This window comes from Gymnogyps californianus, chromosome 12 (assembly GCF_018139145.2).
Source record: "Gymnogyps californianus isolate 813 chromosome 12, ASM1813914v2, whole genome shotgun sequence".
Classification (NCBI taxonomy): domain Eukaryota; kingdom Metazoa; phylum Chordata; class Aves; order Accipitriformes; family Cathartidae; genus Gymnogyps; species Gymnogyps californianus.
Genome location: NC_059482.1, coordinates 19892205 through 20016001, shown reverse-complemented (window position 1 = coordinate 20016001; position 123797 = coordinate 19892205). Strand labels below are relative to the sequence as shown.

General features: G+C 39.0%; 4 protein-coding genes across 8 annotated transcripts; 2 read left to right on the top strand and 2 right to left on the bottom strand.

Annotated features, from left to right (window-relative positions):
- Window positions 1-30369: 30369 nt before the first annotated feature.
- DUS2 (dihydrouridine synthase 2) lies at window positions 30370-58272 on the bottom strand. The gene is made up of 16 exons (XM_050903844.1): window positions 58229-58272; window positions 57598-57737; window positions 54556-54601; window positions 52922-53013; window positions 51923-51966; window positions 51056-51116; window positions 47995-48042; window positions 44649-44714; window positions 41149-41219; window positions 40580-40666; window positions 38045-38213; window positions 36963-37084; window positions 34086-34229; window positions 32784-32871; window positions 32085-32158; window positions 30370-30861 (listed from the first exon to the last, which is right to left on the bottom strand). The coding sequence occupies exons 2-16, from the start codon at window positions 57718-57720 to the stop codon at window positions 30624-30626; spliced, it is 1473 nt and encodes a 490-aa protein (XP_050759801.1). The 5' UTR covers window positions 57721-57737; window positions 58229-58272; the 3' UTR covers window positions 30370-30623.
- Window positions 58273-58332: 60 nt separating this feature from the next.
- On the top strand, window positions 58333-61453 carry DDX28 (DEAD-box helicase 28). Its single transcript, XM_050903842.1, has one exon. It carries the CDS (start codon window positions 58333-58335, stop codon window positions 59962-59964), a length of 1632 nt encoding a protein of 543 aa, XP_050759799.1. The 3' UTR covers window positions 59965-61453.
- Window positions 61454-63527: 2074 nt separating this feature from the next.
- Window positions 63528-81720, bottom strand: LOC127020967 (galanin receptor type 1-like). The gene is given in 3 exon segments (XM_050903850.1): window positions 63528-63878; window positions 79325-79390; window positions 81013-81720. Coding segments are annotated over 3 exon segments (1092 nt in total). The 3' UTR covers window positions 63528-63560.
- Window positions 65472-115475, top strand: LOC127020966 (dipeptidase 2-like). Of its 5 annotated transcripts, none has more exons than XM_050903847.1 (13): window positions 65472-65522; window positions 66747-66852; window positions 98532-98629; window positions 104324-104468; window positions 105215-105341; window positions 105828-105957; window positions 106291-106432; window positions 107323-107392; window positions 107898-108074; window positions 108608-108695; window positions 109346-109421; window positions 111698-111833; window positions 113047-115475. In XM_050903847.1, the coding sequence occupies exons 4-13, from the start codon at window positions 104335-104337 to the stop codon at window positions 113230-113232; spliced, it is 1266 nt and encodes a 421-aa protein (XP_050759804.1). In that variant the 5' UTR covers window positions 65472-65522; window positions 66747-66852; window positions 98532-98629; window positions 104324-104334; the 3' UTR covers window positions 113233-115475. The 5 variants fall into 5 exon arrangements, with proteins under 5 accessions (XP_050759804.1, XP_050759805.1, XP_050759803.1 ...); XM_050903846.1 differs by lacking the exons at window positions 65472-65522; window positions 66747-66852 and adding exons at window positions 93919-93962; window positions 96387-96558; XM_050903845.1 differs by lacking the exons at window positions 65472-65522; window positions 66747-66852 and adding exons at window positions 94693-94757; window positions 96387-96558.
- Window positions 115476-123797: the final 8322 nt, after the last annotated feature.

The following is a 123797-nucleotide window of genomic DNA, read 5'->3' as shown; positions in this document are numbered from 1 at the left end:
CCCGCCCCCGTGCTGCACCGCCCCGGCCCCGCGCGCCCGCCGGCCCCGCCCCCGTGCCGTGCCCCCGGGCAGCACCCACCCCCCCCGCCCCGCCGGGCTGCCCCGCCCCTCGCCGGCGTTTCCCACAGTTGGTCTCTCTCACGCGGTGACGTCGGCGACACCGACGGCGCCTCGTGACCCGGACCGGAGGGACGCCTCGCGGCAGGTCACGTGGCGCGGAGAGCCTGCCTCGCACCGCCCCCACCCCCGCGCCGCGAGGGCTGCCGGGGGTTGTAGTTGGTTGGTCGGCCTGGAGCGGGCGCCCAATCCGATGGAGCCAGCTGAGCACAAAGGGGCGGGGCAGCCGCGCGGGGTGCGGGTGCCACGTGTCGCCCCGCCGCCGCCGCCGCGTGGGGGCCTGCCGTTCTCCGGGCCCCGTTCTCGGCGAGGGGGCTGCCGTAGGCCCCCGCCACAGCCGGGACGCGACTGCTTCGGGAGTCCGTGTGTGAACCCTCCTGCAAGGCGCAAACGGCCGCATGTGAGAGCAAAGGCGCAGCATCCTTTGGGGGATGCGGATTTCAAGTTAGAGTCTTCTGAAAAACCGCACGTAAATAGGTGGTGTTCTTGGCACCAGTTAACGACTCGGGTAATTAGGTAGGTTGGCGTAAGCTGAGGAATGTAGCTTGGATAACAAATGCTGGCTGAAGGACTCTAAGCTCTTAGCCACTTACCTTCCAGGCTCCTTGGAAACAGTGGCGATGAAGCAACTGTAAGGAGACTAATTAAAATACTTTTTAGCAGTGTATGCCATCAATAAAGGGAGCCAGGCAGTCATTAGGAAGAGCACAGAAGTTTCAGAATACTCTGCCTGCACAAAAACATACCATCACCTATTGTTTTGCCTTGCATTAAGGTTGAAAGGCAAATAAAAGGGCAAAAGAAAACATAGAATTTAAGTTGTCCGTATAGCAGGAGCATCTGTTCCCAGCAGCGGATGGCAGTGCAGAAACCATAATTGGCCTGATGTGTCTGGAATTCGCAGTCTAAAAAATCCTAGAGCAACTTAATGAAACCGTCACTGGGTGCTGTGGAATTATCAATATATGTGATCTAGGAAGATTTTAGCTTTGTGCTGAAACGTGGGCATTGATGGGAATTAAACTACTACTCACAGCCAGTCACATTTGCTTATAGATAGTTATGTGATATTTACAGTTTTATTTATGTTATGGACTGTGAAACTCATATTAACCAGAAATATCATTGCTCTATCTTTTAAACATTAAAGGACCAGGTTTCATTACTTAGTTGAAAAATTAACTGAACTAGAGGTAGTGTGTCATGACTCTATGGCCATGTGGAAATTATAGGTTTATCTGTTAATATTGTTCGATTCATAAGTAACTAATTCAAATTGTGGCTATGCACAGGGTTTTTTTGTGTTTGTTGCTGTTTAGACAGATCCAAACAGGCATATCATAATCCCATGCATGCATTTTTATGAAATGAGATGTGAATGAAAGTGAGAAAAGAAGGCTAACAGGAAGAGAAATTGGCTACAGTGCAAAATTCTCAGTCCAGCAGGCTTTTAAAAGAGTTCAGTTAATTCTATCTATCTGTGCACTCATAAGGAAGATCAGTAATCTACGCTGAAGAAAGCAAGCCTAAATGAAAAGCTACTTTGTGACCTTGCAATTCTAGTGGAAACAGAAAGCATCATATTAAAAAATACTACGTAGAACTTAGGACAGGAGGAGTTTACCCAAGTGAAAACGGGAAGCTGCTTCTAGTACCCAGAATACAAAGCAGCCATATGTTTATCTTTTACTTAATCTTCTAATGCACCGTCCTTTCTATTGTTACTTCCCACACACCACTAGCTATTTTTTTTACCTAAAATACATGAACAACTACAGCTACTGTTCCTACAATACTTAAACCAAAGGCTGATGCTCTTGTAAGGGTAGCCAACTCCCTCTCCTGAAGGAAGCCCGAACCTTTATAAGAAGCTCACACCCAGTTGGCCTGTAGCCTCTTTTTACCTCTAAATCCAAGGTCACGTAGCAAGACAAGCTAGAAAAGAATGTGTAATTGGATTAACCATGGTTAAGAAAAACCCTCATGCATTCTTGAATGAAAACAGGTCTACGATGAACAATTCAGTAAAATATACTATATATAAAATGGCTCTTAGCAGCTAATTTTTGTCTAAAAACTTTTGGGTAATCTTTCACATTTTCAAAGCAGATATATTAGAATTTGCCTTATTGTTAAATAATTGTTGCATCAGATTACAGCACGTGGAGTAATAGCAGTTTCCTGTTCTGCTACACCAGTAGATTATTCATTATGCATGTCCCTGGAGAAAAATACAACCAAACTTGTTCTCTCTGTAAGGGCAAATTTGAACACAAACAAGTATTTGATCCATGTTCTTTGATAAGATGCTCAGAGTATATTTCTAATGAGTATGCTAAATTAAAAATATGCATATTATTGTCTTGTTCCTTTCCCTTAACTGTAAAACAAATCTTTTCTCCCCTGTTTGAGACAGTATTCATTCAGAAAACTATGATACATGCAGGTCATTAGGCAGTGCTTTTAGTCCTACTTACAGCTGTCAATTAAAAAGGACTATATATCCTAAAATAAAATAGAGTAATTGGTTGTGTCATGGCCATCTAGCTAACAAGATAAGAATTTACAGAATATGTAGAAGGTAAGGTGGCATTGTAAGCAATTAAGTGTTATTTACAGTAATCTTTATAAAGCTTTTTACATCAAAATCAGATATATCTGTCTTTGAGTTCAGAACTTCCAATTCTTGCCAGCAATATCCTTTCTTTTTGTCTTGTCTTCACCATATTTTTCATTTTGCTGTCTCTGTCCTACTGCACCAAAATGCACATCCTTTCTACATTTGAATCTGTAAAAAGAAAAGCACCTTCAAACCCTTTCTATACAGCTAAAGAGTAATTGGGGCGTGACTGAGAGTTGGCAGAAGCCCTAAAACGACTGACGTGGGCTTACATCAATTTCCAGGGACTTATGTCAACCTCTGTGCTTGAGGTCCACGGCATGGATGGCTGATTTGGCTTTTGCTTGCTATTGCGAGATGAAACGGTGGCAGTAATGAGGGCAACTTTATTTTGCTCGTGGTTTTGTGAGGAGGGGGTGCTTTTATTTATTCATTTATTTAATATGCATAGGTGGTTTCTGTCCTTGCTGCTTTTAGGCTGTGTTATTGCATCCAGATGGGGATACACCTTGATCTGGTCAGAAGCTGGAGTTATTGCATGTGCCTTGAGAAGGAAGGAACGCGCTTCCTGTGGTATTTGAATCCTTTCCAAACTGGGGCTATTTTCTAGGCGTGTTGTGACTTTCGGCTCCAAAAACCTGAGGGCTACATTGTGCTGTGTTTTATTTTCCACACATCATCCTATGCTGGATAGCTAGGAATTCTGGATCTGCAGCCACATCCCAGATCTGTATTTGTCTTGGAGTAAGAGGGATTCCTCCCCCCTTCCTATGGGCAGCAAATCAAACCCAGCTGTGCAATTGTAGCCAGAATAGGCTTTGGAAGAAGCATGGTCAGGCATTCGTTCTGCATGATTCAATAAACCAAACAGCCTCGAATTAAGAATATAACACATAAGGTTGTATTTCATGTGCTTGATCTTGTTCCCGGTTGTGGTTGAATCTGGACCTGTTTAGAAGCCACACGCACCAGCGTGGCATAAAAAGGGCAGATGAGAAAGCACAAAGACTCCTGGAATCAGCAGATAGTGCTCCTTGGCTGCATCTGTGGTTATGCCTTTTACAGCTGCTATTGAAAAAAGCACGAGTACAACAAGGCGATTTTTTTGACCAGTGTGAATGTATACTTACACACTTAAACTCATTTGCAAATGGCATACAAACAAAATTATCACAGCCTTTATGTCTCTTACAGCTAACAAGGCACATCCATTTTTTAAGCATGCAGAATGGTGTTATAAGATACTATTTCAGTATAGAGGCTATGTTCAAGAAAGTTAAATTCAGCAGTCATATAGGAAAGGGGCTTGCATTCTGCACACAAGGTCATAGGTTATTTATATTTAATATGTGACATCTGGCATTTTAAATAATTTCCTTGGCTAATTACCAGTGCCTGGGTGAAATGTGAAACTTCTGCCATTGGGGAATTAAAAGGAAAACAAAAACAAAAGCAGATTGCATAGCATTGGAAAGTTTTGTAGGAAAATTAGTTGTCTGAATTCAGGCATTAGAATACATGGTGACAGAAGATAGAGTAAAAGGGAGTAATTTGACTGAACTTGGATAAATTTTAAGTTTTCAGTGAAAATCTGCAGTCATCCTTTTAAGACTCCCTATGCCATGACTTAATTACAACACTCCTATCTAGATCTTGTGCTCAGCATGTGATCAATGGGGCATTTGTAACAGCAAGATTACAAAGTTTAAAAAAAAAAAAAAGATTGCCTACAAGGTGTGTGTTGACAAAAACAAACCTACATAAAAACTTAATGAGGTCACAGTCTCATTTAACCATTTTATAGTTTTCCCCAAGAAGTTTCATCGCTCTCCTAACTTACTGCAGTCATATTAGTACACTTTAATATATTTTTCTTCAATATATTTTTACATTAAACAATCATTGCTTTGCTTTATTGTTTGTTTAACATTCTGTAAAGCAGACATTACTTCATAAAGTTTGCTGCTGCTCTATATTTCTATAGTTTGACGGAGCAGGTTGGAATCCTCCCATTTGGAGGTTACCATCACACACGTTAAAAAGACTAGAGGGTCTAGAAATCTGGCACTTAACTGCATGGCTCTCTTCACAGACTTTATATTCATAGTATTTTGCTCTCAGATCATCAAATGAAAGCAAAGTAAAATTATCAGCTGCATTATTACTGCTATGAATACATAAGGACACTCCAGGCATGAGTACTTGCTTCTGAAATGATTGCTTTTACAGATACCTTAGAGTCTTATTACAAAGCCTAAGTGGTTTGTGAGTGAAATCAGATGACAACTGAGATTGCTACCGGAACAAGAACAAACTCCTTTAATGCGCAGTGATGTTTGCATAAGATAAATAGTTGTGGAAACTCAAATGAGGTTTCATAAAAGCTCTTAGGCTTGATACAAAGACTAAGGTGGCATTTTACTTACTTTTCCATATTTTAACTTTCATTTTTGGCTGTTGATTAGCCACCAGCCAGTCCTCTTGTACAGGACTGGGATATAGACAATACAGGTTCTGTTCCAAGCTTCCAATTTCTTGTAGTCTAATTTTCAGACTTTCTCAAAGCAGCACAATTAACTTGCTATTTATATAGACACTTAAAACACTGCCTTAGTTTCCCTCTAAGGTGAGGATGATACAACTTCTGTTGTTCCTCTTGTCACTTAGATTGCAAATGCCTCAGAGTAAGGACTCTCAAATCTGGAATACTTCTTATACACTGTGTTTGAACAGTCAAGCAGCCTGGCTAGATGACTTGGGCTACTACTTCTCTTTGTACTGGAAAAGGAGAAGCATCACACAACTTATAGCAAAGTGGAAACCCAGTCTCTGAGCCTTTAGCTATTCCATTCTAGGATCTATACATACTGTGATGCTCCTATGATATGGTTCTGTTTTGTTCAAGTGTAATGCATGTGCAGTTTAAGGTGCACCAGTTTTTCTGTATTCCATATATACATTTGATGTCCTTTGATTAGCTCAGATATAACCACAATCTCATGTGCTTAAGTCATTCCTCCTTATATATTGTAATTTAATAAATTATATGTAGCCTTTGCTTATCAGTAAATTAAGGTTTATCAGTATATTAATTGTCTTCAGGGGTAGCAAAAGAATATTTTCCCTCATTACATCTTTTCACCATAATTCATAATAAGCAACCACAATAAATGTATTACTACTCTTTTCTTGATATTCCCAGGTTTCTGTATGAAGCCTGATGGGCTCACTTTTTGGTGAGAAGGACTGTCAGCCTTGTGCAAATCGCTCTTTTGTCCTTGACTCAGATCAGACTAAGCCAACATAAAACAATAGGTTCTAATGCTGCGGAAAACTTTGAAGGCTCCCTGGTGGTTTGGATCTTGGACTTGGACCTTTTCTCTGTGGAACTGGATCCATTTTGCAGTCGTTAGATCACATGTGCTCACACCACTTGCTTAGTCTGTGCCTAATGAGCTTTCTGACCCAACATCTTAATATGGATACAACAGGTTTCAGCTGAGAGGCAACGGGTGTTGAACACGACTGCCATATCCCAGCTGTGGCAGGTGCTTGTGTGTCTTTTTTGCTGTGATCCATTCCAGTACAGAGTCAAACAGGCCAGTCAGATGGTTTACTTTTATTTTTTCCTTTGCAATGGAATAGAGGCAGTAGTTTTCATTAGCAGCTCTTGCCTCCCAGTTTTTTAGCTGATTGAGTTTCCGCCTGGCTTGCTGTCCAGATTGCATGCAAGAGGGTTGATTCTTCTTTGACAGAGCAAGGGCTGGGAGGTTTAACTATTCGATTCAATCACAGAATCAATCCTCACTACAGTCAGACATCTGATATTATGCTGCTGGTCCTGGTCCTTATCTTTCTACCTTAACACCTTCCCAGGAATAGGCTTAGCTGCATCCTCTGGCTCCTTATATGTCAGACTGGATTGGGATAAAGGTACTGCTGTATATTAAAAATTTATGGAAAGTAGAAAAGACAAAACGCAGAAAGGAATCACTGATTAAATACTATCTCAGTATTCTTCCAAGCTGGAGAATGAGCTATTCAATTAATGAAGTGATCCCAGTCAGCTCTGGAAGAATATTACTCAGTAAAGGTTGACCCATTTAAAATTAATTTATTTTTGCTGTATATGCAGATCCTATATATTAATTCATCAGATATGTGTAAAGAATGGTTTAGCTGTTAATTTATATTGAACAAAACAACAGAGTTTCAATGAATGCTCACATAAAATGGATTTTTAACACATATTCAAACTAGAAATCTTATCCCAAGGATTCACGTTATCTAGTCGGCGAGCAAAAACAAATCATATAATCAGTCCTTTTGCTTTCATTATCAAAAATGCCACAGATGTCTGAATATGCACAAATCATCTGTCTACAAATGCAAAATAAATTGTTTGACCTGCTGCTTACTCCTTTGGAGACCAGGTGCTCCCATATGTTAAGAAGAAATAACACCAATAAGCCACAAGGAGGTAACTAATGATAAGTTACAGAACAAATATTTTCAGATTAAGAAAACCAGTAAGAGAAAAGGCTAAACTTGTTAAATTCAACATTATGACATTATTTGATCAGTAGATAATTCTATGAGGTCCTTACCAAACTTAAATAGATTATCTTCCCCTTAAAAAATGAAATTTGTCTGAAACAATTGTATAAACCATGACATTAACAGTGATTCATGTTAAAATAAAGAATACATCTATTCTAAAGTATGATACAGACTTGAGTGTTCAAAATCTTTTTTCTCATGTACTTCATTGCATAATGTCCTTTTGAGGCATTAAAATTGCTTGGGTTTGACAGGCTGAAGATATGACTATGTGTACAATATGTTATGTGCCTTTATTACTTAAAATGTTATCTAGTTTACATTTAAAATGTTCAAGACTGCACTGGTTACTGGTAAAAAATTTAACTATTCATTTTTATTCTTATTAAGTTTGATTTTTTTATAAAGCATTTGCTGATACCAAGGTTCACAATCTGTTGATTGATCAGAAAGCAGCCAACAATTGCAAAATGTATCATTAGAAAATTGCTCAGCATGCAGGCTACTCTCTAATCTTGTCAATTACATCTTGTTTCTGTCATTGTTAGGCAAAAATGTCATAGTAGTTACACTTAGAATGGTAGTAACAATTGGGAGGCAAAGAACATAAGGTAATGGAAACTGGTCACCTCCATGATAAAGGTAGGTGATTGGTAACAAGTAGTTTAATATCCCTAAATGAAAGGCACCATATCAAAGTTAAAAGCTATTTAGGGAGAAAATAGAATGGTAGACCAAAAAAAAAAGTTACAAAACCGCTATAAACTATATATGTAACATCCATGAGGTAGCAGAAACACAGCAAAAAGATGTTTTGTCCTTGAAAAATTAAAGTTCCTTAAACAAAATCAAGAGGGAGACAAGGTTTGTAAAAGGTGTTGGGTTGACAACACCAAAGAAAAGTAATAAGCACAAAACCCAGTTTAGGCAGCAAATTATAAATGAACTGGTGCCCTACATTGTGAACTCCAGTGAGTACACTTCAGTGATCTTCACTCCATAGTGGGAAGACTGACATTTGCAATGATACCAGAGATGGAGGTGTCTTTGTTATATTGACACCTGCAGACTAACACTGCTAAACTATTTGTTGGAAACAGATTCTGGTCAGAACTGATTTGGTACGGCTTCAGCCAATATCCTGAAGGTTAAAAGATGTCATATACTTCTGCAAACCATCTTCAAGGCCTTTTCCACAGATGGAAGATTAAAACAAACCAGAGTTTTAGCAATGACTGCTATGAAACAAATATCTGGATGAAAAAGAATGCAAAACCCCTGAAGATCTACAAAAAGTCAGAACTATTGCATGGCACAGATTAAAGTGTTCTTTCCTAGGGACATAATGAGGTTTTAAAGATACGTTTTTGATAAAGATAATACAATGGGGGGAAGTTCACAACAAGAGAGAGTTTGATGGCCATTTGAGAAAGAAAAAAATAATGAAGAAAACAGCAAGAAAGATATTCCAACTGGGAATTCATCTAATTAAAAGGAAAAAAAGCTTGAAGACTGTTGTTTTGCCTATTCTGTCTCCCTTTACTCTTTCTATTTCTATAGACTAAAAGCCAAGCAAAACATTATCCAAAACATGGACCATTTTTCAAGGTAAAATATCTACTGCTGATATGGCATCTAACTTCTATCCTGTTATAAACAAAGAAAATAGGCAGACAGTAGACATAAGGGTTTTAATGTAAACATCTGGAAGAGGAAGTTGTTATAAGAGGAGAGTAATATAAAGAGATGAGTAAATACACTTGCATGGAGGCACCACTGACAGTGCCCTCCACAGAACCACAGCAAATAAACTAATGGAAAGAGGTGCCATATATACAGACTCTTACCTGGTCAGCCACTGAGACAGCAGGAATAGAGGGTACCAGACTGAAATCCAAGGTAGGACAACAAAGGGCACATTTTCAAAAGATTACAGTAGTATGACTGCAACACTGTCACTGTAAATAGATGTTCATGGCACACTAGATGGTGATAATAGATATCAGGATGATATCAGCCTATTTCCTATTTAAGTAAAACCAAACACGCCTCTTTTCCAAGTCTTGTTCAGTCTGCAACTGAACAGTCCAAAATGTTTTCTGAAACACGTAAAGAAAAATATTTTAATCAAGGGGAGGATCCTGAGGAATAACATGTGTTTTAGCAATAGTGTGCATAGTAGTAATACGCATTTGGTTAAGTTCCTCTTAGAGCAGGAGGTTATGGGTTGAAGCAGTTAAAGTGAAAATACCTCATAAATACAGTTGGAAAAAAGGAATGAATTAACCCATAAAACCACCAAATGACAGGTTTCTAAACAAAAGGCTGGAACTAAGGTATTTTTTTGAAAAAATATTTTAATATTTATAAACTAACATAAAATTATAAAATACAGGGAGGTGCTAGTACTTTCATGAAAATTTATTCATTAACTAAATAAACCCCTTTGCTGAACTAAATGTACTCACAGACAAGAAAAGGCAAGGTCTCTGGAATCTGCTACTCAGTTTTCCATTTGAATTAAAACATATACATCTTCTCCAGGTTTGCTCAATTAAAAAAGAAGAAACAATCAATCAGCCATGAAGTGGTTTCTGCTGGGCAGGGATTCAGCAGGAAGTAGTCAGCAGGACTGTATGTACCCACAATCACTATAATGCATGACTTTTTTAGCATGTAGTACCATTAAGCTGTCCTGATGGCTTTGACATGCTTTTGCTCAGCAAAAAAATGCTGAAGAGAATAACAGCTGCCCTTCTTGGTGCTCTCCTGCAGACAGACTCTAATCCTCTGGGTTTGTACAGTTGTTCAAGAAACATTAAAAGGAAAAGCCTTCTAAAGCACCAGAGGCACCAAATGGGAAACGGCTTGCTCAAAGTTTTACCTATATTAAGAAAAAGTGTATTTTATGCTTTTAAAATGTTTACAGTAGCACCTTCCAAAAACAGTCAATACATTAAAGATCCATATCACAGAATACTGTTTCATATTTATTATCACTAAGGGAGGGGCGTGTCTGCTACACTATGACCATAAACTGGAAATGAATCTTTTCCAGTCAAGACAGTACATGAAAGTTATTCGTCTAGCAGCTTCCAAAGTTGTAAACCCAGTTCAACTGGCTACCAGGCTCTGACTGTGCTTGGTACAAAAGAATTGGTATGCACCAGTGAATCAGACAAAAGATCAAACTAAAAATAGTTTCAACATTGGTATTTATATACTTTCAGAGTATTAAAAACAGTCTTACTGGATTTCTTGGACTTTTTCTCATTGGGAATGCCCTAACAAATTATACCAAGGCTGTTATAAAATTGATTGTAAAAGTTTAAAATTAAGCTTTAAAATTAGAGTAGAAAACAATTGTAAGCCAAGAAATGTTAGAGTAAATCTTGAAAGAAATCCAAACTTGTTAAGGCATAGAACTTCACATAGTATATCCAAGCAATATTAACTCTTTCCTATAGCAGTCCTTTAGTTGGAAAATAAATGTGATCCATCTTTTAATAGGATTTTAATCTGGGATTACAATCTCTTATTACAGTAAATGATGTCAAACATTTGGTATTAATGTACAGCATTCCTGGTGTCAATAACTGTGAAATATCTAAAACTCTTCTGTTAATTAAATGTAACATCAATTCACTGTGTGAGGCTTCATGTTAGGAAATAGTAGCTAGATGTGGTTTATATTGCTAAGAGAATCACAAATAAGAAAGATCCTAAAAGGAAAGGAATCGTTGCCAGTAAACTGTACAAGACTAAAGGTTAAGTAACTCTCAGAACATGAGGTTATGGGTCGAAGTAGTTAAACGGAAAATATCCCAGAAATACATTTCAGAAAATGAACTAATTAACCCATAAAATCACCAGAATGACAGGTATTTAAACAAAAGGGTGGGAATAATTCCTTTTCGGGAAATCTGCTTCAATATTTAACACATAACTGGCCCAAATGTGACTCCAAAATTAAATTAAAATTGTGTAGGATTTAAACTCCTTTGTACTTAGTATCTCTGCATTTCTCAGTAGGGGCTTAATCACTCAAGAAAAACAGTATTCTTAAAGGGAAGTTTTTATATTTTTTCTGCTTCAGTTTAGGGTGTATTTCTATAACACCTTAAGCCAACCTAATTTACAGTTGCCATAGCCTGGCCCTCCACCCTACCCTTAGTTGCTCAGTGATTTGTGCTGATGTGAGCACTGTGCAGTAAGGCAGCTCAGGGATTTGAGCCAGTTAAAAACTAGCTCTCCGAAGAAAGCAACTTTTTGTCTCGGTTCCCTGAACAGGCTCATTATATGGGTAGCATGAGTGGCACAAGGGAGGGACCTCAGCTAGCTCAGTTTCATGCATGTTTCGTGCAGAAGGTCCTAGAGAACCCCTGGGACCATCAGCTGTCCAACAGTCAGTGGCTAACCATCTTTATATGAGCCCCATAGTTCACAGTCTAAATAGTGACTTAAACTATAACTAGCTTTAGGTTCCACTAATATGGCAGCTAGTAAATTAAACAGATGAAACGTCACTAAATCTGATACTTCTGACAAGGGCACAGTAACATCTTTCAGCAGAAAGTCACAAATCACCCAGCATGACTTGTTATAAATTGTTAGCTAGAAGCAACAGAGTAAAGGTGCAGCGAGATAGCTGCACCAGTCTAACACTTCCCTGTTACGGAAAGGAGGGTTTCTGCATGCTTTCTCTCATATGACCCTCAGAGAACTGACTTAACTCACTAAACCAGATGGAAACGTCTCACTTTTGCTGTCTTCATTTTCTGCCTGGGGCAGTATAAGGTGGGAATGGAATCACTTTCTTTTGGAAGCAGCAGTTTCTTTCAGCTCAGCTCAGCCTGCTGCCTTTGCCTCTGAGGCTACGGATGCATGTCCTGGTCTGATTGCTGCTGCGTTCAGTGAAGAGGTTACCTCTCCCAGCCACCTACATAGCTTACACAGCGAAGCAGTGAACACCCCCTTTTCAGTTACAGTTAAAATAAGCCACGTTAGCCCACACAGCTTAAAACAGCAGATCTTCCTTAACTCCCTTGGAAAATCAGGGTGGAACCTGTATCTTGGTCATAACTTTATCACCATAGTTTTCTTCACCAACAACCCACCTGCCTATGCCCCAGAGCCAGTTCTCTGAGGTATCTTATGGGTGTGTACCACAGCTCTCTCATTATGCACCTATTTTGCAATGAGGCCACAACAGAGATGTGAAAGACACGGCTTTGCATACAGCCCTTTCCTGTTCCTCTGTTGTTGTGCCTTCTACGCACCTTCTCCATAAAACTAAAAAAAAAAAAAGAAAAAAAAAGAAAAAAGAGTAAGTATGTACTGACTGAACATACCCAGTTTCAAAAAAATAAGGTACTAATAAGGATGAACCTGCTTGCTTCAACATAAATTGTCGATTGCTTGCCTTGTGCCGAAGTGAAAAGCTTTTTTTTTTTCCTCTCTTTAAAAACATGGGGTATCTGCAGGTTGGATCAAAGAACAATCTATGGAGAATGAACGCAGGGCAGCAAATGCACAATCGCAGGTTTCTGACCTACAAGACTTGCAGGAAAAGCCAGCCCAAGTCAGGTATAGTACAGAAATCACTGGAATCGGTTCAATTTGACTGAATGCCAGAGCACACACTAATCTAGGGAACAGAGCCAGACCTGACCCCATTTGCAGGACCTTTGTTGCTGTTTTAAACATGTATCTTTACTGTGCCAAATAATAAACCAAAGATGATATTAACTTAGCAATTAAAGAATAATTAGCAAAAGAATCAACGCTTTGATCCACACCAGTTAGTCAGACTGCCATTAATGCCAACTGGGTATATTAAGTATAGATCTTTCTCTAACAACATTTTAATCAATTTGAATAAATTAATTTAGGCTACCTGATAAATTATAACAGCTAAGTCTCAAGACCCCCTCCTTTACTCATTTATACTTAAAATCAGCAACCTAGCCATTAAGGTAAATTGCAGTTATAACAACAAGTACTAGGAAATAAATTTAATATGTACATCTGTTTGTACTTTGAGGCTAAGAAGAATATGGTGTTAGGCAATACCAGCTTAATGGTTTCTTCCTTCCCTCTGCACCATAGAAGCATGCCATCTGCTCAGCTGTTTTGGCACAACCATTTGCGAGACCACCCTGTGAGCCAGACCAAGGGAACTGACCCAGCGTCATTCTTTATTTGGGGGGACAGGGGGAGGATTGTTCAGGTCAGGTAAGTTCCCTGATCTGATCCACAGTGTGGCCCCACAAAAAGCTGTGTCAGCACAACTGTTCAGGGATGGTGCAGTGGCTGCGATATGCAAAGCAGACCAAGGATATCTTAAGTTAATACTGCTGCCAAATACTTTGTGTGATGAGACAAAAGTGCAAGAGCAGTACTAGTCACTGTGCATGTCCACAAGGGCCAGTAGCTCAAGAGAAGCACTCTAATACACTGCCGTTGTATCAATATTCTTTATAAATGCCAGTGAAAAAACTGTGAACAAGTATATAAATGAACAGATGGTATCTCAAGGATAAATGCTGTGAATACATTGCTGTAGAGTGACTTTAGAAGAAAACCCGTGATGAGGCTGATCCATAGTGAAACTTGGAGAAAGTAACTCTGAAAAGTAAATAATGAGGTTTATTGCAAGTGATAGACAGGGCTACTGAATTATTTGCTACAGGATATTCTCTTGTTAACCTTAGTTTTAGAGATACATTTTGCATTCAGTAAAGAGAAGGATAATCACTTCAAAGGATCCTTGTCAGAAATAAGTGATATGCAATAGTAAATCATCAGGAAAAACAGACTGAAACTTAGTTCAAGTAAGAGAGAATCTTTAAAACACTTAGACAATTCATCAATTTATCCCCCTCCCCACAATTCATACCAGTAACTCTGAAAACAATCTATCTGGAAGAGCTTATTGTTGTTCTAAGCCGTGGCCCTGATGAATATATTTTTTAGTCTCAGATATAAGTAAGAGCTACAAAAGGTTAAAAAATGTGGGTATAGTTCAGATAAACATCTAAGAGTTTGGAAATTCATCTGAACGCTTTCTGTCAGTAAAAAATGTGCTGTAAGTCTCATGAGAAAAAGGCTTATTTGTGATGTTGCTGGCACTTTTATTTCTGTTCTCAGCTGGAATATGATGAGAGTAGTCAACTTCTTACATGGTGTTTTGTCTTCAAGAGTTGTGGGGAAAAAGTTCCGTTCTAAAAATAGAAGATTACGGTGAGACTCCTACCCTATGTAAACTGACTGCCTCTTGTTACTAAAAGAGACAATGGGACAGTAAAGTAAAATTTTGGTGAAAACTGAAAAGTTGCATACAGTTGAAGAAATCATTGTTTTCATTTTACAAGTTAAAAAAATCCCCACATATTCAACTTGAAAGACAACTTCTGATTTTCAGTTATGTAGCACTAAATCAAAAATGCTTCTCTTAATTAACTTGAATAATAACTCTGACAACCACTTATGGCAGTGCCTTATGGCTTGAAATGAAGCTTGACTATACACAGCAGTAGGACTAGGGTCTTAGCTATGGACAGAGTAAATTGTCTACAGTAGATAAGTTACTTCCAAAAACTAAATTTAATTTCCAAAATGCCTTAGAAATTTGTGGGTCTTTCATTATAAGTCAGTGGGATGTAGTCTCCAATATTAGTTCTGAAAACAGAACTTGAACTTTTAAATTACTTAGACTTGTTGAAAATTTATTACCAACAGCTTTATGTGACAAATACACGTATTTGCAGGGGCAGGCTATGGTGTACATGTGCACATAAATTTTCATGCTGTAGCTCCAGCAGACTGCTCTACGTCACCAAAGGCAGCTAGAGAAACAGAACATCACTTCCATAATGACAATTCTCCCTTTTGACAGATCAGGGTTTTTTTTGCTGAAGCGAATGCGTATGGTTTATACTTCCTTGGACTAGCTCTACTGGGAAGTCTTTAACAGATTTCTAATGTCACAGACATCCAAGTCAACCAGGTAGCTAATATCTACAGGACATAGTCTGCTAAATACCGCTTTTGTCAGCAGTGTCTACTGAAACCACCCTTGCCTCCATGCTCCTTGTTCCCTTCCTTTTCTTTCTCCCTTGTTGCCCCCAAACAACTGTTTGGAGGGCTGGTGGACAGGGTGTGGAGAAGAGCTTGTTTTTAACCTGTATCAATTCCCTAATCTGTTTTACCACAAAATCCCATGAACAATTGTACTGCCACAACTAACACAGTGACAAAGATGTGGGGAATGAACAGTTGGGGACTGAGGAGCACTGACACGATGTTTCTGCTACTTATCTGGGCAGCCAATTAAAGGAGAATTATTGGAAAGCAAAAAGGTGTCAGTTAAAGATGGCAACAAAATTTGTCCTTTAAATAATAAAACTCTCTTTTAAACTGAAACCATAGGGGTGCCATTTAAATAGTCTGAGTAGAATTCAGTGAGTTCCTTGCAAATAGGCACTTTTGGCTGCTGCTTTTCAAATCCATATTATAGCACATTTACTAAATGTGCAAAACTGTGCTTGTTTACACAGGGCTTGTGTGGTAGAGACAGTTCTTATTAAAATTTCAACATTTTTGAAGGGTCATATGTCTCAATGTTATGTATTCAGAACTCACAGTTCAGCTGGCATTTTATCTGTGCACAAACCACATGACGTTGCCCTTTTCTTCAAAAAAAGAACATCCATCTATAATTCAGACTTGTGTTATGAGGACCAAGGAGATATCCACTTAAAAAGGGTCACACACAGTTAAGATCATATTATAATAAACCCACTCTGTTCAGTCTTCAAGGGGGTCTCTCCTTCTCCCTCCCACCCCAGACACTGTTGCAGTTCCATACTGCTTTTGTATGAACAAGCTTGTTGTTACTGACTCTTGCAGTTTATTGGAAAATTAAAAATTAAAATATGCAGACTATTTTATAACCACACATAAATTTACAAACTTCCAAGATCCAGTATGTTTGCCTATCCCCAAACCAGATTACACAATACAGGCATTTGTAGGGGAAAATTCATAGACAGATTTTTAAAGGCTCTATAACACTCAGAAAAGAACTGTTAAGCAGCTGCTCATTCCCCACTTTTATGAATACAGAGTTGAGTTATTACTCCATATAATACAGTACTTGTTTTGGCATAAGGTAGGAGGTAATCCCTAATGCTTAGTCTGTTTACAGGTCATATCTGCCTCCCCAGTGATACTGCCAGATCCTGGTAAATTTTCTGAAGGGCAGTGGGACTAGACTAAGTACCTTTCACATACTGACCAGTGTATATGCTCCCTATATAGAATCTCTATAAAGAGATTCCAAAGAATATGCTTTTGTTTTAGGGAACAGAGGGACATTTTTGTTTTGCTCCTCCCCTCCCAAATCTTTCCCTTTAGAAATGACTCTTGGTAATCCTGCATGTTTGGAGTTTTTTAATCTATAGACAAAAACATGGAGCCAGGAATCAGGTGAAAACTAAAATGCATAAATCCTTTTAAAGGAACTTCTATCTTATCTAGGCTTATATAGATGTGGTAGGAACATGGAGACCGGAGCCAACTGTATTATTTTTGCCAATCTGCCTTAAAGTTCAAGAGTGAATAATGTCAAAAAGTTTATATGCTTTCCCAGATATATGTTATATGGTTCACAGATAACAGTATCTAGTTTGTCTGTCACCTATCTCAGCAGCTGTAAGAAGTACCTGGATTCATCAGGAAAACATACTGTAGAAGATGTCATCACCTCATTAGTTTAGAAAATAATAGATTCTCAGGAGCAGCATCAAAGAGTATTGAAAAAAGGTTAGTGTGGATCCTGGAACAAGTCTTCGTTCAATTCTTTCCCCTGAACCTTTGCCTTCTCCTTACATTTTTCCATCCCTTATGCTCTTTGGGACCAGTCCAGTATGGAGGATCTCTCTGCAAACCTTGGCTTCACTCATAGCCAAGTAAAGCAAAGGATCAAGCTCATTTGCCTGTCTAGATTAATCAGAACTTCAAGTTTATAATTCAGATATCATATGGACCATAAACTGAGCATTTATTAGGCCTCTTTTTTTTTTTTTCTTTGAAAGAAGAACTGGTATCACAAGGCACCTTAAGAATGGAGTTTCCATCTTCCCTGCCTTGATCTGAGAGGGAGCATTACTGAACTTGAGGACATGGTTAGACTTGTGCAGCTGATCTGTATTAAGAGGTGAACTCCTTCACACCACCTGTAGTTGCCAGTCCTCTCAGATCTGCCAGGCTGACTACACATGGAGCCACTCCCTAACCTGGTTCTGTCAAAATAATCTGCTTTTTGTGGCAAATGATCAGAGAACCATAGGAAAGGAATGAAAGAAAAATGTTCCTTTTTATTGGCTCCTGTTACTCTAGAAACTGGACAAGGTTCTCACTGACAGTTGGTTACCATGGCTATTAATACCCTGAAACAAAGTGAATGAATACCACAATTTAGAAGAAAGGAGCAAAATCTCACTAGGAAACCCTAGGAATATCATAGGAGTAGGCAACTGTATAGCAGTTTCTTTAAAGAGAGAAACTGATGACCATTTGGAAAAAAGTCTTTATATTTTAGTGATCTATAAAGTTTAGCCTCTGGCAGTTCTATTTTAAAAATAATCTTTTACAATTAAAACCAGTTAACTCAGAAACTGCTGCAAGACGAAATACATTTGATCTCCTGTCCACATTTTGAATTGCCACAACTTTTGTTTGCTGCAGACTAACCCCCCTCCAAATATTAAATGCTGATATCTTACGTGTATACAGAAGAGGCACAGCATCTGTTACACAGTCAAGAAACAACTCTGACTGCCTTACTGCCAGGAAAGACAACTCACTTTGTACAAGAATGCTATTTGTCTGTTAGCCATGCAAGAATCCACTTAGCTTCCATTTCAGCTCATTTGTAGTTGCCAATATCTACCCTTTAAATACTTACAGCTGCCACTTCTGTGTTGAAAAAGTATCTATTTTCATCTTTCATTGAGGAGTGAGACACCATCCAAAGCATCTGGTAATGTGAACTGTGGGGCCCTGGATAGCCCAGGAACCATATAGCCTGGTTCAAAGTCATCCTAGATAAGAGTGTTTCATGAGCAGTTCTTCTGGTGCTAGTGGCTCTTGGTTATCAAAAAATTCCACCCAACAAAAACACTCTATTTTGCTGGCTTGTTTTTACCCTGCATCAGTTCCCCAGCCTAGTTAGCCAAATAGTTGTACACACAGTTGCACTTGCAGAACTGAGAGGGCGATGCAGGGGCAGGAAGAGACGTCCAGGGTTGCTTTTCTAGAAGTGACTTCAAGACACGCTTGTAAAACTGACTTGACCACACTGTATCTGAATCATAGGCAGAGGACTTCAGCCTATACGGACACTAAACCAAACCTTTTCCAAAGCACTAATTCCCTAGACAAACACTTAGAAGTGTGCTGTGGATTCAATAATTATTTCAAAATATTCTTTGTTTTCAGGAAACAACAATGGGAGGGCAAAAGAGGTAAAACAAGGTATTTAATTTTAGATTCTACGCTTGACTGAATTGTTTATCAGCATTGTGGATTAGCAATTGTGGACTAGCAAGAGACAATAAAATGTCTCGGGTTTAAAAGATACGGCCTTCCCTAAAAATCACAGTCTACGTTCAGAAATGGAGATTTCCATCACAAACTCGCATTGCTGCCATATGCATCAAAATCGATGGGTAGTCCATCAGAATTACAACTATTTTACCATTAAATAATGCAGATACTGGCCCACCAACTTCTCCTGCTGTGACTGAGAGTGTATGTACACTGTAGGCATTTTTAGTGCTACAGCTCATGCAGGCACAGCCAGCCTTGCTATAAAGCAGCTGTATTAGCTATTGCTCACAGAACCCCTGCAGCACAGATTTCATTGCAGGGGTGCATGATGCTCTACAAAACTGAATAAATACTTGAGAAGTTTAGCCAGCTCTGAGATCTGGCTGTTCTGCCAGTAGCCAGTCATTTAAACTGGTATTTTAACAATACAACTTCAATTACATGGAAATAACATTTGTCTTAGCTGCTCTCAGAAATCACAGAACTTGCAAAGCAAACTGTTTCCCAATGTACAGTGTTCTTATTCAGGACGGCTCTATCGCCATGATTCTCACCATTGGTAGGGATAATTTGATGCAAAAAATTACGACTCCGATTTGACTAATATGAACCCTGCCCATAAACAAGATCTACAAATGCAGAGGTTAGGCTGCCAGGAGGTACTTCTCTGGGCCTGAAGCTAATGAGGCTGTGGCTGCACTGACCTTTCCTAGGTGATGAATGTTGACTTCAGCAGTCCCCATTTCCCCTCCTTAGGCACTCTCCATTCCCAGGTACCCTTTTCTTGCCTAGATGCCATCCTTGCTGTTGTGCCACCACTAATACTTGTGTGGTCCCAGAGTGAATCAGATCAAGGAATTGATTCACCTGAAAAATAAAAGCAACCACAAGCAAGTGTCTGTGCTGGCACAATGGAGGAGGTAATAAGCGATGGAAGTTGCAACAAGAAGCAGGAGGCAAGGACTTGATAACTTGGTTTGAACCACAGCCTATTATGGGAGCCTTGATAACATACAATGTCTCTATGCTAACAGAGGAACTGGAACTGTAAAGGGATGAAATTACTGGCAAGTCTGAATAGCTCAATGAAAGGGCTCAGAATACATGTCAAGTCAGCTTTCATAGTCCCTTGCCTTAGTTATATCTCCACACTTTTCTTCTCAAGAAAGAAAGTGTTTAACATGTTTGAATTGAATGCTACAGTAGTTTGTTTAGTAGCTTTGTGTGTCTCTGAAAATTGTGCGTTGTTTCAGGAATAATTAGTCCCAAGAATATACTGGCAACATAGTTCAAACACAGTATCATTCTAATACACCTAAGAGACTCAAGGACAGGGAGCAACTTCCTTAACTGATGGTCATTCAATACTCCTTTTTGGCATTCTTCAGTTCACCCCCCATCTCAGTAAAATATAATACGTTTCACGAAGAATCTCATGCAGTCCCCATGAAGTACTGGATACCAGTTCCTTCCTTTTAAGCACACAATTTAAAAATTTCAAACAGGAAAGGGCTTGAGGCAAAATTCCTTGCCTAAATAGCTTTTAAGTTTGTGAGAACTTAGATCCAAAATATGTTACTTCAATCCATCTAATTTACCCAGCATTTCATCCTTTATAAGTAATTCAGTCTAAAGCTTTCTAGTCAACTAGCAAAAGTTTGAAACAATGCTGATCTCCATTTTAAATAATCTCCTGTCAAGAATCATATATAAGAAGATATGTCGCTACTTCCCATATTTGTAGTGGGTAGATCTGAATTCAGGACTTTATCTAGCATCTCAGAACCATATCTAAATCACAATAAAGGCACTCAGGGAGATGGTAAATCATTTTACTCTGACATTGATATGGCTTCACATAACCCCAGTTCCAGATCCCTGACTATTTTAACTTTCTTCTCACCAATTCATGCAACAACACATTCTTTAAGCTGCTTTATATGAAGTTTTTCTTTCTCCCATGTCTTGATTATGACATGAGTCCACTCTGAGTCCCTCAGCTGCCTCCTCCTTTACCACGTCCATCTTTGTCTGTCACAGAGAGCACAAACAGCACAAAAAGATGTACTCCAGCTTCTCCTCTACTCTTAGGAAAAATGGGTCAGTCAGCTTTGTGCTCCCCTCTACCTTCCACTCTTTGTATACAGCTATATCCTGTCTGCCCTGCCTTTCATGTTTGTTCTCTTAGACTGTAAATTCTTCATAGCGGATGCTCCATGTACTCTTAACACTTAGCCTATTTTGGATGTTGCTGTAACATACATAATAAAACTATATTCCACACAGACCTGAACTTCATCTCACAACAAAAAAAACCCCAAACCCTATGTATAATTGCTAATGTTTTTAAGTCGTAAGAGTAATGCTGGAGTCTATTTTTAGACATTGTGTTAAGTTTCACTCATTTTTGATAATCTGCATTTTCCTTTTGTGGAGTTATGTTTTGTTTATAGTTTAGAAATTGTGTGTTAGATCTCACATGATGACCTTTAAAATAAACCGAGCTTAACATCTTGATATCCACAATGGTGTGGGAGTCTAAAGATGTGGTTGAAGATACTTGTTTCTCGTTAGGAGGAAACTAATGACAGATCATGCCACTTCCTCACTCATCAAGGAAGAGTCTCTTGGTGCTAGTTTTATGTTAAACTACAGCAGTTCACGATGCACTGTGGGTGTACTTACATATACACAGGTTGCTGACAGAGCTCAATACTGTATATTGTTCATTAATTGACTAATCTATACAAATTAGCAGTATAAATTTGATAGCTTTTATCTGCTATGCAAAGGTTATGAACTTGTCCACAAAATACTGAGCAGTCAATTGATGGGAAGTATACTGGATAGAAATATGCCAGACATTTCCCAGTTCCATTTCTTGAATCACAAGGAAGCTTATCAGACAACTGCACATCCAGTTGGTCTGTATCTTCTCATCGCACTAATTTCTGTGCTAATTTGCATAAAGTGTCAAAGAATGAAAATTATTACATTCTTTCAGGAGATCAGCTACATCATAGACAGTAACAGTACAAACTCCACAGAAGCCCGTATCACTAACCCTAAGTCTTGAGCTGGAGATACTGTACTTGAAAGGACTAAAAAGTATTTTAATTGCCTTTTTCTTTTTCTGCCACTGATGGTTGTGCTGAGGTGGTCAACAGGACGTTTCATGCCAAGAACTGGACTGTAACCAGCACCTCATTCCACTTTAGTTAAAACATCCTTTCCACCTGCATAGGTATTATTGTGAGTGCAGGTGCTAGAGCAAAAGGCTCCCTATCCAGTTGTGTTTTCCACCTTCATCTGAGGTATTCTTGCTACATTGCTGTTCTAGCCAGTCTTTACATGTCAAGCAAGGCACTTCAGGTGTTGACTGACATTTGGTGGCAGATTTTGTTGGGGCCAGCAAAGCTGGTGGCCACTTTCAGCTGTCTGCTCTGCCCCTGTGCTAGATGCCCCTGCTGAAGGGATATGCGCATGCTCTTGAGGACCCTAGTCACAGCATAAGGAAGTAACATAACGAAAACCAACACTGACACCAGTTGAATGCTACCAGCTGTGCACTACAGAGCCAAGGAAGAAATATTTGTGCTGTTTAATGATCTCTACCTACAGAAGCAATCATAGCCAAGCAAAGACAGGAAGACAACAGATACACTTTTTTGTCATCCCAGCTAAATGCCTTCTTGAATGGAAGTCAACATCTGCACAATACTGTTTAGTAACTCAGGTGTAGCAGCTGAATCCCAAATTCATTTTAGTTCACCCAGGGATGCAAGAAAAGCTTGCAATGGAAATTCAGGGATTAACAAGGTGACTATTTATGTTCAGATAAAAAGATTGGTCAGCTTGACATGCCTATTCTAAATATTGAGGTGGAAAAAAAGAATGGTATTTACAAAAGCTAACTTTAGCTTAGTGAGGCTAAGAAAGCAACTGAGCAGAAACTATTCTGAATTACCATTTGAAAACCCTCTCTTCCCCACCCACGCTGACCTGAGTGAAGAGTAGCCTCAATAAGCTTTTTGTCAGTATCCCAAAATCTGTTAAAAAGTTAGACAACTTCTTCTCTAAAGGCCGAACTGTATTTAGTGAAAATCAGTTTAAGTCACAGTTACAGAAAAGCCAACCAAACTTACTAATGTAAGAAGGAATACAGTTAGCTGCTTCCTGTGAATCTAGGATCCTAGAACAGAGAGAGAGGGGGGGAAAAAAAAAAAAGAGTATCACTGCATACTAAACTGAGGAATATCCCTCCTATTTGCTGATAAGCACTTTTATCTTTGCAACCAGCAGGAATAAACAGACCTAGGTGAGAATTCTGGCCTCAGAACAGAAATATTTTCCCTTAGCCCCAGGTACGCAGTTTGTAAGAATATAATTAGAGGATTAGAACGTCCTAAAACAAGACAGCTACTATGTTACCTCTCTCATTTTCCCAGAGAAGTTTTCATGGCTTAAGGATCAGGTTTGGCTCCCATAAACCCTGTAAAATTTGTAAAGGAGAGTGTTCACTTTTCATACATGCATTCACACAGAAACATCATTATTGTCTTGTTTTGTTGGGCCATATAGGATGTCAGTACAATGACAGCGTGCATGTGGGGTTCTAAAGCACAAGGGAAGTGAGAAGTGAACTGTGTGGGCGAAGTGTTCTCTCCGACCAGGTGATCCGCTGAATTCACAGGCTGGGCTGAGGGGGAAATAGTACGCATAATGGCAGTCTAGCAGTGATAGGTGAAGATGCAAGATGTTTTTTAACAGGATGAGGTTAGCTCTTCCTTTCATGGAAATACATCAACCCTTTCTGGAAAATCTCCTTTTCATCTAAAAATTTTTTTTTTTTTTAATTAAAATGTATGAAAAAAACAAAGTGGGGGCGGAACAAATCTGTTTGTCTTCAGTGTTTTTCTCTACAAGAAGAAATGAAATGGAAACTCTGGCCTCCATCATACTTTGAGCTGTGTTTGCTTCTGTAACGCAGTGGTGTAGTGCATAATTTTAAATAAATGGTGTGTTACACATTTTGTCTCTAACAAAGAATGGAGAATCCTTCTACTACAGACTCACAAGAGTTTAAGTACTGAATATGAACATTAGGAAAATGGGTAAATGCTGAACCAGTACTACTGAACAGAAAGACGTCAGTGACTAGTTTTCTTTTTTTTTTCCCCCCCTCTCTATTTATCCCTTCACCCAAGCATCACTGCCATTACAGGATATGCACACATCTCAAGTCACACTGCATAGTCTTGCATATTACCTATACTAGTGAGTGAACTACCACTAATTTTACAGTCTACATTGCAACATTTGGCATGCTGATAAAGGTTAACGGGAGAGAAGATAATTTATTAAATCTCTATTAATTCAGTATTCATAATGCAGTATTTATGTAGCCTAAGGACTATAAACATCATAAGTACTACAACTGTTTTCCATGCTCAGGCAGAGCAAAATATGAAAGCTGGTAAGGTAATAAGAGAATGTCACAGGGCAGCAAGACAGTAAACTAGAATTACCACATCACTGATATGACAGGTAGGCATCATGGTCTAACTGTATAGTGATTTACTGGCTTAATCCTGCAGTCTCAATATTCCAGCTTTCTGAAATCATATCATTCTGATGCCCCTGCAAACACTCCATCTGCCGTTCCCTCTCACCTAAGGATCTGAACACTAAACGTTCAATTAACTTCTGAAAAAAAATTTTCAAAAAAAGCATTGTATGCCATACAGGGGAAATAAATGCACGCTTCTGCTGAAGTGAAACTGTCCCATATTGTTTTTAACACTCTTAAGATCTCAGGGGTTTTGTGGTTCATATAGGTACCTCTACCCAGACATGTTTACTTGTGTTCTGTCTGGTGTCCAGGATTTGGCTCTATTTCAGCACAGTGAGAACAAAACAATGACACTGGTTTCAGCTTTTAAATTGTTTGTTGCCTGGGACTTATATGAGTATGTAACTAGAGCAGATACAGATGGCCAGGAAATTTGCTTTAAATTTTATAATGATTCAGAGAGCTAGTGAAACAGTAAAGTACTAAATGGCATTCATGTCTTTACTGCCCGAGAAAATTAAAGAAAATTGCAGTAGTTACTTTCTTAAGTAAATAAGCGTGCACTGAATCAGATCACGTAAGTCACTGAGAAGCTTCCCAATGAAGTTTGATTAGAGCCTATTTTTTTTTCTAACTCAAAAGGAGAATGTTTTCCAAGACTTGAAATTAAAAAAGGTAAAAAATACTAGCTTTCAGTTTAATATCTTTGTAACTTTCGCTTTTCTCAGATCACAATGAGGGAAACCATTTTATCAGTTTCTGTTTAAGAAGTTTAACATAAAGACCTATGACCAAATGCTAACAATCCTTGCTAACACCTGTGCACAGAATAGACAGTGGCAAATATACAGGCACACATGGCACATGCAGCATCCTAACACAGCATAGATAATGTTACAAATCGACAAAAAACCTCATGGGGAAAGGTAAAATGTTTATACAGTTTTAAAACAGCTAAAAAGTACAGATTGAAGATCTGTACTCAAATCCAGTTCTGTCAGCTCTACGTAACAGAATACTAATCAAAAATCCATGTTCACAACTACAGATAGATTATAACCATTTCAGTTACAATCACCAAGCAATAACTTTTAAAGGCAGTTAAACAGGAAGCTCATTTTTCATATCAAACACAACACCACACTGAAGCATTAACAAACGTATGGAAATATCAAGGAAAATTAAGTTAAAATGAGTAAAGTGTCAGATTTGTACTACAGTGCTTTGTAAACTCTCACAAGAGGATATCTCTCAGACAATAACTTTCTAAAAATGGAAAACAGAGACTCTCCCACGATGCCAGGGCACAGGAAAAGTATTTATTTATCTAATAGATATTTAACAGGCAGATTCACATTAACTCCTACAACACAGTTTCATTTGGGAGCTAAGTGAACACCACAAATGTATATTTTTTGAAGCCTCCTCTCATAAAAACACTGAGGTTAATGCTCTTTGAGTAGCGATGACTGGACTAGACTCCCTCTGGAACTCATCAATTCCTCTCCTTAACTGACCTAGGCAACTGCTGTTTAACAATATACGAGGCACTCCCTCCTCACCAAAGGCTTTGCATCTTGCTTTTAATGTTTTTCATCAGCTTTGTCATCAGAAACTCTGAATAAAAGCCTCAAACATCAGTCTCCTGCACTGTGGTACAGATGGAAACTTAAGCCTTACAGGCCATCTCATCGACATAGCTTCTTGACTTGGAGTCCAAATATAAGCAGACTCTTGTTTAATAAAGCAACAGCTCTCAAGTATGTTGAGCTTGTAGGTTTGATTAAAGAAGTGGCGATAAAATGCTTTTGTGAATGTAGACTTCTTTCTAGCTAACACCTGTTTGGGACATCTTGCAGTCTTGCCAGTTAATGTCTTTGAAAAGCATGCCCTTCTGCAGGTCATAACGGGTAAGTAAAAACCAAACCAAAACAAAAAGCATCCTACCTCCCTCTCCTCCCCCAGCAACCCAAGGCATGCTTACTCTTTGAATCAGAGAGCAGCTGAGCTGACATGTGGTTCACTTGCCAGCTTTCTGAAATTGCAGTACTGGGGAACTCTAGGATTTTGATATTCAAACTCTGTATTTGTACCGCCAACATTTAACCTCACATTCCAGGGTGGGGTTGGGCTCAGAGCCTGGGACATTCCAAAAAGCATTCCAACCAGCAAGGCCCCGGAGGTAGCCCCACAGTGAGCGCATCCATGCTAAAAGGCTAGTAAAAATATCTTTGCATTCCCATTCACGTTTCTAATAAGCAGAGTACATGTAGGCTACAAGGAGGACAAGTTACAGTTCTCCCCATACCCATGGATGACACTTTGGCAGGTATCGTTATGAATAGTTTCTGCAGCATCAGTATCAAGAAACAACACACAACTGCTTTTTTGTTTGCTTGCTGTAGCCTTGTGACAGAAAAAAAACAGTTGCTTCACTGAGTTCCACAGGATTAATAGTGAAACGTTTTTACTAAGCAAATACTTAAAATAGAGCACAGCTTTGGTAGTATTGACCAAGTGTCATATTCACACATCAGATTTAAAATTAAAAAAAAAAAAAAAAAAAAAAAAAAAAAGAGTGACGCTAAATATCCTCCAACCCAACTGTGGTCTCAATTGTCACCCTATGCAAGAATGCAGAAGTGCAATGGCTGGATCATTAAATACCACAGAGGTCAGCATATTTTTCTGAAAAAATAAAAAATCTGCCACCTTCTGTTTATGAAAGGTACAGCAGGAGAGAGAAGCACAAGAGAAACTTGTACAGACAAGTCACCAGTGTAGTTTGCTCTTTAAAACTAATGTGAATAGAACAATTTCTAGAAGGAAAGCACTGGTCACTGAAGTAATTACTTTAAAACCAGTGCTGAGAAGGGAACATACATAATAAATACAATTATCCTATCTATAGAACTGGGTAGGATGAATTGAATGATCAAAGTAGGATAATAAGTCACACATTAGTTGTAATAGAGTTAAGAGGAATGAAAGCATGTAACAAAGTCATTAAACCAAAACATTCTGACACACATACGCACATATATACAATTGCAACTTTTCTCCAGTTCTTTTTGAAACTGATCAAGGGTGTCAAACATGTTGTTTTCTAGCCATTTGCCAGAATTTACAGCCCTTCTATATTTAGCATTGAATGCTCATTCCAACAGAGTGACTCCTCACTCTCATTTTCACATGCTCTGTTTGGCCTAGCTATGGCCATCCATAATTACATCCTCAGTAATGTATGCAACTATTACAATGAATTAAGAGGAGTAAGTGTAAGCATTGGTGACCACATAATAATTTAAGTAAGGATTTGAAAACATGCACTTATTAGAAAACAGAAACACCCCCCCAAAACTTTTAGCACCCATTTGATTTAATATAAATACAATATATATACTTCGCAGACTAGTGTTAACATAGTATTTGTTTCAGCTCATAGAGAACTATATGTTCAGTATCATCCAATTTTCTCCATCGACTAAACAAAGGCACATATTCTGTAACATAAGATGACCAGTAAAGCATCTACATGCTAGGGTATTCACACAACCTCTGTCTAGGTATCAATCTTTAACTATAGTTCCATGTGAATTTTTGACAGCATGCTGCAGAAATCTGCTCAGCTGTTCAACAAAACCAAATCTTGCACATTCTCAAGTGCCACCAGAGTCACCTATCTCTCACCATAAACATGTGCTCTGAATTGCATTTTAAGTCAATTGCTGGAAGGAAACAATGTGAAAAGTCTACATAGGCTACACCTCACTAAGGAGGCAGGAAGGATGCATGTTCACATCACATGACAAAATATCAGGAGAAAAAAAAAGAAAAGGTACAAATACTGTTATGAAGGCCTTGGCTCCTATATTGAATGATCCTATCTCTTTTCTGAAAGAGGTCTGTATCAGCAGTAGCAGACTTTCTCCTGAGTGACTTTTTGGGGGACTTTTCTATGAGCCAAGACACAAATTACATGCTCCCCATGGTTGGCTTATCTATAAATTGGTCCCAATCGACTGTAATTTCCACCAACCCATAGTAATTTCTGCCATACAAGTCTGCACTGTATTTAGGCACCACCACCTATAATAATTGGGGTTTATCCAAAGATTCAATTTTAAATTTTAGACAGACAATGATGACAAGAGACAAAGTCAGATTCTTCTAAGTGGCAGGACAAGAGACAAAGGGGAAACATTGACATAGAGGAGATTCCATGTGGACACAAGAAGAAAATCACCCACTTTTTTACCGTAAGGGTGATCAAACACTGGAACACGTTGCCAAGAGAGGTTGTGGGTGGAGTCTCAATCCTTGGAGACACATGAAACTCAGCTAGACAGAGTCCTGGGAAACTTGCTCTAGTTGACCCTGCTTAGAGCAGGGGAGTTGGACCAGATGATCTCCAGAGGTCCCTTCCAAGCTCGAACATTCTATGATTCTATCATATTAGACCTTGCAAGCCACACTAGCAGGACCTAAGAACGACCTTTTCTCTATTATTCTATGATGGCTCCAAATAGTCCTGACAAAACCAAGATGCCCAGATAGCACTCACAATAGGAAAATGGCTACTTCTGAAATTTCTGATTAATATTGCAAATTCTTTTGCTACTTCAGAGTAAAATTCTAGCACTAAAGTTATATCAAATGTGAGTATATTTAACTGCATTTACTGCAATGTACAAAATGAACAGGAAAAACTTTCTTCTTCTTAGACTGTATAGATTTACTATAAATTACTTTGATCTAAACGGCAGACATTTTAAATATGAATACACATGTATTTAATTTCACAAGTCTGAATATTATCTGGTGAGATATTGTTCTTCCATTGTAAAAGAATGGTTTAACGCTGGCACTATCACGTGAAGAAAAGGATTCAAATTTTTAAATAGGAAGACTATTTATGAACTACATTCAAATTAATTATATTTTGTATGTTCTTTATACAAAATACTTTAGAGATCATGGCATGATACCCCTGTCATTTTGTTTTCAGACCAGAACTGATAATCTGAAGATCCCTCACCCTGTTGAGGGAAACTAAACCACCATTTCAATAAAACGTTAATAACTGAAATCCCTGAATTCTCTTAATCCATTAAGACATTCTTTTGGGGATTCAAAACTCTAATTTAAATCAGACAAGCTCAGCTGGATTGCCATGAAATCAGACTGGGTCTGTATCCTCTCTTGCCATATAGCATGTCCTTATAGTTTACTTTAATAGGAAGTTTTGATGATGGCAAATTAAGAGAACATATGCCTTTGATTAAGACCACCAGTATCACCAACAGCTAAATACTGAGGCAAACTAGCTCACATTTCAAGAATAAACACATAAGGCCATATTTGGATGCCTATTATTGCAAGATACATGTAGACATTTACTAAAACTTCCAAGTTCAAAAGAACAGAACAGCTCAAAGTGCCTTCATTCAACAAGTTCATGGCTACCAGGCTTGGCTCCAATTCCTTACTGGAAAGGCACAATTGTAATACCTAAGACCAGGAAAGGATGGTTAATTCTGTGGTCATATTTGTGGAGGGTAAACCATAGAAGAAATTATGAAAGAAGAATGTGTTTTTCATGCTTAGTGTTACAATTTCTAAGTCTTTCTCTCTGCAAAGAACTTTCTCTTGATATATGATGGGTGTAAATAAAGCTTGCAAGACATGCATAAAACTCATTTTGACAAAACCCCGTCTACTTGGCTACTAATATTTTCCTACATTAATTTTTCTGATTAACTACATAGTCCCATAATGAATCTATCTGCTTACGGATGATGTATTCATACATCTCTTACCAGCACACCGTAGACTTCTTAAAAATAAAACACAAGTAATAAAACCAAGGACAAAATTGCTTTGAAAATATCTGGTATTTCAAAAAAATTTATTATTTGGGATAATCTTCTCAATGTCCTTTTAAAAATCAAGTTGCTAATTTATCCTGTCTGAAAGGCACCATAGAGACAGCGAGTGGTGAACAGTAAACATCTCATTGGCATTTTTCACAACTGGGGAATTTATCTGTCTCCGAGAGAATCCAAATGAAATGTGAACAGCAAGATATACAAATAGAAGCTAATTTATAGCTGCATAGGTGTGAAACCTCTAATTTCCATGCTATCGTGGCATCTTAGGCACATTCATGTCAGAAGTTTCTTCAATAAAATTAGCTTTTTTATGGGAAGGCTCAGCAAGATCTTCTCCATGGTCTCTGTTATTCAAGCGCTCCCAGTCTTCCCTCTTGCGTTTGTTAATCAGGTGATTTTCTCCCTCACACAGCTTTCCCTCTGGGACACCCAGTGTTCTCAGACAGACAATAGCAGCAGCCTGTTCTGCTAGTTTCTTTGACTTGTCCCTGAAGAGCAAGCAGACAGAGCACAGGTAAAAGTAGAAACTGTAGAAAGTCTCTACACTGCCAAGAGACAATCAATTTCCTGTCTCTGATGCAACATCATGAAATAAACAGCATTTGTAGTCAGCTCACAGTAGAGGAACAAAATAGGTCAGTTCCAGAAATTATTTGGATCTTGCTAAGTGTCAATGTTGACGCATCACTCCTGATGTAATATTCCTAGAAAACCTGTTTCTATCAGGTCTCGTGTCTCAAACACTCTTCATTTCAAAGGTACGAAGTCAACGTGTGTTTGGCCCAAGTGGTTGCAATCCTCAGAAAGTTAACTTTTACAAATACAATCACTAAACAAAACTGAGCTTTGAAGGATCACATTTCTTGAAAGACACTCAGGCCCAAATATAATGTCTGGTAGGTGTACAAGTTCATTGACGCTGACAAAAGCAGGAACTGTTCCATAATAATAAAAATTCTGTCATTTCTGAGAGGGACTGCAGATTACACATTTGTGAAATTCAGCATTTGAAAACATTTTCTTCTCAAAGTTTCGTATCAGCTTAACTTCCTAAAGTCTCTGAACAGGAATGCTGCAAACACCAGCAATTGTTGCGTGCATTTGTCCTCTTTAAAATGTTCAATGCTGAGCTCTAGCTTTGCAGTTAAATCAAAATCAACTTAGGTGCAAATGCCTGAAGTCAACTCCGGTATTAATAGATGATTGTATAAAATACTGTCATGAAACTTTAGAGCAGCCCTGGATGTAACTGTTGATTAACTGTGATCTCTGAGAAGCCACTGAACTGTCCTCTGCTTCACTGTATATAGACACTTAATCCTGACTTGTTATTGAGAATGGATCTGCTGTAGTGGCTGAAGACATTACCTCCTCCAACGTTCCCCTCTGCCTCCTTTGGTTAGTTTCTGAACTCTTCACAGACACAATTGAACCGGGTCACCTATTTGCTCCCCTTCCAATACAATTTGTGGACTAATGTACTAAGTGAATTAAAACCTGTAATGGTTTACTTCATTATAGTAAAGCTTACTTCCTCTTGTCACATTCAATTCTCAGAAATTTCTAATCCTTTCTCCCTCCCAGAGGTAGCTTTAGTTGACTTTTATCAAAGTCAACTGGAATAAACTGGAGTACCCTTTCCTTGCAAGTTTTAAGCAACATCTCAGAAACAACTACAATACAGCTCCAAAAAACATTAAGGATAGCTTACCACAGAGTTGATCTGTATTTTTGCTCAGCTACTGTCACTACTGAACAGAATAATCTATCCAGTGGTCTTTGAACCTGGAGAAAAAAAAGAATTAAAAGGGAGGGGGTGTCAAAAAACAGTCATGTCATTTACAGAACAAACAACATTGTCAAGGTTCCTTGTTATTCTTGTCTTTACACCACAATTAAGTAACACCTTTAAAGTTACTGTAATTCATACCACAAATTTAACCTTGCATATTTAAGATTAAAAAATACGAAGAAATTGTCCAAACTGCAAATATTTTTGCTTTACAAAAAAAATAATCAAATAATGTCCCCATCTAACCAAGCAGTTGCTCCTGTCCAGTATAGTTCCTACCTATAACAGCGTGCAACAGAGAAAACATTCTGAATGCAAATTCTTTACTTCACAGAAGAAGCAAAAGTCAGTCACGGACTCCTACATAATGACCTGTAGTTACAGCAACTTCTTCCACACATGAATCAAAACCAGCCTGAAGGTCTGCCTTTTAAATTTTTTTCCTAATAAAATAAGCTGCTATTTTCATACATATGTGTATTACCATTTCTGAAGCTGCTTATTCAAGAGTTATGCCAGACTGGGAAGCAGAATTTCTTACTACCTTGAGTCCTAAAATACTTAATTTCATAGACAAGGCAGCAGAAGAGGTTTGAAAGGGTTTCTTCATTGACTCACAGTTTCATAAACAGGCTGAGGATGCTTTTCTTTCCTACACCATTCCAGAAGATACATTTTTGGAGTAATTTGTGGTGGATATTCTCGCCTAGACAGAAAAATTTGTGGTCAACAACTGTGCACAGAGTTCTATTTTAAAACAGATAGTGCTGCTTATTATATTACTTCTACCAGTTATTCTTTGTGGTTTAATTTTACAGCTCAGAAAATGAGAAAAATGCTGCTTCCTTATTAGATAATTCAAGTAGTATGTCTCACATAACATCTAAAATAAAATCTAAACTTTTCTATTAATTCTTCCCAAACATTCATATCCTGTAGTAATGCAACTAGAGAAAAGATACTTACCAGAAAGGAGATTATAACTAAATATATGACACAGAATAGAAATATAGTTTGGCACTGCTTATTATAAGCAATAATATAAGACTAAACACTAGAAGAAAGAAAAGAAGCTGCTTCTGTTATGAGACAGGACAGTTATCAAATAAAAAAGGGTAGGAAAGGTAGGCATTGATTCAGTTACTGACACGGAATTACAGCCCCTTGTACTTGGCAGAAAAAAGAAATACTGTAAAGCCACTGTATTCAGTCCTCAGGGAGTCAGGTAATATATCCTGTAAATATTAAAACATTATGACTGGATTTGAGGAGCATTTTATAATCACACTCTTCTTGAGCTGTTTGATAGACTTAATAGCAAACATAGCAAAAATAGCAAACACAGGTATAACATGGAAAGTAACAGCAATTCTATAGGCTTCACAGATTATAATCAAAGGTTACTTAAAATAATATTGTACATAACTCCATGAATTAGTTTTTCAAGGAATACCTTATGAGTGGAACACATTTAGAAGACTGCAGATGAGCACATGTGTTATCTGCTTAGAAAAAGAGTATTATGAAATTTGTGCAGGACTTTTTACAGAAAAAGTATTGTGTTTTAGTTAAATTTCACTAAAAATAACTGAACTCTGTATCTTTGTATACTTACATTCTTCTACGTACAGATGTTTGAATTTTTATTTAAAATCACTCAGCACTTTTATTAAGTTAACTGAAAGAATTAAGCAGTCTCAGGAAGCCTGGAAGTAAAGAACATCTTACAACATCCAAATAGCACAGGAAGAGTGGTGATGCTAGTGATTATGTAATGTTGTACACAAATTGCTTCACAAAAATTCAGTCAGTAAGCTCTGTTATGCAAATTGTTATTTTCAAAAAACTGTAAGGTACTGTCAAATTCACAGGCTTTATTTACAGATGCAAGATAGTGAAAAACTTAATTTGCATGCTTACTTGTCAAATCTAACAGCCATTTTTATTACATCTGGATCTTCCATTTGGTCATCTTCATCTTGTGTCTCAGTTTCTAAAGATGTTTTCTTTGCTTCGAAAATAGCTGTTGTTTCTTCATAGAAGTCAGCCATTTCAAAGACTTCACTATTCAAACAGAATTCCTTTGTATTAGAGATCAGCTTATAAATTTTTGTATCACATTATGATAGAGAAAAGTAAGTATAGAAATCAATTGTGTTTAAATAGAGTATACATGTACAGAGAATCACATGAAAGTGTGGCTATCTTCTGCACAGTGACATAGTATTATTTCTCCTTCAATTCTTAGCAGACACTGTTGAGCTACAAGTAGAAAAAGAGTGTGAGTGTTCTCATTTCCAGCACTATATGTTCAATTTGCAGCCTGCAAGTCTAGGCAGAATCAATCAGAAATACAGGTCCTGCAATGTTCAAGTTATTAGCTCAATTCATAACTTGCAGGTGGACGAATCAGCAAAGAACATCTCCGAGTGACTCCTGCTGCATCAGCTCCACAAGGGCAATATGAGTGAAAAGCAGGAAATAGATTCTTCTTCTAATTTTAGTATTTAAAAATATTATAAGCAATAAACACTATAACATCCAAATACCTCAAAATCTCAGATTTTCTGACTTCAGAGTATTGTTCACAAGCCCCAATACAAGGGAGGAAGCAACTAGGATTTGGGTCAAAGGCAAGAACCTCAAATCCTTTTAAATTTCAGATCCATGGCAGGCTGCACCTACTTTGAAAAACTGAGAGTATTCGTTTTCTGCAGATAACAACAATAAAACCTGCAGCATAAGAAAGCTTTTACTTTCTGACTGTTAGAGAATGCTCACTAGTATGAGGCTGTTCAATGACAAAATGAATTCTGGTCACAAAGCCATCTCCAATGCTCTAAGTGGAAAAGCGATGAAGCTGAATAGTGCTAACTGACACTTCTAAGAGAAGACAACTTATTATGTACTGTTATGTAAATTTTTTTGCCTGAAATGCAGCAGCCTGTTCTCTTGCATTCAGTACTGAGGTTAAAACCTCGAATGGCTGTAACATGCCATCATCACCAGGAGACAGCAGCATTAAGTAACATTTTTGTCTGAAGATGTATAGGTGCATTTTAAATAACTGAATGTTCTTCAGCTTTCTGGACATTAAACAGGCTGTTTAGAACAGTGGTTAAAAGACTGAGTCTGCTGATAGAAAGCAGTTCTATAAATTTTCAAGTGGCTCACTCTGTCCCTCTCTCATGCACACACACTGCTTAAGCCAATTTTGAAATTGGTATTGCATCACATATACAAAAACTGATTATGTTCAATTTTGGAAGCCCCTAAAGAATTGTTAGGCATAGCACATAAAACCAGAGGTTTTACACTAGACGTCTATCCAGTGTTTATGTGTACAAATTGTGACTCTTCTAATTACCTGTTTAAAGGCTTGACTCTTACTTTACCATTTCTTTTCTTTACATACTGTGCATTACTATTAATTCAGTAGAGAACACCACCACCCTTTTGGCTAAGATTTACTCAAAGTTATAAAAGATTGTTTCATTTTCAATCTATACTATATCTCTTCTAACCAAATTGGAAAACGATAAGCAAAATAGATAGTAAGTTACTACACTAAAAATTGTTCAACTATTTACATTGCAAAAGTGAAAAGTAACTTGCAAAGTTTAAGTGTTGTTCACAGATTCCACTGCTCCTTTATGAATAATGAAGGCTAGCTCCTTCTATATATAAAATACAAATTCCCTTCATTGTATTGTAATGTAATAATCATGGACAGCAGTGTTTATAGAAAGCCAAAATTGGTATATCACAATAAACTGGCAAAAGGATTGCAGCCATTTCCATTCATTTTGAACATGAACAGAATGCTGATTAGGGTTTGCTAGAAAACAATAACTCCATTTGCAAAACATTTCAAGCTTTCAACATTTCTATCCATTTTCATATACGTAAGATAACAAACAGTTTCAGACTGTTTATTTTCTAAAAACAAAGAGACTCTCTTCCCCTCCATTCCATGAGAAGGATAATTATAGCACACAACATGGTTATGACACATGCAAGCTCAGACCTTTATTTTGTTCAGTTTGGGATGGGTCCAAACTTGAATTCCCCTCCATTCTGTGTGAATTCTTTAATCACATGTCTATTTTATGGTTTCTCTCAAACTTTTCCTTCTTCCTTTTCTGTCTCACCCTTTGAGAAATTTCATCCAGACTGTTTCAGATGTCCAGGATGAAGAGATTCATTAAAGCTACTATATTTCCTCAAAAAGGTTGTCATCATTCATTAGGATATTTCAGGCATGAAAAGCAGCACAAAAGAAATACATTTAAGTGTCATATAGGCGACCTTCATACATTGTTTTGAGTTTATCTCTAAGTGTTCATTTAAAACAAACATCTTGTCATAAATATTCCAGTAACATTAAAAACCCCACATGCAAAAGGGAAACTTAAAATAAATACATATCTCTGGAAGAAGACAAGCTCCACACTATTAGCCTCCAGACTAACACTAGAGAATGCTGAAACATTTCTTAATCAGTTAATGCAAATATTGGATAAATGCCTGTCACTCAGTGAAGCACCACTCCAATTAGTATGTAGGCAGTTTTAGGGTTAAAGCTTTAACACCTGAGCATGGAGGAAACCTGGAAAAGTTTACTGTATTATTCCACATCTCACTACCTTGGGTGGTTTTTTTTTTTTTGTTTGGTTTATTTTTGGGTTTTTTGCAACTTCTTCTGAAGGCATGAAATGCCAGGCAGTGCTACAGACAGAGAAGTGGTTTGCAAGTTTGACAGAGAGTACAATTCCTATTTCTGAAGTACATGCTTACCAGATCTCCTGTGTGGACTGCGCAGCATGCAGCTTCTTACCCTGAGGAGTTTCCAACTGTTCTCTTAACATCTGACACAAACAGTATTTTGTGTTGGTATAGTGATTATCATATCTCACTGCCTGAAGGAGAGAGACAAAGTATATAAAAACATACCAAACAAATTTATCTTATATAATGCTCATGTCTCCTGATGAATTTCAAAATTGTTTTTGAAAGGCAAACCAAAATGCACTTTTTCCTCAACAACATATTCAAGACTACTCATGAACGTGAGTATAATCTGATTATTTTGGCATGCCTTCATGAACAGAAGTTCAACTTATTAATATACTTATCAAGAAAGAGTTGACCAGTTCACATAACTGACTAGCAATGCAGTGATATTTTAGTAAGTAACTAGTTAATGGCAGTTCAAATTTTCAAACACCAAAAAATTTTTAATTGATGACATGATCAAAGCCACAGATTTCTGATTAATTTCCTATTATGTCATTAAAATTGGGTATTTTGAATAACAGATAAAACTTTGTATAATAGATGACTCAGCTAATGGAGCTATAGTACTACAGCATTACTTTACTGGCAAATCATTCCCTTTGCTTCTCTGCTGTTAAAAATTGACAGTATTTGTGAAGAGCAATTAATTTCTAAAAATGAATCTAGCAGCAACTGAGTATTTAATATTCCTTCACTTTTCTGTTCAATATTATTTGCACAACTGTGACATCAAGAGAGTTGGCCTACATATCATTAGCTTTTCAAATTCCTAGACATTTTTAGATAGCCTTGTAAGCCTCATAAGTGTTCCCAAGAAACCAGGGCTAAAAAGCATGGTACATAAGAAAAGAATGATCATGAAAAACTGTTTTCTGAATACAGATTTCTGAACATTTTTTTCTGAACAAAATAAAACAGAGGAAGCAGTGGTTGATTTGCAAGACTCATGTCATATGCAGTACGTTAAAATATCCCCAGAGCCTAAGTCTTTGAAATTAAGAGAAGTTAAGATACTACAGTAAGATTTGGATTAACAATTCTAAACAATGTTAGCTACAAGTAAGATCTTCCAAAAAACATACATATTTAATGTAATCTTGCATGACTTCCTTCAAGGGGAAAAGACCCTCTTTTCTGAAGATAGATGGGTTCCACATGGCAGCACGAGCTATCATTACTGATGAGGCAGCTGTTGCTTTCTGGAAGGTCTCAATGTCCATATATTCTTTGATGAAGTCGTGAGATCCTCCACTGAAAATTAACATCACTGTTATAATCACAGAAGTTTTATTTGCTATTACTTGTACTTTAACACAGCCTTGTATTTTCAATGGGATATTACATTATTAATGGTGGCAGAGTCTATTTAGGATATTATCTCAAATCTAAGAGAACAAATGGGTCAGAGTTTTATTAGCAATGGCTCATGAAAACACTGATTATATATAATATTTTTCATTATCTGCATACTTCTCTTAAAAATAGAACAGTGTTTTTATGAAGAAAGAATATAGCTTGTGTTTTACACAAACTGTGTGCTTTGACACAGTTCTTAACAGATAAAGGCTCACAAAGAATCACAACTTCCATGTTGTTTGAAAAATGGTACCTTGTAATTGCCAGTTCTGTAACCTTCAACCGCATACTAAGTGTGTTGGCACAAGTGATACTGAAAACAAGTATGGACAGCATCATTCCATTTTCGCTCTGGCACTAACATATGGACAGTAACTACAAGTAGTGCTTCTGGATCAGTCACAGAGCACTTTAAAGTTAAAAGAAGGTTGCGCTACTTCTATTGTACTGCCTCTGCTTTCAAGTCAGCAAATCAGACATGTTAGTAAGCAAAAAGAACACTTAAAACACCTTTTCTTTGTCTTAAAGTTTCCCTTCACAACATCTTTTAAATGTAAAATAAAAGCTGAACTTTTGAACTATAAAGTAAGAGTAGGATCTTTATCCCTTCAAAAGTAGAAACACTATCAAATTCAAAATAAAAACTAGAAAATGATAAATTACTTCAAAGCCAGACATTTATATTGTGAAGACAAAACAAGAAAGCTTCCTGCACTATGAAAGATTATTCCATAAACACAGTACCATTCTAGAAATCACAGTATCAATTCAAATTTTCTTGCCTTTTTTTAGCACCAGTCTACTTCCTTTTATTCATTCCTGTATATTTCCTGACCAAGCTTGAGGTACAAGCGGTTAAAATTCTCAAAATACTAGCCAAATAAGTTACAGCAGGGATCAAGTATCATGGACCAAATATATTTAATAAGCAGGATTCCAAGTTGCACATTTACATTTCTTTAGAGAGGGAAAAATTTCACTAAGTGGATTTAAAACAAAGATCATATCCTTTTTAGAGAAACCATAAAAAAAATAGGATTGTTAAGGTTAGTTCAGCATGTTGGGACACTTGCAAAGAAGTAAATTGATATAGGGATTAATTAGAAGCAATTTATCAACAATAAACCTCTGATATTTTTATATCTTATTTGCACACTTCTACATCACAGAAAGTACTCATACAGAGCTGACATTTCTGTGACATGCATAAAAATCTAAGAAAAACTGACAGCCTCGTCTTTTACCTAGGCAAACAAAGGATTCATGGCAATGCACAATGTGAATTTTGCTTGGTTTTTTAATTCCACATTGTTTAAAAAATTATTCTGAAAACTAGAAAGAGGGTGAACCACAGAAAAGTGGATCAACAAAGATTATCAGCATGGAATATTTCCTTTGTCCAGTACAGAAACAGGTCTTCTAACAGCAAAAACCGTGACTTTCAATGTATTTTCTACATAGAAATGTGAACAGGAAAACAGTTCTCAAATTCCTGATCCAAGTATATGGTTTGCAGAAATGCAGCTTTTCCATGAAAACTCAGGATCAATGAACAGAGAACTTCATTTAAGGACACTGCTTCTCTGGCCAAGGATATTCTACTGCCGCTTATAGAGAGGTGAAACATCTAAAGATGTTGGTCAGGCAGAGAAGATACAATTCAGCACAGTTTGATACTTTTCATTACCTCTGCTTCCAAAATTGCTCTTAAAACTTACCTGTTTGTAGCTAAACTTTTCTAAGACCGAGTTCCTTATTTTACTATCACAGAGTTACTGAAGGATCTGTCAATACCAGCAGACAGATTCAGTGGGATCGTGTCCATGTGTCTGGAGACTAAGGAGGTCTTAGGGAAAGTGCGAGGCCACAGAATATAGCACTGTTTTTGAGCAGTGGGACAGGTGGCCTCTAATGTGCAAGCGTCCAAGACACACAGTGGTAGGGTTATAACCAGTCACTGCACAGGGCTTAAAAGCATAGAGAATTCAACTGCTGGATGTAATCAGAAACAACTTGCATAGGATAGATCACGACACACAAAAGCAATACTTTCTGAAAAATACACGGAATTTTTAAACTAAAACTGAGGTATGGTGATATTTCATAAGGCCAACTTATGTCACTGCTACCTCTATTCAGATTTGATCTTTGGTAACAGGTAACATTGTATTTGCCCTACATGAAGGATTTTTTTCCTGCACCTGCAAATCTTAAGTTAGGTACAGGCATCTGGCAATAACGACCCAATTAGTCCAACTTACTTTGCTATTACTGGAATGGAGACTGCTTCAGATATGGCTTTGATCACGTCACAGTGGACAGGGTGCTGAGGCCTCTCCTCCTTCTTCCTTTCCAACAAACAAAAAAAGACAAGACCAAAGATTTCCTATGGAATTTGTAGATATCTGAATCACAGCAGACATGACTCAAGGATTATTGGACATACTTATTTCCACTTATTCACTTCATATATTTGATGTAATTTTCCTTTTTTTTTTTTTTTTAAACACAAGAGAATTCTTTCATATCAAATACATTTTAAAACATTGTTACTGTAATTCCATATCCACATAAGCAGCATTTTTTAGATACAGAGTATGCAAGATAGTTTTAGTTTTATTTGGTCTTTGAGACAAAAATTTTAGAAAAACAGCAGCAAGCGGTTCAATTCCCTAATTACTGGCCTGATTTTCTACAACACCGATTTAGTTAACAGTTGAAATCAGAATCACATACTACTTGTAGAGTATACTCTAGTCATATCTTTCTGTGCTACATTCACCAGCAAACTAAAAAAAATCTAAGTCTCTCTTGCCTAAAATCAATTTACCTTCCATGGACTGCAATGGCAGCAATACCAGTTTTTTCTATTCTCTTTACCAGATTCACAGTATCCTCAACCTGAGGGATAAGAGAGAATGACATGATTTTAGTTGAAAGAAAAAGGAATAACTATCATGCGATCATTGTACAAACAAATGTTGGAAGTCTTTTATCAAAAGGGATACGATTCCTGTATTTCAAAAGTAACTCCCAACATGCTTAACCATTTAAAATATACTTCAATTCAAGAACTACACATTATGGCAAAAATAAGAATCCATTCTCAATGCTTCCTTGAAACTATAGATCGCAAACTTTCATAAACCAGGTAACACAATATTCTGTAGTAGGAGAATATTTTCCAACAGGTTTTTAGACTGTCATTTGAAAATGATACAAAACACTTGATTAGCAAGTCCCCTCTAATGACTACTCTGAAAATTGTAATTAAAATGCATCTTAATAAGAGGATGCCTTCTGAAATCAATGTAACATGCAATCACACATCTATAAATATTCCTCTCAGACGTGTCTTAAAAAAGTTAACCAGTTTCTAAAAAACTCTAACAATATTCGCACATGACCAGTGAATCAAAGATACAAGGGGGAAAAGGGGAAGCTCCCAGTGTATCTTCAAAGAGGTAAGATGCTGTTAAAAGGCAGAAAGAAATTTGGCACACTGCTGGATTAGCCTGTCTCATGCAGCTTTGGGGAAAGGGAGAATGAGAAAAAGATAAGGCCAATTTTCTTTTCAAAAGCTGGAGAATGATCTGTGGCTTATCACAAAAATAGCACATTCAGTCTTTGAAAAATGCATCTACCAGCTGGCATGGACACAGAGACAGAAGCTCACCTGCTGTTCTGATCGTTATGCAAAAGTAGCTTGAAACAAAAAGGAAGAGGCTCTAGGATAGTTAGATATAGAAAATAAAAAGGAGATGTGCCAGTTGTTTGATTTAATACTTCAGTACTTCAGAACCAAAATGATCTAAGACAGAGTTACTGATTCTTTTCACGCAGGCTTCATTTGTTCATTTAATCATTTTAAGTGCATGTGTAAATGACTTTTGAACAATAGCTAGCTCAGTTACAGTTCATTCATCTACAGAAATATCTATTCAGGTCATATGCAATCACAGCATCTAGGCAGGTAATTAAATACACAATTGCAAAATAATCAGTCATTAAAAGAGAATGCACATCATCTCCTGGAGGTTTAAAAATATGTAGGGAAGACAACTGAAAAAAAAATCCAGTAAGGAAGCTACATCAGCTCTAAAAAAAAAGAAAAAAGAACCTATGTATTTTCACTACATTCTTAATAGTTAAAATTCTAGAAAAATACTGACAAAACAAAATGTAACAGCTTTAGCAATATAATAGTCTTACCATAATTTCTTTGAAATGAATGATTGTACCCAAGAATCTATCCAGAAAAAAAGTAATTCTAATTGCAATGAAGAAGTTGCTTCTGAGAAGGAAGATTATGAACCTCTTTGTATAAGCTAGCAATTTCAGTGCTTCAATCTATCAAAGAGTTTCTAAAAAGGCTGAAGAAGTCGTTTTTAATTTGGGTATCACTTGTAGTATTTATTGCTGTCATCACACATACAGTAAATCAGGAGTCAAGTAATGCAAAATTTCCTTACAGTGTAGAATACGTAGTTTATAGAGCACAGGCAGTTTCTTTTGTAAACACAGTTTCATTAGTGAAATCTTCATTGTTAACATGAATGTTGGAAGTTGGAGAAGTAACATTAGGGCTTGGTATTCCCCTCTTGAAGTTTAAACTTCCAGCAGACTGTCAAGAAAGTAAAAGTTCATTGCACTGTGCTTATGTACACATGATATTACTCTCAGTCAATTCCACATTTGGCAGTCTTCTTCCAAAATAAGAGTGCATTTTTCCTTTTTATTTTCATTTAGTGCTTATCCACCAGCAAAAGCTTTGGGATTAACTCAGTGGGTTACAACAAACAGGACTAAAATACTTTAATAGAAGTATCCACATTTGGAATTCAATGGAATAAAACCATGTGTAGTCATCTAATGTTCAGTATTTTCTTGACTTTTTAAACTAGAGGAGAGGAGAAACGAAGTTTGGCATCTGATGTGAGCAGCCAGAAAGGCAACCTGGTTGGAAGGGGAAAATTACTGAACAGAAGAAAATATCTTCCGAAAAATACTGAGAGAGAAAATGCTCGCTAGCCTGAAAACCATTAGCCTGGGAACTAGGCCTGTGAACCAGAAGCATCCCTGATAAGTGCAGCTGGGTACCTAGAAAGAGATATCCTGAGATACCATTGATAAGTGCAAAACCAAGGAACCATCTCAGCAACTTATCATCTGAAAAGGTAAAAAATAGTCTGGAAAGAGGGGAAACTGCCATTGGCTGTTCTAACTGCAAGAACAGTCTGGAAAATAAAAAAATTGGTCTGAAAGAACAGAAAACAATCATCTATTGGCTGCCCCAGGTGAAAAATAGGAATTAACAGCATCTACTGACTGCTCGAGGGGTGGTGTCCTACACCCTCTTGTGTCTCTATGACATAAAAATGACTTAATTCTTATCCAAAATGGAGCTTCTCTCCCTCTGAGAACTCCCATGCTGCACATACTTTTCCTTTTCCTAAACAGGTTGAACTCTCCACACAAACTGTCTACAAGACCTTGGACTCTTGCCAGGGATGCCTGACTCCGAACTCCACGACACAGATCATCTTTGGAGTGAGCCTCTGTCTCTCTGTTATTTTAATAGAACAGGCCCTCTGGGCCTACTGTTGGGATTGGTTCAGTTTGTCTTCCTACTTCTGGGATGGTTGGGTCCCCTTCTGGGATCAGTTTGTCCTGTCTGGGATGGTTTGGCCCCCTTCTGAGATCTGTCTAATGCACTTGATACCAGTACCATTACTATGAACATACATATATATATATATATATGCATATAAGTAATCTATCATAAGTATGATAGTTATATATCTGCTGTTATATTATTGATAAGTTTGCTTCACTAGTGATAAGTTTGTAGTAACTTGTAATAGTATATACCTACTTGGTTGTTGCTGTTATTGATTGTTGCTATAATTGATTGCTGCCATATTAATCATAGCTGTTATACTATTGATTGTTGCTACTAATAATTTGTAATAGCTTGAGATAGATATATCTATATCTTGCTTTATTAATCATAGGTATATTTGCTATGGTGATTTTTGTGGTATTTGTGGTAATCTGTAATACAGTTGAGAAATGTAGAGGATAAAAGCCTCTGTGTCCTTGTGTATCATGGAATCCAACGAACCCACAATCACGATCTCTATGCACCTGCAGGTCAGATAACCCTTTAGGTCGTGACAGCATCCCAAACAGAAATTACAATTCCAAGTGCTATTTCACAATAACGGGTCTAAAATGCCAATATATTAGAATGCCATATATTCTAATTGATTTCAAATCACAGAAATAAACAACAACTAAACACTTTAGCATAATGATTTCTGTTCTTACTGAGGGTAAAATGCGGATTTTGCAGGTTACTGGTTTACAAATTCCTTTAACAAGGGTAGTCAATATCTGGAAAAAGAAAAAAAAAAAAAAGACAAAAACGTGATCACAACAGTGACATTATGAAAGCTCTCCTCCTTTCTCTCTTGAAGGTACAAAGAAGTTAGAACAATGTAACACTAGTTACTGTTCCTCTATAAAGAATCTTACATGCTAGACAGACACGTGCAGTTTGTAATTGAGTATATAATTTTATCCAATAGATATACAAACCTATTTCTAGTCTAAGCCGTTTTTATTTCCACTTCTTTTTTGATTTTAACTGGATTTTTACAGAGCAATTAACTGCTACTGGAGTTTCAACACTGCTTTTAATACGAGGTGACCAGTAAACTCTGATAATTTCAAAATAACCCACAAAAGTTTTTCATTTTCATGCAACTGTTTTCACAGTCATCTTATATTTGAGTTTTTAGTTTCCTATGACAACTAAATGTAAGTATTCCCTAAAAAGAGATTTTTTTTTTTTAAAAAGAGAAGAAAGCCTTCAAAATGGAAAAAAATGAGGGAAATAGAGCAACATCATTGAATCTTCTAAAAGAAAACAGAAATTGTAAACTGAATTCCACGCTTAACACAAAGCACATTTTATTCATTAAAACAAACTCAGAATAAGCAGACAAATGAGCAGTTGTTAGTTTAACCATTTAAGAACTGAGCTACAGAAAGAGTCTCCTTTTCACAGGCTGAATTTAAGTCCAACAGACCATACTTAAAAGAGCCATGTAATGGCCTATACATGTTTAAATCGCTGTATGACTATACAATAAGTGGTACCAGAAATCCAATAGCTCTCTAAATAAAAGAGTAGAAACCATCTGATCGTGACTGTTATTAGAAAAATACTTGTTTTTCAACTGTTTTTTGAGATATTATCATGCATGTTATTCTGAGTACACTTCCCTTGTATAAAATGGACGGAACTGCAGGTAAACGATTTCTTTCAGAGTTGTGTATACTATGAAACTTGAATTTTGTTTAGCGTGACTGCACTCATTAGGTTCCCAATATAGAAATGAGCTGTTATAGCTAGCACTCACAAGTTCTTATACTTAGAACAGCTGGCAAGTAATTAGTGTCACCTTGCACTGTCTACTCAAATCTTTCCTCAGTAGTGTTCTCTCAAATAAAACAGTAAGATCCAAGAAAATGATCTAAAAAACCCCTCTCCAGTATTTTTATTTGTATTATTTTTTGCATATAAATCATACTAAAATAACATCAATTTCCAAACATCATCACTATAATATTTTTCTTACAATAGCATCATCAGCAAATCTTACAAGGTTTCAGTGTCAGCCTCATTAAGGATTCCAATGTGAGAACCAAATCCTACACTTTTTAATCATATGGAAAGCTTGATTTGGAGCTGTAATTTCAGCTGTCTTTTGCAGGCTATGAGTTTAGTTATCCCTTTGCAGTTGGCGAAGAGTAATTTTCATGCCTAAGACTTTGCTGCCTATTAAGATCTTAAATTGAAAAGAACAATTCCAAATTCTTGAACATCAAGCTTCCTGCTCTTCTGAAGATAAAAACAAAATGTCATGGTTGTAGAGGGGAAGGGAAGCTGTTAGCAGTCATATTTACAACTGCCTCTCATTCCTATGAGAAATATTTTTGCTAGATTTACTTCTAGCCTGCTGTTTTCCTCTCAGTTCCCACTCCTAAATTTCTTTCTTTCAGCCTTCATGACCTCATGCTTCATAAATTACAATTTAATTCTCAATGGTATCACCCACCTTACCTAATTCATGGAACACCATATAGGCCTCAAAAAATTGGGTTCTGGTTCCAGTTCTGTTGTCTGTATTCTTAGCTGACTTTCTGCAGACAACACCACTTACCTGATTCTGCTTTCTCTTTTGAAAAATTGAGACTGATACTAACCTTCTCTAAAAAGGTTTTGAGATCAAGACTGGATCACTTGTACTTTTTCTTTTCCCATCAGCTAATGAAAGAGGAAGTAATAGGTCCAGTCTATTCCATTTAAACTCTTGCTTTGGCACAATTAATAACGCTTTCAGTTTATACAGCTTGGCTAACAATGTGGCTCTTGACACCAAGAGATTCTTACATTTGGCAAAAGGCTAACACTCCATCATGGTTATAACTTTGATGACATGCCCTTCTAATGGCATGTCCTCAGAGAATGAAATAAATGACGCAGAACAACCTGTTTTCATGTCTGAGCTTACAAAGAATAGTAACTAAGCAATGGATCAGCTTGTTGAAACTAAGTCCTACTAGCCTACAAAGCTGAATGGTGTTATCACAATAAGAGTAAGAAAGACTGACTCAACATCCATTTTAGACAGAAGGAAAACGCATGAACTGCAGGGATCAGAAAGAGACTGGCTATCATTCAAAAAAAGAGTCATGCAGATGAGTGAAGAGAGTCTGGTCTCTTCAAGAGACTGACCAACATCAAAGAACCCTTAAAACAAAACACACTGAAAAGCCACATGGAAAAAGGCAGAGCAATGCTTTTGGTATTTTTGTTTTGTCCAGATCTGCATACTTTTGATAGTACAAGAAATAAAGAATAACTACCTTGGAACATTTGCCACTGTGTACCATGATTCAGTTATTACTGAGAGGTGAATTGTAAATTAGAATTGCCCTCAGGAACTCTGAAGGAGGATACAGTGAGTGACTAAAAGCTAAGGGGAAGCAAGACAAAGTTCACCATCAGCTCATCTGAACTATGAAGAATGAGGTCTTTAAGCAGAAAGAAAATAAAAGAACTATAGGCTAAGAATTTTCCTGGAAACCCAGAGCAATGTCTGGACTCTGTTTAATCTCAGGAAGCTTAGAAGTCCTTGGGGGGGGGGGAATCTATAAAAAACATATTACATATCTATCTATATTACATATAGATAGATGTATATGTATCTTTTTCATATAGGCTCATACAGGGTTTTTTATATATATATATATACACACACACAAATATCTACATACATATGTATGAACCTTTTTCATACTGGTTCACATAGGGTTTTATATAGATTTACATACATATGCACATAAAACTCCTCCCTCTGCAAAAACAGCACCACATTGTGAAAGTTTTTAAACTGAAAAAGAAGGTAGCAATTTTATAGTCCAGACAATGACAAGGAGAACTAAATCAGGATTATTTATCCACAACCTTAATTTCAGTACTCAAAACTGATTATTCCCCTCTAGCTTTTACAAATTTGTCTTCTGTGCATTCATTCCTGCTTCCAGTAGAGCACAGTACATAATACTTTCCAAGGCAGTTCAAAACCCACAAGGTGATACTTACAGACTCTATTTTGTCAGGATCAGATAGCAGTGCTGCTCCCATACCTCCCTGGGAAAATATACAGACTGTTACACACTAGGCAAACACATTTTTCAACTCAATTATTTTGCCTAATAGCAAAAGCATAATGTTATATTAAGTAGAAAAAAAAAAAGGAGAAAATGGCAATATCGAAAATGCAGGAGCATTAGTAAACACTTCGGTAAAACATTGCCTAGAACTGTCCCAGAATAATTAAGCAGTAATTCAGGGCACTAACTTGCTCCCATTACTTTATGGAGCAGACAGGATTTCAAAAAGCCATTTTTAGCAACTGTAATCATCCAGTTTCTACTCATTAAGTGACAGCTGAACAGATTTATTGTTTTAACATTACACACCACATTTGAGAGGTCTTGATGTCAGTAGTTTCTGTCTACACACTCCATTTAGAAAAACAGGCTAAGACAAATTAAGTGGCTGTATTGAACACAAATTATGAACACTTTAACCATTTAATATTTTAGCTGTTCTTTCTGCACTATTTCATCTGCACACATAGATCTAGAGGCCAACAGGCAGATGTAAGAAACAAGTTAAAAATCGTATGAACTTTTCACCCAAAACTACTGTCAGAAAATAACCATTCACCAGCTTTTGAATTTTTGATCTTTCATCCTAGTACACGGTGGATGTTTTGGCGTTTTGTTCATAATTATGATTTTGTGGAAGGATAAAATAGTCTTCCATGTAATTAGTTACAACATAGAAGAAAGTAATAAAGGCTAAAGAAAACATTACTGGAAATATCATCAGACCATTATGAATTTAATGACATGTCCTCAACATGACTACAGTTCGTTGGTAATACCACTTTATCTCAAAAGCCATCTGGCAGAAAAATAGAGGAAGTTCAGAAACAACAGAATCTAAATACATATATAAAAAGACTCCAGAACAGGGAAAATTAAAATTTGAGTTTAAAAGAATGTGAAATATTTATTTTTACCATATCTCACTTACCTTGTCATTTTCCTAAGTTATCATTGAAACAAAAAAGTTAATGGGATTAAAACAGAAAAACCCTAGAAATGTATGTGGGTAAAATTATTCACAAGTTAGATGGAATATATTAGAAGAATTTAAGTAATTATTCTTCAGAGTGCAAGCCAACCTACAAAACTAAGAAGTAGTGAAACAGAATCCCCCTATAAATTGATCCATCTTGCACCATCCCCTGGTACTTTCAACATTGCCTACTGTCAGATCCAGGCTGAAACACCGTAACTGTTAAAGTGAAAATACTAGATACCTGAACGGTGTCCAACATTCTTACACACCTCACATGCTCCAAATGAAAAGCAATCTTTGTCTGGAAAAACATCAGCCCTCTCTTACACACTCTATGTACATTCATTAGGGCCCTTTGGTTCTTCTGTTCCAAAACTCCATCCCATAGTCTGTCCTTTTATTTCTTTAAGGTGATGTGATCTAAAATAAACCCTTTTCAAGCAGTTTTAGCAAAAGATATGTTCCGTTAATGGAAAATAAATCCATTTAGACAGAGCATTCCTTTCTCTTGGCTGAAAAACTGAGAAAGGAGGATGATATACTTATGTGGAGTAAAGTCTGTACAAAGTCATGGCATCATGCAAGGTATGGGCATGTTTGCCAGTGTCAGCTTTGGCCTTTACTATTCCCCGTTTTAACAACATTGCCTTCATGCACCAGATATTGCATTTCAATCAGCCATGTATTTGTGCGCCTGATACAATAAACTGCCACAGAATTCCATTTTTTCTACTGTGAAAGGGGAGAGGGGAAAAAAAAAAATAGTTTTACTTGGTCCACAGGCAACTTGGTTTGACAAAAGAAAATATATAAGCTCTATAAAAGCTTAGGCTGATATTAGGAATTAGGGCAGATCTCAAGTTACCATTTACATCTGTGCATTTGCTTTAGTAAAAGGCCAGCAAAAAGCTTCCAGATGTAAAGACAGGTAACACAGAATTAGGAAGTGAAAGTACTGCCTATGTGGATATATTGTTTTTTCTGTTTAAAGGATGAAGCATTACAGCTTCACATGACAGACAACTTGCTCCAAATGCTAAAAATGCCAATATTACAAAGACTAGAGGATAAAAAGTTTAAATAAAACAGCCAGGCTTCTCCCCTGGAATGAAGTTTTAAGTCTAAGCTGAAGTTCTTTTTCTTTGACAATAAGTGCAAAATTTCTCTTATCTATTCTGCATGAACATCTGACATCAAAATGGAGCTCCATGGTCTAATTCATTGATACTCAATCTATACACTAACTGGCTTAACAGCGCTAACAACCAGTTTGACTACTCTGTTTTAGCCACAGATGATAGAGGACTAGTTTAGAATTGCATGTGCCTACTAAAAAAATCAAGTTTTAACTGATCCATCCTATTCCCACTTAAAAATGACCAATAATTGAACTCAGCATTGCTAAGTTGCGAATGTTTACTTGCTCAGATGACGAACTGTGACTCCCATGCTTATTAGGCTAAGCAGAATCTGTTTTGCTCATCCAACAAATTAGTCACCTTGGGAAAAAAAAAAGCCACTTTATCCCGCCTTACAGAATTTACTTTTAAATGCAACATACAACATAGCCTGTCTGAGTTTTCAGAATTCTAAATAGATTTAGTGTTAACTTCGTACAATAACACAATTTAACAACCTCACTACGTTTTTCTCAATATTCAGTGGTTGTCTTGACAGAAAATACTATCACCACTTGCTCAGTGGTACACATCCACGCTAACTTGACCTTACAAACTTCATACGTGCTTACCTGCTTAAGGATATGGTATGTTTGATTACACGACCAAACCTATTCTTAAGGGAGATTTCTAATAGACTATGTTATTTTACTGTATTAGGGCCATGATACCTTCAAGACTCTCTTGTTTATTGCAAAAAAAACCCTCAAGTTTATTTGCATGAAAATTTTACTGCTTGAATTTGTTCAACCCAGAAAACCAGAACATGTATTCTGCACTCCACACCCCTAAGAAAGAAAAAGCTTATTTAAGAGTAATCAAAACCCACTTGCCTTAGTAGAATATTCTTTTGGGCATCCCATGTTGATATCAATACCAGCTACATCACTCTCTCTGAAAGAGAAGAAATCATTAAAATATTTTTCAGCATATTAGAACAAGAATCAGGAAATAGACATCTTTCCAGGAAATTTGTTCCATCATTAGTAAGGCTTAAATAAGAATTTAAAGTTAAGTTTTTATTTGAACTTCTGAATTTTTAGCTTCTCCCTTATATAAGTTATGTATTTATTTTAACAGCAGTCTAAAGATCAGTCTGTCCACAGGTTTCAATGACCAGTCTTGTGCAGAAGCTGCAAATACTCATCTTAAATATGTTTATATAGGATTAAGTATATATAAAGTATATCTGCCACTAAATTCACCACTGTCACTAAAGCAAGTCCTACTGAAACTTCCATCTATTTAAAATGGAGGCTTAAAAACACCTTTTAAAAAGGTTCGAGAGACACTTTTCATTTCTGCACAATACTTTATCGGGGGCTTCAAGCCACAAACAGTAGGAGACATTTTCAGGCATATTGGTCTTACTTGCAGCTGTGCAATACCCAGGGAAATTTCATATTGGAGAGATCAAGGACACACTTACTGCACTAGCAAAAAGCCATCAATCCCAGTATAGAACTTACGCAGCTGCTGCTTTGAGCAAGAATTATTTTAAATAGAAGTTGCAGTTACACCGTTATACCACCGGCCTTTTGAAATGCTACACTTTACTGCGCAGCTCCTACAGAACTTTTCTTGGTCCTATCAAGACCTACCTTGATCCTCTCAGTCATAAAAAATTGTCTTCCACAATAATTCCTCTGTACAAAAAACCCAAACCCATGGTGGGAAGGGGGTGAGAGAAGATGACTTACACAAGCTTAGCTACCGCCAGGGCTCTTTCAGCATCTGCTGAACCCTGTTGGTAAAACAAGATTTGTAATTATAAAATATCATCAAATTAATACAAAAAATGTGCTCACTTGCACATGTGTATAACTATATTTGCTCTAAACATTTAGTATAAAGTGACAGAGACCCATTCGCGGCACAACGGATAGCTAAAACATTTAGCTAAAGCATGTACTAGAGTCAGCCACTGAATGACAAAAGGTGAGGCAAAAAGGAATCCCGAGAGGTCTGTCCACCCTCTTAACCTACAGCAGTATCAAATGTTCTTAGTCCCTCACTATTAGATATTTATTTATCATGTTCTTAAGAAGCTCCACTAACAACAGTTCCACAGCCTCTACAAGCAACCTATTCCAGGGCTATCATTACCACTGAAAAAGGTCTTCTTCAATATCCAAGCAGTCCACACTTCTCCCTCCCTCCAACCCCATCATCTCTTGTCCTAGACAGAGTGATCTCAAAGAGCAAATTACTATCTTTTTCTCTCCAGCACCCTTTAATCCATTTGTGCAATGTTAATGTACAAATTAACCCTCTCTTACCTACATTAAACAATGCCACTTCTTTCAGTCTTTCCAGCAAGACTGTTTACTGGACAGTGCAAAGCTTAAACATGTGATCAAACATCAGCATAGTTTATTTTTGGTATCTATACATTCAGAAATATATCAAAGATACCTATTACAAAAACAAGCTGCTGTCATAGAGCACAGAATTCATCTTAATCACCTCTTCTGAAAATAGCTGTACAGAGAGCTTATAACGTAGCATCTTGATTGCACGTGTACCAACAGATTAGAAATTCTGCAACACATTTGGTGTGAAACTTCACCTCCACCTCAAGCATCAAGAAACTGATAGTCTGCAATACAGAGGGCTGCTTTAGACTTAGATTAACATTACTAGCACTACCTTATTTAACTACATTGTTATTAGAAGAGCACCTGCGGTTGGTTTCTTACCATTTGAAAGACAACACGGTGCCTCTCCCTTTCACAAGTTCTGAACACAACTCTTTCATTAGGTGCAACAAAGTCCACTGTTTCAAGTACCTCTATATGAGATGAGAAACAGATAAAACAGACAAAAATGATACACAAATGTAATCATAAAGGAAGTCATATGACTATAGAACTTGTATATAAATGAAATGCTATCAAATAAGTCTTCCATGAACAGCAGAACTAATGGCACCCTACCTCCTATTTGTCCTTGCAGTACATTTCTTGTACATCGGTGTTTCCCTCCCATAGTACTCTGTAATCATCCCCCAGCCTGTTTCTTGGGCAAGCATCAGCACCAGAACAAGTCTAATGATGAATCAGCCAGTATGAACATAACAGTACTATTTTTGGGAAGGGGCAGAAGGGGAAAGTAGATTTGTAGTGGACTTCTGTTCCCCAACAGGGACACTACAAACAACTGTTTCTCATGCCACTCAGCTGGGGAGGTCTCAAAGATATCTTTTTAAGAACTTGTCTGTGAAAATCATGTTAGGCCAAATCTAGCCCATGGACCTCAAGTTAATAAAAGAATGATAAACAGTGAGAGCTTGTATATCTTGCTTCCTTATTGCAGTAGACTAAAAGGTGTGTATATTATAATGTCACAAACAGCTAACATTTATAAAGACTCATGATTGGAAACTGCCTCTACTGCAGTCCAAATGAATTTGTTTCTTGGACACTATCGAACTTTTCCTGAAAAATTAAAAGGCTTTGTAACTAATATTAGTAGTTTTGCTTAGGAAATCAGGTTTTATATTAGCACATACACATATAAAATTTCAGGGGGGGAACCAAACAAGAAAAAAACCCAAAACAAAACAAGAGTTTTTTACTCTTTATTCTTTATTATAATAGCATACGAAGGCAGTAGAGAGGCTGAAGCCTTTATGTAGACACAGAATTGAGGAGCGTTATCTGTTAATTACAATTTTATTATTTGCCTTTTTAAGCCACAAAATTAAAACCTTTAATGTTTTAAACAATGCACTGGAACTTTAATGTCCTGTCTATTCCAGCTAGTTTCTTTCACCTGCTGCCAGGAAGCATAATGCTGAAATATTAGTAATGGATTTCCAACACTGATCCCATTTTTCTTAATAAAAAGAGAAAGACATAATTCCAGGAGTTAAAATTGTGAAGTTTTTCACTTCAGAAGGCCTATACCTGCACACCCAATAACCTGACCTCTGTTAAAGAGTGTAACAGAAAACTCACTGAAACCTTGTAATAAACTAACTCCATGGTGGAGAAAGACCTTGTGTTAGGGCCCTGAAAAGAATAACAAACTGTCAGTTACTAATACATTAGCCCTATCCTCCAAAAACATTTATGGTTTTCCTGATGGACACTAACTGAACTACTGAAATTCCTTAAGAAGGGAAACTGAAAGTTTGAAACTGTAGAGCAGCAGACAGGTGTAAGGCAGCACTTCAAAAGCTTATTTTAAGTCCCTAGACACAGTTTAGAGATTATATGTATTGATATCTCATTGTAATCACTATAAAATTACTTCAGAGAAATAATTATCTTTTCTCTTAACTAGAAAAAAGAATTCTTTTGTTAATATCTATAAGCAATGCTATACTTGCCATTTATAACCCTCTTACACTGCAGCATCTTTATGTCAATCAGCTCCTGAGAAGAAAGAATAAAAATATCTCAGTGAGTTAAGTGTTTAAGCCACTCAACTGTAAACAGTTACCCATTTTATTAAATAAGAATAACTATCTAGAGATACTAAATATAGAAAAAGAACGCAAATGAAAACATGAGTTTAACTACACAACACACTCAACTAAAGTTTCAAAATACAAATTGAACACATGAACATAAGAATATGATACATTTACATAGTTCTAGAAGAACCATTTTGTTCAAATACCTATCTAGCAAGCTAGAAACAAAGCAGAACAAACCACCTAGAATGGAAGGGGAAGATAACTCAATGCTATAGCAACAGACCACCTCAAGAATCAATGTAGATTTGTACTGGTCAAATGCATAGGTGAACAAAACAGCAGTATTAGGCTTCAAGACTTCTTTACCTTAATCCTGAGTTCTAACAGTTCTCTACACTTGTTAAAAGACAAAATGAAGCTCTGTGCTGACCTTTACTAGAAAACCTAATATACAATCACCATTCTTCCAGAATTTGTGGCTTTCCTTTAGAAGAAACCCAGAACTTAATCTCCATATATTAGCTTAACTGCAGATTTATGCAATTCAATTTAAGGACACCCTTTGAGTCCTTTTCTCATATGTATCTCATCAACTTGATTATAGGTGAGCTTTAAGACAAACTGCCTTTAATTGACAAAGGGCTACAGCTTGAGCCAATATAACTTGTTAGCTGCTGAAATAAATACGCAGTTGTTAATCCAACTGTTATATAAATTGAGAAAAAAACCTACCATGTTATAGTGTTAGTTACTTGAAGAGGTTTAGTCTACTATAGAATCTTTGTTTCAGCAAATAAAACAAGGTTTAAGACCTACTGATTTACAGGTAAGGGATAAACAAGCAATAAATTAGGCTAATCTTAATCTGTTTGCATTATACCATAGGTCTTACAAGTAGTGCTTTTAATTTAAGTTTTTAACTAATGGTACTGTTCACGTTAAGTTCTGAAACAGCTTTGAGTTCCAAAATGTTAATGGGCTTGGGGGGAAAGGACTGGAAAATAAAAGGATAAATCAGAAAATGAAGTTACAAAATGCAGTTATCCATGCTGTTCTATTGCCAAACAACTGCACTATAATTGCCTAAAACAACTCTATTTTATACTATCTTGTCAGTTCTTAAGAAAACCTACAAAGCATAGTTTTTCTGATAAAACCTATGAAGACAGATATCTAACTGCAAACAGTAATCCATGTCAAAGGCATCTTAACTCTCCTGTGTCTCAACAGCAATGTGGAAAAAAGAAAAGACAATGTAGGAGACCTTATTCATGAGATGAGGAAAACTACAACAGGCTTTCAGCTACAGGAATAACTTTCATGCCACAACTTTTGTTACATACTGCAACTTAAGTCTGAAGACCTGTTCTTTTGAGGTCCTGTTTCTCTGGAGTTGTGGCAAAAAGTGTGTGTGAAGGAGAAACTGCTATAGCTATACAGTTTACAGTGTTGGATTAAATAACTTCTCATACCCTGTGACTTCAGCAGTAAACAAAGCAATAACTTTATGTGTGTGGTTTGTTGTGGGTTTTTTTAAAGTAAAAAACCACAACAATTTCTACATTACTATCTTTTGCTACTTTCCTATACAATGGCCCTGTCAAATCTGTAGTTAGTGCAATCCAGTAGCTGCTCAGTAACAAGGTTCTTTGCCACTACTAAGAAGTGTAAGAGATACTGGAAAAGTACAAAGGCTGTCTGAAGCCTGACTCACTTTTAGTGTTTAAGACTTCCAGATTCTGTAACTCTATGCTTGTGATTTCTCCATACATAATCTACAGTTAGCCTCCCAGAGAATGAAAAAAAAATATATTCTCACTTCATCCCATGTAAAGCAGAGAGGTCATAATTCATAAACTGGGAAACTGTTAATTATTGTCAAAGAAAAAACACCTTATTAGTCCCAATTTTATGACAGACAGTGCTAACTATTCTACTGAATTTTGAAATTTCTTCTGAATCATCCAGCAATAACTATTCTTTCACATAGAGCTGATCCAACTAATTAAATATCATTTGTAATTCTAGAAGCTAGAGGCAAAAGGTGAGCTGTGGCCAAGATAAAAACAGCATATTGTCTCTCTGAGAACAAATCTTTCCTTTCTTCTCCCCCAAAAAGGGCAGTAAGCTAACTCACAAGAGAACTGCTGTGAAGATTCCTGGAGAATATCATAAAAAACCGATTGTGACAGTTTGTTTCAGTCTGTTCTACTGGTACAGATCAAACATTCTCCAGGAAAGCCAGTATTTAAGCCATGTTTACATTATGTTTAACTCTTTACTGTTTTGGTGGTTTTTTTTTTTTTTTTTAATCTTGGCTGAGTTGCATAACTTGTAGCGGTGCCTACATTTGAGAAGAGCTAATAATAGCACTGAAGGGGAAAACGGGAATACTGATGCACTGTAACAATAAGGATAGTGAAGACTAAGTACCTTAAGTTACATGGCAGTTGTACGAATAATATCTGCAGCAAACTGGAGTCTCAACTTCAGGCAGCTTTAAGAAAAGTGGTTAAGCAACAAGGACAGCAGCGCTGTGCGGGGTATATATGGATGCTCTGGGCTAGCACAGCAGAACTAACTGGGTGAGAGGGCAGGTCAGTCTAAGACTTCCTTCAATGTTATGACTCTACTCAAAAAAAAAAAACAAAACCCAACACCCACAGAAACCCCTCCAAAAGCCAAAACACAGTAGAATGTGAGGGAATTGTTATGGTGAGTGTTTTGTCTAAATGAATTGAAATTATTGAACAGTCTTAAAATACGGGTTTGCCATAACTTGAGGACTGCTCAAAGGGAAATGCCTTAAACCATAGAGAATCTTCTTTCCCCATTTTTCTAATGAAAAATATATGTAAAAGGAAAAAGTCCTACAATAAACATTATTATTATTAAGAAAAGTACAAATAGACTTTATCAGATAAGACTGCCTCATCTGCTTGTCCTTCATACCTCACAGTACACTATATCAGCACCATAGTCCAGAGCAAGAAGACGCATCGGTAATGTTCCCACTCGCACCATTGGAGCCAGGATCTTCTTTCCTCTAAAACACAGAGGTGTGTTCACAGTCATTCCTGTTGTAGTACTACCTGAAAGAGAAAATCAAGGGGGATAGCCATGTAATATAATTTCCTACTCGTAAACGCCCAGAACTTTCCCTTGGGGGGGGGGGGGAGTGCGTGACCCTGTCAAACCTGACAGGGTTCCCTCAGTAGCTCGCAGGCCGGCTGCTCCACCGCTGCTTACTCAGCTCCCGCGGCCCTGGCGCCAGTTGCGTGGAGCCATGAGAGAGCTCAGCGGCGCCCTGAGGCGTCGGGGCGCCTGCGGCGGCCCGGGGGGTGCTCCCCGCCGCGCGGGCTCCTTCCCCCGAGCGAGGGGCGCCGGGCCGTCTCTGCCAGAGCCCCTCAGGGCCATGTTTGCTCCCGCGGGGCGCGGCACGGGGGTCAGCTCTCAGCCGTCAGCTGAAACGGCGAACGTGAAGGGCCGGCCGCCACCGCCCCCCGAAGAACCGGCCGCCGTCACCACCGCCTGAGGTACCGGCCGCGCGCGCGCGCGCGCGCCCCCCACCCGTGGCACTCACCCTCCTCGCGTGGCTCCGCCGCGGCTCCGGGGGGCGGGGGAAACCGGGGGAAGCGTCTCTTCACGGCGTCATCGGGCAGCGCCGCCGCCACGTGAGAGGCCGCCATGGCGCTGAGCCGCGGCGGGACAGCGGCCGCCCTCCCGCTGCTGCCGCGGCGGTTGGCGGCCACCCGGGCGGCGGCGGCGGGCGCGCAGGCCCCCGGGAACGTGGTGCGCGTCCCTTGGGCCCTGCGGCTGCGCCTGCAGCGGGGTGCGCAGCGCCGTCGGCGCGGGCAAGGGGAGGCGGCGGCGGCGGCGCGGCCCGGGAAGCTGCTGCTGCGGAGCCGGCGGCCAGAGCTGAGCCAGCCCCGCTGGCAGACGGTGGGGCGCTGGGAGCGGCCGCAGCTGGTGTCGGCGGGCTGGAAGCACAGGAAGGCCTGCGGGGACTACTTCCAGCTGGAGCCATCACAGGAGGCGGCTCCCGGCCTGCAGGCGCCGCCGCCTGACGCGGGGCAGGGCCCGTCCTTCGCCGAGATGGGGCTGCAGCCAGCGCTGCTGGCCGGCCTGGAGGGCTTCTCCATCGGCCGCCCCACGGCGGTGCAGCGCCTCGCCATCCCCGCGCTGCGCCGCGGCCGCAGCGCCCTCTGCGCCGCCGAGACCGGCAGCGGCAAGACGCTGGCCTACCTGCTGCCGCTGCTGGACGAGCTGCTCTCCCGCCCCGACGGGCCGGCGTCGGAGGCGGCGGGGCCGGCGTCGCCCCGCGGGCTGGTGGTGCTGCCGTCGCGGGAGCTGGCGGCGCAGGTCGGCGCGGTGGCGGCGGCGCTGTGCCGGCCGGCGGGGCTGCAGGTGCGCGGGCTGACGGGCGGCGGCGCCGCGGGCGGGCTGCGGAGGCAGCTGCGGGCGCCGCCGCCGGGTGCCGCCGTGCTGCTGGGCACCCCCGGGGCGCTGCGGGAGGCGCTGCGGCGGCGCTTCCTGGCCCTGGGGCGGCTGCGCTGGATGGTGCTGGACGAGGCGGACGCCCTGATGGACGACTCCTTCGTGGAGCCGCTGGAGGAGATCCTGGCACACGCGCCCCTGGCCGCTGGCGCCCCCGGGCCGGCTGGCCCCGGGGAGGCGAGGACCCAGGTGGTGGTGGTTGGAGCCACCTTCCCCGCGGGGCTGAGCCAGACGCTGGGGAAGTTCACCGACGTGGGCCGGTTTGTCACCCTTGCCACCCAGAGCCTGCACCGCCTGCCACCCCATGTCCAGCAGAAGTTTTTCCGCCTCAAAGGCCGGGACAAGCTGCCCGAACTGCTGCAGCTACTCAAGGAGCACCCAGCATCTGGTGGGGCTGTTCTTATCTTCTGCAACAGTGCCAGCACTGTCAACTGGCTGGGCTACGTCCTGGATGACCACAAAATCAAGCACCTGAGGTTGCAGGGACAGATGTCAGCAGCTGCTAGAGCTGGCATCTTTGCCTCCTTCCAGAAGGGTGACGTGTCTGTCCTTGTCTGCACTGACCTTGCCTCGCGGGGGCTGGACACCAGCAGTGTGCAGCTAGTGGTCAACTATGACTTCCCAGACACCCTGCAGGACTACCTGCACCGTGTGGGGCGAGTTGGACGGGTTGGAAGCAAGGCCCCTGGAGCCGTGGTTAGTTTTGTGACCCATCGGTGGGATGTGGACCTGGTGCGGAAAATAGAGACTGCAGCCCGGAAAAGGACAGGTCTCCCAGGCATGGACTCCTCTATTAATAAGCCTCCACCTAAAGGAGGTTGATTCAGGTTGCCAAGCAGTAATAAATGGCCTGGTAGGGACTAAGCTTGAAGTCATTAAGGCAGAGCACATCAGCTTCTGTGTGTAAGCTAGACTGAAAGAATAGAGAATTGAGTTTCAGAACCAGGTGATAAGGTTAACTTTGTGCGCTGTTCTGGAAGCTGCATGTCATTTCCATAGGCATCACAACTCATGGCTTTCCAAAAGGAAGCTAGTGAGTGAGTAACCAAATGCCTTTGGAGAAGACTGAAGAATGATCTCATCAGTTGATTTTGTTTAGTTTTGTTGAGACTTTTAACTTTTATTCAAATCAGAATGAAAGTATGCCTGTATGATGTGCAGCTTTGTTGCATTTCATTGCTTCCCACCACCAGCAGCTAAACATTCATTATTAAAACTTAAGAATTACTACTGTGACAGGGAAAAAAAAAAAATTTTCCTAACTTTGATATAACTTTGACCAATTATAGATACCTGTAGAAAGACTAAAGGACAAGTTATATTTGATTTTCTTGCAATGTAGCAGTTCATTCAGAGAATTCTTGATCAGATACCTCTAAAGTTTGGTGGGAATGAGAAGGCACAATAAAGCTTGAGGCTTTTTCAAGGTCTTAATTTGTCATTTTATGGTTACCTTTCACTGAGAAAGGGCATCTTGCTGCTTCATGTTCTATTAAACAACAACAAAAAAGCCATTAAGTATTTTCTGCTCATTTTTTTTGCATGCTGTAGTGACACGTCCAGTCTCTGAACTGATTCTCAAAAAAAATCCCCTACTCACCAAAAAATGTCTCCTGTTAAAGCAAAGAAGTGTGTTGACTCACAGGTAACACAGTGAGTACAAGATTTCTTTTGAATATCGTGCCATTGTTCTTTTCTGCTTTAAACCAAAAGGATTAAAGTGAGGCTAGTTTGTATCCATGGTAAAAAATCACAAAAAAATAGCATTTTAGCTCTGATTTCTGTTGCAGTGATTTATCACAGCCTTTTCTTTTAGTGGTTGTTTTTCCCATGCTATCCACTTTAGCCTGTGCTAAAACTCAGTATGTAGAAATAGTAAACTGTTAAATGAAGAGATCACAGCATAGTATCTAAATCATTGGTTTCAGACGAAGTAAGGCACTGGAGCTATTCTTAGTATGCTGAGACTAAAAACTAAAACAGAAAACTTGCACAAGTAATCACTTAAGGATAAGGCTATATAACCTTATCCTACAAATTGTACACATGTACTCTGTTCATATTGCACAGTTAAGGGGCTCTTAGGGGAAGTTACAAGCTGTGATAAAATGATTTAATACAATAGAAAGCTTTCAAATTTATAGAAATACAGTGGAAGGGTGATCCACTCAGAAACTGGAAACCTTTCTATTTTGGACCCATTCATTGCATGGACTACTTGCCTCTTATCTGTAGTTCATTTAACTGCAAATCAGGCAATTTATGTGTCCACAAGCAGAAGCTTACTGTTCATGTATAGGAGTAGGTTAAATCCTAAAACAGAAATCTGGGGACAATCTAGTAGTATGATTTACAGAAGATCGTATTTCCATTTGTTAATATGCATCTTATGTTGTATCAGGTCCTCTGAACTGCTGAGAAATAGCTTCCTTTAACTGTAGACACACAGATTAATTTAAATGAGGTAAATTGTATTCAAGAAACTCCAAGTAAGGAATTTTAATATTTGCTTGCCTGCTTTGCCTAAGCAATTTCAGGCTGACTCCATCTCAAGTGTCATATAATTTGAATCTGATCTTTTTCAAAGCTGTAGTGCTTCACCGTATTAGCATAAATATTAAGTTACTGCCTGCTTCATAGAGTGTCTGTCTTTCCTGAGGCAGCTGGTGATGGTGACCGTGCTTCCCAGTTCAACATACAGAGTTGCCCTTTTAAGTTTCTGAGGAAAATTGTTTGGGATCTCAGATGTCCGACTTCAAGTATTTATCTTCTCATACAGGACCAAATCAGTCAGTTTTTCGGGCTAAAATTTCATAACTGTTGCAGATGTGTACTGTAATACTTTGCTCTATTACCTACAGTTTCCAGCTAAATAATGCAACCAAAGTTAACCACAGTTAAATGATGTCACATAAACAATAACTTCTGACACAAGATCCATGGTTGAACTATGTGGCAATGGTCATTCATAATTAATACATCTGCTTAATTTGTATCAGTAACTAAGTGGCATTGCTGATAAGAGAGTTTTTTTTCTTGAGTTAAAATATGTGGAAGGAAAATGGGAGGAAGGTTGACTTCTGATAAATTATCCAGATTATAAAAGGCAATGTGGGCATACTTGACACGGAGGTATAAAATATACATGTTAAAAATGAATAATTGATGTATTATACGTTACAGAAATTAATTGTATGTGTTCTGATGGCCGTAACAAAAGATGTTGAAGATGTTCTACAAGGTTATATTTGGATATTTTTGTTATGTTTTTTAGATGTATAATTTGTAGTTTAACCTCTGTAACTCACTTTTAAAAACTCAGTAACGTAGTTTATCAATCTGGAATCGTGTTACAGTGAATCCCATGACAGGTCAGTCTGGATTGCAGCACACAATATTATCAAATTAGACAACAGAGTGAAATAATATCAGCCATATGCTTCTTAATTTTGAAGTAATATGCACTTTATATATTTACAAACAATAACCTTGCTAGGGCACTGTTGATCAAAACTGTTTATCAAAAAAACCAACCAACCAAAAAAAACTTTTGGCATTTATATACTAAAGTGGCCAATAAAAAGCTTTGGGTGGATATACTCAGAGAACACTATATTTACCAATAAAGTCTTTTGGAAACATTACTTTCAAACAAAACCACAGTTCTTTTAAGCATATGTTGAGAAATACCACTTTCCTACTGTTGCTTACAAGGAGAGAGTTACTGGAGCCAGTGATTAACAGCAGTAATTACATTCAGGAGTGCACAGACATTCAAACCCTGGGATATATAAGCTGATGTAGAGCCACCAAATGCAGACATCCACATCACTAACACATCACGTGAAAGGTTTTACTATCCAATAGGTAAATACTATAGCAAAGCCTTCAAGGAGATTTAGAGACCCTGTCACAGCTAGTGAGCTAAAAATACATGCAGCTCACATATGATCAAACTTGTTTAAGAAACAAAGACATACTCAAAGACTTCTTAGTTTGACTTTTCCCACAGTGCTCTCTAAACATCACATCACTCATTGTTCGCATCCTAATGACTGTCTACACACATAATTAACTGCTCTTTTCTTGTCTCTCCATGTTCTACCTTCTGTGTAACTCTTATTTTAGACTTTATGGGCATAACTACAACTGCATACAAGTTCTATCTTATGGGAACTACAAGGACATTCAGATACTTCTGTCGCACATAGCCCAGTGCCTAGCAAGGTACCCTAGGACAAGCTGTGTCATGTGTCTTAACAGCCAGATGGCAAAATGCCTCCTACCACTCCAGTAATCTGACAAAGTCCACATTTTTGCAGGCTGCACCGCTCCCTGAAATGCACTTGTATACCAGTTCTCCCCAGACAGCACCCTTTCCCCTCCTCTTCCTCCTGAAATGTATTTGTGAGCCCAATTTACACGTTAGTGGTCAAGTGCGTGGTAGAGAAGTTCTCCGTGCGTATTCTGACCAGTTTCTCAGTGGCAGCCGGCCGCAGGAAGAACTTGCAGGTGAAGACTTGCCGGCAGGCCTTGCGGAAGTTTTCCGAGAGGAAAGCGTAAATGATGGGGTTGATGCAGGAGTTCCCATAGGCTAAGCAGTGAGAGATGATGCGGAAGGTGAAGGAGATGTTGTTCAGGGGAAACTGCCCGAACTCTGCCCACATCGTGATGATGTGGTGTGGCAGCCAGGAGAGCAGGAACACAGCGACCACGAGAAGCACTGTCTGCGCTGTCTGGAAAAGACAAGATCACATATTAAATGGTTGCAGTGATCAAGTGAGTCTGTGGTATGAGTGAGTTTGCCTTCCTCTGTCAGTAGTGAAGGCATCATAACATAGGCAACACTGACCACTGCCAGGTGGGCAAATTATGACAATATGAAAAAGGATGCTAAAAAACAACCCTCCTCCCTGGAAAACAAGGATTGCCTGGTTTTAGCTCAAGCAAATAACTCTATAGGCACTGAAGATAGTGCCCATAAAGCCTCAAACAATACAGAGGCTACAACAGTAATGCTAACTATGTTACATGGAAGAGCGGAAATAATATTCCCTAACATTTGGAGCCTGAGGAACATGAAGGCTATTGAAAATAACTGGAGGGGAAAACAGTCTGGCTGCAAGGAAACATGCCACTGAGAGGAGTAACAAAGACTGACCTGAGGAGAAAGATTTTTCCAGTAGCTTCCCTCTTATGGGAGAAACCAAGAAAAACAATGCATAGAGGATTATCTTTATTTTAAATATGCAGTGCTCTTTGGTTAGAAATATTCCTAGCTAGACGATTACCTGAGGGAGGCTCACTGTGCCTGTGGGATCCCAGCCTGTGTGCTGGCTGGGTTAGAGGCGTGCCTCTGCAGCGCTTGCTCTCCAGTTAGGCTGGCCAGCCACCATCGCAAACTGTCATTTGTAAGCGCCAAAGCTTGACCTGAGGTAAAATTTTCCTGAAAACAGTGTTCTTCAAAGTCACCATCCAAAATGAAGGTTAACATGAGGTGAGCTGCTGATTGCACCTGTGGTAGCCCCACAGCTGTGGCTGGGAAAGAGAAACGAGGGCTGAGGTGGTGCCTTGGGAGGGCTGAGGAACATGGTGGGGCAGTATGAGGGGGTGGTTGGGTGCTGCTAGGGTGGGAAGGGTGCAGGGAGAGGTAGCCTTGACCAAAGGTAGGTGGTATGAGCTGCTTGAGCTATTTTGGTGTTTAGCAGGCTGTTTCTTTGGGTTTTGTTCCTTTTGTTGAGGGGAAATAGTAGCCTGGGGAGAGGGGCTCAGGCTGTGAGGAACCTGGGTGGGGAGACGACTGAAGGCGAAGACTGGGGTGCCTCTGTTTTGGGGCTGCGAGTCCAGGCTGTCTGCTGTACCTGGAGATCCTCACCAATGTAGGCAAAGTTCCTTTCCCTATAAATATTGCTGTGAAGTTAATGTTCAGGGGACCTGAAGGATGCATACCAAGAACTAACTCAGTCTTTATTGAAAAGGTGTTTCCCCTCTTGAACAAAAACTCCTCAATGTGGTATAGTTAAGGGTGTGTGTTAGAACAAAAGCACTTTTTTTTTTTTAATTTTCCTGGAAGCCTTTGAAGAGGATGAAGAATGACTTTTATTTACTGTAAGCTACAGTAAATAAAATTAAACTATAAGTCACTTCAACTTCCTTTCTGTAAGACCCTGGTGCCTGTGGGAGCAGAACCTCACTTTTCAAGTTTAAGAAGGCTGAAGGTGTTGCTTTTCTCTCACTTTCTACTTCTAGCACACTCAGGGAATACCTAGCAAGGCTCAGAGGTTGCTGACTTGGGGCCCCTGAGAGCCTTTCCTAATGTTTTTGCAGGGCTAATTCCACCTGACTGCAGGAGTTTTCAAAAGTACTAGTGGTAATGGAAGGTGAGCATTTTTTAATGTATTTAATCCCTCCTTTTTGGGGTACTCTAGCAGATGCAGAGCAGGTGACTTCCCTCCTCTCCCCCCACCTGATTCTCAGCAAAATGTGTGCTTTTCAACTTTGGTGTTTCTCATTTGAATTTTGTCATTTTAATAAATAGAACAATTTGCAAATATGTAGATATTCTCCTTCCCCTAAGGAGAATTGTTGTACAAGTAGCAGAAAAGCAATGGAGAAAAATGAAAACTTGGGCTTCATTTCAGCTTAAGGTTTACAGCCTTACTAGTCTAGGTCAATGCTTCTGTCAGTGATTCCCTTGCATGATTTCAAGTGAATGGCATGTAATTACTTTCTTAGAAGAGGGATAATTTTCTAGTGAACAAAAACTCATTTAATCAGTGGTTATAATGGCTACATCTAGCAGTTGTTTTGTCTGCTCGAGAAGACCTGCAGGTTTTTGTATCTCATTTTAAAACACTCTATAGTATTCTATCATTATACCTGTTTATGCTAAAATGTATAAATAGAAGTTATAAAGACTCAGGTTTACATGTATTTAACACCAAAACACCTAACCTGGAATGATCTTTTAGGGAAAAGGGAAATCTTTTTCTCCACCCCCCCCCAAATACAACAGCTGTTGCAAAACCTCTGTATGTTCTCTGACTTTTCTGTGGCACTGCACAGTTGGCATGACTTGCCAAATTAAGCATGTCTCCCAGGCAGTATTTCAGTGGTGACTCAGGTGGCTGGGTAGAGCTGGTCTCAGGAAGGAGATTTTTTGGATTCCTGTTAAACTGGGAGGGCATTTCATCGGTCGTTTGCTCCTCTCTTGGTACTATCTGTGGCTGTGTGCTTTGGGTGAGATGGAAATTGCAGCATGTCTTAGTAAGTCTGCCCATGTATGGCATATGCTTGGCCTTGTTGGAAATGTAATATGGGGAAAATAAGAATATTATGAGTAACAGAACTAATGAAGCAAGGTTTCCTAAGGAATTATATCTCAGACGGATTCTCTGGTGCCCTAAAAGACAGTACTGGCACAACCAAAATACTTCTTTGAGCATTTGCAGTCTTCCCCTTGTCAGTGGTTCTCCAGATACTTAATAAAGTTTCACTCGTCTAAGGTCTACTTTAGTGATGGCTTTTTCTGTCTTCCTGTATCAATGAGTTAGGTATCGTGTTCATGAATGTATACTGGCTAACAGAAGGCTTCTGTATTGTAGACTGACTACCAAGATCATGTTCTGGAGATGACGACAGCATGGAGAAATGACAGCATGCTCCAGGGAACAGCGGAGTGACATTACTTCATAGCAGAAAGAATATAAGGTGATTGGATCTTGGTGCATAACATCTGGGATTGTAACAACTGATTGCAGTGCCTTATATGAGAACAGTGGGAGACACTGCTAAAATAGCTGTAAACAAGTCTTATGTTTGTAACCTGGCTTGTTCAAAGGGGTTGGAGATATGGGGTGAAACTGGAGAAAATCTATTTGTCTTCCAGGTGGTTCTGTTTCACTTTAGTAACTGCCCTATAATGCTCTTGAAGTTTCCTAAGATTATTTAGAACTTTAAAAACCTTTTGTTTTGATTTTTTTTTTTAACATCAAAATACTGCAAAAGCCACTTGCAGCTCTAAGAAGCTGCTACGCTTATGTGTTCAGATATAATTATTTATTAAATATCTGGCTAGGGCTTACTTTATCTAGACAATTGGAGTTGGATCAGGACCTTCATATTATGGTGACCTTCCTGAGTAACTATTAAAATCTGCAGAACATGAGGGCGCACTAGAATTCTAATTATCACTTATAACATACATTTAATCTGATTTTTATATCTGAGTGAATCACACTAAAATGTTTAAAGTATATTCTGCTTGCTAGGACAGTAGTAATGTGGGGGAAGGCTAAAAGGTGCTTTACATGGCAACTGCTTTTTCTTCTACTTGTTTAACCCTGCAGAAAAATCAACTGCATGATAAAGAGGGGTTTTCTCTATGTTGGACAGGCACTGTCTTTGCTCTGTTTACATAGAGCCTGCGGTAATGATCTCCTGCAATAAAAACGTGGTTATTGAAGTGGAAAAATGTGTTTGGATGTGAGCCAAAAGTACCACCTCCACTTGTCTTAGCTACATTAACAAGCCAGTTAAATCTGTTAACCTCTCTAGGAAGAGGTTATTGCATCAGATCAAGATTTCTGTGTAGATAAGAGAAAACACTTGCCTACAATACAAGTAAAAAAAAAGGGATTTCTGTCAAATAGGTCTCTCAAGTAAGTTTGTGTTAACTTTGAAAGGCAATAACCTGTAGGTTCATCCTGTACCTGGCATACTTCAGCTGCTTTCATGTTTTGCCTACTAGAATGCTGTCTGACACATGAGGTGACAAAGCATGTTCCCATGTGAGTGAACCACCTCAGCTCCCAAACGTCTTCAGACTGGCCACACGGGGAGCCAGGTGCTGTCCTTAAAAAATATACTGGTATGATTAGAAGTTGATGGAACCGAAAGACACAGACGTAGTGGTCTTGTGGGGTCTAGCTTGCCTATGTGGTATGATGGATACTAAAGAAATTACTAATAAACAGGTCCCATCCTTAGCTTTCACCGGCAATAATGGTGCTGCTTTACCCTCTTATCAATGTTAAGTAGCTTAGGCTTGTTACCGAGGCAACCTTTCATAGCATCCTTCTGCTTAAATTAGGGGGCTGCAAGCACTGAAATATTCTTTTGAATAAGGGATATAAACCTAGATTCTTTTTTCCTTTTGTTGTGAAATAGCAAATGGCACATTTAACATAGGGCTGGGTATTAAAAAATGGGTTTGCCGTTGCTATGTATTAGCACAAAGCTGTTTCTGAGGTCCAGCTATCAGGGGTTTTGCAGATGGAAAACATAGACAGTACTAGAGCAATAATATACATAATTCATGACTCAAGAAACATGTTTTGGAAATGGAACTTGTGTCTCTTTTTTCAAGTTAGGGAATATCTAGTTAAGATAGAGGAAACTGAAACAAAACGTTATGTTTGGCTTTTAATGTGGTAACTTTGTTGTAGCTAAAACTAATGTTAATATAGACTGTGACCAGCTGTGGAGGACGGATCCAAATACCTTGTGTACTGTTTGAGTTTGTTCAGTGGGCTATGATAATTTGCATAGTTACCATTAACCATTGGTTACTGTTGGTCTAGCTATGCCCAGTTAACGCTAGCCTTCTGGTTCATCTCCGAAGGTTCAGTGGGTCCATAACAGACGTGTACAATGGCCACTACTGGATTATCTAACTCTCTCTTAATACTCCTAGAAGACTTTCAAGCAGCTCCACAAAATAACTTAGTGCATTATTTGTTGTACAGGCAAAGTAAGTGTGCTTAAGCTATACAGTGAATCAATAGCATGGTGGGAAATAGAGACAAGGAGAGTCATAAATGTTTTTGTTTTTCAGATAAACAAACTTCTCTCTTATTCCCCCCCCCTTATTGTTTCTGCCATGCACAGATTGTCTAGAATTTACTTGCTCATTCTTTTGTTACCTTTATAGGTGATCTGACTCTTATTTATGCTTTCCTGTTTTTCTTTGTTTTCCCTTTGACTTTTTTCCAGCCCTGGACAAGCTATTTCTTGCTTTTAGCCTTCCCCTGTCCTTCAAAAAGCAATGGGAAATGTGTTTAAAAACCCTTTTTAGGGGAGATGCCTCATTCTGGAAGATGATGAAGTCTTTAACATTTAATTGTGTTTGGAGCTGTTGTTCTTGATAAGCTTCTAATGAAGGTGTCTCAACTTGTCAGGCAACTTGTCAAGGGCAAAATTAAGATTACCCTGTAATGAGTCAAATGCTTTGAGTATTCCATGGACTTACCTATTTTTGGCAGAACTACCTGATACATTAGATTAATAAACATTCCTGAGATTAAAGTATATGGTGGACAGAGCAGTCTAAAGGTCGAGAGCCTGTCACTTTCCTGATCTACTCATGGTTTGAAACAGCTAGCTGCACATCTCTTTTCAGAGCTAAGACCATCCATTTGTACTGTGTACCTCAGTCACACAGAAGTGTGCGAGAACATTCAGTGAGGTTTTTATTAAACAGTACATTCTCACTAGCTTGCAGAGAAACTGGGCTTCATTAGTGAGACAACTGCTGTTTTCTGAATATGGTGGAAGTTTTTTTCTCTTTTTTTCTTCCATGATTCTGAAGGAAGAAGCATAAAGAAGCCTATGCCAGTTCTTCCACACTGTCTTATCAGCAAATAACAACTGACCCTTCCTTTATTACTGCTCTGTGGGAGGATGGGGGATATAATGAACCTGTTTTGGACTTCGGGTCATCCTTCCCCTTACTCCTCAAAACTAGTTTCAATTAATAATGTTCTGCTGTGACTCCAAAGGCAGACTTATTCTAGCTAGTGCTGCTTCTTCACACTATACCATACTTCCTCAGCCTTTGTGTGTGGGCCGGGACATTTCTCTTGACTTCTACTACAAAGCCTATCTGATGATGTGATTTACTGATAAATTCTTTTCTCCTGTTATACTCCTCTCTACTTGCATCTCCTTTTCTCTAAAGTTTGAGAGACAATTGATGCATGTTTTGATTGCCCCAGAATTGATTTGGGTAAGCTACAGGGTTTCAGACTTGGCTATATATTGTACTTTTACTGTAGTGAAGGCCTGGCAAAAAAATAGTGACCCATGGTGCCCTAAGCTTTTGCTTTTAGATACTGCAGGTACACCGTGTCTGTGCCCAGGAAGGACATGCGGCTTAGCACAATCTACCACTGTACTGCTGGAGGTACTTACCAACTTCTGAGGAAAACAATTTTTGTGGCTTTAGATTCTGGGATCCTCTGTCTTCTGAAGACAGAAATCAGTCAAGAGCATCCCTTTGCTCCAAGTCCCTCTTTAAGCCGATGTGCAAAGTGAAAACTGTCTGTTTCTTCTCTCCTGGTGCCAGATGCTTCTCTCCTTTGTTCACAAATGCGACTCCCCCGATGCATTTGCAAACATCCTTTTCCTTTCTACCCGTAAAGTTCTAACAGAAAGGTCCCAAAGCACAATTTGATCTCCAGAAACATGCTTCTAGCTTAGTGATAAACGCACAATGTTTCAAACAGCTGATTCAAAAAACGGCACACCTATTTGTAACTAACTTAGGTGTTGGGTAGCAGCTTCCTCTGCTTCAGAGCAAATGCATCTGTTAATTACCTCTGAAGCACTTCTCGCTGCCCTTTGGTCTTTTTTATTACACTTGAGTGTAATACTACTTTTCAGTGGTCTGAAAACCACACTGAAAGTGTTCTTTTTCATTGTTCTGTACTTTCTTTCTTGCAATCGGAGATGGCAGTTGGCTGTCATGAAGAGGAGGAAGGATTGAAGCAAATAGATTTTCTGTTGTTATTGGTTCATTTTGGCGACTTGCATTGCGCGCTAAGAGGTGGACTTTTCATTTCCCAGCAGCCTGCTTGCAGTGTTCTAACTGCTCATCTGCACTTCTCTCATTCTGTGATTATGTCACTAATCTCCTCTGTTGATGCCCTTAATACTTAATCACTTTGTGTTCATAAATGCCTATGAGCATTATGATATTCCTATTATCCACTAATTGGTAATGGTGCTCTCTATTCCTGCTGCCCTAGGCTCTTGTTAGCAAAAGAACTTGCAGGATTTCATTTCTGATTAATATTCTTTTGCTGGATGGATCCCAGGATCTCCCACGGGAGATCTCTCAAGTGCCAAGGCCTTGAACGTCGCATTCATTAAGTCTATATGAAAACCTTCCATTTGTGTGAACAGAAGCCAGAGAAATAGTTCAGCATATAGGAAAGCAGTTACAGTGCAACTTTTGTCTGCCTCACGTGGCCAAGATGTTCAGGAATACCCGTCTACCTTGAAAGAATTCTGTATGTTTTACCTCAAGCTGTTGTATGACCTTCAAAATGCAGTGCTTCAGGGAGTGTCCCAAATAAACTCTGTATGTATTTGTGTTTACATAGCTCTGGGAGCAATGAACAGCTAATTTGCATGTAGGCAAATGTAAGGTGGTGAATATATGAGCTGAGGAAGAAAACAATCAGCTTCAGAGAGATGTGCTTTGAACTGACCATTACAATTTTGGAGCAAGATCTTCGGCTTATGATAGTTTTGTGAACGGCTTGGTTCTTAAGTGGTGGCTAGAAGAGGTGAAATTTTAAAAAAGTAATAAAATAAGGCAAATAAAATTTTAGGAGTTATTAGGAGAGGAACAGAGAACAAAACAAGAGACACTGCTCTCCCACCAGGTAAGCATGGTTCACCTTTCTATTGTAGCTAAACAATAGAAAAGCGTAGTACTAATTTGTTACCTTTAAATGGCTCAATTGGTCAGTTAATTGGAGCTTTTGGCCTTGTCCTGGTTTTGGCTGGGATAGAGTTAATTTTCTGCTTAGTAGCTGGTACAGTGCTGTGTTTTGGATTTAGTGTGAGAATACTGTTGATAACACACTGATGTTTTAGTTGTTGCTAAGTGCTTATCTTAAGGATTTTTTTCAGTTTCCCATGCTCTGCCAGCAAGCAGGTGTGCAAGAAGCTGGGAAGGAGCACAGCCAAGGCAGCTGACCTGAACTAGCCAAAGGGGTATTCCATACCATGGAACGTCATGCCCAGTATATAAACAGGGGGGAGTTGGCCAGGAGGGGTGGATCACTGCTCTGGCATCAGTCAGCGGGTGGTGAGCAATTGCATTGTGCATCACTTGTCTTTTCTTGGGTTCTTTTTCTTTTATATTCCTTTTCATTGCAATTATTATTATTATATTATTATTCTTAGTTAGTAGTGTATTTTATTTTACTTTAGTTATTAAACTGTTCTTATCTCAGCCCACAAGTTCTACCTTTTTTTTTTTTCCTCATCCTCCTCCCCATCCCACTGGGAGGGGGAAGCGGCTGCGTGGTGCTGAGTTGCTGGCTGGGGTTAAACCACGACAGGCCTCAAGGTTCCACAACTCCTACTGTCCTTTCGAGGGAGCTTGCAAAATAGCTGTGGAATTCACATCCCCAGAAACATTCTTAAACTTGAAAAAGCATTTCAGATTGTTCAGTTTGCATTTCTTGTTATTTGTTCTTTAAAGATGTACAGGACAAAACTGAGTAAACATTGAGGAACCCTGGTGTGCTCCAGAGGCCAGTAAAACACCACAGGGCCATTTCATGATCAGAACAGACCTTGGTTTGCATTAATTTCCATTGTTAAATCATCTTATTTACTGAAAATGTACGTTCAGAGTTCCTAGGGCTGGGCTCTTATGAAACACTTTTCAACACTGTCAGACAGGGAATTGGTAACTTTCCTTGGAGCTGAATTACAGAGTTGCTGTACTCTGCATAATGCAAAAAGGAAGTAACAGAACTGAAATATACTGTAGTTGTGATAGAGGGGTGCACAGGATTTCTGTCCTCAAGAAACGATTATCCAAAACTGCAAAGGGGAATCCTGCAGCATCACACCATCTCAGTTTTAAGGTTGGTAAACTTGTGCAGATAGTATGGCATTAAATGAGGAAACAGTCATGTATCTCTTCTGCAAGCACAGTCTTAGTTCATCATGCAGAATTTCAGCCTAAGCTTGCAAAAATCTTAAAATTCTTCCTTGATCTAATGCACAAATATTACGTATAAATGGAAAAGCATATTAAATTGAGCATGTCCACCATTGACATGTAGATGGCAAGCATATATAAAAATTTGCAAAGTAGGAATCTGATTTAAAGATCAGACTCTTTTGATAATGGAATATGAAGTCAGGATGCATCAAATTTTGTGGAAGGGAAGTTTTTGCAAAGTTTCAAGTGTGCATAAATTGAAAAAGCTGCTGTAGTTTGAACACAATCGTGCTGTAACTTAAAAGCTTACAAATCGCAACCCAAGCACAAAACTTTTTTTTTTTTTTTTTGGTGCGTGTGTGTGAGATGTATGTGCCTGGAAGATTTTATATCATCTGTAGAATTCTGTTAAAGACAGACTTGTTCTTTTCAGCAAGTGTTTGAACACTGACTTGGAGAGGGCAGCTGTCAGAGCTCTCTGGGTTATTCATAAACTGGGCCCATTCAAACAAAATGTGTTTGTAATTAACTTTACAGTCATGTATCTAAACATTGCCCACAAGTAGGTTGGCCTTAGAAAACAGGGCCCTCCTGTCTGTCCTTCTAGCCCCTACATATCTTCAAATAACACAAACTTTCAGTACAATAGTGTGGCAAATGGGACAATGATAGACAGCAGAAAGATCACAAATAATGGAAGAGAAGGGAAAGGTGACTTTGCAAACATCATGCACAGAATGAAATCCACACTGGAACCCCAGGTATATCTTGGCAATGTTGTCTGGGAGACAACAGCAGGGTCTTCAGATCCTGCTGAAGTGAAACCTGGCGTTTAAGACTTATTTAGAGGAGATGTTTCATATATGTGTGCACTGGGAACTTTTTGACAAGGCTCCCTTGAGGGGAAATTGGGTGGCAGTGCCACTCTGTTTTAGGTGTATGTGTCGGAGCTCCTTTTAATTGCACAGATAGCTAAAAAACCTTACAATTGTTTTAACTTTTAACTGGGTTTTGTTTCCGTACTCCAATAACAGACAGTAGGTATGCTTGTCTGCATGTGCAGCTCTGCTCGGTCCCTGGGCAGCTGATGCTCCTCTGCTGGGTGCAGACAGTACACACCAGGTAAGCCTGTACAGAAGACTGAGTACAGCACTGTGGGGGCAGGCACTGAAAAACCATGCTGTGTCAGAAAAAGGCAGAAAGAAGTGGTAGAGAAAACAAGCAAGAGAGTTCTTAGAATAACAATTTTCTAGTACTGTAGTTCATTAAGCTTTGTTTCCGTGGGTTTGATTTATTTCACAAAAAAAGCCTTTTTTTTTTTTTTTAAAGGCATTGATACAGATTACTGTTAGAATATGATCTTTAAAAGAGAGAGGTTGAGCTACAGTACCAAGTATCTGGGCTCCAGTAATATGTTTCACATGCTCACATTCAGTTAAATCCAGTATTATTTTGCTTTCTTTACTACAGCAATGCAACTACGCAAGTCAGGCATACACTTGCACAACATGGTGACTGTTCGTTTGGCCATGCTATCATCATCTCTTTAGAAATTGCCCTAGGTCTGCATCTAGCAGTCTCTTTCCCTTGTTCTGTAAATGTTGGCCTTATCAAGATTCACATGTTGTTTGAGATTCACAGGGTGTACGAATAGCAGATAAAATACTGGCTCCTCTATGACCTTTCAAGTGGTTTGAATTTGGATTTGTCACTGTAATACTTCCTTATTGCATGCGTTTCTGTGTTCTGTGGCTCAAACTGTGTGAATTAGGATGATGTCTCTTCTGCCTGTTATCAGTGTTTACGGGATTTGGGGGTGAAGGGAATGATACTATACTAAGACTCCAACAAGGTCAATGAAAGCTATAGATCCAGAAGTAAGTCATGACGTTTTAGAAAATCTTACCCAATATTACTGGTTTTGGTTTTTTTTTTTTTAGAAGCAGCCTATAATGGAGAATAATAGTGATGTGTTTTCAGCCAGCATGTGGAATGCTGTTTGAAAAGTCCTTTCCCTAAGCTCTATGGCATTTGCTTTGTTTCTTTGTTATGTTTTATCTTGAAGTGTTTGATGTTGAGGAGTCTGTATAGCACAAAGCAGAAGAGATCTTATAGTTTCTGAAATTCTGAATGGCAAAGTGAACTGTTTGCAGTGGTAATGCAGGCAACCATTTCACTGGAAAATCTTGTTCAACAAGGACTGAGTCTGCCATTTGATTCAAGACCTTTACTCACATATGTAGCCCAGATGAATGTAGTGAAATCTGAACAAATAGCTGTTTGCAAAATTTACTACTAATCTGTTTAAAAAAAACCAAAACAACCCCAAACCCACAAACCAAACAGACAAAAAAACAGGAGAAAACCTAAACAGACCAAACGCAAAGCCCCTTCCCTTAGGGGTGGGAGGAGGATAATAGCTCAAGTATATAGCTCAATAGCTTTCTTGAAATTATAGGAATGAAGTAGGAACTGAGTGGTCATGGTTCCAGACTGCACTCTTTTGTACCAGTATGACACTTTGTTTTCCATATCAGTGTGGCCAAGATACACGCTGTGAATTAACAGATGTGAATCAGGTGGTTTTTTCACCTCATATTGGAAGACTTTGCTGTTGTGTTACACTTTCTTTTGATAGATCAAGGCAATTAGGGTTTAGCCACCGAAGTCACACACATATTTCAGAACAAGCTAGATGTTCTGTATATGCTAAATTAACCTTTCAAATGTGGAGCAAGATTCATTTGTCAAACATCTTTGAGCAAAATAAGCAAAAGCTGTTCACTTAATCTCTGATGAGGTTTATGAATTAAAACCAAACAAAACTACTTGTCACTAATAGACCAATTAAGTACATATGAAGGAAGCTAATTTAACAGAACTGACATGCACATACAAATTTCCTATTAGGCTCTAATGTGAAGTCTTCTTAAGAAGATCTGCTTTAAATGATTGACGCTCAGTGTGTTTCAAGTATACTTTGAAAGCATATGCAGGAATTGAGTGTCTGCAACCTACCCAAGAAAGACTCCTTATAAATTGCTAAGAGAAGTGGTTGAAACAAAAAATACTTGAAATAGGTACACTAAAGATGCTGTTTGGCCTGCAGAAAGGCTAGATGAGCAATTTCTACACAGAAAGTGCTGGAAGGAGGCAAATTGTGGAAGATGATGTGTGTGTGTATAGAGGAATGTATTTGATTTTTCTTTCATCTGAAAGGATCACCTATTTAATTAGGCCTAACTGTGCCAAATGGAGCAAGAACAGCTACCAGGCGTTCCAGAATTGTGGCTAGGGAAATATTTAAGGGGAGGGAGCAAGAAGTGCTGTACTATTAACTTGTTTGAACAGGTGAAGTCAAAGGTATTTTTTTAAGATTGGTCCTCTTAGCCATATCTAATCAGTTTCTTCAGCTTCAGGTTTCCTGTAGAGCTGTTTTTTCATCTAACTCTGCAGGTCAAATCTGAAAACAGTGCAAACAGATACATTTGAAAAAATGAGTGTCATAAATGAAATTCTGTAACTTACTGCTTTACAGGAAAATGACAGCAGTAATTTTTGACTGTTGGTAGCATTCTCTTCAAATATAGCAAAGAAATGGGTAGTGTGCCATTCATATATAGGTAGGGAAAGACAGGAGGGGAATTTAAACCAACCAAACTGTTTGGGGATTTGTTGGTGATTTTGAGACCTAAAGCTACTTTTCGAACTTGTGAAGTCATGAAATTATTCTGTGCAAAATGACAGTGCTTCTTAGCACTTTATTTGCTGTATTTTACATAAAATTGTCAACAGATCTTGGTTGCCTTTTCTCATGGCAGCTGTTAAGCACACAGGACTCTGACTGTGCTTCCTGCTTGTGATCTGCACTATCTGCCCAGAAATTATACTCTTCGTTCTCAAATTTTAATTCACAGTATCTATGGCAGCATCAGTGTTCATCAGAAAGTCAGTAGGCAAAATAAGACATGGTGTTCTTCAACATAGTCTGTTTCATCTAGGTCTGGTGCCGTTCCTGCAGTAGGCAATACATAACAGCTAATTCTTGCATGATTTATTGCCTTAGAAAAGGTGATTAAAAGAATGTTTATCAGAACCTACTTGAAATTAGATGAGCTGGACTAACAACATTAATCTCAACAAGGTTCAGGAACAAGCAGATGAACAAAGTGGTATTTGTGAGACTTTATGCTTACTTCGTGATCTCAGCAACTGAACACAGAAAACGTGATCAAAAACACTCTAAGGGGAAAGGGAAAGTAACTCCCATCAAGGAAATATTGTGTGTGGTGTATTATAACTTCTATAGTCATCTTGTATTGTGAGATAACACTGCAAATAACAGTTGAGTTCTATCCTTCCAGGCAGTGTCAGTGCAAGACCAGTTACGGATTGGTACTTGTAAGTATATTGCCAACAAAACTGAGTGTATGTTAGTGAATGTAATGAACCAGTAGAAACTAAGTATAATCTACAGTTAAATCTGGTTAGGATTCATAGGCATAAAGGACTGGCAAAATCTCTGTAACAGCTCTAAATCAACTAGAAGCAGCACAGACCAGACCATTAAAACTGTAGCGCAATATTGCAGAGGATACACCTGAAAGATAATATTATTTTTGTATTAAAAACCCTTGAGTTTTGTTTGAGAGGCTACCTGCTAAAGTGCACAGTTAACCTCCTAAAGTACCTCTGCTTTTTCCTGAATAGGTTGATCATGAAGACATCTATGTTGATGAGAACTGTACATTTTTCTCTGATGCCTTAGCTGCATACAGAACATTAACCTACTGAGATTGGTTTCTTTCTGAGATAAAGAACAGATGGCTATGTTATGTTTAGGGATACACCTTTTTGTCTCCATTACAGTAAGTCTCTTGGGCAAAAGAGAAATCAATAGCGGTACCGGTTCAGGTTATTATGAGGTATAGCTGCAGCATGCTGAAAATCTAGTATCTTGAATTCCTCATCTTGCGAGTGATCTAGATTTACAGGGGGGTTCTGTAATGCTAGTGAATAAATCATCGGACGCAACTTGTCATGCCCAGAAGTGGTTCCGTGTTTCAAAACATCTGTAGCTTGTTGCAGCTGTGGTACCAGTGTCTGTCTACTTTTTTTGCTGGAGTCACGTCAAAGGTTTGATTTCCTTGTCTTGCACCTTTTTCAATCAAATGGCCATGTTTGCTGTAGTGACCCTCATTTTTGTCATAGATAGAATCACGGCAACATCTTGTAGGGCTGCTCTAATGTGGCAGGTAGCCACTGAAACTGGCCCGTGCATTGGCTGAGAGCAAATCAAAGCATTCCCTAGTCATCTTCGCTGGCTGTCGCATCTGCTCAGAGGCACACACACTGTTTGTTTGGGTTGTACAGTTGCTGTGCCGCTGGCACAGACTGTGACCTGACTGTCCTATCAGCAGCTAATGATAGTACTCCAGTACTTCCTGTCTTTGACTAGCCAGATAGCCTACAGTTTCACTTATTGCTGCACAATCAACAGTTATAACATTTCTGACTGAAATAGCATTTTCCCCTTTCACTTCAGGTAAATCTGATGTTGCATCACTGAAGTCAGTGAGTTTGCTGCCTGAAAACTTCTATTAATTACAGCTTATTCACTCTAAGATTCTTAGACAGAAGAAAAAAAAAATCTATCCTTAATGTTTTTCCCAGTAAATACTTGCAATTCGGCTTATTTCATGCAGCTTGAGCCAGGGATAACCCTGTTCTTTGGCTTGCAAAGGGATCAAACAAAAAACTGAATCCACCACCTACTTAGATGCAAACCTTAAGAAAGATCTTAAATGCAAACTGCGGCAAAACTGAAGTACTGCAGTTTCAGAGTTCTTGTGTTTTCCTTTTAGCTTGCTGAGGTATACTCAAAACACCTAGATATTTTTATAGTCAGTGTCTTACTCCTGCCAATGTAAAAAGGTAGTATTTGTGGGATTCTGTTATAGCACAATAAATCAAAAGGCAGTCCAGCAGGTGTGTATATAGAGATCAATATAGCATTTCAATAGTGGCATCATTATGTACTGTGTGTATAAAGATATAACAAACTGTCAGCGTGAATTCTGAACCTGAGCTGAAAGACTGGTACATGAATGACACTTCAGTATGTGGATGGAGCTTGAAAAGGCTATTAGTTATTTTAGAAACCTGACATAGCTATTATATTATAGTCAGTGTACAGATTAAACCAAAGATATTTACCTTCTTCTTTGATCTCTCTGACTTCTTAGAAATGTTCTTTACTTTCATATGGAGATGATATAAAACCTTGGGGGGAAAAAAGGAGCAATATATTGAATGGGAAATTGAATTGTGTATATTGGTATTTGAAATTCTCATACAAGCACCAAAAATTAAAATAATTGTTTTAGCATTACTTCAATCAAAGTTGAATTTGATGCTTTGAGACTTTTAATTCTAAGCTCTCCACAGTTCTTTCTCCTTCAAGAAACAAAGTTTGGAAAAAGCATTAAAACTGCTATGCTTCCAGAAGATGTAGTTCAGCATATATTAAGAGCTCAGCTGGTGCTATGCTGAAATCCACAGGAGTCTTTCCATGGATTTTGAATTTTAGACTGTGCCTCAGATTATCTACATTTATTCTCTAGGCTGATTATATACACAGGCAGAGAGCAGGGTGCCAGTACTGTACCCTGATGTGACTGTCCTGCCGCTCCTGAACGCAGCACTAGCAAATCGGGCAGTCAGAGTAGGCCCTCCTTTCAGAGGGAGAGTCATAAGAAATGTTAGAGCACTGTAGGGAAATTCTCAGTTAACAACATCTAGATCAGTCTTTTGAAACCTCATTGCAGCACAGCAGTAACCTGGCAATGTTTATACTTTGGCCTCTGGAGCTAACAGACTAAATTTTCTAAGGCATTTTTTTGTTCATTAATTGCTTATCTCAAATGCAGCTTACCTTCCAGTTGCTGCTGTGCTCACCTGGGGCAGTGAGGGAACAAACAGCTGGAGCTACAGTGACAGGAGTTAAGAGCTCTAGTGGCTTTTTTCTCTTGTGACAAGCAAGGCCTAAGGTTTAGAGATTTTTAGCTTAAATCTAAGTGCATTGGCCTGTCCTTAGCACTGATGAGAGCAGAACAGATTAGTATTGAAAGTAATGTATTTTTTGATTGAACATACATGAACTTAAATTCCAGGAAAACTTTTTTTTTTTCCCCAAGACGGTAGACCTGCAACTGACTAGTGACAAGGAAGTCCAGTCCCTGGCAGTCCCATGGCATTCCACAATAGGGTATTAATTCAAAACTCACAGAAATCTTTTTCTGTATGCTAGCACAACTCATAGACTTACTATCAGTCTTAAACATACTGAAGATCAGTAAGGGGAAACAAAAAATTTGAGCGATAGCAATCCACAAGAAGAAAGGAAGAGATTTCTTGCTGAGTAAAACTCTGATCTTAAGATCTCTTTTTGCAAGTCTTTGCAAGACACAGTGTCTGAAAAAAAGGGAAAAGAAAAAAAGGGAAAGAAAGAAATCGGGGTGATGTGTTTATCTAATACTGTTTCTGTACACTCTCTGCATAGTTTCTCCCTCCATGGGTTTTTCTTCTTGCCAGGAACAAACATTTGTTATCAAGAAAGTACAAACTGAAAAATAGGAAAAACAGCAAGAGTCTTTAGGGGATTTGGGTGTCAGGCTGGGTGTCAACTTAGCAGTTGTAATCCTTTTTGTGAGCTGGTGTAATTTCATTTTGTTTTCCTTCCTTCCCCCTGCCTCAGAGAAGTATTCTATACCAGGAGAGAATATGGAAAGGATTGAATCTATTATTTGTTGGCTGGGTAGCTTGAGTGTGCACATCTAAGCCACCAAGAGTCTGGGAGTGATCTTTCCCTCCATTTAAACATTACTGGCATCCCTCTCACCCACCTTGGCATAGCAGCAGGTGATGAGCACCAGGGGCAGGAGGTATCCCACCAGCAGGATGGTAATCTTGTACATCTGCTTGGCTGTTGAACCATTTGCTCAGTGCTCCCAGCAGAAGGAGCTGTTGGGTGCTTGCTGATGACCACTCATGAGGGCCTGGTGCTGGGCCACAGGGATGGCAATGAGTAGAGACAGCAGCCAAATGACACCCATGCCGAGGGAAGCATTGCGCTTGCTGCGGATGCAGGGTGAACGCTTGGCATGGACCACAGCAATGTATCTGTCCGCAGACATAGCCACCAGAGTAAAGATGCTGACCAGCATTGTTGCCATGGCCAAACAGTGAACCCACTTGCAAGAGAAGGCACTAAAGATCCACTCTGGCAGGGAGTAGATGGTGGCCTGGAAGGGGATGCGGAAGAGCAGAAAGGAGAAGTCTGCAATGCTCAAGTTCAGGATGAAGATGTTGGTAGTGCTGCGTGATGGGCGTCCCCCAGGCCAGAGGCGCCCCAAAACAACCAACACTAATGTGTTTCCCACCATTCCCAGGAGGAAAATCAACCCCAAAAGCACTGGTACAATCACCACCTCCGGGCCACCCCTGGTTGCTCCTGCCCAGCATGCTGGGCCCCCTGTTTGGTTAGTTTCAAGGCTGCACTTGCTGGTGTTGGCTCCAAGGAAAAGCACAAAGTTGTCTTCCTGCTTGTCCATGAAGCCAGGCTGCTTGGAAGGCAGGGAGCAGTTGCTGTAGCCCTGACTGCTATCGGGCAGGTCTATGTTTGTCAGTGGTGGCCGGAGGCTGAATGCTTGAGTTTTCCAATGCTCTGTGTCTTTCCTTTGGGGAGCAATTTTCTTCATATGATTCTTCCAAGCTCTGTCTGTGTCTGGTGCAGATTCTTGCAGGAACTGGCAAAAAAGGGGTTTGAGGAATTTGTCTCATCCAAGAGGTAACTGCAGGTTTGGCACTTGGTGCTGGAGAAGCTTATGTGGCAGAGAAAAAGTCCGTGCCAGAAGGGCTGAGGTTGAGGCTGCCCCGGGAGCTTGGAGCAGAGGCAAAACGGCTGCAGCTCAGCTTCTTCACGCCCCTCCTCTTCTGCTTCCCTCCCACACCAGTCCCTGGATCTGTGGCTGTCGTACCTGCTTTCCCAGCTCCGCTCAGAGCTGTGGCAGAGAGAACAAATGCTGTCTGTGACCTGAGCACTTCAGAAAATAACCCCTGATCAGCTCTGTCCCCGTACACTGCTACTCATGAGGAGGGGAAGAGCAGAGCAAAAGCAAGTTGTCATCCAGAGGGATGGGTCAAGCAGCAGCTGCTGAGCAATAGCGTGTGCAGTTCGGTGAGGAGGAAAAAGGCTAAAATATGTTTTTTATCAACAGAGTAGGATTTTTTGTTTCGTAGTCTTTAATATGCTCACATTAGAGCATAAAGCAATCTGAATAGTTGTGTTTTCAGCACAAAAACCTGGGAGAGCCTTAGATTCAGCAGCTGGGTCCTGCCACTCCTTGGATATCTGCCTAAATTCCTTAGTGCCTGAATATTGATGTATCTTGTTGATCCAGCTGTAAAGAAGTTCCGGGTTCAGCCCAGTAGTGCCAAGAGCATCTGCACTGAAAAAGGAAAGGTTCAGTCTTGGTAGCTGTAAGCAGCTGTAATATTCCCTGCCAGGGAACAGAGATATGGGTTTCAAAAAAAAAAAAAAAAAAAAAGTTTTATTAAGGATTAATGGCTTAGTAATTGTGGGTTTTATGCTTATAGAAACAGTACGTATGTTTTAGAAGGCACTAAGTAACTTGGTTTTAATGGTCTGTTTCCTCATATTTCTTAAGGGATTCTGTGAGCTCTGCAGGCAGTAAGGAGGGAACAAAGGTTAGGCAAACATTAACAGTACCTGCACACAGTGATTTTTGCATGCAGGACAGCTTCTTGCATAGAAGAGTACACATCTCTATTTCCAGTGGTTACAAGTCTAGGCACTTGGTCAGAGTGGGCCACCACTGGCTCCTGTGGATGCGAGGGTTAGACTGGAGGGAGCCCCTTAATTTTTGAAACAAAGTTCAGTAACTGAGAATTGCCCTGCCTTGTGACTTGTTTCTAAGCTCTTATTGAGAGGTGATAGTGCTGCCTTCCTTAGGCTGCTCTGATGTACCCTTGCTTAAAATCTGTTAGGAAGCTAGACTCCTTATTTCCCCCCATAGTTTTGAGGCTAGTTATGGGGTGAGGTGGGAAGTGGCCAGGGAGTCTAAGATGCAATGGAAAGATGTCTAAGTTGCAATGGAAAAATATATCTACCCTTGTTGTGCCAGTGAGCACCGTGGCTGGACCAGCTACCTGGATGCCACCTGCAGCTTTCTTGGTCTTCTGCAGCCTGACTGCCTTGTGTGCTGTGGCACAGCACCTCAGAAACCATTAAGTCTTCCAGTCCCCCAAATCTTCTGTCTGCTGGGATCTCTGCCCTCAGCTTGCAGACAGCTGCTTCCAATGCACCACCATTCGGGGACCCTGCAAGCTCTGGGGTTGTGCTGCAGATTTGAGTGCCATCTACTGGTATTTCACCTCCTTCACTGCTTTCAGACGGCTCCTGTGGCGGTCCTTGGCCTTTCTTTCCCTCAAACATACAGTCCCACCATTCAGTAATTAACTCTATCTGCTGTTGTTTTCCTCTCATCCTTGTGCACGTACACACCCTTAAATAATGAAACTTAAATATGCTTGCGTTTCCTTTTGTGATAATATGTGAGCAATGTAAGGTTACTTCTTGTAATACTGTTCATGTAACTTCATGTAAGATTTTAGAGAAGGCTATTGAAAGTGATTTCAATAGCTACTTCTGTATTTTAGATCTGTTTGGTTTTGGGGTTTTTTTTCCCTTTTCTTCAGTGGGCAGTCATACCAGAAAGTATTACTTAAGAAGCACCCGTAGCAATCATAGCAAATGAGAACGTGCATTTTTTTTCTTTTAGTGGGTTTGGGTGAAAAAAAACCTGCGGCACGAGTGGTTTCTACTGCAGGGGATTTGAGACAATGCATGCAGGAATTTGAGAACTGCATGCATGTGTCACCTGCAGAACAAACACAGCTTTGCAGATCTAAAAGATTGCATGGCACACTAAGTGGAAAATGGGCAGAGGACAGAAGTGTTCTAGAAGTGAGGAGGGACAGATCATAAGATCATAGGATTGTTTAGATTTGTAAAAAAATTTTTCAAAAATCTCCTAAATTCTTACAGAAGGGACATTACCAGCTTTCTTCTCCATCTTCAGAATCTTATTCACATTTTTAAGAAAACTAGACTGCTCCAGTTTTGGGGTTTTTTTCAGATTTCAGTGAGAGTGTTGTAACTGGGGGAATGGGAGGAAAGGTGAATAATCTGGATGGAAAGTGGCAGTGACCTGCTGAATTAGACAGCCAGTAAACTAGATGCAAAAACTCAGCTTGCTTTCACTAGGGAACTGAGATGCTGCAAATCTAACTTCAAATGGAGGCTGGCTGGTGTGGGAGTATTCCTGGCTGGTCTTACTTGGGAGGAAATAATTTCCAGTGGTAATTTGCATGCTTTGCTGAAAACTTATCCTGAAGCCATGCTTACAGTCGCATTCAAAAGTTCCAAAAAAGGTAAAGGTTCCTTCTTCTGTTTCCCTTTTTCTGCCACTTCTCAACTGCTTTAAATGGTGTGTTTTTGACAGGGAGAAATCCCCTGTCCTCAAGAATTCACAGCCCAAATACAGTTGGAAGGGAACTGACCATGCCGAGACAAAGTACTTGCCATAAGACATATTCATTAGTCCAGCTAGGAGGAGATCGAGTCGCTTTACGGAGTGCAGGAGCACAAATAGCAAGTGAACCTGTAATGTCTGATTTGCTGGGAGCATCCACATTGTGTGTGGTACTCTAAAATTCGTGGTGTTTCACCTGAAAACCAGAAACAAGTATTGCACTATGCATTGAGCTGCATTAAATATTTCAGCTCTACAAATTCTGCTGTTCTTTAGAAACTCTGTTGCTTCCTGGACGAAGACAACAAACATTTAAACATGAGTAAGAGGATGTAGGAAAAGGAAACTGAATATTCTCTGTGGGAGGGAAAAAAAAGGTAGAAGTCTGACAGATATCGCCTAGATCAAGACTGAACTGGAAGCCAGATGCTGTTGCCTTTGTGTGAGTTGATGTTGGGCTAAATGAAAGCATTGGACTCGTATGCTAAGTCCCTGACTAAACAGGCATCAGAGGTGTCTTGTTGAGAGAGGACAGCATGGGACCTCTATGGATAAATTGGCAATCCCACAGTAAGGAGAAGAGAGGGAGAATGTCAGCCCTAGGAACAAGGGTAGGGCGAAAAAACCCAAAACATTAGATTGTTGTATTTAAATGGTAACATTTTTAGCCTGTGTAGGTACAAACTAATTTGTCCATTTTCTGATTGCTAATGGGTGCTTCAGCTCCTAATTACACTGAACATCAGGTATGTTGTAAATCACTCTTACTGTTTTGATAGTCATGGTTCAGCTATGGTTCAGTCGTGGTTTTCTCTCTCTCTCTCTCTCTCTCCCCCCCCCCCCCCCCCCCCATGCTCTTCAGAAGGCTGACTTGGGCTGAAAAGCCCTTTAGGCTGAGTGATGAGCTACCTAGATGCAACTACTAGGAAACAAGCAATGGTAGGTCTGAAATCTTTGCACTTGGATTGTAGCAACCGTCTCCAGTTGTGATCCCGAGCTTGGTTATGTCCTGCTGCCTGCTCTGCATATATTGGCCCCAAAAATGAGAGCCCAGATTCAATTCCTTTCCAACCCCACATAATCCCTTTCCTAAACGAACTGAAACCTTCATCCCCTAGACACTAAGTTACTTGTCCACCAGGCCATAAGCCAAGCTGTATGGGGTAGTCTTGCTCATGTAGGAACTATGATGAAGTGCTGCAGAGAGTACAAACATCACAGGGCCAGAAGAAAAAATTCACAGTTCAAGCTAGGCACTTGGTGGAGGAAAGAGGGGGTTCTGAAATGTGACTTCTCTGCTTCATGAATTTTAGGGTTAAAAAGTCAATATAATGAATAAGTAAATCCTTTCAACTTTTGTGAGCTGTAAGGTTTGAGTCTCTTGAGTGGAGGATTGGAATTGAACCTGTGTATCTCACTCTGGCCATGAGAAATGTCAAACATTGTATGATATGAAAAGTTAGAAACATCTTCTATGAGGAGTCTGAAATTGTTAATGTGCTATGTCAGTATGTGAACTAACCTGGAACCTCAGGGGTGATAAAGAGCCATTCCCTCTCACTTGTGGATCTGGGAGGGCTGGACCGGAGTTTGGTAAACAGCTGCCCATTTGGCACAAGCCTGTGTCTGTGCACAAGGGAGAGTCTTCAAAGCACAGAAGGGGTTGGTTTAATCAAACAGCTGGCTGAAAGGGTACTCTGCTGTATATAGGTAACTAAAGTCACAATTACCAAAGATCAATCACTTGGTCTCTTTTGAAGAGTTTCAACTTGATCTGAACAGTTTATTAGGCTGTAAAACTCTTTCCCGATGAACAGGGTTTAGATTGAACATAACTGAGAAGAGAGTCCTTTCATTTTAATTAATGACAGCTTCTAGCACAGCTGCTCTGAGCCCTGTGATGTTGCCATTGAGATGGTACAGTTAGGATTTAAAGCAGATGGAGCTTTATTGACTGATTCTTAATCTATTAGATCAGTTTGTACTATTTTTCTCTTTAATAAGACTTAATCATGGAACTGTTTGAGTGGCCTACTGGCTGGCTCTGTAAGTGGTGGCTGAGGTAAGAGCTCGTGGAGTATACAGCCATGTAACAATGGCAAAACAAAGCATGCTCTTAAATGTAAATATAGGCTAAATACAGAAATTGTGACAAACCAAGCAGAAGTGTTCTGTGCTTTCCATCCCCAGCAAGGACAGGAAGATCGTAAGGGTGTACCTACCAAATTTGTATCAAAAGTACACTTCTGAACTGAGACTGCTAATTGTCCCTCCTTCTTGTGGCTTGTACCACAGTCACTCTCCAAATCGGCTTCTATTGGCCTGCACTACTTCCTAGCAAACACATAACCTAAAATATGATACGCTAAACTCTGGAAATGTTCTGATCTGGCAGAACTTCATGTTATATTGCACTCTAAAATTTGCATGGAGCTGATCCGAAGTTAATATTCTTCCGTCAAATGATTAGACCGTTAACCTGTTTCCACAGGTTAAATAATTTTAGATAAAATTCTAACTGATTTTTGACTATTAATCAAAGAAATCGCTGATTTAGCAGAAGGTACTTTGAACTAAGAAAAGTCCTTTTGGTTCCAAGTCTTTCAGTGCTGTATCTGCACTGCTCTCAGGAGTATGCTCCTTTCCAGGAGTGTCTGCTCTTGCAAATGCCAGCTTTCTCTCATCCATTTTAATGGGTTGGGAGGGGGAGCTGAAGTCTACCATCAGTTTACCTTCACATAGATTTATGGAACAGTCTCACTTTTTCAGAGAAACTATTTTGTTTTGCTCAGTACCTGAGTGAAGTTATTGCTGAATTGTTTTCTGTTCTATGTACTGCAACATCTTCAGATTATTCACTAGAAATGACCTGTGGGTAGTTTATCTATTTTGCAGTATGTAAATTATGCTAAGGACTCAGTCTTCATTCCCTGAGGGAATGCATTAAAATAGGAAGTATTTCTAAAAGTCTCTTAGGAGGCCTTATAGGAGATTCAGGCCACAGGACTGAATATGTAGTCTGCATGCTGACTGCCCGACTCGCTTATATGCAATCATTGAGTGCAGGCAGTGTATTTCAGAAGAAAAAACAACTCATTTCCTGAATAATGTAGGCTGTGTGAAAATAGTTACCTGTAGTGGTGAGGAGAGAAATCCAATGTTACAGAATATTCTTGGATGTATGAGAGAAAACTAAGGTAGTTATTCAGAAGCTTATGGAACAGATAGAATTAAAAAAACCCCAAACAACTTCTAAAGAATTGCTACTTCAGTGTGTACATAATTTGGTGTCACCTAAACCATAGACATATGTAGCTCATGTTCAAACAGTTGTCTTTAAGAATGTGTCTGTAGAAAGCTTCAAAACAAATCGGAGATTTGCCTTTCTCATCCTTGAAAAGCTGTTTTATAATGACTTGTAAAATTAGCCTCCAAGGTAGAAAATTATGTTGGTAATAAACAGGTCATGCAACCTGATGCAGATCAAGGGAGCAGAAACATTTTGTCCAATCTTCCTCTGAGCAGTCTACCATGTAGTTACTAAAACAACTGGTAATAATCTCTTTGCCAAGCTCTTCTATCTGTTGAGGTGTTGTTTCGCATTGTATGCTAAGATAAAGACTTTCTCTCTTAATGCCAGAACCTACTGTCTGCTAATATACGTTCTGGTAAAAGGCTTAAGGCTCTCAATAACTCTTACACACTTCATATGCTCTGCTAAAATAGCTTATCTGCTATTTTTTTAAAAAAATCTATTTTCTGTAGAGTGGACTGGGACTATTTTTTTGAAAAAAGAGAACGTCTTTTGCTCCCTCTCTTCTGAGACTTGAATGTTCAGTGTTCAAAATGCTTTTTTACAGTTTAACTTCATGCTGTGTTCAGCTTATTCTAATTTAACTTCTTCACTAGGAATAGAAAGTAAGTCACGTGAAACTTGCACTGATTTGTAGTATAGGTTTTAGATTCAGTATGCAGTATATGCTTAGGTCAGAGAAGGTTGTAATATGCCTAAGCTGTTTCAGTCTTTTGTGATTAGATACTCTGTAAAGTTACACGGGAGAGTGTTTTTAGTTAAGCTCCATGTTGTTATATACAAACAATCATGTAATTCAAAACTATCGGTGAATAACATAAATAACCTGCATCCTTCTCTCTACATTGCAGGAGCTCTAGGTAATATAAAGGGTAATTTGTCAAAATCCATTTTAACTTAACCTGTGTTTGAAATCTTTCAACTCCCACAGTGTATGACCCAGTAATCAAAGATCTGATTCTTTCGTTTAACTTTCTTTGAGATTATCTAGCTTAACTTATACGTACATGAGGGGAACTCTCAAGTACACTTTTCTGTGAACTCCAGTGAGAGTCTCTTCAAAGTGAGGTACAACTCAGCCCCACTGGCAGAAATATATCCAAGCTGAATAACTGACTAGGAAGACTGAAGTTGAACTGTTCGGCTGTCTTTGATTTGTTAGACCTAAACCTTTTAGTGAAACCTTTTCCTTTTGATAAAGAATCGGTAACAATACTTTCCAATTACTTGAGAATATGCTCAAAATATCCACAGAGATCTTTTGCCATGCTGATAAGACTGCTTTTCAGCTTTAGCTAGATACTTAGTCAACAGTCTAAGTCCCATCAGCTTCACTCTTGAAGCAATCGCAACTTGAAAACTGTAAGAATTCAAAATTCAGACAGTGACTTTTCTCTGTGTAATAAGTGTCATGGTTGCACATATGAATAAAAGCAGCAGTGTGGAAATATCAGGCCCTCTTTATGTAAACTGAAGTGTGTGATGCCATTGACTTTGCTTTAGGCACTTTGGCAGCCTCTTTTGAAGCAGTGAAGTAAATTAAGGACTGGTGACTTCCATGTCTCTCCTAAACTGGCTCTATCACAGGCATGATGAGGCAGGTCTGGTTAAACACACAGCAGTTTAGATGCTCCTTAGTGTGGGGATAAATCCTTCACATGACTTTTTCATGTCTTCCTTACTGGACAGGCAGATGCATGGCAGTTATTGCTGATTATAAATACCCTACAAATTACTTTTGCCTTACTTAGAATTTATAATAAAAATAAAACAACTCCATTTGAACAGCCAAAAGCATTGTATCCGCTCTTTGTTTGCAGACTTTCTTCTGCAGTTTAATTTTTGATAAGGCAGGTAGAGTTGTCTAACAAAGCTTGTTATTCATTTACGACCAACAAACTGAGTAACAAATTATGATCTTGGTTCTGATAGAAATTATATTGGAATAAAGCTACAGAAAGAGAAGACTTTGGGGCATACAATGTTGGCAGGTATATATAAAACTAGGACAAGAAGATGCCAAAACCATAATCGGCCTCAAAACAGGATGCTTGTTGATACTTGTTGCTTGTTCTGTAGAGAATAAGGAACATGTCCTGGCTTGTGTCATCAGATTCAAGACGACTTATCTCTTCATGTGCGCTCCTGTGGTTTTGTGCACAGCTCTTCTGCGAACTGAATGTGGTCAAAGTGATGTGAGTGATGTCTCACATTTTGGCCTTATACAGAAGAACAAGATGTCTTGATTTGGGTCCTCATATGTCATATATTTGTAAACACATATATGACTCTATGCAAAGGGTAATCAAATCCCAGTGCAGAGTCTCAGGAGACATACATGTGTTGTGAGAGCTAGAAGCAGAACGTCACCCTGGAGAGGTGCTGCTCCCCTTGTTAAATACCAGACTTGCTGGTGTTTAGATGAACAAAGGGAAGAAGATATTACAACTTCACTGGAGTTTGAGCTTGGTCCATCCTGATTTGAAAAATAGATCATTCTATGACAGTATGAAAACACTTAGTTAGCTTCTCATGGCAATAACCTAGTTTAAGGCCGGTTCACAAACCTATTTTTCCTCTGTGTGTAGCAACTTGACTTTACCTAGCTGATTGGGTAAGATCACTTGTCCGCTTCATCTCCTAATACTCCTCTTTCTGTAACAAGATACACTGTCAACTGGCCAGCTCTGGAGCATAACAAAATTTTGCAACAGTTCTGCGTAAGTCCTGGTCTCTTGCTGTGCAAATAGCCCTTTTACTCAGTCACTCCAGACTGTGTCACAAAATGCTGCTTTTTACAAAGGGAGAGATGCAAGTGTACATGCTGTGCTTTAATATCATCTTAGCAAAAAGTTTCCATGGTGATTTTCTCTCATAGCTGCAAGGGAGCTCTCTGTCCAATAGAACCATGGCAATTTTCTTTCTACCACCTTGTTTAGATTGGCAGATTACTGCCAAATTCCTCAGTTAAGGAAACCTGTTCTTAAGCATCACAGTATGTTGTATAGATGATAAAGTACCTCAGAAACAACGGATCCTAAGTTGGTAAATTTTCTGGTCTAACAAAGACATCCCAAGACAAAGGTACTTCAAAGTCTCTTAACACTTCTGTAAAAAAATGTGGTGTTATATATAGGAGCTCTTATTTGCCCACAGCTCTGGATGTTTAAGAGCATATGCTTGTGCTTCATGTCAGATTCTGAGGCAGCTAACTTAAAATACTTGCAGCAAATTTTAGATTTTTTTAAATTTGAGTTGTTAATTTCTCTGAAAGCCTTTGACAGACTTTGAGCAATTTTACTTAGTTTCAAGTTTGTTCAGCACAGTCTGGACAAGTGGCACAACTAGTCAATTTACTTCCATGCTGCATTTAGGTTCATAATACCTGTGAGGTAGGAAAATAACCTCTACTTGTGTGTGTGCACCCATACCATTGGTTGCAGATACATAGCAAAGAAAAGTCATTGCTTAAGCATTTAGGAATTGCTAATGAAGTGACAAGCACACAACTGATTATTTAGAAACTTGGTATAAGAACATGAATGTGTTTCAGTGTAAACATAGTAGAAATCTACCATATAATGGATGTCTGTTGTATTTGTAGCTATGTTGTGGTATAGTGCGGTATAACAGTCAATATTAGACCTTCTGTAGCCCTACTCATATTTAGCTTGCTGTTGTTCTCCTTTGTCCTGTAACTTGTGCTTAGGCACGTGACTTGGTAGATACATTACTGTTGTAGAATCCAAAGGTCTTGTTTTGAATTGGGGCCACTTCAAAAAGCATAGATTAGTAATAATCCTGAGAGTAAACACAAGTGGGGAAAAAAAAAAAAATCAGTAAAAATGCAGATGTTACATGGGCCAAGGCACAGAACTGTAATTTGCAATGCTGCATTCATGAACGTTGGTCAGTTTACATCACTGAAAGATTTAGGTTAGGTCTATACTTAAACTTATACCAGCAGAGCTGTCAGCTGTAAGCGCAGGGGTAAAACATCTCCTAAAACAGTGTAGCTGCTGTATTTCAGGGCATGAGCTCCAGTGAAGGAAGGAAAGGAAGAAATAAGGAAGACTCAGGCCTGGGTCAAGGATTACCTGGACATCATCTGCAGATCAGAGACAATGATGATGACTTTTAGGCATCCCCCCCAAAACGCAAAGCAAAGTCTTTGAAACTCAAAGAAGCTGACTAAGTAGACTTGCTCTAAATTGGGTTTTCTCATTGATACCAAAAGGATTGGCTCTTCTCAGAAACCTGTGCTGAGTGGGAAACATGGCATTCAGTGGAGCTTGCTGCTCTGCGTGGCTGTGGGTGCCTAATGTCGCAAGGGCAGCTGCTACTTTAAATAGATATGAATGGCTTTGCTCTTGCTGAAAAATGGGAGTGAGAAGTGGCAGAAATAGAACTTTGAGAATTCTGCTTTTAAACAGAAAAGAGTGCTTATGTAGGAATCAATCCAGCGTGGGAAAACAATTTTTCTAAGTACTTTTTTTTTTTTTTAAAACTCTTTCTGGAAGCCTTTTTAGTTATAATTCCCAAACTGAGTAAGCAACAACTTCTTGTGCTGTCCACAAGGCTTTTGTGATCTCTTCTATTGCTTTTTTAAAAGATTTTTCTTTTTATTTTCTTGTTATGGGGGGAAAAAACCAAACCCCAAACAAAAAAAGCCACCCATCTGAAGCAAGCTAGTTTGCATCCTGGTTCACAGAAATGGTCTATAGTCCTGACAATTAGCAATCTGTCATTAGATCACAGATTAGGTATGATTTTAATTGGGAAGCTCCTGCCACCTTGTGGCAAGAACTTTCACCTTTCTTGAAGCAAAAGAATTAAACTGGATACCTAATACCTTTGTAGAACAAATGTATAGCTAAACAAACAGAAAGCAGGGAGACCAGATGCTTTGTCTGATTTGCTTCGCTATTTGGGGGTTATCACTTGTAAATATTACTAGTATTTTAAAATAAGCTTATCTATTCATTTAAATTATGCTTATTGCAACTTTTTTTTTTCTGCAGCTGCTTCATCCATCTTTCTTTCCAACATGCCACAGAAATTAATTCTGTGGAAGAGAGTATTGAGCCAGGAGAACCCACAACAACTTTGGTATTTGTTTAAAAAGTTGTTGACGAGTCATTGATGGGTGTCAGTGTAGTACTGATTTGTGTTCATCCTGCAAGGTATCTGCTTTCATTATGGCACTATTTGCTTTCAACTGTAGGAAACATTCAGCTATAGCTTCCTTCCTAGTGACTACAAAGCTTTCATGACATCTTGATGTGCTTCATGAAGCCTTTTCTCTGTTCAGAACATGGGAAAATAAAACCGGCATCTGTGAAGAGAAACATTCGTCTTTGTATGCCTTCCTGTTTCTTTTGTATTTGGTGATTGGTGTCATCTGATGTGGTTCTGTATGTACATATCCTGAGAGCATATGGCATCATCTGAACTGTTTTCATGGATGCTGGTCAAACTAGGGTCATGAAACTGTGGCAGCTTCAGCCCCCCACAAGACAGAGTGACATGGGAAAAAGAAGTTTTTTACTGACTTGGTTCGTAACTTCTTGGATTTCCCAAGCTTAGATTAATATTTCTCGCAAGGTCTTATCTGAGAAATATGTTGCAAGCATGCTGATTTAAACAGATTAAAACAACCAACAAACCTCCCATCACCACCCCCTCCAAGCGTGAACTCACTCCGGTTTAGGACCTGAAACTAATACTGAGATCAGTAGAAGAAACAGACGGAATTTAATTTGCAATAGTTAAGACTGCCTGTATTACTATTTTTATGCAAACAGAAATCTTGATACATGGGACTTCCTCTTCCTAATATGTTGTAACAGTTTCTAATTAAAACACTGATAGCTGCGCTCAAGAAATGCAAACTGACAGCCTTGAAGATTGCAATCTTTACATGAAGGTAAGATACCAAGTTTGGATACTTGATAAGCAGCATTTATAATACTATGTTAATGAGGCTTGTTCTTAAGCCATTTCACTGTATGTGGTTTTAAAGGGATTCCCACACAAAACTATATCCATGCCAAATGCTGGAGTGCTATTATGTAGGGTAGATGATGCCATGAGCTGGTAGGGTATAAGGATTTTATGGAGAAACCAAATGGCAGTTAAAAATGGCTGCCATAGTAGGTATCTGCATTTGCAAAGCCCTACTTTCCCAGCTGTAGTAATCTACAGGTTAATCTGTGCTGGTAGTAAAAACACTAGCAATTTGGACGTGTAAGTATTGAAATTAGTGAAGCTGCTCTGTGGCTAGAACAAGCCTTCCTAGCATGAAAAATAGTTCCAATGCATAATGTTATCCCTCTGTGTCCTGACAGCAGCTGGTACAAGTGTAAGTGCTGCAGTTATTTTATAGCTTCTCAGCTTGCTCCAAAATATGTCTGAGGTGAATATAACATGATATAAACATAGGGATAGCTATTATCAGGGAGAGACAGCTGTGTAACAACATTCTGGTCAATAAAGATAGCTCTCAGGAAACTTATTAAGAGAACAGTCCTGCCAGATGGACTCTGCAGGAAGGATGTACATCACAAATGCCACATCATAAGAATTATTATACACAAACAGCTGCTAAGGCTCATCGAGGGCTATTGGAATAAAAAGATAGAAGAAACCTGACTGTGAGCCAAAGGAAGAATTTGGCTTTTAGCAGCTTTAAAAATCAGTTACATTCTCAATCTGCAAAGAGGTGAGCTGTTAAAAGTCAAAGCAGGAGCTTAGTGGCTCAGCAAAAATTATTCTTGAACAAGGAGTTGGTGAGCTTAGTTTTCCTGCAGGCATGTGGAAACATAGAGTTTTAGGTAGGAATTAGATCAGAGATTAAACTTGACTTTGCAAGGAGAGAAAATTGAGAAAATAGGAAAAATAAATTGCGAACGGTGATGGTTATGTGATATTTACTTACTTTGGAGGAAGGGAAGGAGAATTTGTAAAGTTGAAAATTAACAAGGAAACATGAGCTAGAACTAGACCACAAGTGGGAAAATGAATCTGAGCCTGTTATTTCCTGCTTTAAATTAAATTTGGGAGATAGTTTCCTGTCATAGGCATAAAAATGGACATGGCCTGGATCAAGCTTCAGATTAGGTAGAGGATATTTTCTAACGAACATATTTGTCTTTTCTCTTGATACTAAATTCGTATCATTTAGGGTTTAGTCCGCTTGAGTTGATGGTAAATGTACATGAAGTTCACCAAATTAGCAATATGCGGCAGAATTTCAAGTGATGTGGGGGTTTCTGTTTAAGTTTTCCAGTTACTGGGAACTAGAGGATTGATGATAGACATATGTTCCAGTTAAGACATGACTTGTGCAACAGCTTTGCGGGAATTTTGATTGTGAGACTTGGTTATTTCTCTGCAATGGAATCATAAACAAAAGCATGATGCCCTTCTGGTTTTCTGTACAAAGTATGAAGTAAAATGGTGATAAGCAAACCTTACTTCTTGTGAAACTGCAGGATCATGGGTTTGCATGTATGACTTTGTTTCCAAACTGTCAGCTCCCACAGAGGGAGTGAAAAGTCCCAGTAGGTTCAGAGGCATAAGTATCTTTGAAAAGGTCACCTGTACCTTGTGAGCATTTTGACCTTTGCAAATATCATACAGTGTCACTGTAAGTCCTGATTAAAATCCAGCAGGTATAGTAACAAGGGGTAGATATTTATTGGCTTAGGTATAGTCAATGTGGCAAAATCAGGTCAGCAGTAAGGTGCATACCTGTACCTGTGTTTACTGTAAGTTCAAATCTAAGAGACTCTTCTCAGAGCAGGTCAGCAAGGAGATGAGAGGCAACCATCACACACTGCAGCAAGGGAGATTCCAGTTGAATATATGGGGGGGAAAAATAATATAAAATATTATATATTAAATAATAAAAATATAAGTAATATAATCACAATGTGATTAAAAAAATATTCATAATGTGAATAAGCAAGCGCTGGAACAGGGGCCTGGAAAGGTTGTATAATCTTTTTCCTTGAAGACATTGAAACTTCCACTGGATGAGGGCCTGAGCAACCTGATCTAACTTAGAAGTTACCTTAGCTGGGATCAGGTGGCTGGACTAGATGACATCCCACCAGAAATCCCTTCCAACCTAAATTATTCTGTGATGAGGGGCACTTATTTCTAAACCATATAAACAGAGCCGTGTTAAACACATTATATGGTAGCGAGCAGAGGCATGGTGGGCTGCACAAACAGCCTGCCACAAGAGGGAGGAAATGCCGGCTTTTGAACACCGCACATCACAAGGCTTGTGGGTTCCCGGGTAGCTGAGCTGAAAGCTCTCTCTCAGACCTTGTATCTCTGAAAGGGGCAATCTCCAAATGCCTGTTGAGCGTGAAGCCTGCGACACGTGAGCTGAAGAAATAGAGGACGTTTCTTGGTTGCTGCTCTGATGCCAGGAGGAGCTGGTGCCAAGCTTTAGCTGTTGCATCCAGCACAGTGGAATGTGGATTTCGACTCCACTGCATTTTCCTAAGAAGGTAACCTGCTCCAAGGAGCCTTTAGATAAACAAGAAAAAGCTATAAATCTCATGTCAACTTCCACTTTTCAACTCTGCTCAGTCAGCATGGAAAAAAGCTGTGTGGGTTTTGTATTTTAAATGTTATTTAAACAGGGGTGCCTAATATACCATGTTCTTAATTTTGTGTAGTGCTTGCAATACTCCTTCAATTTTCAAGAACTGATTTCTGAATGATGATATACTTATGTGTCTTTTTTTACCTAAACAGTTTCAAAGGCAAATGACTCTTACTGTCAAAGTATAAAGAATATTTGCATGAAACCTAGAAGGTACTTTTATATGGCAAATCTCTAGGAAATTCTTGTAGCTACCAAGAATAGCATCTTTGTACAAATATACAGAATGAGATTTGGTAATGTATAGATAAGTATAATTTCTGTTAGCAGTCAAACCGCTTGAAGAACATGTAGGTACACTTCCTGTTTAAAAATCTTCATGAAAATCGCTGTGGACTTCATATTGATGGAAAAATAGTAAATATTTGGACCAAAATTTACAATGTGTAGCAGTTTCTATAGTATCAGAACAGTGTTATTGTGTGAACAAGGCTTGCTACTTTCTTAAGCATTTTGAACTGACAAATTATGTGGATTTCTGGAATAGCAATTATACTGTACTATGCCACAGAGTACATAATAAGCTATAAAATCTTAGTGTTCCCTTTAGAGTAATTTTGTCAGGATCTGGCAGAGTTCTAGAGAGACACGTTGCAGATCTGATCTATATTTTGGTTTGAAGAACTTAAAACCAAAAAATGCCTGCAGAAACTAATTTGCCTTTGTGATGCCAGCTTGCCAGAATTCTGATGCTTGGGCAATTTTTTTGACCTTTCCTTTTTAACATTTTGCATGCTGAGCTGCCACAAACAAATTTAACATTTTCTAGAATAGAGATACAAGGATTTTTTTCACTGTGGTAACAAAGTCTACATTTGTGGTAAAAAGGTAAGCCTGTATTTGTGCTCTGACATTTGAGGGCAATCTCTACGGTTGCCACAAAGCAGAAAAGAAACAACTTCTGATTGCTCTCTATCCCTTACAGTTCTGTAGAAGTGCTGTTTAACTAAAGTTTTTGGGTCTCACAATGCATGTATATTTCTGATGCATGTTTATGGAAGAAAAACTCTAAGACTGCACTCCCATCTGAGGAGGTATTTCAACGATGATAGTGTTTCCAGTAATTGCTGTTCTTCAAAATCTTTCATTTGCATGCCATGACCAGAAGAAAATGAAGTGCTCTCTTTTAGATTGGAAAAATGTGGGCAGCACAAAAAAAAAAAGGAAAAAGTCCATGGTGTGTTTGAAAATGCTCTCCTTTTAAAACTGTTCATGGCCATCTAGAGATGATCAGAGTTCTTACTTGAGTATGCTGCTTAACATAGCTTTGAGGGAGGGGCAGGTAAACTCCACTGTGGCACAAGTAGTCAAATAGGCTTTCTTGTGCTGAAGCAAAGTTCATTACCTCCTGTGAGAGCAATATTTCCACAGGCTGCATCCATTATGGTAAAACTCAGTTGTTAATGCTCAGTAATGCTCATCCTTGTGGCCTTTGTCTGTCTCTCTCGCTATTTTGTAGCATTGTTTTTTGAAAGCAGCAGCCAAACTTTTTGAGAATATTAGAAATATTTTGGAACTGGGCAAAACCCTGCCAAAACAAATGAGTCTGTCAGGAGTAGGGGCTGGAGGGGACATGGCTTGCACTGACCCTGGCATGGAGAAGAGCACATGTTAAACAAGGGACAGGAGCATGGGCAGGGGGCCCAAATGGGGTGACTGGGAGGAAGAGCATTCCTTTCATATAATCTGCTGTCTATAGCTTTGAAACCTGTTGTGGCCCATACAGTAGGGAGTACATTTGCAGAGGGGAACCCCGGAGGAGTAGTTTGCTCAAGTCTGTATGTGCTATTCAACGCGTTCTGATTTGCATCCCAGGAAAGCAGTGTCACCAGATCTGAGAAAGAAGAGACTGTGTGTTAAAGAAGCCAGCTGACTCCCTGCATCAGACACTCCTGGCCAGCCCTTCCGCTAAGGTCAGCACTCTTAAGCTGCACACAGTTTTGCCTGATAATATGTGGTCTGCTACAGTGCTATAGAAGTAGTCAGGCTGTTCTGGTTTGTTCTGCCTTTAGGAAATCATGCAATAAAGCATATCTGTCTTGAAGTTAAAAGAATTTCAGTAACTTAGGATTTCTGAGAAAATAGTCCTCATCATTAGCAATTAGATTAAAAAATGCATAGCATTAGTAGAGCTCCTGTTTACTTCAAAATTACTGGAATCAACAATTTGACTCTGTCAGAAAGTCTTAAAAACTGCAGACCAGAAAAAAACACGGTGAAGTAAAGGATGAGAACCTAATAGGAAAGAAATTCAGTAGTTGTCTTAAGGGAAGTTATGAGAAATCTTTCTGGAGTTAAAACATCATTTTTATCTGTAATAATAAAATTTGCTGTGGAATTGTTTTAAAGGAGAAAGCAATGAATCTCCTACACTTCAGTTGCAAAGAAGTCTTGCCAGCTGAGGTTATATTGCATCTGAAAAACTTGCAGTCTACATGCCCGGTGGATAGCACGTGAAATATCCAAGGATGCACTTAATTCAAGGCTGAAAGCTAAGAGTGACTTTGTCTGTATATGGAAGTACTGTAATTGCCCCTACTGGATTCCTCTTTCCCAGGAAGTTTGGGACAAGCTATCCTGCTTGTTCCTTTCTCTTTCCTAGAGATCCTGAAATGCATTCCAACCACTACTGTATTTATTTCCTTTTATCCCTGTTTTAAGCAATAAGTTTAACAGCACCGTGTTTTCTCATTGCTTGCTGGCACTTCATTGCACGTTCGCACAGGCAGGGAAGGAATAGCAGGTTGGAAATTATAAATTGTAATACAGCACTAAGGAGGTTTCTAAGCAGGGGAACAGATAAACCTGATATGATTCAGGGCTGGTGATGGCAGAAGGAATTTCAAGCAAAAATTGAGCAAGGTTTGAAAGACTATCTTGATGACAAGGTCAATTTCAAAGGGATCAGTATCTTTTCTTAAAAACGTACTTCATAGTATGATGCATGTGTTCTGCTCCTAAAAGTATGTTTAATATTTATGTATTACTAATTATGTTTAATTATTATTTAAGGAATAGGGAGAATCCACGCTTTTGCCAGCGGTCAGCAAGGAAGTTTTTACCTAGGGTCCTGGTCACCTTGTCTTGTCTGTGCTGTTGCAACTAAACTGCTGCCATGATCTGAGGTAGTTAATTCAGAGCTACACTAGGATTATCTACATGAGATCTCAGCATAACTGGACTGTGGGGGGGGATGAACCTTCTTCATTTTTCAGGATATGTTACTATCTTGAGCTGTGAGCACTATTTTATTGCACTTCATATATTTGATTTGGCACAATAATTCAACAAATTCGAGTATTAATGTAATGGCTGTCATGAAGTGTTTTAATAAAGAATAAGATAGCAAATAAGGACTTCAAATGGGATGAAAGGAATGCCATTCCTAACTGAGATTTGCTGCACTTAAATAGCAGCTGTTTACTGAACCTTCTGCACTGAGGTCTGGCCTGCCTGCTGGGAAGGAGAAGAGGGGCCAGGCAGCTTTCCCATACTTCCGAAGATGGTAAATGACAGAAGCATGCAGAAAAACTTTCCTTTTTTGCTGTGAAACTTTCCATTAAAATGTATCTATTTTAGAAGAGCAACCCCCCCTTGTTGCATCCTTATATGGCAGATATGGCCGTCCTGCTTCATTATAGCTCTGTCCTCCCTGATGTGGGAACACTCAGTGTAATGTACACTTTCTCAGCATTCATGTTTTATTGATAGTAAGTTCCTAGCTGTTCATGAAGAGCTTGGAGAATGTAAACCAATGGTAGAAGCTAACTAATGTGAAGTAGTAAAGCTTTATTTCCGTATCGTGTGTCTGCAAAGAGCCTATTGCAGCTCTCCAGGGACTGTCATTGTTTATTTTGGGCTGTGAGCTCATGGCTTTTCTGAGCTTGATGCCCTAAAATTGCTGAGCCTGTCCTGTGTGCAGGGGTATGGTGGGGATGAAAAGCAGTTATGCTCTCAATGAGACACGCAAAGGTAGATATGGAAAGAGACATTTTGGCTCTGAAGTGTAATGTGGAAGAAGAGATAGAGCTGCATTTTGCACCTCCCTCCTTATCTCTTCCACACTGTGTGTGTGTCTGTGTTGCAAGCCTGTGATGTTTTGTGTAGCTGGAGTGGAGCTGATAGTAAGAAGAAAGTTTTCTCTTTGTGCTCATTGTCCCTTGTAGTGTTACACATATTTCTTTGGGACAGACTTTTGGTCTGTGGGAGACTTGGCTGCGGTGCCGAACTCGGAACTGAAGAGATGTATTTCAGTTCCTGGAGCAGCATCATGAGACTGCTTCTGGGTTTGTCCTATGGGGACTAATGGTGCGCTTTGCTTTACGTACCCCAGTGCTGGGAGAGAGGAACTTGGCAAGAGAAGTAGCAGGCTGTTGGGCCTCGTTTACTTTATATCCCCACTGCATAGTACCTTCCAATTTTCTGCATGAGGTTAATTAAAATAAATCAACTGTAAGCAAACTGCTGCAGTCTTAAGATTCCAGTTGGATTCTGTTTATCTTTTCTTTTTGGAATGTGCCTTCTTGCATAAATGGATTTTATTGAGAAGGATTTTATAACAGAAGGAAATGGAACACCACGTCATAGTAGCACAACAGGGCTCATATTTTGAACATGGATTTTGCTGTACCTATGTATAATGTGTAAGCCCATGTATCTGTGACCTGCCTCATTTCTTCCCAAATACATAAACATTCAATTTCTTCAAGTAATAGTAATAACGAAGGTCAACTTGTTCAGCATTGACGCATCACAGTTGTTTCCAATGACAATTCAATTATTTTTCTGCTAAAGGCAGTATTACAAAAAAATTGATAGAAAAGGACACTCCCAATAAATTTTTCCCTGTATACAAATATAAAGCTGTGGCAATGAATAAAAGCAGGAAAAAAATCTCCCTTCCAATCAGTCAATGTGGGAAGAACACAGAAGGTTCCCTTGGTTATTGTGCAGACATTAGAGGAATAAGGGCTTCTTCCATCAGCTACGGTACAAATCCCGGACAAATTTAAGTGTTGCCAGGGAGTCAGCTGTGCTCTGGTGAAGGACAGTCTGAGAGTATCATCCCAGTCTTGGAAAGTCTGGTCCTTATTCTGACCCCAAGGGAAGTAGTTGGGCCTGCAGGAAACCGTTCCCATGAGAAAACCCAGATGCGTGGACTTATGATCTAAATTGATTCCCATATTGTCCTAAGGGCCTAGCCAAAAACTCTTAAGTTTTGTACACATGAGAAGAAATGTGGAGTCAATCACTTCTGTTATGTTTGTTAATGAATGAGAACATAGACTGTTAAGCATCCTTGAAGGATGAATCTATTTCTAGAGTGCTTTCCTCTATGTGGCATTAGACCTCTGTACTTCACAAATACTCTGTGCCATTCCTTACATTATGTTTTTCTTGTAGGAAACATTAAGGGGTGAGTGTTATTAATTTTCTTTACTTGGTGCCACAGTTCCCCTGGTATCATATTTATATTGGATCTTCATTTGTGCCTGCATACTACTGTGTTTATTCAGCTGTCCTAGAGCATCTTTCTAAGTCCACTTCAGGGCTGATTTTAAACCTGCTTCTCCATCTATGCTCCCTTTTGTATAAGCTTGTATGTTCCCACTGTTCAAAAGTACTTCCTGCCAGATGGTCCCACAATTTGATGCATTCCCAAATCTTGTGAAACAGAAAAGGCCTGAGCCAGTTTCTCAAAAGAGGAACCTTAGGAATTCTTGTCAAAGTTAAAGGATTCTTTTAGAATAGCAGTTTGCACCTTTCTAAACTCAAGTTGTGAGGTAATTTCTTAACCTTTTTAAAAAACTTTTACATTATTTTGATTTAGAGATAAAATACATGCAAAATGGATTAATTTTTATTTTAAAACATCTTAATTGCACAGCTTGCTTAAACTTATACTGGCTTATTAAATGTAAGTCCTTTACAAATGTATTTACATTTTATCAGGCGTAGGCAGGGCAAATAAGCCAGTTAACTTTTCCTTTGATTTACACTCTGCGTATTGCAGATGACAGGAAAATGATTTAATATATAGGCTGGAAATACAAGAAACTTAGTAATATGATTTTCACTGTGCTGCTTTTCAATATCCTGGTTATAGGCCTACTCTTATTTTGGCTTTGATTTTTACAATCAAAATGTTCTAGTAAGGGGAAGAAAGAAATGTGTTTAGAACAGGATGCCATCAATAAGTAATCTGCTTAGCGTGACTTGAATTTGCTTCCAATGCCACCATCACCTATGGATCTCCCTTGAGATATCTGTGACTTTATTGATGAATATGGGGCTTTATATCAGGAAACCATTTCCTGGGTTTATGTCTGCCTCCTGTTGCTTTAGAAAATTTGCTTAAAGATAAGAGAAGCAAAGCATGCAGGCAAGGTGAATTGCCTTGTAATTTTATCATATCTTGGATATTTGTTATTTGTTTTTACCTTTGCAGACAAGGAATCCATAAAAACAACTTCCTTTGTTAGTAAAAACAAACTTTTGTGCTGCCAGAAGTTTATAAATGTAAACTTTTCATTTGTTTTCCACTATGACTCAGTAAAGTCAATATTATTTTTCTTTTTTTGTTGTTGTCTTTTGGAAAAATTTGAGCATTGGCTCTGCAATATTAGAATTCTAGCCAAGCTTATTTGATTTGAAAGAATTCACAGGGCACATGCATCTAATTAGGATGTCACTCCAATGAATGAAGGAGGTGACTGCTCCTCAGCTTTATAGGTAATGCTGCCAGTAACTCTGAATGTGGGGGAAAAAAACCCCAACCTTTTCCCTGCAAAGGTATTTTCACCTGCTAGCAGATCTTATATTTACTTTACATAGAACAGGAGGTATTTCTAATCTGTTTGTAAAAATACTTTTTGACTGACACCTGGCTGTTGTCCAAGTGTTTGAGTACTATATTTAAAAAAAGAGCAGGGGGTGCTTGGATTACTCTTGATGTTGTTGTCATACCCATTTCCTCATGGAAATAAAGTGACCCTTTCAAGTTTGGCACATATTGTCCTTGCTAAGATATGGAAAAATGTTGGATTTCAATAGCTTTCCTCTGAAAATACTCTGATGTGCTGTGTGTTTTAACAATATAGTTTACTCGGAAGAAGCTGATTTTTGGAATTTCTCAAAAACAGGTTCAGTGTCCATTTCAGTGTGAGGTTTCCCAAATAATGAGAACAAACCAGTTAATGTAATGAGAAAACTATCTTGTTATGCTGTTTTGGGAGCTGCTTTTTGGGAGATGTGAGTCCAGGGACTGTCAGGCTCACCCTGCCAGCTCTGACTGAGGAGTTGGTTCCCTTCAGCAGTCAGCTAGTGGCAGCAGCAGAGTTTAAGGAGTGGTCATATCTGCAAAAACACAATAGCCAGAGACCTTAAAATCTTTGGGAGAAGGTGGCTGTTTTACATTTTCCGCTGCTACCTTCCCTTCTGTTTACTATTCTCTTTCTTTCTTTCTTTCCTCCTGCAGAATTTACCCTAGCCTTACCAGAAGAGAGGCATTTCAGCTCTGCCTATACTATTAAGCCTACAACCTCCACAGATGGGAATTGTGCGGTTTCATTGTCATCAGTGAATAACTGTGGTATCTCTTTGTTTAGCAAACTGGAAAATGGAAATGAAGAGAAATACAACCAAGTTGCTGTGGCTGGTGATGTTCCTCTCTGATATTGTGCCATTCAGCTATGAGAAATCAATGAGAGAGCGAGCTATCGAGCTGATGAAAGATGCACGTTTAATCGATGGGTATATAAAATATGTTCAACTAAACCCTCTTTGTGAATCTTGACAAGTGGGGAGGAAATGCTAAAGTGTGTTTGGATCAGTAGAGACATAGGCTGTTACTAGCACATAGCAGTTACTGTTGCAGTGATTTATCTGGAAGGAATTTTAGTTCAGAGGGTACTTACTATAGGATCAGGTTATTTTAAATGCATTTGTGATTTTCTGGTCAGGTTTTGCCACTTAATTATTATTTCCTTTACATAATATCCTTGTCTCCTTCCCATAATTTAATGGCATCTTTCATTAGCAATGACTTCTGTGCAGAGCTAGAAAGCAGGCATCGTACCTTGAAAGGGTATCCTTGCAACTTGAAGGAATGGGGTCTGTGGTGAGTGTATTTTGACCTGGGAACACAAACACTGATTATTCTAGCACAGGCAGCACTGATTATTCTACCATAAGTACTTGCTTCTAAGGACTGTGATGGCTAATTTCAGTTCTTCTATTCCTTCAGAAATGACAGGGAGAAAAATAGATACAGAAACACAACAGCTACAAAAATGGGAGAAGCAAAATAAGTTTCTTGCTGTCCTAATTAAGAAATAAAGCTTGTTTGCAAAAGAAGGGAGACTTTTAAGCATATGTTACTGCAAAGATTATTGGCAATTAATGGTCTAAGGAACTATGAACAGTGGAAGAAATTATGTTTGAGTTTAGAAGGGGAACAACTTACTTCTATCACAAGCCCTATTTGTTTTCAATTCTAGTCACAATGACTTTGTACTGCGGCTGAGAATATTTTACCAAAATAGACTCAGTAGAGTCAACTTAAGAGAACTCAACAAGACCCACACGAACCTTGCGAAACTTCAGGCTGGCTATGTGGGAGCTCAGGTATGTACTGCCATGGTTGTGAGTCTGAGAACATATTTTTACATTTGCCTCCTTCCCAATCACAAAAGTACTCCTGGCCTTGGTTTTGGCTCTTTCTGTTTAAAAAGGAAAAACAAAAAAACTGAAAAGCCACAGACACTTCTCCATAACATTTGTGTTTCAAAAGTTTGTGTTTCATAATCCAGGTACCCTTAACCAAAACAGCAGCATTTGTTTTGTGATAAATAAATTGAAGTAAACTTACATCCGCTTTCCTGCGTGTACTGTGGAGTAGCTGAGTGTGTCAGGAGGTTTTAACAATGTCTGGAGTGGGTGCTCTTGCCGTGCATTGTAACTCTTCCTTTGGGGGGAAAAACTATAGTGGCAACTCCCTTGTAAACTGTAGGAAATTATTTTGGTCTGTGCTCATGAACTTCACTATTGGCAAATGAAAGTTTCCAAGTTGAAACACAAGTTATCTAGTTTACTTGTCAATGTCTCTTTCAGTTTTGGTCAGTGTATGTTCTTTGCAGCGCTCAGAACAAGGATGCTGTGCGTCTGACCTTAGAGCAAATTGATGTTGTCAAGAGGATGTGTAACAGCTATGAAGAGCTTGAACTTGTGACAACTTCCCAAGGTGATGCTCTTTCTTGTAACAGAAATTTTTTTAAATGGGATTGCAGGAGGTATGCGCAAAAGAGAGAGCTGCAATCAGGCCAGTTATCCTGGTTTAAAGAGTAACTTTAACTTCAGTTTTTCCATGAACCACAATAACTGACTCTGTGCACAGGCCTGGCCCACTGCAGTCATAAGAAAATTTGCCATATAAACATGCACTAGTATAAGCTCCTGTTCTATGAAAATGTCAGTATTATTGCTTGCAATTTAAAATAACAATTGTTGCTTAGTAGTGCTGGCTGCTTATCTGTCATGAAATTACTTGGGAATTATCTTCCTTTGTTGTTTCCAGGTATCTCTGACAGTATAAGGATCGCATGTTTGATTGGAATAGAAGGTGGTCACTCCATTGACAGCAGTTTGGCAACACTGAGGATGTATTATGACCTGGGTGTTCGTTACATGACTTTAACACATTCCTGCAATACACCTTGGTAACTAAAGTGCATGGTTTTGTGTGACTAATGCAAAGTGGTGGCAGCTCCAAGATGGGGAAAATACGGATTCAGACACAGAGTCCACCTGTGAAAGGCTCTGAACCAAGTCAAGGATGATAGGTTTTTGGGGTAAATCACTTTCCATGTGTCAAGTGGGAGGCTGAAGGATCTGTTATGTAGTGCTTGTTATGCTGACAATTTGGGAACTTTTAAACCTTGTGAACAACACAAAGATAGTAATATTGCTATCCCCTTTGCTTTATTAGGAAATTACATAGGGCAAAACAGGCCAAAAAAAAAAAAAAAGTGCTAAAAATGCATATGATGTGGATAAAAGAGGGTAAATGCTGTGTAAGAACTCAGCAGTCAGCAGCCTTCAACGCTGTCCTCTCTGGCCAGCTCAAAATTGGAGGTTCCATATGCAGCTACAGAGATGGGTACTTAGTTCCTGTACCAGAATATTAGCACTTAACTCTTTGCCAGATTGACGAAATTCCTTCTTTTACTGACTCGGGGAAAAGGGACTTGTGTGCAGAGAGGGCTGAAAAGCAGGCTTTCTGGCTGACAGGTAACTGACATTTCAGTGTATCTTTGTTCTCTGATAAAGGTTTATTTTATCAGAACACTTCTGACAAGCATCTCTGCTTGTCTTGCATTGCTTCACAAACATACAACAGTCCTGAACCTGAAGGCATAACGTCCAGAAAACGCTCATGAACATAAAAAGCACTGTGTGAACAAGATACGTATTATGTAGCTCATTATCCCTACATTTGGCTGTGACATGGTAATGATTTTTATTGTGTGTAGCATAAGAAGTTTCAGTTGCTGATATTGTAGTCTCCAGAATAATACAATGTTTCTCTTCCCTCACTCCCCTTTTTAAGGTCTGAATCGTCATCTAAAGGAATACACAACTTTTATCCTAGTGTTATTGGTCTGACTGCATTTGGCCAAGTAAGGATCTCTTTCGAATGCTAATCTAAGCAATCTCTCATGCAACTAACAACTTCTGGCCTTATCTTTTCAAAAGCAGCTTGTCATTAAAAATTAATTACTGGAAGTTCTTGATAGTTAGGACGTGATTATGGTTCAGTCAAACCAAATTCCCTGTGATGTTCCTTAGGGTAAAAGAAGCGCTAGATTTAATTATAACAATTGTTTTAATACAGATCAGATGTATGAATTAATATGCGGAAGTAGTGGGATGTGAATAACAGTTCAAATGACTTATTTTAGATTGACTAAGTTTTCTAAGTTTTGAGCATGGGGCGGTGTGCTAGTTAATTGTGAGTGAATAAATTACTATTAAATCAATAGGCAAATAGAAGCCCATACAGGCACAGCATGTTTATGACTAGCTGACAGCTGCAGAATTTATTTATCTGTTTACATATATCAGCTAAATGATTTCCTGTAAGGAAACTTAATACTGATACTGTTGTCTGTAAATCTGTTTTAGGAAGTGGTAAAGGAGATGAATCGCCTGGGTATGCTGATAGATTTATCTCATACTTCATATTCCACAGCAAAAGCTGCACTGAATATCTCAAAAGCACCAGTAATTTTCAGCCATTCCTCAGCATTTTCTATTTGTAATCACTCAAGAAATGTTCCTGATGATATCCTCCAGCAACTGGTGAGCAATATGGTTTTTGGTTTGGGGTTTTTGGGGGTTTGGGGTGTGGGGGTGGGTGTTTGTTTGGGTTGTTTGGGTTTGGGATTTTTTTTGTTTGTTTTAATGGCAATGTTTGGCTAGTCTGAGGCAAACTTGCACATTCAAGTAGTGGTGTTTACTTTTCACCTTCTCATCTCTGAACTGGATTTATAAGCAGATCCCTGAGCAGCAAGTTACAGATTTGCTTCTGAGACATTTTCTTTGGGTTGTGTTTTGTCTTTGGCTACAAAAATGCAGTGTTTGGAAATACTTTGAAATTCTGGTTGAGTTTGTTTGATGCAGTCACTGGACTTCTGCTGATCCAGGCTACATGAGAATATAATGAATCCAGGGTAAAGGACAGAGAGGCAAAGCCTTGTGTTGCCATCTGAGCTTTGACTTATAGAGTGTTATGCTCACTGATGGATGGATGTAGAAGGATCTATGTGAGATGCCCATGAGGTTTGCAGGAGACACGAGTGTCCACTCATTACCTGTCTCTTCATATCTTTCAGAAAAAGAACAAGGGGATTATCATGGTGACTTTCAATGCAGATGTACTGGCCTGTGGCAGAAAAGTTGTTAATGTTTCTACCCTTGCAGGTTTGAAGTTAATATACTGTAGTTTTTGTGGGTGGCTTCTATGAATTTCCTGGTGTCTGCGTCATTTTTGAGATCATGTAAATTATAATGCTTGTTTATTCCCTTCCACACCTTACCCCAGCTCTAGGTATTTTTGGAGCTAATATTCATTAAACAATAACAAGAGGTACAAGGTGTGTAGCTGGAGGACATGATGCTCCCAAATGGAGCCAAGAACTATTAATCCCAAAGTAGTTGTTACTTTCTGGAAAACACCTTAAACCTTTGTGATTAAGAGTGGAAAGCATAGCTTTGTAATGGGTAATGAAAAATCTGTTGGTATATGTGGGCTACTTGTTGGGAATTAATGTGCTGTGATGATCATGTCTTTTTCCTCATTTGCATCTCGTCAGTGTTGCTGTTATTTTGACGATTGCTGCCTGATGTGCTTAATAACAGATAACATCTAGTTAAGTATCATTAAATATCCAGAATACATCAACTGCATAATTAAATTTTAACCTGTATTATTAGGACGTCTTTTGACTACTTTTTTAAAAGGATTTGATTAAGAATCCATGATTAAGGAGAACAGTCACCTAGTACCAATATGTCTGAACTGTCTTCTTGCCGGATGCTTAGATACTGTTTTCTTTGATATTTTCTCTCAGATCATTTTGACCACATAAAGAAAATTGCAGGTTCAGAATCGATAGGAATTGGTGGTGACTACGATGGAGTGGAACGGTTAGTGAAATTGTACATACGTTGACATATGCTCCTTAAATTATGAACGTTTTGATTCCTTTTGGGGAAAAAAGAAGGCAGACTAAAAGAGTTGTAGCAAGTTGTCTTGTGATGAGTACTAAAACAAGTTTTATGAAAGAAGGGGACAATGATTCCTTTTTAGGACTGTATGAAGCAGTGCTACAAATGTGGAAACGGATCCTAATGCCCTGTGAACTCTGCAATTGTGTGTTCTAGGCAGTGGTTTGCACATACAAAAACAGTGATAGAGGGTGCTTTCATCCAGAAGCCGAAAATGAATGACAGAAAAGCTGCCTCAGCCTTTAGATGGTAAATGGGTTAGCCCAGGGAGATGCTGCAAAACTCTTTCCTCCACTATTACTTTCTAGTGGGGAAAGCCCAAACTGTTTTGGGGCTGTGAAACCACTCCTGCTTTTGAGGCTTGGGAAGCGTTTGAGGCAAGCAGAGCACGGTGAACAGCCTACAACATAACCTCTCCTGCTCACTCCTGGGCTAGTCTTGTTATAGCACGGGAAATAAATGCAGATTGGGTGGCATTTGCTGGCGTAACCCTAAAGCTTTTTTTGCTTTTTATCTTTCTGTTGAATCTTCATCTCCTCCTTTTTTTTTTTTTTTTGGGGGGGGGGGGCAGGGGGGAGATGCAAGACACACTTGGGTATGAAAGTCACAGTCACTCACATCTGTAAAGTAGGACCACAAAACCAGCGTGTCAGCTCCCATGAGAGTTAGCTAATCATAGCTCTGAAACTATAATCTCCAAAATAAAAACACAGTTTGCAACAAAACAATACATTTTATTGCATGCATTTTTGCAAAGACCCTCAGTTTAATTGGTGGTGGAGTCGTTAAGGTCCTAAGTCCTGGTAGAAAGTAATGGCACAGATTTCTTGAGATATGCTTATCACCACACCTCCACAGAAAAGAAAAATAACAGAAAATATTAGTTATCTCAAAACAAAGTCAAAGACTCATGGAAATACAATTTAAAACAGATGTTTAATGCAGGTTTTGCAGCTTCTTTCTTCTAATTCCTTTTTATTCTGATAAGAATTAGCACAAGACATAGGTCAATTTTGCTTATTGCAATTTCTTCAGTAGAGGGTTCTGAACAGCTTTCTTTTCACTGCTTTTTTGTTATTCTAATTGTATTTTCTTTGGAAAAATGACTTTATAAACAACAGAGTACACAAAATTGCCTGAAACTCCTTAGTTTATCATCTGTTTTCAGGTTCCCTTTTGTTCTCAGTTACAGAAGTGGATTGCACCAACTCCATGTGTGATGCAGCTGTTTCCTCTTAGTCTAAAGGCCAGATATAAAGAGTGGATTAATGCACACATGACTTTGGGATTTTTCTTTTGTTTTAATATTTTCCATGCTGTTGTTCTGCCTATACACAAGTGCATCTTCACTCCAGAATACACAGTTTTGTTCTGCTAATGGGATCCTCTGTGCAGAAAAAGCCTTTCATTGTGTCCCAGTCCTGCTTCTGTTTGTCAGCTGAATTCTTAAATTTTTTTTTAACTTCTCAGAGGAAGAATTGAGTCCAAAGTGAGCTCGCTCCAAAAGTGAATATGCGCAGAAGTCAATTAAAACTCTTTTTCTACATTTTTTCAGTGATGTGTTGTCGTGGTTTAACCCCAGTCAGCAACTCAGCACCACGCAGCCGTTTCCCCCTCCCCCTCCCAGTGGGGTGAGGAGGAGGAAAGCAAAGGAAAAAAAGTAAAACTTGTGGGTTGAGATAAGAACAGTTTAATAACTAAAGTAAAATATAATACTAACAATAGTAATAATTAAATATAATAATAATAGTAATGAAAAGGAATGCAACAAAAAAAGGGGGGGGGGGGGAAACCAGTGATGCACAATGCAATTGCTCACCACCCGCTGACTGATGCCCAGTTAGTTTCCGAACCGCGATCCGCGCCTCCCGGCCAACTCCCCCCTGTTTATCTACTGGGCATGACGTTCCATGGTATGGAATACCCCTTTGGCTAGTTCGGGTCAGCTGCCCCGGCCATGCTCCCTCCCAGCTTTTTGCACACCTGCTTGCTGGCAGAGCATGGGAGACTGAAAAGCCCTTGGCTTAAGATAAGTGCTACTTAGCAACAACTAAAACATCAGAGTGTTATCAACATCATTCTCACACTAAATCCAAAACACAGCACTATAGCAGCTACTAAAAAGAAAGTTAACTCTGTCCCAGCCGAAACCAGGACATGTGTGTTGAATGTTCTTGTGTGGCTCTTGCCAACAGTTTCCCTGAGGGATTGGAAGATGTTTCGAAATACCCTTCTTTGATTGAGGAACTTCTAAGAAGAGGATGGAATGAAACTGAACTGAAAGGGGTGTTAAGGGAGAACTTTCTCCGTGTCTTCAGGGAAGTGGAAAATGTAAGATTAAAAACTAAACTGAATCTTGAGTCTTACTAAGAGGGATAGAGGAACTGTTGGTGCTTTGCTGCTTTCCCCACCCCCCACTGAGAGCACTATGAGGGAATGTAAGCACTGAACGCAATAATTCCAAACGCTGGGAAAGAAACCAAGATGGCAAGAGAGTGTTAGCAGAATAAAGGAAAGTGAGAGAGAGCAGACAAAGCTCTTTGGAACTTTTTCTCTCTGTGGTAATCTGATAAGTACAGATCACTGACTTCTAAATAGAATCACTTCATGGCTTGGAGAAACTGTGGATGTACCAGTGCCACAGTCTGGCTGTGTTTGCTGGCGCAGTAAGGAATGCTGACTCCTGCAAATCAATTTAATTCTTGTCATGGGATTGGGCTGCTATCCAAAAGGCTCCTGCCATGACCAGATCACTAACAAGCCATAAACATAACTAGCTCACAACGAGCTTTAAGTGTAAATGGTAGAAGCTAATCCAGAAGGATGAGGGAGGAGAGGAGGGAAGGAGAGAGACTGGATGAGAGTAAGGACCTCCTAAATGATAACTTTTTCAAAAGCCTCTGTTGAAACTTGCAAACTGCTTGCCTCCTACTGTTTTTATTTACAGGGATAAGTAAGTAGATATTATACACAAAGCCTTATAGACAACATATATTTCACAGTGATCTTTCTTCCTGTTGCCTTTTTAGGGTATGTTAGATGAAATCAGGGAATTTTGTACTGTTCCAGTTAATCTGCCAAAATATCTACCTAATGCTGAGTTGCACGTATGGCAGACTGACATTATGAAGAGGTTGAAATTCATCACACCTAACCAATCTGTGAGATTTAGTAATTTTTTTCCTTCTAAATAAGAGATGTTTGAAGCTCTGTCGTGAGACTATGAGCTGACTTCCAGGAAGAAAGCTCATGAGTTTGTTTGCTTAAGGTTTTCCAGCTAATGCATCCATATGTGGAAGGAGCCAAGACAAAGAACAGTCAGATCTGTGACTCTTGCCTGTAGTGTATCTGTACTGAATTCTGGGAAGTGTTTCATAGGAATTCAGACATCAGGATAATGATGTTGATTTCCTCACATTCAGATGTGTTTTTGCAATACAGTTTGAGTTGGTTCACTTGAAATAGCATTGAATTTGCTACTGCATAAAGCTTTTTGCTGTTGTGCCAGTCTGGCTTTCAGGGGCAACCTTTTGAATTTTTCTAGGTGCGGAACATTAGTGGACTAATGGATGTAGGTGAAAGTGAAATTCTGCAAGAAGTAGTACAAAATTCCTGTCGCCTAGACCTACGTAATCATCGGCTTCAGACAATCAGGTCCTTTGGATTTCCTTCTATGGCACAACCTTTTAGTCTGACACTTGTAATTGTATCGTTTAATACTGTATTATGAATCATAAGATCTATGGGGTCTAGAGAGAGATATATGGAGTAATCTGCAATGCAACTAGTTATCTTTTTGGGGTTTTGTTAATGTAAAGCTATGCTAATTTTTTTAATATAATTTCTATAAATTCGCCTGCATACTTGAAAGTTAATGTAGATTTGAAATGTTGTAGCAAAAGCATTTAGAATTTGATGTGATAAATTCTGTGTCATCTTGGCTAAACCAGGACCAACATTGTTAATGGAAAGTATTCACATCTAATGAATAAATTCTCTAATACATGACACATGGTTTTGGTACCCATATTGTGGCACTTGGTATAAATACGGGAGTCCAGAATCAGCAGTTCCACACAGGATCTAGAGAATATGATAAAGACAGCTGTGCTGAGATGTTTTCAGATATTACTTCTTGTTAAGTCATACAACTTTCATTATCAGTCGATGGCTTAGTCACAGAAGACCACCGCTCTGGTATATGTAGAGGAGTGGTTTTTTGTTTTGTTTTTTAAGATGACAAGATGGTTGACATAGCAATTTCAATTCAGATTTCATGTCTACCACTAGCTTTAGGGTTCCATCCTGCAGTACTAAATTCTTATTTTTGAACCCTCACCAGGACAGTGGGCAACTGGAGAGTTACTAAAGGGTGGAGGCAGGTGCCTTGCATTCAGGTACAGGTGACCAGGCAATGTTGTAGATACTTTTCTGTTGTTTGGGGACTGCTGTTTGCTGCATGTTCATGAAGCTGGGAGCAAGAATAAGCCAGGACAAAGCAGGGATTCTGGCTACTCAGAGGGTGAGATCTTATTCTGATATTTTTACTGCAGTCTGAAAAGTATAAAATGAGTATTTAAATAAAAATTTTGTTAAAATGTTCCACAGCTTTGTGGAAATCTCTTTCACATTTAAACAATGACCCTTATCAAGAACAGGTTTTTTTATTTTATTTTTATTCTAGCTGGCTAAAATCAGACCATTGTCAAAGGATTCATAGGCATGATATTAGAAAGAAGTCTTTTTATTATAAATCTTCTGCTGTTTCAGCCTTTGGAGCATGTTTTCAAATACACAAGGTATGTGAGGTTAGAAGCTACTGTTACACAGAAGAGCATATATTGCGATGGGCCTATTCTTGGTAGTCTAATATGGCTCAAACCTGGAATTTTCGTCAAATATCCTGAGATTCATGATGAGATTGTAAGATGGCAGCGCTACATCTTTGTAGGGTAATTTCATAGTGCTTGCTGTTAAATGCCTTCTCATGATACTTGCTGTTAATTGTGATTTTTTTTTTTTTTTTTAATCCCATGATATTTGCTTTTATTTACTGATAGGACATCTACAGAATTTAGCCTTAGTATAAAGTAAAAGTCCTGTAATTGATCTAAGGACAGCATTTGTAAACACACAAAGTATTTAACAACTGAAAGACAAGGCTAAGCATGAACAGAATGGAAACGGCAAGTCAGTTGTTTTCTAGAGTCACTTGAGACTGTTCCTGCCATCCATTTCTGCATTCCATGTACAAGCAGGGTTTCTGGAAGAAGACTGTTCTTTTATTGCTTCAAAATGAAGCTTCGTTAATTCTTCTGATAAGGTGGTCTCCTTGCTAAGTATGTTCTGAATATCCTACTGCCACTTACTGAATTCTTTACAAATCATGTTGAATAATCTAGTTGCATACAAGCCAAGTTCTTAAGAACAGTTTCTCAATAAATTCTGATCTTAGTTATGCATCTACAATGGGGAATTACTGCAGACTCAGAAGTCTTGCCTTCCCGATACTGCTTGACTGGCATCAGAACTTGTTTTACGGGTAAAATGATGAATTCAATAGAGCAAATATTTACTTCCCATCAGTACTTCTGCTAATAGCTTCATAAGCCATTGGAAAACTGCCATCCATGGTCTCTCTTCACAGAATTAGTACTGTGATAGTAACTTCATTATATATTTGAAATGTAAGATGCTTCCTTATTCCTTCCAGCCTTTTTCTTTCTACTGTGTTGTCACTTTCCTGCCTGCTAATTTCTAATTTTTTTCCATAATACAGCATGGATTAAAAATACATTCCTTTTCTTAAAGATATGGATAATACTTTTATATGACTGATTCCACCATACTATAGATATTTGTAGTTTTTCCTTGTTTTATCTATAGTGTATTGTACTTATTTGACTGCTTTGTGCAATGAATAATTTGTAGCCTTGTGGCAAAACATAGACATGAAATTTAAATAAAATATTGTTTAAAATTGTGTATAGATACTGGTGTAATCTCACAAAACACTGTAAATGTTCAGAACTCCAGGAAACCCTGAAAGAACCATGCAACTCTGCTGCAGAAGGAAGGCCAGGGTATCATGAGGGCTCTGGGTCCACTCTTCACAGGGAAGGTAGCCTCCCCCATGGCAGGCAGGAGAAAGTCAGGTAGGTTTAACCCTAGAGCATCCTGGACGTAGGCAGTCAGCCTCATCTTCACTCAGATACCGCCTAAACTATAGAGAAGTCCAAGCAAGTGCCTATGAAAAGGGAACACAGATGACTCTGTCATTGCAGTGAGTCCGTGATGACAGTGTTACCTGCAGCAAAGCACTTGGTCAAGCTAGTCAAGTCATAGGGAACAAGGCTTATGGGGAACTAGACAGGTTGCCTGCACCAAGGCTAGGATAACCTCTACTTCACAGCATTTGTCACAGATATGTGATGATCTAGAAGTCCCTTTTTCCATTACTAGTTACAATGTTAATTCAGAACGCTTACATAAGATGCTTGTGTGAAACCAACATGAGAGTGCAAAATCATCAAACAAGAAATGGCATCTTGCACATCATGCAATGATTATGCACATGGTATCTAGCTTATCTAATAGATGCAGTTAGTTTATGTTTCTTTAATGATCAAAATCATACAGTTTGAAATGTGGTAGAAATGCATCTCATTAGAATTCCATTTCAAAAGTAAAATCATGTAAGATGTGGCTGTGACTGCTGTCAGAAAAACTATAGCGACCCTTCAGTCTGAGTGCTAGTGTCTCCAGTCCTACTGACAGCAGCTTGTAGTAGTAGTCACAACACTGCGTTTCTAACAGCTCAAGCATAAAATGATTGCACTCTGATTTCTGCCTTCCAATGGACAGGATGATTCATCCTGAAATTGAATGCCTTTGCCCTGCACCAATTAATAAGAGCAATTTGCACTGGTAATTTGAAATGTCTGCTAGCTCAACTGACAGATTCTATTATGGCTAGTGGTATCAGTGAAGTATCAGATCTAATTGAGATACCAACTTTGTAATAAGCTTTGTTGGCTGCCAAACGGAAGAATGTAAGTTGTTATTTACCTCTTCTAAATAATGAGTTGTGCTAACATGAATTCTGAAAATAGTTACTACTATTTCTGTAAATCTCAAAATTGATGTACTATGAAGTACTTTAGGCTGATTTTCTAAATAAGACCCAAACTTCAAGGAATCCTTAACAATCCAAGGCTCGTGCTTTCGCATGGGTGATATGAACAGCCAAAAACTACAGGCATAACATTGATGCAGACTATTCATCTGATTCTGAAAGGTTGATGCCAGGCACCCTTCCCCCAGTACTATCCTTTTCCAGACTAATGGGCTGTAGCATCCACAGCAATAAACAACTTCAATTCTCAGTTGTCTCATCTGGGTAAGTGGTGATGCTAGAAACAAAGCCTAAAAAGTCTATTGCTGGTCTAACATATACAGCTGATCTGTTATGTAAAATCTGAGTAGTTCAGTTCATGTATCTAACTTCTACTCAGTAGGTGGCTTGTTTGGGCCATAGAAGGACTTTTGCATGTTTTACATCGGATATGGACTACTGAACTGTGCCAGTGCTTAACATCTGCATCCCTTCTTGCATATCATTGAGCTGCTCAAGCAATATGCCAGCATATTTCTATGTTTCAAGGTCAGTAAACATCAAGCATTAAGTCTAACCACCTATATAAGTTTATTAACTTCTGTTTGATCTTAAACATAAGGTTCAGTGGCATCTGCACCACAGAATCAACTTTGAAAAGCTGGGTATCATTGCATCTCCATCACCTTCTGGAGTAAGGAGCAGTGCCGTAGCAGTTTATGCCAGCGTCAACGTCGGCTGCTGCAGTCCTACCCTGTTTCCTTGCTGCATGTTGTCTCCCCTGTCCCTTGTGACAGCACTGGTGTTTGTGTAACTATATGGTAAGCTGGTTCAAGGAGCTGATCTAGCTGAAAATGAACTGTTTTCCTCCCTCAAGTGATGGGTTTCCTGCTGATCATGTCAGTGATTGGGTTAACGATGTTCAGTGTTAGTGGAGGGGAGGAGCGGAAAAGCAGAGTGAGCCTGCAGCAACTTGAATTTCTTCCATTTGCTGTTGAAAGCAGCAGCTCCTCTGTTCACTCTTCTCTGGATTTATACATATGGAAATGATCAAATTGCTTCAAATTCTGAAAATGTTACATGTCTAAACTACAAAAAATTAAATAACCAGAAGATTCTTTCCATTACCAGTGGCTTTCCTTTGCTCTTAAGATTTGTTGGATTTAATTCGCAGACCCAGAGCAGTATGTTAGTGGATCTGCTGAACTGTTTTCAGGACAGACTGTGATGCTGGATAACCCTTCTTGGAGCATTTTGGAAAGCTTGACTTAGTGTTTCAAGAACTTTTTTTTTTTTTTTTTCTTTCTGGTCTTGATTTTTGTCTTGATACCTTACCTACAAACCTTACATCTACATAGAACAACTTGAGATGGTGGTGGGTGTTTGGTGCTCCTATAATTTTCCTTTTTTTATCTTTTGAAACCAGAGAAATGGAAAAGCTTTTACTAACCTTCATATTTATTTGTAAGTTCATTATGTAATTTCTGTTAGTGTCGTTTAACCCCAGCTGGCAACTAAGCACCACGCAGCTGCTCACTCACTCCCCCCACCCAGTGGGATGGGGGAAAGAATAAAAAAAAAAAAAAAAACCTCGTGGGTTGAGATAAAGACAGTTTAATAGGACAGAAAGGAAGGAAAAAATTATGATAAAGATATGACAATACTAAAAGAATTAGACTATATAAAACAAGTGATGCACAATGCAACTGCTCACCACTCGCCGACCGATGCCCAGTTAGTTCCCAAGCAGCAATCCGCCTCTCCCAACCACCTCCCCCCAGTTTATATACGGGGCATGACATCATATGGTGTGGAATATTCCTTTGGCCAGTCTGGGTCAGCTGTCCTGGCTGTGTCCCCTCCCAACTTCTTGTGCCCCACCAGCCTTCTTGCTGGCTGGGCATGAGAAGCTGAAAAATCCTTCACTTAGGATAAACGCTACTTAGCAACAACTAAAACATCAGCATGTTATCAACATTATTCTCACACTAAATCCAAAACACTGCACTGTACCAGCTACTAGGAAGAAAATTAACTCTATCCCAGCTGAAACCAGGACACAGAGGAAAAACAAAATTTGTGGCAATGGGAAGCATTTTTGTCCCACTTCTGTATTTCACACATGTCCAGGATCTTCGGTGATTGAGCTAGAACCGCTCAGTCACTTGGTCCAGTATTACCAGATGAGCTGTTCATAGCCTGTTTCACTTCCTGGCATTCAAATTCCAAAGGTGGCGATTCTTTCCCCAGTGTCTGTACTGTTTGAGAAATTATTACAACCTGTGAAGTTGTTTTTTCTTGCAAAGCAAAAGCAACAAACAACTCCTCTTCCCTAAAGAGATATTAGACTTGGTTCAGCTGCTTCTGTCATGAGTCAACAAATAGTGGAGGGAAAAAAAAAGCTAAGTAAACAAAGTTCATCATTTAGCTTACATCACAGAAGTGCTGCTGCTTCTAATCAAGGCTCTAGCCTTAATGGTCAGAACTCAAATGAAAGGGCACTTAATTTTGCTCTGTTTCTGTTGCTTCTCCCCAAATTGTTTTGTAAACTTCACTAGGATGATTCTCTCCCCTATATAATGGGTAAGTATTTTTCTCTGAAGCCCTTTCTCAGCCCCTGGTCTCACTGTTTTCATGAAGTATTTCTTTCACCAGTTCTGCAATGAAAGAAAAGCACAGAGCCCAGGAAGCAAAAATTCAAGTTCCCCTGTGGGTTGTTGCTGAGAAACAAAATAAAGATTAAAATAGCTAAGATTAAAACTGAAGCTAATACAGGTTTTGTCAGACTAATCAAAAGAAAGTCCCTTTAGTCTGGAATACAAACATTTGAAAAAAAGTTTAATACAACTTTGAAAAGTCCATTTGCATTAACTTTCCTGTGTGTCCTCCTGTAGTTAAACTCAACATCTAAAGAATCTTGTCTAGGCCTGTGCTCAGTTTCTTCTCTGAGCCCTTTATTAAAAATTAAATAGACCATGACAAATCTGTCCGTGCTAAAAATGTAACTGAACTGAAAACTGATACCTTAAAAAAAGGAAAAAAGAAAAAACCACAACAAACCACTGAGTAGTATTTTTCTGGCATCTTAATCTTACCCTGAAAATTACTGCAATGTTTAACAAGTTTAGTGGACAAAACTTTGATCCAGTTCTTCTTATTTGAATTTACAGAATCTGATTGAGTAGGGGGAAAGAAATAAATCGCAAAGACTTAGTAACTTTTCAGTGTCTAAAGATGAGATTAAGGTATCTTTGTAGAAATGGCTATTCCATGTATCAAATACAGTTATGAGTAATTTTACAAGTGAGGCAGAAGTTCCCTGAAGTAAATACATTTTGAAGATAAGTGGCACCATAGTGTCCTCTTGTGGTCTTTTAATGTCTAAGCTGTGACATGTTTTCTAGGAGAACACCAGCAAAATTTTCAGTTGCAGTTAGCGTATGAGCTCCTGTATATGTATAACGTGACCTTAACTTGCCTTATTTTTCTCCTGGAAATGGCATATGGAGGATTGCACATTGCATCTCCCATAAGCTCTTACTACTCTGTCCCCAGTTCTTTACATGTGGATGTACGTGTTGTGGTCCTCTCCAAAGGACCTCTTTCAGTGACTTTGTCACCTTTGTCACAGATGACATAGGTCCTGATCTTTTTTAGTGAGAAACCTTTGCAGCCAGGTTGCCTGTTTCTGGCCTGCTTTGTGCACAAGGCTGGTGTGATCCTCGGATGAGGAGAATCAGGAATGTGCTGAAAACCAAAGTTCACTGTGGTGAAGTGCTGGCCACAAACTTGCAGAATTTCTGCCAAGCCTCATGTCCAGGGAAGCTGTACCTTGGCAGTGGCAATTTTTGTTTTGTTATTTTGTTCTGGTGGTCCACTCTGGGCTATTTGTCACCCAGGTTCCACTCTAGTGGAAAAAATCTTTCAAAACAATAAATAATAGTTACAGATCCACTGCTGTGCATATCCTAGCCTTTCTCTTTACACAGTTTTAAATATCTGTATTTATGCTTTTTAAAAGCATGTTGGCTCAAAACTGGCAAGTATTTAATTCTTCCAGGTATCAGGGCTTTGTGCCTAACTGTATGGGAGATAACTGAGCAGGGTTTCAGTTTCCCAGAGATGTTTTACTATGTTAGATCTATGCTGTCTATAAATCTGCAAACCTTTCTTCTAACCAACCACTCTATTTCCGTTCTAACTGGAATATTTTTTTTTTTTCTGGGCCACTACCCTGCTACTAACTCGATGATCCAGGATATTTCAGAAATACATTTCATGTCCTATGGTTTAGAAATTTCCCATGGTTTCAAAGCATAAGTTCATAGATTGTCCCATTGACAAAGAGGGAAGAAGCATTATACTGCTCTGTGTTAACAGAGATGCAATATGGTTATTATCTAAAGCATCAGAATGCAGGTACTCCACTCAAGAAGTTTTATGTATCTTGGATAAACACAGTTATGGATGTTATCTCTCAGGCTTCTAGGGCAGTGCATCCTGTGCATATACCTCTAAGCAGGCCACGTATTCTGCCTGGGGACATAAACATTACAGTCAGCAATGACAGCAATAACTGGGCAGGGTACAATGAGGCATTTCAAAGCTTCATTTACAGAAAGTTAATTTAAACTTTCCACAAAGCTTTTTGAGGTATCATGTCATTATAAAGCACTCCAAACAATGTTAGGGGACAATTTTACGGATGAATTAAAAAAAAAAAAAAATCTGAATTGTAATTTTATGACATTTATTTCTAAGGATGACACTTTTTGCTTGGCCTTGATTTTCCTAGTTAGAAAAAATAAACTAGTTTATTTAAAATTAGGTGTCTCCCCATGAAATTCAGGAAGAAGGGAAGATAAGAAAAGCTGTCCTCAAACACAGTTTCAGATGCTGGGTCTTCCTATCCTTAAATGGCAAATCACTTTCATTGAGGAGGAGCTGAAACGATGTTACTTTTTGTGGTTTGATTGAGGTTAACATCATATATTGCAGGTCCATAAGCTAACAATACTCCAGAGCTCACTTACAAGGGCCTTCCAATGTGTGTACTACATCCCGTTGTGAGGGCTGAGGCAAGCTGTTCCCTCTACTATATCCTTAAAAGCGATCACTAATGCTGATACTAATTCTATGTTCACTTCCTCCTAGGATGACTGTATGAGCACCACATGAAAACCTGTGAATTGCTGTCTGTCAGGGAAGGGATGAAACACCTTGCACGCGTAAGTCCACTCTGTTTCTGTAACAGCCGATGCGGTGTGCAGTCACTACCTCATGCTGGGCTGTAAAAGCCAAGCTGCTTTTTTTAATGCTTGAGTGGTGTCACCTGTAATAAGAAGTGTTCAAGGCAAACTTGACCTTGCTTGCCTGCCCTGAGGATTTATATCAGGCTCTTCAGCAGTTTACCAAACTACCCTTCTAGAAGACTCAAGAGTTTCTCATACAACCTTTTTCTTTGAGTCGAATGGCATAGTTGTTTACTGTGGAAGCATAGTGACCTTTCAGCTGGAAGCTTATACCTACTTAAGGTAGTTCACAAATACCCAGCGGCTTACTAATTAAGAACTGAACCGTGTCTTTGTTTATATGATTTGGAAGTAATAAACAAACAATTTAAAAAGCAGTTCCTGATCGTATATCAGCAAGGAGATCATGGATTTGCTGATCTTTAGGCTGCTGATTTCACTGATGCTGTTAATGTACACTAGAGTACCGAAAATTCAGGCCTTTTCTCATCTAAGAAGCCTTGATTCTGCTAAGCTGGTCTCAATGTTTTTTTGCAGTGAAACCACCAGACTTTTTATTAGAAGTGCAGGTTTTCTCTGTTGGGGGTGGGGTGTGTTGTATGGGGGGGGGGGGGGAGGAAATTAATATTATTCTCTCTGCTCTTTCTTTTGTTTTCACTGACCAGTCTGTACCCATATGAAACCATAATCCCAAATTCCATTTAGCTTTGTAGAAAACAGGTAATTTTCATCCCCATTATTTAATGAGAGAGAGCAATGTTGTCTCAGGTAAATGCTGTAGTACTGTAGATCACCTAGTTTCATTCCAGCCTCATATTCATATCAGACAACTTTTAAGCTTATGATGGCTACTCATACCATTCAGAAGTAACAATCAGTATTCATATTCAGGGAGGGGAAAAAAAAAAAAGTTCAATCACCCAGGTTGAAATTTCAGTTCTCCTACAAACCAGATGCTAAACAGCAAAGTGGATATGGGTAGATAACTTCTTATCTTTAAATATGGGCTTGCTACAAGTCAGTAAAGAACCATTGTCTTTAGACAAAAGAAATATTTTTGCTTCAATAAACTTGAATAGTTTCCTAGGGCTAAATTCTCTCCTAAGACATTTGGATATAGTTTCCACTCCAGTGAGGGGAGTTGCTGGTATATGTGCATGAGCTTGATTTTATTTATTTTTTCCCCTCATGGGGTACAATTTCAGTGCCATTGATTTCATGATACTAAAACGTTTTGTGGTGGCATAGATGCGTTTTTTGGTGCCTAAAGACAGCTCCTTGCCAGACCTGCTTTCAAAAGCAAGATGAGAAGGAAGTGCCCAGTTCAATTCTTCTTCCTGAATAAGCATGACTCCAAAAACATTAACTCTCGAGACTTATTTCTTACAATCCCCATCTCCTTTTTCTAGGACAGCTTGCTTAGACCAGACATTTTCACTCAAAAGCTTTATAAAGTGGAAAAGAGGAAAGAAGACAGAAGACTAAGCATGAACTAACTTGCTTAATGGTGAGTTATTATCTTGCCCTTTTTCTATATAAAATTCTTTGCTCCCCATCAATTCTTAATTTTCCTGTCTTCTTGGTGGACTCTAGCTTATTAGGTCATACTTATTATGAACACTAACGAAACATAATTCAACCAAAGAGGGTTAAACAGAAAATGCTACTTTTTGGCCAATTGTTCCACTTTCCTCTGGGGGAAAAAATATTGCTGGAGATAAGGCAGTGGACTAAGTGGTGCACCAGGAAGTTTCCAGTCTGTCAGAACTAATGCTTCTAAAATTAACAGAAATGCTTTCTAGATTATCAAAGTTGGCCTAACTTGCCCATAGAAATTGCTGGTAAAACTTTACAGACCTCAGTGGGACCGTATTTACAAATGTGCTCATTTTAGGGTTACTGGAAAAAACAGTATCTCACCCTAGGTCT

Excerpts from the sequence above, each read along its gene's own strand:
- DUS2 (XM_050903844.1), bottom strand. The coding sequence starts at position 57,720 with ATGACTGTGAACACACCTCTGTGTTTTAGAGGAAAGAAGATCCTGGCT. Across the intron at positions 48,043-51,055 it reads CAAAAGAATATTCTACTAAG|GGAGGTATGGGAGCAGCACT; the intron begins GCAAGTGGGTTT and ends ATATTTTCCCAG. Across the intron at positions 37,085-38,044 it reads TGCAAGATTACATTAAATAT|GCAGTGAGATATGATAATCA; the intron begins GTATGTTTTTTG and ends TCTCTCCTTCAG.
- DDX28 (XM_050903842.1), top strand. The coding sequence starts at position 58,333 with ATGGCGCTGAGCCGCGGCGGGACAGCGGCCGCCCTCCCGCTGCTGCCG.
- LOC127020966 (XM_050903848.1), top strand. The coding sequence starts at position 104,335 with ATGGAAATGAAGAGAAATACAACCAAGTTGCTGTGGCTGGTGATGTTC. Across the intron at positions 105,342-105,827 it reads CTGGCTATGTGGGAGCTCAG|TTTTGGTCAGTGTATGTTCT; the intron begins GTATGTACTGCC and ends TGTCTCTTTCAG. Across the intron at positions 107,393-107,897 it reads GTCTGACTGCATTTGGCCAA|GAAGTGGTAAAGGAGATGAA; the intron begins GTAAGGATCTCT and ends AATCTGTTTTAG.